Source organism: Meleagris gallopavo, chromosome 2 (assembly GCF_905368555.1).
Source record: "Meleagris gallopavo chromosome 2, MGAL_WU_HG_1.1, whole genome shotgun sequence".
NCBI classification, from domain to species: Eukaryota; Metazoa; Chordata; class Aves; order Galliformes; family Phasianidae; genus Meleagris; species Meleagris gallopavo.
Window position 1 is genome coordinate 810,273 of NC_139405.1, and position 144,179 is coordinate 954,451.

The following is a 144,179-nucleotide window of genomic DNA, read 5'->3' on the forward strand; positions in this document are numbered from 1 at the left end:
CACAAAATATCAATGCAACGAGGGGAAAAGGTGGAAATGAATTATTTTGTTTTCTGGAAGATTGCTGCAAAAGGCTATTTAATGAAATGTATGCAAAATAGATGTTTGCTTAAAAAATCTTTATTTGAGAAATTATGAATTTGTAATTTGAGAAATCTGAATTTGTAATTAGGAGTGGTAAACTATAAATCTGAAATTCCGGATCTTGATAAAATTCATGCATATTCTTAAATTTAAGCATTGAGGTTCTTCCTCCTCATGTGTTTAAACATGTCCCTTAGTAATTAGAGGACTGGGTTTGTATCCTAACTTTCCAGACAGCTGGTGAGTTGTTTTTTTTTTTTTTTTCTGTCTCCTAAAATGTTGTGATGTAGCAAATTAGCCATTTCTCACCATTTATTCTGAAGAGCAGAAATAAGAGAAATCTGTGTCTGAAAATTAGTATTGCAGGCATGTGAAATACATGGTAATCTATATGTCAGCAACCAAATAAATATTTTTTGTAGCCTTTGGGTGAAAAGGTTTTAAGTAAAATAAACAGGGAGGAACTAAATATTCTGGGAAATCTAACAGGTGAAACATGGGAAAAGCAACAGAAAAAAAAAAAAAGAGAAATCAATAATTGACTGTGGAAAGATATGGGGACATTTCAGAAGTCTTTTCTGTTTGCCAACCACTCTCCCACCCCAAAGGCTATCAAGCATTTGAGTGCTTTTATGCTGTTTCAAGTAGCTTGTGCTTTTTGGAAACTCAATCCAGTTTGATTTTTTTGGGAATTTCCTGTGCTCAAAAATGCACTGCAATCCCATTGGTAAATAGTTGCAATGATAAACGAGCTCTGTACTTTCTCTGGCTTCGGCTCTAGCACTGGATGTCCTGACAACTCTGTCTCTGTGATGGAAGTTCCTCAGAGTATTTATTGCTGTGATCTGCATCACCATAAACTATGACAGAGATGCTCCTTCACCTTTGCTTTGATAAGCTGTGGGATGGAGGTGTGTTGCCGATAAGGCATGTTTTCTAATGCCTTCACCATTCTCCTTCTGAATCCTTTACAATTAACCAATTTCCTGCTTGAACTTTTACCTCCAAGGCTGTCTGCATGTACCCATATTTACCTCTGCCAAAGGCCCAGGTAGAATAACCTCTCTCATCCTCCTTGAAATTCCAGCCAGCACCAGGCTTTGCAGCTACCAGGCAGCCTGGAGATTTCAGTTGATAATAACCATCAGTTTGGCACTGCCTTGGTTAGGGATGCCCTTTGTTTCTGGCTAGGTGACTGCATGTTGTGGAAGTGCGTGTTGTTTCTTTTATATTTTACCAAACAGGTCAGCACTTTGTGTGCTGTACCTCTCCTGCAGTGTCCCCATCAGATGCAGATTTTATTAATAATGATTATTTCCTATTTTTTTTTAATACTGGTTTAAAATGTTAAATTGTATGGGAGTGAGGACTGATATCACTGGCTCATTAATGTGATTCCTACTCAATTTCCAGATGTTTATTAGCAGTTACATTTTTAAATCTACGGTGCCAGCCTTAATCCACATGAATTTGTGCCTCGTTTAATTTGCATTATTTGACCTATCAAGTCAAGGTGGTGTATAGAAGTTGATCACTAAAGTTACAAATGTCTAAATGTAGCAGTTCAACACAATCACCCTTATTAACTGGATCTGTGATCTCAGTAAAAAACAGAACAAAAAACCAAACAGCCTAATGAAATCTATATCCTGCAAACCTGCACTGCTGGATGCTATTTGTCTTGGCTTCTAAATTATTGTAATACATAATTCTTGGACTGACTGTCCTATTATCTTACCCAAGATCAGACTGACAACCCTCTCCAGTACCTGGAGGACCCAGTCTGCTTGTTTTCCATTTTGGAGAAATGTTCTTTGGCTTTAGTCCCCCGTAGCTCCCCCAGCAGTTTAAGTCTCATAATGTGTGGAGGGCTTCCCTGCCTGTTCTTTGAAAATTCTTTGTGTGCCTTTTCCCATTGGCTTACTTCAAAAATATTTTATTAGCTGTTGTTTTAAACTCCTTTGGCTCATTGCTGAGTATGTTTCATGAGTTTTAGACAATGTGTACGTAAAAGCTATTTCCCGAACATGGGAAGATGGGTATTCATTCAATGCTTGTATGTTTTCCTCATTGTTATTATATTTCTACTATTCAGATCCAGTAACTGTGGCAATATTTTTGTTCTCAATATGCTCAACACACTTTTAAAAGTCCCAGTTATTCTTTCCTCCATTGATTTCTCTCTCTCTCTTTTTTTTTTTTTCTCCTTTTTTGGATCTCTTTGTCAGTTTTTTACAGTTACCAGCTTTTGGATTGTAAATGTTATTATCAATTTTGCTTTATATCATTTTTTCTTGAAATAAATGTATTTTCCTTCCTTGTCTACTTTTACTCTAGAAGTAATTTTAAAATACTGTCAGTTTCTTGGTTGTGGAACTGTGGCCTTTGAAATCTAGGAATTTATTCTTAAGGCTTTTCTGATTACCATGAAAATCAATTTTTTTAGACAGCAGTTATATTTGTGAATGTACGTGTGGGAACTCACATAAACACATACACTACTTCAGACTTGATTCTATACGTTGACAGTGGATACGATCAAATCATCATCACTGCATTCAAGAAACTATTAGTTATTTCATCTGGGATCAGTTCCTCTGTATCTGTCATTAGGCAGTCAACTCCAAGCTGGATCGAATTAGGAAACTGGCTGCCTGTAATTTTTGAAATTCTGGGAAATTTTCAGTATTGGTAGCTTGAGAACACCAGCATATGCCATTCAGATTGAAGTCCCATATGTTAACATTCCTGTTTTTTTTTTTTTTTTTTAAATGTGATTTGGTGCTTTGTAGCAGGCACCTAATAGCTCACCATAATTAATTTATTTATAAGATCATACATCTACTGGCAATCAAAATCTTTTCTTTCTGATTTGCACAGACTTGGAAAGTTGATGAGACTTTCAGGCAGTGCACCATGCCCTTTCTTTTTCGTCCATTTTAGCCCTCTGATTTGGGTTGTAACCATACATTTTTACATTCTGATAGTGTGATTTTTTCCAGTAATATCAACCAAGGCAAATTTATGCTCATAAATCAGCAATTCTAATTCCTCTGGTTTATTATTCGACTTCTAGTAGAAGTGTATAGGCAATTAAATAATTTCATCCGTTTGTGTACGTGGGTGCTTTTGCAATTTTGTTCTCAGCAACATGATTTTGAACTACAACCAAAACGTTCACACCATCTACCTTGGCAGTGATTACATACACAGAATGTTATGAGTTTTTCTGTTTGTAGAATGAGAGGAGCTTCATACGTTCAAATGTGTACACCCATCCTTCATCAGTTTTACTGAGTACCTTTTGGAGTTGTATTTTCTGCAATTTCCCTGATAGGGATGCACTTTCTGTGCATCTATTCTTACATTCTTCTCCTGTTGCTTTACATAAACACTTCCAGATCAGTGATTAAGTATTTTCCCAATTTTCTTCTGTATAGTTCCTGTGTGACAGTTTTCATTCTTTCCTAAAGGGAGTAGCTATGCTTCCTGAGGAAAGTGTTCAAAGCCACCACGCTTTATTCTTTGTTTGATCTGTGATAGCACTTCCAAACCACAGTTGTGTTTTTGTTTGTTTGCTTGTTTTTAGTTTTATTACAGCATACACTTCATTTGGAAGAAAACTTTTTAGAAGCTGAGAAAATTGAGCCCATCCATCCATCATTGCAGCTTAGAGCCAGCACTGTCTCGATGTCCTCTGAAAATGGATGTTTCCCAGACCTGTTCTTCAAACCTCCTCTGAAATTCTGAAGTGGCTCTGCCGCTCTGCAGTTAGCCTGGCAACTGACTGATACATTAAGGGAACTGCTTATTGCCAACCTGTCCCCTACAGTAACAAGTAAATTGAATCAGACTGATTAAAAAGATCCAAGGGTTTGAGTCACGAGGCCATCACAGAAGAAACCAACAAAGCATCTCTTAGCAGGCACATCTGAGGGTCTCCAAACCTTGCCCGGTGGCCAAACCAGAGACAAAATAATCAGCAGGATGTGGATTGTGACTCACTGAGGTTTTTTTACCTGGTAGTGCTGGAACCTCTGAAATATCCCTGTTTACAACTTCTTAGGCAGGAGGAGAGATGGAGTTAGCAATGTCAGACTGAAGTGGTCCTTATAGAGTTTTCACTACATGAATATTGAGGACAAGAAGATTTTTTCGTTTGTCCCTCTGATATACTGTTCTCCCACAATTAGCCCAGCAAGATGACTTCCCAAGTGCTCTCTTCAAGTGGTAAATGGAGCTGTCACCAGCTACAACACAGCCTGAAGAGGGATGAAACTGATGACAAGTACATTCCAAAGGGCCAAGTTAGCTCTAATTGTGCTTTGTCCATTGGGATCATTAAAACAGCTAACTCCAGTAAGTGGCTGTTTATGTGCCTACTGATGGTAAAATGACTCTGGCGTTATGGAAGGACTGCAGTGGCTTCCATACACCAGTGATAAGCTCAGGCTTGCATCTTTCTCATGCTGAGCTCTGCCTTTTCAAACAGGCTTGTTGTAGGCTTTGAAAAGGTACATGGATTGGACAAGTGCTAGGGAAGCTCTTGGCAATGAAACATGAATATTGAGGGGCTGGATGGTCAGGCACCAGCGTCCAGAGCATAGCTGACTCTGGGGAGGCATGGCAGTCTCTGTGTTCCCTACACTTTTTTTTTCCTATGTATTTGATTCTGACTTTTATTTTTCTTTCTTTTTCATCCTTTTTTTTTTTTGGTCTCTACTTATGCATTTTTTTCATCTTTGTCTGCCTCAGTGATGCCTGCAGGCAAAGCCTCTGGGGTTGGGTTCTCCAGAAAGAGGTGTGACCAATAATCTCTTTGCTAAGGGATTTCCTGCGGCAGCTGGGGACATGAGCACCACTGGTGAGGACATCCTGGGGCCACTATGTTTTATTCTTGGGGTGATGCTCATGGATGTAGGGAAGCTGGATGAACATGAACACCGCTCCTCTCCTCACACATGCGGTCCTTTTTCTTTTGAAGTGATGTGTGCATTTGTGCCTGTGCTGCTGCTAAAGAGTATATTTCAGTATAAAAGTATCTAATCCTTTGAAATGTCAGAGGATAGCCTAAATCAACTGTATACTAAATCAGCTGTAGCCTAAATCAAATTATGAAAACTTGAAATACGTGGACAAATGAGATTCAAATGAAACAAGGAAAAATATAATCATTTTGGAGGTATTACATTGAAAGTTCAATGAAGTCGTTCCTGGGAAAACAGGGTTCAGATAGTTTTCAGATATTCCCTTTCCTTTGCAGACAGTTGGAGAAAAGGGGAAAGAGGCTATTTCTTGTGTTTACTCCTAAAGCAAATCACTGCTGATAGGTGCAACTTTGGACTGATTAGCCTTGACAAGTTTACCTTCAATACTTTCTTGTGTGGAGTTTTAGAAACCTTGAATGGCGAGAAGCACAAAAGGCACATAGTTAACAAGGAGGTGAGATGGTACCTGACAGGAGTGCAGAGGAACTCCATCAGCCAAACCACAGGTGGCGAAGAAAGTCTTGCGCCAGCCCGAGAAACTGGGAGTCTTGTTATGGGCAGGAAAGGCCTCGTCTGCTCAGGTACTCAGTGTTCATAGCAAATGTTTGTTTGCATTAGCTGAATGTTTTTATGAGGTTTCTTATCATTTTCAGATGTGTAATTTTTACATGAGTTTATTCTGAGAAGTCAGTGCTGCAACTCAGCTATTTTGCTGGGGAATTTTGCTCTGTCTGGGGTTATGAAATTATTGCTGGGCAGGCTGTGGGGAAACCTCTCTGTAGAACCCCAGAGAAAAGATAGCTTTTTCTTACAAGAGCTCAAGGTTCTGCTTTTGCTCTCGGAGGGCGTACAGGCAATTAGCATCAATGACTTGTCCTTAAGAAGCAGCTTTGGCTCCGCATTCAGAGAGAAAAGCAGTTATTTTAGACTTAGCAAGTGTGCTTTAGGTTTTGATCCGTAGCTTTGGTTTCCTTGTTATTCATATTGATTGTGCCAATTTGTATGCTGTTTTTCTCTGCGAGTTGTTGATCTATTTTAGTTCTGTTCTGTTTTTCAACGTACACAGGTTTCTAATTTTCTGTTTTCTTCTTAGGCTTTCAGGTTTTAACTCAATGTGTATTTTCCAGGATATTTCTCACTCACTTTGGCACTACTGTCATTTGATTGTGTTGCTTGCCTCTTCCTTCCTAGAGATAAGGTTAACAGATATCCTGGGTGGGATATAACCTGTCTCTCCCCCCTCTCATTTTATATAGAGCGCTACACTTAAAAAGTCAAAAGGTATTTCTGATTGCCTGTGTATTTTCCTTTGCTGGAAGGGCCAACTCCTAATGTGGATGGGAGCTGTCAGCTCAGTGTTGGTTGGAAATATGTTCCAGAATAAGTCCTTCACTATGATAGTTCCTGCAAGGCTATGATGCATTGAAAACCAATACCTGGGTTATTAGAACCCAGGTAATGGAAAACCACCATTAACACTCATTCTGGAAAGAGTGAGAGAACCTTTGGAAAACATGTTGGCTAACAATCCCTTAGTGAGAGGCCAGTGCTACAGGGGTTCCCTGCTCTTCTGCTCAACTGCTTATTCTGGACATCTCCACAGGAGCAGCTTTGTTGCTGATGGGCTTTAGATTGTCAAGAATACTGCGTATGATGAGGCATCGAAGGCAGCATGGAAGACAACATGCTCTGGGAATACAAGGGTTTGAAAGAAGGTGAAAATGCTACTGATATTCCCATACCTCCTTGCTCTTCCTAGCTGCTGTGAGATACTCCAGATCCCTTGGAGAGCCATACATCAGAGCAAAGGAAGAAATGTTATCTCTGCCTGTGTACAATTTGGAGTCCAGTTAACCAGTATTTAATCAGAAAAGGACTGACACAGGTTTGGTCTTTCTGAAGCCTGTTATCCCAAGCTTTGGCAGAAGGGCAGGAACTGTGCAGCCTGACTTTTCTGTTAGCATGTGTACCCTCTGGTCATGAATGTCATGAATTTAAGAAAGAGTTGCCAATATCAACACTATCCTACTCTAATACAAACAGGGGGGCATGATAGTGCTTTGAAAGCTAACTGATGAAAAGCCGAAGCTTTGGTTTCCGAGCTAACACGAGCTGGCCAGAGTCACTGCGTGCATGTGTGTGTGCATGGATGTGTTCTCTTCTTTTTTAAAGCCTTTGGAGTGAGTTTTTTGGATATTTCAGACATCCCTTTTTCTCACCCTCGGATTGTTCGCCGCTTCTCCAGCAGAGTGACATATTGTTTGCAGTGGAATTTGACAGGCTCAGATGGCAGTAGCTGCTGCAAGATTTTTTAGTTCTTGTTGGTGCTGCGACAGGTCTCAACAAATTCCCTTGCCCACTCGCCTGTGGTGCATTAGAAACTTTCTCTAGTGTGAGGGGAGCTTGCCCCTCAGTTTTGTCAGAATCTCAGTGTTCCTATAAGCATGTTGAAGTAATTCAGGCTTTCTGAATGTGACACAGATCTGTACTAAGGCAATAGTGTTTGCAGATTCAGGAAGAAAGGCAGAGAAAGGCAACTGAAATGTGGGCTCCCCCACATTTCAGTTGATAACCCCCTGCGGCTTTGTGAAGGAGGTGAACTACCTGGGCTGTGTGCTGCGAAGAGGGTGTGGATTTCTGCTGCAGAGAATGTGCCCTTGTCCTGCACACATGTAAGGTCGTCCTCCATTTTTGCTATACACACAGATGACAGATCTGCAAATCTGCAAGTCTTATTCCAAGCACCCACGAGGAAGTAGCATACGAGGAAAGACGAGTGTCTGAAACGTGAACCTGTGAGCTACTCACCCACTTCAACTTGGTATTTCCCTATGTCTCCTTTAGGCATCTGCTTTCAGAAGAGCTGCAGTGTGCCACGAAAGCCCCTGCTTTTCCCTGCTGTGTCTGAATGGGTCCCAACAGCTCACCTCACTCCCTGGGCCTGAGGAGTCCTCCTGCTCAGCCTCCACCTGAGGGTAGCACCCTGGTATGGGCATGCTGTTGGAGCAGGGCTGCTCCTGGAGGAGATGGGACTGGAGAAGTTGTGTACGTCTCTGTGTCCCTCACACTCCTGTAAGAGTGAGGGCTTTGGAAAACCAGAGGAGAAGTTTTCCACATGCATAAGCCCCTTTTCATTAGCCAGGGACTTCTGGATTTGCACACCTCAACCAAACTGTATGTATCTCATGTTTGATTTAGGCTTGCACTCACAAGGTTATTTTTTAAGCAGTAAAACCGGTGTCATCTCAATGGCGGCCTTCTCTTGGCATAAATAGCATTAGCCCTGGGCTGACCCTCATCTGTGCCAGCTGCCCACAGCCACAGCAGCAGGCAATCGGTGGGGTGTGGGGATATCCCCACCACCGTGTGGTCTCACTAATAGCTGTGCTGGTGCGGCAGTCCTGGTGGCATTTCCACATTACCTGGAGATTTCCCAAGGCAGGAGAAATCCTAAGGATAATTAAGCCTGTTTTATTTAGGGCTGAGCTGAGCCATCACAGTGGCATAAAGCAGCCTAAATGGACCAGAGGATCTGGCGCCGTATGTGAAAACTAATCATTTTCTGAGGTGGTCTGATAATTTCTGAGGAGGATGTGAATTATTTTACACGTGTAGCTTTTAATGAGTAGAAAGACCTCTCCATTGCATATTCTGGATGTGTGCTTTTTAGAAAAAAAAAAAACAAAAACCCAACAGTATTCGCCTGTAACAAAGCAAAAGGAAGACTGTGGCAGGAGCAGGAGCTTGGGGCAGTGTCTTTGTTGCTGTTTTCATCAGGGTTAAGGGCTCAGTGACCATTTGGAAACCTTTTATGGGCAAACTGGCTGGCAGCCAGCACTGCAAATTTGCACTCCTGACTTTCTGATTAGTCAGTAGTCCATCAACACCAGTAGAAACCTGAGAAACATTTGCAGCTAACCATGTGAAAAGCAGGTGTAATAAATCAGGTTGTTCAGGTTTAGTCCCAACTGGGAAATGTGGGGATGGAAGTAGAAATTGTTCCTCCTCCTTTCACGGTGTATCAGGAAACCTGCTGAGTTGCATGTTACCATAGACCAGTCCCTCTTCCCAGTAGGCTTTCAATCTATAACAGCAATTGCATTCCCATTGGGAAATCCCAGATTTCCAACCAAGTCATTTTTTTAAATCCACAACAGAACTGTCTGAATAATGAGCATTCTTCTCATTGTGGAACTGGGGCCCAAACCAGGTGTTTTTAAACTCCGAGTATGCCACAAAGACAAGTCACAGCTCCGGGAACAGACTTCAGTGCAGCATCAAATCCAAATGGAGAACATTTTTCCTTCCCTTTTGGATGGAATACTGAATCTGGTTCAGTGGTTATGAACCAAAATTTTCTAACAGCTTCCCAAGAATTCACTCTCCTCCAGATTGTGACATTTTAGGATTAAACAAAATGCTTCTGTGGCCCACAAGAGGTGAGTTTTCTCAGATATAAAAATGAATTTGAGGAAAAATTCAGGAAGTCACAAACAAATGGCAATTTCCTGTCTGGACAGAAGAGCAGGAGTGAGAAGAAAGGCAGAGGAACAGGTGTCACTGAGGGACACGTTGGTCTCGTGCTGCCACTGTCCTGCTGTAGCTTGTGCATAGCTAAACAGAGGCCTCAAGGATCTAGCTCCAGCAATCCAGCTGCTTGGGTAAGTGATAAAATAACAAAGGAAACAGAAGCTACCCTACAGGAGGAAGAAAGCAGAGTCCTTCAACACTGCTAGCTGCAGTGAGGCAGCAAGAGCAGACACATCCAGGGATGGTCTGGTCTGCACATTCACTGCTGTAGGTTGTCAGCAGTGGAAATTTGACAAAAACACTTTTTATAGCAATTTTAAGAAAGATTTAGAAACAACTAAGTGAGCCACTGAAACTGACTGAGCTGAACAAGGGAATAACAACAAAACAAAAAGCCCAGTGTGTGTCTGTTGCCTGGGGCAAGCTACATCTGATGGATAAAGTGACAGACAAATCCTTCTCTCATTTCCATTTTAATCTCTGTCTACTAATTGTCATCAATGTCATCAGAATCACGAGACCACTACTGCAAGTCTACAGCCTTGTGCAGCAGCAGCATCGTTTTGCCTGCCTGTCCCCAGGACCTGGACACTGTGTCACCCAAGTCTGTGGTAGGGGATGCCTGAGGGCGGACAGCCTCTGGAGGAGTGTTGGGAGCTGCACCCAGCGGAGCGCAGGGAGACTTCTGGAGCCCCAACATTAAGATACAGGGCAACTGCAGCATTCTTTGAAATGAAAATTATTTATACTGCTTTTATGCCAAGGCCAGAATCTGAAAAAAGGGCGGCTGGGAATACAGCTCCCATTGGAAGAAAGGGCTTAGTTCGACTCTTAAATCAATGACTGTGTAATGAAAGCATACTTTGGATCAGGCCCAAGGAGGACAGTCAGAGCTTGTCTGTTCTTTACCTGGTGGTTTCCCTTCTCCTCCTTGCTGCTTGTTGTGTTCCACACAATGCACCCAAGGGGATCTCTCATGGTAAGCCCCCACATGACCCCTCAAAATTTTGTCCTGTCACCCCTCTGTCCTGGAAAGGCACCCACACAGTGTGTTGTAAAGGTAATGTTTAACCCAGGGGCTCCAAGCCAATTCCCAGCCCCTGTGCACAGCTTGAGCGCAAATTGTGCCCATGGCAACTACACAGCAACTTGCTTGGTTGGAAACCTCCCATCCCCAACTTGGAGGCAGCCATGTCCTCTGCTTCTGGTGTTTAAAAGTAATACAGTTTTGGCATTAACTCCGTACCATTACCCTACATCAAACCTTCCTGCACTATAGATGCTGCATGTCTGGGTGGCTGGATGAAGGCTTCAGGTTTGCTCTGTTTTTTTTTGTTGTTGTTGTTAAACCTGTATTCTCCTCCATCTCCTACTTGCTTTCTTGTTTCTCTACCCCATTTTCTTTGTGTTCCCCTCCCTGAGCCTCAGTATCCCATCCTCTTCACTTCTCCCCAGCGTTTCCCATGTTTCTCTACTTTACACTCAAACCCCCAAGCACTTTCTCTACAATCACACTTGTCAGCAGATCACCCCCTTGTTCTTTCTGCCAATAGGTATCCATTCCTTGAACAGGAGATGCAAGGATAAAAATCAGTGTTTCCTAATTTAGCTCTCAATTTGGGATCTTGTGAGTTCAGCAGTAGCAGAGCTCCTGCAGGCTCTGAAGCACACGTGTCCCTTTGCTAGGGATGGCGAACCTGGCATGGGATGCTGTCAGCTGAGGTTCCACTTTCAGAGGACAGTGCACCTGCTTGGTAGGGGAGGCAGCTGTGGTCCTTCAGGACATCAATTTGGCTTTGTGGGGTTCCTCTTTGGTTTGCTATTCTGTTGCTATTACTTTTTCAGCAGCAACACAAAAACAGCCATGTGCAGAGAATGCCCCCATCCTCCAGCAAAAGGTCCCAGGGATGCCCACGCCCCACAAATTGCAGCCCCCGCTGCTGAGGCTCCAGGTCCTTCGGGCTTACTGGTGATGTGCAAAGCTGCCCTGCTGTGATCACTGATCTCTGCCTGCTTACATTTCGGAAATGCTTTACACAGCCTTCCCCTTCCCCTCCTTCAACCCCTGCAGGTCTATGTACAAGAAAAGAAAGATTTAATGTTTGAGCATAAGCACTGGTCAGACAGTCTGCAGCGTATCTTCCTGAAAACCCAAAACAGGTGCTCTTGGGCCATCAAAGTCTTGAAGCAGTTAAACTTCCTTTCACCTCTGTTGCAGTTGCTTTAAAAGAAATAGAGAGATCTTCAAAAGGTGGAAGGGTGGCAGGCCAGAAACGTAAAGCGTGTGCAATCACTCAGATACAAGTGGCACCACTAAAAATTGCCTTCATATATCAGCTTATGGTTTACACACTGTGGCAGAAAGGACGCTAAAAGGTCAGCAGAAAAAAAATATATATGTCAAGCCTGAAGCTGCGACTCCAAAGGTGTGGAAAGACATGATCTGAGAAGGGTTCTAGAGGGAATGGATAAGTGCTTGATATGGCAGGATTTTTTATTTTATTTTATTTTATTTTTTGCAAGGGAGCTGGTTGCAAACGTCAGCACAGAAGCCAAGGTATATACTCGCAGTAACCTCTTGCTACGACCCCCAGTGACAAGACGGATAGTTCCATTCATCTGTGGGTGAGCAGCAGAGGCTCTCTGCATTTTTCCTCGATGCCCTGGATGAATTTGTTTGCGGAGGGGAATGTCGCTGTTGTGAATGCTCTGATGGTTCATGTGCCCATAGTGAAACCGGTTGTAAGCAAGAGGGGGCAGCTGGGGAGGGCGGGGGGGGGGAAGAGTGGGGAGAAAACTTCTCTCTGGGGGTCTCACAGATGCCAGCTTATATCCAGCAAAACATCTCCAACCAAACATTAGTGGAGGATGTGACTTCAAGGGATCAGCAAATATGCTGTAAATTAGTAATGTGTCCTTATAAAAGTGATTGCTTTTTGAAAATTGGTAAGACCTTTTTTCCCCTCCTTTCCTTTCCTTCTAGAAATAGCTCTGAAGTAAGTGGGTCTCACTGGAGTACTGTTTAAGACTGACCCCTTACTTTATTAACTGTGTAACATTTTAAGGTTGTTTTTTCCTCTCTGTCTCCTCCAGCAAGTCTCTATTGATCACTGTTTACAGTTATAATCCCTTTCAAATTTATCATCCATGACTAACACCACATGTATTGATTAGTGCTGACGGATGTCCCTGTATGGTATATACTCACAGTGAGTCTGGCCAGTGAAGTACAGTAGATATATATTTTTTTCTCTCCTTCATTTCCTTTTTATAGCTTTCTGCGACAGCACCCCCCTCTTTTGTTCTCAGTGTGGCTAACCTATTTCACACGTACGCTCTGGGATTAACATGTCTAAATTTAGGACAATTTCATTATTTCTGATGAAGTCATTGAAACTAGAAGAAAAAGAAAGGGTAGTGGTGGGTTTGGTTCTTGTTGTGGTTTTCTTTTTTTTTTTCTTCAACTGGGAAGCTACTGGAAGGAGACAGGCCCTGTAGGAGATTAGATTTATGAGGGACATCTACACGTCTTAACCTAAAGCCTAAAGTAACAAAGATGTAAGGGCTAGTTCTTTTAGGGACAAATTAGATGTCAGTGGTGACTAAGGACAAGGTGTCCGAAATCTGGACTATAAACGGAGTCATTCGTCAACAATGCATTTTTGCTTGTCTGCTGCAACATTTCCTCTGTCTCTTGTTGGCCAGGAAGAGTTTAAGGTTAATCTCTTTTCCCAGCCACTTTGATTAAACTTGAATTTACAAACTTAAAAAAAAAGACATCCTGAAATGATCTCAGGGTTTCTTATACAGTAGCAGCATATAATTTCTGCCACTTAAGGTACTGGCTTCCCAATGGTTTCAGATAAGCTCCTAACATTTCTACCTACCTCTACAAGCATCCTTTTTGTCCCCTTTCTTCGTCCATCCCTCCCAGGGAGCTTTTCAAATATCTGTTGTACACCAATTGGCCTCTACTTGCCACAGCTGTAAAGAATGTATTTTTTAAGTAGTAAAAATTGCACGTTCCTCAGAAACAGCAGTAAGCAGAGATGTGTGAGGGAACCTGCAGCTGTTGTGGGCCATCGTGCTGTTGTGTTCAGGGATGCTGGGCACTGCTGTGTGCAGCAGGGCAGCTCTGTGACTGTCAGTGGGTGCGGGTGCAATTAGTGCTTGGGTAAGTGACTCTGCTGACTCGTTCTCGTTAACCTGGAGGTGTGAACTGCACCTTTCAAAGGCTGAGTTCCTTCCAAAATTTAATAGATCATTTGTAAGTGTTGTTTTTGGCGTGCTTTGTGCAATAGTTTAAATACATGTTCTCATACATGCGTTTTATTCTGGTGTAATAAAGCAGCAAGTAGTAGAGTTGTTAAACCCCAGTAAAAAGATTTTTATAATAATTTTACTTTATATATAGCTGCTCTCTTATTAAACCTAAATCTTTAGAGTTAATAGGATAGTTTATTGTATTATAGCAATATTTTCAGTAATGTTCATTGCCACTGTTGTGACAGAGAGTGCTGGCAAGACACGCTTGTCAGAAGGAGCGCTCTCACTGACCATCAATTGGCGTGATGTGGCAGGGCAGGGATTTCAGTTTATTTTCAGTTTTTGCCCCAGGATATGCCAGGAGAGTACGATAGCTGTGCATAGCGAATGAGAAGGAATCAAATCAGAGTAAGGGAGTTGGCAGAGGTGATTGCTGAATTGCTCTCTATCATCTTTGAAAAGTCTTGCAGAATGGGAGAGGAACCCGATGAGGTTTAACAAAAGCAAGCATAGAGTCTTGCACCTAGGGATGAATAACCACATGCACCAGTATGCTGTTGGGGGTTGACCTGCTGGAGAGGAGCTCTGCAGAGGGACCTGGGTGTCCTGGTTGGCTATGAGCCAGCAGTGTGCTAGAAGGCCAATGGCTTCCTTGGGTGCATTAAAAGGAGCATGGCCAGCAGGGCAAGGGAGGTGATCCTCCTCCTCTACTCCGTCCTTGTCAGGCCTGACCTGGAGTATTGTGTCCAGTTCTGGGCTCCCCAGTGCAAAGAAGACAGGGATCTCCTGGAAAGAGTCCAGGTGAGGGCCAAGAAGATGATAAAGGGCATGGAGCATCTCTCTGATGAGGAAAGACTGAATGACCTGGGTCTGTTCAGCCTTGAGAAAAGACTGAGAGGGGATCTGATCAATGTCTATAAATATCTAAGGTGCAGAAGGCAAAGGGACAAGGCCAGACTCTTTTCAGAAGTGCATGGCAATAGACGAGGGGAAATGGCCACAAAGTGAAGCATAGGAAGTTCCACATAAATGTGTGTAAGAACTTCTTCATGGTAAGGGTGATGGAGCACTGGAACTGGTTGCCTGACCTCACTGTTACCTGTGCTTTACTGGAAGAAATCATATTTTTCTCCAAAGATCCTCAAAGTCAGCTGCTCCTTGCTTGTGCCACTCACTACTCTGTGAAAGGCAGAGAGATGTGGGGTGAGCTCATGCTTTCTTCCCGCTCCCACTGCTTACAACAGTCTCTTTGCTGTGGTTTCTATTGTTTGCCACTATGAACTTCACAGACATCCCTCTTCCTCACCACCAAGGGAAAATGGGACAGCTTAGTAGTTTGCTCTTCTTCCTTTGATTACCTGTGAAGTGAGTGGGAATGCTGATACCTGACTATGTTTACAGTTCAAAGTAAATCTTCTGTAGATGGAAGAGGGGAGCTGATACCCACCCCTGAGCTTCCAGCTATTGCAGACTTGGGCAGTTTCCGTGGAGGAGTTTCTTAAGAGCTTTAAACCAAATGCAGTGCAGTGCAAGTGGGTCATCAGTTAGTCCCAGGAGAAGTCAAAGGATGGCTAATCTTGTCTTTCAGGAGCATATGGAAGATTGATGGTCTATCTAGCCTGCTAAAAGGAGCTTAGTCCCATCATTGACATGTGTGAATGGGAGAGGTGAGATGGACCTGTAGACCTCCCTCCAAGCATGTAGACATAGTGTACCCAAATGTATGTAAGGGATGTGCCTTTGTTCTGTTGACCTGCACGATCAGGTGGAAGGATCCTCTTGTGCACCCGGTGCTGTATTAAAGAATGTCTGCTTCTTAATGTCACATTAGTTTTAAGGAGTTTTATTTGGGCTTGGCTTTGTCCAGCACCAACGGAAACAACATGGCTGTGTTTTTTTTTTTCCCCTTTACCTTTAAAGGCAATCAGGGCTTTGTCTGGTGATGTGCTCAGGTCTGGACTTAAGGCCAGTGTACTTAAGGGGATAGATGAGGTTAATTACCTGTTTTATGATGAACAAACAAGGCCTGCCCACAGCAGGACTGTATGCAGGAAATTGTGCAGTTTTCCTGGCCATGCCACTGAAAGGACGAGTGCACACAGCAGTGACATCTACAGTGATCACACAGGTTTGCTTGGGTGTTACTGTGGTTTACCCTTGTAGCTCTATGCAGCTTTTCTAAATCTAATATTTAATTGTTTTCAGAGATGGGAACCACTTGTAAAGAAACCTTAGCTATGATGGAGATTTTACAGCTAAATAAATAACAGCTGACTAAGAAAGATTGGAGACATACACACACACACACACACACACACACAAAGAAACACAAACCAGAAGCACAGCACTAAACTGCTCCATAAAACCCGTTTAAGAGAGAGTGCTATCCAGTGTTGCAACAGCACTTTTTTTGCCTTTCCATGGGCCGAGTTCATACATGTAATCACTTTTCTTTATTTCAATTTTGGCTCAGAAACTGCTGGTGGAATGATGCTGAGAAAACTTTTTTTTTTTTTTTTAATATCACCAAACCTGAGTAAATTTCTCTTTTAGAGATGGTAAAATCCATGCAGGAAGAGGTACTGTGCCACCACTGTGTACGATACAGCCTGTCCTCTTGTAAACCTTGGGGCTGAGCAGTAATAGCTAGAGAGAAAGCTGCTGTTTAAAGCATGCTGGAGTTTTGGTGAATCTTTTCTAACTCCATGCAGTGATACAATCCTTTTGCTTGTGCTTAGGCTTCTACCTATAGGCTTCCTCTTGGCCTAGAAAGCTTCCTATGCAGGGCTGGGGAGGCTGAAAATGAAGATTGTTTTGCAGGAAGAACATATGAATACTGGTGGGGGGCAGGGCTTAATTTTCTTCAGGTTATTCTCCCCATGTAGTGTTGCAGTAATGATAAATGTGTGCACAGCCCATTTAATGACCAATAGTTGCAATGGTAACTATTGCTTTTGTCCAAAAGAAAAGCAAATGCCATTATTTAGCAGACAAATGATCATGCAGAGAGGTCTGAGCAGTTCCTGAATCTCCTGAATTTCTAGAGATCTTGTCACACATTACCATTTTTTAAACACATCCCATTCTGTTACCATTGTTTTTAGCTGTACAGTTTTAATTTTCCTTCTGTTTCTCAATAGCTCTGTGGTCCACACTAACATCAAATTAATCTCATCCATGGGTTGATGAATATGATGAAGAAATAGGAAGATGCTCTCCTCAATTAATTTGCCTGTGTTTTAGTAATAATAAGTATGTAGAAATCTTGAATATAGAAGAACTGGGATTTTTCTTTTATTTTCTATGGGGATCACTTAAAAATATCTACAGGTTCTTTTTTTTTTTGTGTGTGTGTGTGTAATCTCTCATGACTTGGCATGCTTTACATTGAAGTTAGTCACCTTTTTGGTAGAATTCTCTTATGGAAAAGTGTATACATGCCACTCTAAAATCATGTTCAAACGTATGGAAACAAACATCCTCTGTGCTTGCAAAACGTGGAGATCTGCTAAGAAGTGTGCTGCCTTTATCTTAAACCCAACTATTTTTTTGGTTAGAAATGTAACTGGAACAGAGCTTGGTTTTGGGAGAGAAAAACCCGTGTTATTTAGTGACATTTACTGGTCAGATGGACCTGTTTTGAAATTTGCAATAAATCATGAAAAGGAGGTGAAGTGAAACCCACTCTCACATTTGTTTTTTGATATGAAAGCTCAGTCCTAGACTTGCCGTGGTCCTGGGGTTTCACCAACTTAGAGCTGTCTCCCAGGATTTTGGAGCTGTGTGTGCGAGTGCTAAACTGCAGGTTGATGGCACAGAGCAAATGTTGATTGGGAAAGAGGAATGATTTTCAATTAATTTTTATGAAGATTCCTTAAACTAATTTGACTGTGCTGTAGCTTCAGGAGGAAAATAATATTTTTCTCTATGAAGAGAAGGATAAAAGCCAAACACCTCTGATCATAATAATCCAGGTTTTTATCTCTAAGAATACAGAATTTTGGTTGCCTTCAGGTATGAGCTGTGTAATTGTTTCTCCATGTGGTCAAGAGACTGGAATGACCCCTAGATAGTACTGCTGCAAATGGTTCGTCCTACAGGTCCTTATTTTTCATCCTGTTGGGAAACACACTTTCATATATTTGTCCTTCATTTCTTTTCTTTTCACTTCTTTTCTTCCCTTTTCTTTTTTTCTTTTAACCTCAGAGGTAGCAATCCTACTGCTATTAGCAAGATGTCTATTACAGTGTCATTAAAAAAGCTATAGTCAGAGCATGGAATGACTCACATCATGGAGGAGTTAATAATTCACTGTAATAAAAGTATAAAGTTTTATGATAAACCACTCTCAGGGGAGTTAAATATAATCCTTAGCGGGTCACACACTGACTACAAAGCTTACATTTGTAATGGTAATTTGAATTTACTACATCGCCTTTAGTTTTTAAGCGTTTGTATGTCATTAGACCTTATAAATTGATTTATATGTTCAACTCCAGTATAATTCTACATAAAGATATAATAAATTTTATGGATTATAGATATGGCATCTAAAACAGTTTAGAAAAATAATTTTATTGAATTTGTTTGAACGGCGGTGATGAGTGGTGATTTTGTGTGACAGCGGTGCCAGGAGTGCTTGAGAGTCTCAGATTCTGTCAGCTGCCCAAGGTGGTGGTATCCAGGGAGGGGACAGGGCCATGGCTGTCACTCAGCCTCTTGAGGACTCCACTCACACATAAGGTAACGCTCTGGATGGTGGGACCCTTGTGCTACTCCCAGTCTGGCTGCTACTGGGACATGCGGGCTCCACTTGGAGAGGCAGCATGGCCACCCTTACTGCTCCAGTGGTGGTGTTACTGGTGAAGCTTCATGATTGCCTGCAGGAAAAGATTTTGTTTGTACCATAAACAAATCACTTTTAAAATTTATTTGAAGGCAAAGTAGCCTGCTCTGGTGCATTCTTTGCCTTCTGACGGATGTCCTTGCTCAGGCATGCCCTGAACACATTTTTAGAGATAGCTTGTGATAAAGGAAGAAGGCATGGATTTTTATTATTCTTTTTTCAGACTTGGATTCTGCAAATATATTCGTAAGAGGAGCCATTAGTAAAAGCCGGTGTTAAGCATTCCCTATTGTTATTGTTGTAAGCCAAGTAGGAATTAATCTCTGTACAAACCTCTGTATGGGTTCCCCTAGATCCAGCAAATATGTACTTTTGTCTGGAACAGGATGACCATCCCTGAAACTGTCAAATCTGCTTCAACAAAGGAACTTGTAGTTGCACTTCGGCTACTAAGCTTGTCCTTAAACAAAAGAACATCCTAGAAATATGTAAACTAAATATGTACTTAGTCAGTATGACTGGATTAGTCAGCAAAAAGGGAGGCTAGCATCATCCTTAACTGAGCTGTCCTCATTAAAACATAAAAACAATAATAATCACACCTGGGCCTGTATGGAGACCCTTCCCAATGACTATGTCCACTACCAAAAATATTGTGTAACATCTTGTGTAATAACATACAGGTTAACTAACCAGTCATAGAGCTAGAGGCTGTACCAGGCTAGTGGTCGAGCAATAAGAACATGTCTGTCAAGCTTGGTGGAAAACCCCTGTGTGTGCTAGCTTTGTGGGATACCATCTAGCACCCAAATTTGTGCAACTCTGTAGTAAATCAGTGTCTCATTTCTGTGTATGAGACTGGCTCACTGCACACCAGGTAACAAACTGAACTGTCTTTTGGGCAGCAGTGTAACTCCAGCAAAGCGGATGGAACAAGTGTCTTCATATTCTCCTTCTGCCCAGACCCCCTGCTCCCATGTGAACTTCTATTTGCATTCACAGACACGTGCATCAGTCTGGAAGCAGCACTGATACAGCTTAAAAATACTTGATACACTTCACCGTCTGTTTTTTAAGTGGTTTTAAATAATCAACGAACATTTTACCGCTGCCTTTCCTAAAGCCGGTGCAATTTCAGTGCTGATCTTCAAAACCCTTTTGTCTAATCTCATATGTAATCTTTCCCATAACAAAACTGAAAAAGATCTCTGTACTCCCTAGTGGGCAGTTATCATTGTATTCCCCATCCCGCTTGCACATTAGCAGGGCTTTATCCCATCATTGTTTTGTTTTTGAAAGCACTGAGGTAAATCTCAGGTGGCATCCCACACTCAGTGGGTGTGTCACTGATTAAACGACCCAGCCAGCTGGACAGGTTTATGTACAATTTACTGGAAGTGCATTAAATGTGTCTCGGGAAACGATTCTTTAAAATGTTCTCACTGCCAGTGCAGTAAAGATTAAGACCTTGGCATGAAACAGAGGAAAAAATTAAATAATTTTCAGAAGCTTGATGTAAAATAATGATACTAGATGTTACTTAAAGTCACCAAAGGATGAACCTAAATAGGCTGAATTCCTACTCCTCCCTTGATTAATACCCCTAATAACTCAGGGCTCTGAAACATGCAGGCTGAATTTGAGCCCTGACTCAAACAGACTGAGCCCTGCTCTGTCTGTGCTCAGACAACTGTGGGATTACATAGGCAAGAACAAGACTTCCAGGTGGGCAAGGAAAATAAACACTGTTATTTTCACATAGTCTTGATATTCCAGTTTCTCTTTTTACATTCATTTCCCAGATTTCTTATGCCAATCAAGAACGCTTGTTTAACATATCATAGAATCATAGAATCACAGAATGGCTTGGGTTGGAAGGGACCCCAAGGATCATCAGGCTCCAAGCCCTGTGCCGCAGGCAGGACTGCCAACCTTCACATTTGATACTAAACCAGGCTGCCCAGGGCCCCATGCAACCTGGCCTTGAACACCTCCAGGGATGGATGGGGCATCCACAGCCTCTCTGGGCAGCTGTTCCAGCACCTCACCATTCTCATAGCAAAGAACTACCCCTGACATCCCACCTAAATCTTCCCTCCTTCAACTTATACCCATTTTCCCCTATATATATATGTATATACATATAGCTAGCTTTAGAAGTTACTCCACACAGATTATTTTAAATTTTTTATTTGTTCCTTTTGTAGCCACTCGTACTTCATAGTGGTCCTACTGCTTGGTAGCATCAGAGCACATAGATGCGGTGCTGCTGAGGTTTCTGTGGCACGAAGGGCTGTGTGAGGGCTTGCCTGGCCTTCGCCTTTCCAAGTGCTTCTATCACTGTTGACATGGATGAAGGTGAGTGCTGTGGGGTTGTGGGATGGCTGTGCCTGTGCCGCAGAGTTTTAGCATTTGAAATGGTACCAGGATATGCTGCTTCCTGCATTACCCTTGAACATTTTCTCCGTGGCAAATAAAGGCATTAAGCCTTCCTTCTTCATCCAAGTACACAGTTTAGAAATAAAAGGTAATAACTGATGATACACCAACACTGAAATTTTTATTCTTCACAGATTAAATGATCCTTGTTGCAGATCGTGAGAAGAGCCATTAGTGAGAGAGCAAGGCGGGCAGCACGAGATTTGTCTGGCACCCAGCAGTACATTCTGTGCTGTAAGAAGAAGGAAGCTGATCGTGAGCTGTGCAATCCCTGTGGGCACAACAGACTGCCTCCTGCTGGGGCAGGACAAGTGAGGGGATAGAGAGATGAGGCAGACCAGGAGCAGCAGCTAGCCTCTGCCTTCCTGGAAGCCTGGAAAGTTTGTGGACCTTTGCTGTTTGTTTAAGAGTATGTTAGTTAGCCCTTGCAGTTGGGTTCTCCGTGGTTCCCTCCTCTTGACTTCAGGCACACTGTGAAGAAAAGATTTCAGCTCTTGTTTAAGGAGCCAATAGTAGTTATTGTTCAGTAATGGGTTGTAGATACGCTTATGGAATTAAATGAAGTTGTTGAGATGCCTTTACAGCTGGCAAAGAGTAACTGCAAGTTGAGTTTGAATAGTTACTGCCTAGGCTGTTGCACTATTTTATTTCTGTGCTCTCTGAAAATCTAATATGTCATTTTACTTTTATCTCAATAGCTAATTCTTTCATTAGAAAAATTATAGGCTTCATTGTAATGTTTATCATGTGTTGGAAGATGTTTTTCAGACTTTTCTTTTTGCTTTCTTTTTTAATTTTAGAATTCCACCACCCCCCTTTTGCCAGGTTTCTTCCTTCTTTATCAAGCTTTCGTCTTCTTTGCCATTGCTAAGTGAATGCAGCAGCAGAGTGGTAGGCTGGGTCAGAGCACGGAATACCCCAACCTGTTTGAAGGTGCCACCCATGCTATTTACTTCAATCTCCTGAGTAGCTGGAGGTGATTTGGAAAATCAGACCTTAAGCTCTTTTAAGCTCTTAGATGCATAGATTTTGAGACGGTAAAGATCTTTTATTCTCAATTTCTGAAAAATTGAGATGAAAACTCCCCACTCAGCAGTAAGATTCTCTTATTCCTTCCAACATATTCCTGAACAATCACTCTAATACTCTAATTTGACTTGAACATGTAATATAACCGTCCTTCTTGTGTTGGATTTTTTTTTGCTAAGAAAAACAGCAATGGTGCCACTTGCAGTATTTATCAGGCTGATAAGCAGAGATGGGACTGCAGTATAATCCTTTGTTATTTTGATGAGTGCAGCTTTTCCTGGTGCCCAGCTACCAGAAATCAGTAAAGCCATTGTCCAGCCCAAACTCAAAGTTCTGGCCAAACCATTTCAGTCCTCACTGCAAAACATGCTGGTTAGAAAATTCTTTGTATGCCTGTATGAAGGCAAAAAAAAAAACAAACATGAAAAACCCAACGCACAACCAAAATCTGATAGCATTGTCTGGAAGATTCTCCTTTACTTCTACAGCATCTATAAGCTATATACATTCACCACTTTGGCTGATTACTTCTAGGATTAATGTGCTTTGGATTCGTGAGTCTGTAATCACCCACACATTACAAAATGTACAGCATATGCTGAAAAGTGTCTATAACATATTTTAAAAGGAATTCTTAACTAAGCTCTGACCTTGATACACTCTGAAGGTGAAGAGGATCAATTATAGATAAAAGGAATGGAGCTCTCGAAGGACTTGCGTACCTAAGAGTTTCTCTAGGTACAGTTCTAGATCTGTATTTATTGGTATTTATCTTTCCAAAGCTCAGACAAGTAGAGATGCTGTAATTGATTTTATTTGAAAGCAACAGATGGGGCCAAAGGGGAACTTTCTGGTCTTCAGCTTTTGCTTTTCAACCCATATAAAATGAGCTGGAGGTGTTTAATGACATTCACTTTTTTTTTGACCAAATATGTGAATGGGAGCCTGCGGCAAAGCGAGCTCCATCTCTCTTAGCTTCAAATGAGCTGGGAAAGATCCTCATCCTGCCAATTCATTCTTAATTGGCCCATGCTATAAGAAGCAATTAAGACGAAAGGCCTGATTCATAAAAAATGTATGTTCTGCTTATGTGTCTATGTGCAAGGGCTTTTCTCCATTCCAGCTAAATGTGCAGGAGGTACATCAGCTTTCTAGTGCATATTTTTTTTTGCAAGTTGCTCCTCCCCTCCTTTTTCTGAGTCACAACTGAGTTCCTCTCCTGAGTTCCTCTGGGAGCAAACAAATGGGCATGTGTGGTGTAAACCTCATAGACGTAAGGCAAAGTTTGGACAAGATGTGAAAATGTCCAAATAAAAGTTAATGGTATCATGTCAACTGTGCTGGCTTCTGTTCTTTGATTGATTTTTAGCAAACCATTGGCTTGCTAGACAGATTTTTGCCTGCTTTCCTAAGTGTGCAAAGCCTGCAACTTCTTTTAGAAAAAAGAGGAGAAATAAAATGATGTTAAACGGTTAGTGCAGGAAGAAAAGAAATATGAATGAATGGTTCATCTAAAGTTAGGGTGCAAGAACTGCCTAAACTTACTTCCATTTATTTCCTTGCCATCCTTCCAAATCAAATTCTTGGTTAATAGCTTGATAGCTTGATGTGTACATATGTTGAAATATATTCATATAATTCCTTTCTTTCTTTTTCTTTTCCTTCCCTACAAATACTTTGTCTTTTTTTGTTTTGTATTTTTTTGTAGTGAAGATTTTTTTTTACTATAATTTATGTGGGTGACTGTGTGGTATGAAGCTGAACTCGTGCTTCATCTGTCGTGAAACACCTGTAGCTTCTAGAGTCATCTCCAATGCAGATACTCCAGCATTGGCTTTGCCGATGGTCAGTCCAGTTGGTTCAAATCATGGCTGGTCTAACAGCCACTCGCTGAAGGGTACAGAACTAAGTCCTTAGCATGCATTGTGGCTGCATTTAGTCCTGGAACCAGGCATCCACACCTCATGCTCTGGTTTCTGCGGGCTTCCAGCAGAAGGCCAGCCCAGCACTGAGCACACCCCGCCTCCACCGAGGTAGACCTTACCCTCGTGGGCAGGAGAAGTGGCCCGCGGTCCACCTGCAGGATCAGGATCTGATAAACAGTTTCAAATGTCAGTGGCCTGTTGTTGGTAATTAAATTGTAATGACAGATCCCTGGTGATGCTATCAAGGTGCTTTTGTTCTGGGAGCCCTGCATTAAGAGGAATCACAACAGCAGTTTTGCTTGTTATATCTTCCTACTGTTACAGTTAACGGGGTTCATGGACATCAGTTTCCCTGAGCAGAATGCTGTGCTGACACTTCCACGGGGCTCATGCAGAATGGCTGGTCATTCAAATATTTGTCAACTGCACACTCTCAGGGCATGGGTTTGTTTGTGTATTTTTACATGCAAAGCTGGAGCCTTTAAAATAAATCTCTTTTGGAGAGAAGAAGGAAATGTCTATAGCGAGGCTAAAGTTCAAAGTGAAGGCGTTCGGTCAGAGAAATATCGATATGTAGCTGTCAGCAGTACTTACGTTCTGAGCCACAAAAATACTTTTCTTTTTGTTTAACTTGTTCTATTATAAATGATTAAAAACACATGATCAGTCATGGAGATAATAATAGCAGTAGCCTTTTTAAGAACAACAACGGTTGCTTTAATCCCATATCGGTGTTTGTGCCCTGGAAAGAAAAAGAGTGAAATGAGATCGTTTTCAATGTTTTGGTGAGTGAGTGCCTTCAAAGAAGTTTTGGAGCCCTTTTCCATCCTGTTCTGTAGAGGTCAGCAAGTTTGAGGAATTACAGGCACTAAGTGAAAATGAAAACATCAAGAGACTTGCTGTCTATCACAAGTATCACTAAATCTTTTTGAACAACCCTGGGCAGTGAATTATGGAAGCATGGAATTGACTTACAGTTTATTTCTAGTAACAGTCAGTTACTATGTCAAATCTAAAACCATTCAGAAATACCTATAAAAATATATGACAAACTAACCAGCAACTTCTAGATCTTTTTACATGCGTATGATTTTAAAGAACGTCTTGCTGGTGCTTGTGGAAATGAACAGACAGGCCGTTTTCATGAGGATATTTTATTTTCTCCATCCTTGCTCATGTTGTTTGGCATCACAGAAAGCCTTCAGAGTAGTTTTGATGGAGGAAGACAATATGGTGTGTGGGCAGGGGAACGGCACATCTCCTGCTTCCCTTGGGGATGATCTTTCCCCCTGCTCTGCGTGCTGCTAGCAAATGTTCTCCTAGCAGTCCCTCGAACTTCAGTATGAGGGTCCTCGCAGACCCGTTAGCACAGGTATTGCAGCAGCTGTGGCTTACTCCTAGGTAAGAGGGAGCACAGAAAGTTCCATGAAAGGGGTTCTGGCTGAGTGAGGAGCCAATGGGTATGCGTTGCCTGTGAGGACCTGCAAGGGCATGCAGCAGCATCCATCCCCAGGGCTGTATGGTCCTGCTGCTTTGTAGAGAGGTGGTCAAAGCCTTGGATGTAGGAAAACCCTGGTGCTATAGGGGGCAGATGTGAAGTTTTCTGAACAGTCTGCCCAGAGAAGCTGTGGATGCCCCATTCCAGAAGGTGCCCAAGGCCAGGCTAGATGGAGACCTGGACAGCATGATCTGATGGGGAGCAACCAGCCCACAGCAAGGAGTGGGGCAGGATAGACATTGAGATCCCTTCCAACCCCAGCCATTCCATGATTCTGTGATTCTGACTGCTTGAAATGAAAGTCTACTGAAGCATGGATTCCATTTCTGAATGTGTGGGGGGTCAGATTGAGTGGCAAAATTGCTGGGCAGCTCAGAGGTCCTGCATATAGAGGATGTTTCTCACCAAAGCTGTTGTGCACCTGCTGTGGTCTCGAGGCCCCATTTCCAGTTTCCTTCCAGAGGGCTCCTGGGAAGTGGCCCACAGGCGTACTGAAATGCTGCTTGTCTGATGGTTTAATGTTTTGCCAGAAACACAGCTTTTTGTAGTGCTGGAAAATATCCCTTTAGCTGAAGTGCTGGATCTGCAAGCTTCTGTCTCTGGACAAGGTCACTCATCAGAGGGTGCAAGGGACTGCTTGGAACTATTTCACTTTCAGATATAGAGATAATTGCACCAAAAAAAAAAAAAAAAAAAAAAAGGAAAAAATAATTTAAATAGATGAAGCAACTAAAGGCAATATTAGTCACCATCTACATGCTGTCATGACAGACAGACAGACTTGGCACCTAGCAGGGAAGGAGCTCTCCAAGGATGGTATTTGGTTCATTGCTCGAGAGGCTTACCTGAAAATACTAAACAGAAGTAGGGCTTTAGTGCTTTCTTTTTGTTTTCCTTCCACAGAAGTAGCAGACAACATTACATGTTGAAACTGCAATTTACCACTGCAAAAATGAACCAAAATGTCATGACTCAGGATAGCCATTTTGCTTTTGTTGTGGTGCTTGTGCTGGGAAGGCATCCAAAACCAAGTTTGTCTTGTAGGGAATGATTTCAACATCAGTCCCATGGCAATTGTATTTTAAAACTAACAGAGCCTAATAAACTTTCACTCATGAAACCATCAAAGTTGTGTTTACTAGTAGAAAGCTTGGGTCAATAAAAATACTCAGCACACTAGGATTTGGGATTTTATTATTTTGCATTTATTGAGAAACAAATTGCAGAATAAAGTGGGGTCATGAATAAAATACTCCTATACACTCAGAATATAATGCAAAACATAATTAGGCTGCACACTGTTAAAAGTCAGTGCTGAAATCTAACAATATGGTGTCACCGGTTGTAAGCATGTAAATGTATAATATGTAATTGTAAGCTGTTGAGAAAAGATCTCATTTTGATAATGCATGTTGAGATTGGAAGCCTGTTTGTTAATGAGAAGTCTGAAGAATACTTATGGCTCCAGGATGCTTGACAACTCTGCCTGCAATACGGTGCAGCACCAACAAAGAGAAGTGAGTTAGAACGCACGCATAAACAGGCCTTGTTCAAGAGCAAAGAAATGTGAATATTTACACTTGTGACATATATTCCAATCATAGTTATTCTGCTCTGACATTAGTCATTTGTAATCAATAGATCAATTTACTGCAACTTGTTTCCATTCTTTTTTTATGTGCACAGTTTGGCTTTGAAGCTCTTTTTTCTGAACCATCGATATAGCTTTGTGTCTACACAGAGGGCTGAGGCCAGAAGTGCTTTGCACACCTGAATGCAGGCTACAGCAGGAGCAGCAGTTCCTGCCTACTTTTACAAGCTCTGAGCATAAAGCAGCCATCACCTCCTTCCTTCTCTGGCACGTTGCTCCCCCAGCACACGCATGTCTCTCAGCTTGCGCAAAGCATGCACCAGGATTTGAGGAGACTACATGGATTCCTTTGGGGCCATTCCCTGCTCCTGCTCTTGCACAGTCCTGGGACCCACTGGCAGAACTGCTGGGTGCCCTGAGTGTGTCACCACACGTTCTCCCTTAGCTTTGTGTGCTTGCCAATGCTGTGCCAAGGCCAACATTCAGCACAAAGGGCACAGTGATAACAGTTGCACTGGCAACTTGCACACCTTTATTTCTGATCTGTGCTGCTTTCATTTTCAGGGTGAGAGATTACAAGGATGTTGTTAAGCTTATGCTGGGTGTCACAAAAATATAGCGAGCATTTTACAGTGAATTTTGAAATTCTTGAATGGTGTTGCACTGGTAAACTCAGATTGGAAATCCCCTGGTAAATATTCTGTTCACTCATTATCCCACATATTTGGGAGGCTCATCAACTCATTTTCTCAGAGGAAGTGCAAGAGAGTGCAATGTAGTGGGCTTCTTCTAGCTTTTTTTTCTTTCTTTTTTTGATATGTGACAGTCATATAAAAGCCAGTCACTTATTTTAGCTGAGTATTTGTATCAGCTGCAAAGAAGATGTTTGTGCTGCCTTGTGTTTATGAAATAAGGATGGAGGTCTGCTGGTGGTGTTCCCAGGATTGCAGTGGTACACTGTGCTATGCCAAAATCTGGGAACATCATTGGGTGGCAGTGATCTGGACTCCCTCCTTCCTTTCCATTTCCTTTCCAACTCCCATGCCTAGCTCCTGAGTGGACTTCTAATGGAAACGTGGAAAGATGGGTGGCATGCTTTAATTACACAGATCAAACTGCAGTTATATTGCTTCTAACATTAAGCAATTCTTTCTCAGTCATTAGCCTTACAGCAAGCTCTGCTACAAGGCTGGCCTGCACACAGTGTCTCGTGTTCCTCACTTTGCACAGTGCATGATGTATTTATCCTGCAATTGCACATTTTCTTCCATTTGCTTTGTATTGTTCTGTTCTGTTTTGTTTTAAAACACCAGTTAACCACTGATGAGCTGATTCAATTGCCAAGGAACTACTGAGTATCAGATTTTGTTCAGACTCGGTGCATCCCCATTATTCTGGCACAGCAAAGCATCAGATTGCGTTGCCTACACACACCCTATCACTAAGAGCATCTTGCAGAGGCACAGTCTGCTCAGCGTGGGATGGGCACCATGAACCCCTGAGATGTGTGTCCTTTGGGAACATCTTCTGAATGAGGGTCTCACTGGGAGCAGAGCCACCAAGGAACACTGGTGCTGCCTTCACTTCTCCTGGGATGGCCAGAACCTTTGCCCCAGACCCACAGCTCTGCAGCACCTGGGGATGGCTGGGGATAACAGAGCTTGCTGCGATGCTGCCAGGAATAACTGCACTTAAACTCTTCTGCTCTGCTGGGGCAGAAGGTGTTAAACTCTCCTCGGAAGCTAGATGTGAGAGGGGATGGACAGTGGTCTTCAGACCATTACAGCCTACTGCCTCTAATTTTTAAAATTTATATACTTTGTAACGCATTATTAATTTTCTTGTGAGTGATTTGACTTTCAAGGCTATCAAGGGACTAATCTATTTTTTACATGGAGTAGAGAAGGATTCTAGGTTTGTACAAATAAAATACTCCCTGGAAGCAATGCAACTGAAATGATATCTGCAAACATCACTGCTTTACCTCTCTTCTGAGCAAACATCAGAGTCTCTATAGAAAGTTAATGCTTTAATTAGACAGAATTTCAGATGATTGTGTATGTCTGCTAGTAAGTAAAACCATTTGTTTTCCTTTTCATGAAGATTATATTATTTGTATGGGAGTCAGTTAGTTATACTCACAAGAGATATCCAACCCTTAGTTTATCTGGTAAATTATTTGGGAAATGCACATGATTAAGCAATTGCTGGAATTAGCTGGAATCCAAAAATTAGATTGCTATGAGTATATGAGTATAGGATATTTGTGTAATTCTGGCTGATTATTCCTTGCCTTCAAGGTTGCAGAGTTTTAAATATTATATTTTTTTTCAGTGGAACTACAGGTGTAGTAGGTCCAAGTGTGGATATAACTGGTTCTTGGATGTTAAACAATAGTGAGTATGTGCACAGGTATTTAATATAAAATCTTGTGCAGGTGAATAAGACTCAGTAAATGTTATTTTGGAGGTTAGATTTTACCTCTGCAAGCTTTGATGTACAGAATTAGACTATTTGAAAAAATAGCACTGATGCAATGAAGTAGCCTTACTGAAGAGTCAAGTCCAGAGAAGGGGCTGTGATGTGATTAAAATATGTGTATCTGGACAACTAGTGAGTATTTTTCAATGAGTAACATTTCACGTATATTCAGTTCTTAATTTATCTATTTTCTTTTCTTTGGGTGCTATTACCTACAAAGCCTAACACCATCCTGGCTGCTCTTCAGGGAAAATCATGCCCGTGTTTTGGCTCTGCCATCCTTCTCTGTACTGTGTGAAATTCCTGCTACTGACTGCAGTACCTCTGGATGGGAATGTGAACACCTTGGGGTGCAGAGTGCAGGGGAGCTGTGGCTGAGCCCTGGCAGGATGGCTGCAAACCCACTGGAGTGACATAGAGCTGTAGAGGTGTAGAGATGTAGAGAGGTGTAGGGATGTAGAGATTTAGAGGTAGCTCCAGACCACCACTGCTACCAGGAGCAGATGGTGGCATGCACTGCACAGGCACGTGTGTGTCCTACGACTGTTGTGTGGCTGTGCCAGGACGGAGGAGCAGAGCTGTCTGGAGAACTCTGGTTCTCCTGTAGCTCTGAGGAGGGAGCCACCCACATGCTGAAAAGTCAACATGAAACAGAAGAGCTAATTCTGAAGGCAAAAGGGCCTCCCAGACTCCCTAATTAGTGGCACACCATGTGTGAGTCACCTAAAGTTGCCTGAGAGCAGCAGCACACCTCAGAGCTGGCACATCACACACCCAGCTCTGAAGCCAACTTGGTGGCCCTGAATGAGTCACTTACCTCACTGCTGCTCGCTGGACTGCGAAGGGGAGATAACAATTTCTGCTTGACACGAGGTAGGCATGGAGGGATAAATTAGCTGTTGGCTTTTAAAGCACTTTAAAGATGTACTGCAAAGCATTAAGAGCACTTGTTTTTATGAAGACAGTAATGGTTAAATGATAATTCTGCGCACTTGCTGAATTTGTTAGTTCTAAAGTGTGAGTGTTATGCTTCTCCAATATGCTATTAATCCAAACAAATTACTGAGCCTTTGTGTGCCATGTGAGAAAGCCTATGAATTTCCCTCTCTGTAGCTGTAAATGCAGCAGAAAGGATTTGAATCTCCCTTCTCACCTCAAAGCCTCTGGCAAACTGGTCACTGACACAATAAATATTCAACATTTAATAGTGCTTCACTTTTCCTCTTTAAACCATTAGTTGTTTCCTGCTTGACTAAGAAGAACTTCAAATCCAATTCATTAACCTTTCTTTAAATAGCCCTCTTAACAATGTAGGTTGCTTTGCTTGTTATGTATGTTCTGTCACCAACAGCAGTTTTTACTTCTAACCTGTTATTAATTGGAAATAAAAACTGGATCTCTTTGCTTTGGGGCTGGTTTTGTGCCTGTTCCCTCAGATGCCAAAAGAGTCCCTTTCACTACTGAGCGTCACGTTGTGCAGTGGCTCCCAGGGTAAATAATTCAGTTGCTCAGACAAGGCACTTCCCTGCTTTGTGGTCAGCCCAGCTGCAAGCAGTGAGGTGTGCCAAACGCAAGGCAGGGAGACTGCGGTGGCATGAAACTTTCATCAGGGCCACAACTCCGCATCACTTTGCTGTGCCCCTGGGCTGCCTGTGGCCTGTGGTGGCTGGTGGCTCGTCTCAGCCACCCTAATCTTTCCTTCTCCCACTTCAAAGCCTTCTGCGTTGGATAGCAGTCTGTAATTACCCTTGAGGTATTTTAGACTGGAAGCGACACTGGGAAAATTGCTCTTCCTGATAATGGCAGTCCATAGTTGTGTTTAATCAATTATATAGTCGGTCACGAGACTGGCTTTATAGTTACAAGAATTTTAAGGCCAGCCCCTTTTGCCCTGGCCAAGGAGATTGACAATACAGAATTAAAGAGACAAGAGACACTATCCATTTGATACAGCTTAATCTAGCTTTTTCCTGCTTAATTAAAAACATTCTGTACCCACTTTCTCTTCCGTGCTTAGGACAGCCACTCGAATGACATACTGTAATTTCCTAAGCAAAACTGCTTAAGTTAGGTGGAGCTGCAACACTAATTTTTACGGATATAAACAGATCCACCCAGCAGCAGCACCTTCAGATCCGCAGGAGCTGGTGGCGGTGCTGCAGCACAGGACTCGTGGATGCTGGAGAGGAGACACAAACTGAGCTGGGAATTACAAGCATGCAGCCTTGCTAACTCACTCTGAAAGATACATGACAGCCAAAAGCTTTGCTCTTCTGAAATAATGAAGTTGGCTGGGGTGTGCAGGGGTGCTGGGAGTGAGGGATTTCCAGTGGAACAAATTTGGATGAGGCAAAAGTCACCAGATTCTTTGAGATGTGCAGTAGTCGACAGTGGGAAGGTCCTGCTTGGGGAAGCTGGTGTCTGTGCCATCAAGATGAAGATGATGAGTTGTGATACTAAAACTCACAGCATGGCCAAGATGGGAAGGAGGAATACATCCACAGTTTTGGACTGGACTGGTTTTCCCTGCGCCCGGGCTGGGTCTTCTCTGCCTCCCAGTTACCACGGTCTTGCTCCCTCCTGCTGGGAAGAGCAGAGCTCCTTCCTTCCTCCTGGGCTCCCTGTGTCCACTTGTGGACAGCTGCTGTGAACAGGACGGACAAACAGGGCATGGTGTGTCAGGAGATGTGCTGCTGGCAATTGGCGTGGGCAGGCAAGCAGGAAGAGCAAGCAGGGCATTCTACTTTTGTCATCTGGGGCGATGAGAGGAGAGCTCCTCATTATGACCACCAGGCATGGCAGACAAGCTGAGGCAGAAACACAGACGGGGGGCTCACAGCCTTTCTGTGCTGATTTGTGCACTCAGACCAACCTCCAGAGGACTGAGAGAGCTGCACACACCCTTGGCTATGGGGAGCTCTACAATCTGGAGGCTACCTGTTATGTGGAGGGTTGTCATGGGTGCAGGGGTGCCCAACATGGTGATCTTTCTGAGCAGTTGACCAGGCTGCAAGAAGAAGTCACCAGACTGAGATGTATTCAGCAGTCAGAGCGAGAGAGACCGATGCCTTATCCCATGTGGTGGCACGGGCAGACAGACAGCACTGTCCTGGGGTCCAGCCAGGGAAAGAAGATAAGCAGGCTTGCCACCTGACAGGAGGTGAATGTGTGCAGTGTGAGGTAGACTGTGCTTGTCTCTGCTCAGGGCAAAAGGAGAAGCTCTCCTTTGCCTCAGAAGTCCCACTGTCCAATAGATATCAAGGTCTGGTGTGGGAGAGAGAAGAAGGTATGGATTGAGGCTCCGAAATAGGAGGGGTTGATCGCATTAAAAAGGTCCAAACAAGGGCGTGAGTCATGGCTGTGAAAAGAACCTAGATTCACACGTCATTTCTTTATCTCTAAATTGGAAAGATATGGATTTGAGAGGTGGACTGTTCAGTGAATAATGAATTGGCTGAATGATCACAGCCAGACAACTGTTGTCAGTGGCTTCATATCCAGGTGGAGGTCATTCACAAGTGGTGTCCCCCAGAAGTCTGACTTGGGACTGGTGCTCTTCCATGTCTTCATCAACAACTGAGTCTGTGGAACTGAGTGTACCTTCAGCAAGTTTTCTGATGATGCTAAGCTAAGTGGTGCAGTCAATACAACAGAAGGAAGGATGCCATCTAAAAGGACTCGGACTGGCTTGAAAAATGAGCCCATGAGAACCTAATGAGGTTCAATAAGGCCAAGTGCAAAGTGTTGTACTTGGGTCAGGGCAATCCTAGATATGAGTACAGACTGGGAGAGGAACTCCTTGGCAGCACCCCTACTGAGAAGGACATGGGGGTCCTGATGGATGAAAAGCAGGACATGAGAGAGCAGTGTGCTCTTGCATCCTGGAAGGCCAAAGATATCCTGGGCTGCATTAACAGAGGGGAGGCAGCAGGGAGAAGGAGGGAATTGTTCCCAGCACAAGAGGGATTTGGAACTGCTAGAATGGATCCAGAGGAAGGCCGTGAAATGATCAGAGGGCTGGTGCAACTCTCCTATGATAAAAGGCTGAGAGAGTTGGGATTGTTTAGCTAGGAGAAGGCTCTGGGGAGACCTCAGTGTGATCTTTCAGTACTTGATAAGAGCTTACAAGCAGGAGGGAAACTGACCTTTTTACATGGGTAGATAGTGATAGGACAAGGGGAATGGATTTAAATTGGAAGAGGGGAGGTTTAGGTTAGATGTTAAGAAGAAATCCTTCACTCGGGGGGTGAGGCACTGGAGCCCAGAGACATGAATGCCTCATCCCTGGGAGCATTCAGGGCCAATATTGATGGATTCCTGGACAGTCTCATCTAGTGGTTGAAAACCCTGCCCATGGCAGTAGGTTGGAACAGATCTTTTGATGACCTTTTAGGTCCCTTCCAACCGAAGCCATTACATGATTTGATGATTCTATGATTCTAAGGGAGTGAAGGGGTACAGGGAAGCAGGCCATATCTACATTCACAAGCCTTCACCGTACTCAGAACAGTGAGGCTGGGTACTTGGTGGTGTCCCTGAGGCTTTGGGAAACCTCTGCAAGGCTGAGGCTGCTGCCAGATATTGGCAAATTTGTTCTGGCTGAACAATGACCTACCTGGATTACCATCAACTACTCAAGCACCTGCTGTCAGAAAAACATCCAGGCATTTGCCTACCTCTCCCTCCTGCTCTTCCTTCCCACACGCCAGATCTCTGTCTATCTGATTTCTCCTTCCCACCTCAACCTCCAGCTTCTTTGCAGTAATGCTTTACAAGGACTTTAATGCAGACTGCTTTCTTCTCTTCCTTGGAAAGCCTTAGAAAATCATTGATTTTTTTTTTTTTTTTGGATGTCATCAAGTATGAGGTACAAATTTGATGCTATTTCAGATCCACTTCACCTGCTGGAGGGGGAAATCACAAAATTCAGATCATCTTAAAAATTCATCCAACTTTGGTTACCTCTTTGCCTCCCATCTCTTTGCCTGTGATGCCAGTCGGTTGCAGAAATATTGTTGTCTCTGACTTCAGATGTCTAGGAGAACTGATGGTACGTGAGGAGATACTGACTGATGCATAAGTTTGTATCTCTTTTACAGACTCTCTTTTCTCATGCAGCATTAGGGATAACTGACTCAGGAGAAGGCATCTTTGAATACGTGACGTACTGACACAGTTACAAGTGGGACGTTTGCATATGGTGTGGAAGGTTAGGCTTTTTCTTCTATTTTTTTTTTTTTCGTTAGGCTTTTTCTTCCTACACTAATTTTAGACTAGAAGCAATACATGGGGTTGTTGTTGCTAGTCACATAAGGCCGGTGGGCTGTCATACTGGGAATCACTTGCTGCCCTAACCCAGTTTCAGTTATTCTATTAATACACCTCTGGAGTCTGGCTGGAGAAGCAAAGTCCTCTGTGGACAGGCCAGTAGTGATGCCTCTTTCCTGGAGCAATTAGAGAAGTTTTACAAAGATAACAGTTCAGATAAAAATGATCAGAAGGGCACAGTGGAAAGAAAATGAACCGGTAGGGAAAGTCAGTTTGGAGCTCAAATATGTTTCTCCCAATTTAATGGGGGCCCAGTGGAGGATGTGATTTTATTATGAAAAAGTGTACCTCAGAAGCAGAATCCTCAGCTGTTCCTGGAAAAAAAGCCATCGTGATAATGGAACTGCACTTGTGAGTCTCTTGTGAGTCATCATCCCTGTACAGACAGTCCTTTCTTGTATGAAGTTCTCTGGTCAGAGCTGTTTCCCTACCACCAGAGACCTCACCCTGGGTGCAGGGTCAGCCTGTGTAATCAGGCCGGTTTTAGCATGGATCTGTTCCCCAACTGTGTTCACCATCTTGTCATGTGTGCTTGTGCTGCCTTAATGTGTGTGTGTTGTGCTACTCTGGAGTGTGTTGCTTCACTGCTGATTAGGCAGATGGGCTGATACGAGACCAGTCCCTGGAGTGCTGCTTCCAAACCAGTGAATTAGCTGCGTGGCTCTGTAACGAAGCACACTGAGGATGGCTGCCTGGGCTGTCCTGTGGAATTCAAGATATGTTATTTTTGTTCTGAGGATATTTTTAAAGGATTTAATTATGTGCATGGTTAATAAATGTCATGATATCCATCTTCAGCCATGCATACACATGTGAGGTGCTGCTCGGGTACTCACGGCCCCACAGTGAGTATGGTAAGCAGCCATATTTGTGATGTTTAATTACGTGACTTGCTTTTGGAGCAAGTGCAGGAAGAGATTGTGCCCCCACCTCTCAGTAGTCCCTATCTGATAGACAAGTGCACAGGGGATGGGATTCTTTGACATACCAGCAGCCAAGAATGGAAGCAACTGCTGCCCTCTCTGCAGTCAGTTGCACGATCTTAATTTGCTCTGGCATAAAATCAGTTTTTCTCTCAGTTTACTTTTTTTTTTTTTTTTCATGCAGAAGGGGGATAGAGATTGTCACTGTAGAAAGATGAAGGTGTTAGGAGGTAGGTTTTAGTCGTGAGAGATGATAGAAGAGGGATCATTCTGTTTTCTCAGGATTTGCAAGGCTATTTGTTGAGCAAGCCATTTCCCACTTATCCCAAATTCTGCCCAAATCTTGTAGAGGTGGCTCCTAAGGAGGCTCAGTGCATTCTGGTGGTTCCTAAGGAGGCTCAGGTGAGAGCGTGCCTTTTTGGTGGTTCAGATCAGATGTGTTCAGCGATAATGCCAGCTCCATTAGTACAATTGAGTTAGTGAGTCACAGAACTGTCACTTACTTTCGAGATGATAACTCTTCCCTGACTTAGGAAGAGAAAAATATTTTCTGTTGCACTCTTCTTAAGGAAATGCCTTGGACAGTGTTCAGACTTGGTTTCAAGAGGAAATAACACTTCTGAATGCGTTAGGGCACCTGCCCAAGATCTTCCTAAGCGAGTGCTCAAGAGAGGTGTGTTAATACCTGTTCCTTATTTTCAAATTCGCATTTCTCTTTTCTGTATTTTCTGTACTTCTTCTTCACTGGCCACTGGCTATGACCATATGGCTTCTCTGCTGTTTTCCTCTGTGTCTTCTCCTCCCTGCTCTGAACATACTATAATGTTCATAAGACATTTTTATATCATTTCTGATCTTGCCTAGCAGCATAAAACATCTTGTGTATTTGCATTTTTTAGTTTAATCATTATGTTAATATTTTTGGGCGGCAACCACAGAAACTTTTTTCTCTGTCTCAGCTCATCTTTAAAGCTGCAGTTCATGGATCTCCCTACAACACCCCCACCGCTACACCTTAACAAAGTGGTGGTTTTGAAAGAGGAGACAAACCTGTCTGTGAGAGATGTTTCAGATAGTGTATTGTTACTGCAGTCATCTTTGGAGCAAGCCTTCAACGTTGACATTTATTAGACAGAAGAAACTATCAGGTTCTAGCTAAGCACACCTGCAAATGCAGTTCTTAGGAGCTAGCATTAAGCGAGTTCTGAAGAATGAAATAATCCTGGGAAGCCACAAATTAGGAAAGCCTCCTGTCTTTTGCACTTTAGCTACAACAGAATCAAGATTTTTTTTCCTGGCAGTTATGTCTTAGGTAATACATCCTAGAGAGCAAGTGCCCTCCTTACCAGGAACTCCTTTTTATGTAAATTCCAGGTTCCCGTCTCTGGCCTGGGGGCCAAAATCCATTCTGACACAACTGCTGTTGTTTTTGGTGCACCTGTTAAGCCCAGTCTAAGTTTGGTCCCGAATGTCAAATGCACTGTAAGCATCTTGGGATTACCTCATGTTCTCCTTTGTAATCCTTTTAGAAACGTATTTTCTTTTCAGATCATGACAAAGCTAATTAGTGGTGTTTTCAGTAAATATGAACTCTCATAATGAAGTCCTTTTTCAAATACGTTTGCCATGACCAAACGTTAACTTGACCTTCCATAGCATCTCTCAGGCAAGTGTTTTGCTCACACTGATAAATGAAACTTCACAGCCTTTACTCTGCAAGTGAGAGTCTGTTAGCTCTGAATTAGAGACTGGCTGAGGGTCAGAAAGGAGTTTTTGCAGAATTGTAGGAAGATTTAATCATAGCACCAAACTGTGCTAGCTTGTAGACTTCGGCCATATCACCAAGATCTCTGCTTTGGCCCAGGTATTCCCCACAGGTTATTCTTACTGATGTTCATGTTCACAGCTAGCGTATCCCCACTGCCTGTCTCTTGTGTATCTTTCCACAATCACTGGCCTTAAATACTCTGAAGCATTTGCTTTTAATGTCCTGCCAAAGCCTGAGGAAGGGAGAACATTGTAGGCCCTGTTCCATTGTGCTCCTGAGCTGTCAGGAACATATGAGCTCTCTGGAGTCTGAGGAAACACCTCATTAAATCTGAAATGGTCAAAATAGATACTTGTTTAGAAAATTTCTTTCTAGCAAATTAAAAGCTTATTTTCCATCTAGTTCTACTCAGGTAAAAAAAAAAAACAACAACAAAAAACCCAACACATTTTCTTTGGAAACATCTTTAAAAGTGTGAGTGTAGAACCGGGAAAGGTAATAGTTGTAGTGGCATTCTCAGTCCCTGACATTAAACTTGATTTTTTATCCTGTGGAGATGAGATGTGAGCTGTAAAAGCAGGCAGGCACTGTTGGCATGGTACACAGACCTGCAAGATGCCCACAAACATGCCTCCTCCTGCCCTCATGAAGCAGCGTTGTGCTGCGCTGTGGCTGTCAGCACCAACATCAAATTCGCTGCATTTTATTCTTCAGCATTACCTCACATTACATCTAATGCAATAGCACAAAATGCAGCAAATCCCTCCCTTTGCCTTTTTAGGTGTTACTAACTGTTCTTCAGTGGTAAGTTCTTACTTAGAGGGAGATCTGGTTTCAATTATTTAGATAAAAAATGCTGGGTAGAATTACAAACCAGACAAAGTGGGTTGACTTGTCACAATCTTTTAGGATGACTATTATTATTATTTTTTTCATCTTAATTTTTTTCCCCTTAGAGAAAATGATTCCTAATCATACATAAATGAGTGCTTGGAAAATGTCACCTCAAGGTACTACAGATGAGGCCTTCCAGGCTTATGAGCCCATGGAGAAGTTAACTAATGTGACAATTTTTTCTTTGCTCATTTGTTTCCTAGTGGAACAAGAGCTCCTGTTTCACTCAAAATGAGAAAGAAACATTTTTCTAGCTATGTGAAAAAATGGAGGTGTTCAGTTCGCATAGATATTCCATCTCTGGGATTTGTACGTATTCCAGGATAATCTACAATTGAAAGGAAGTTGGTTTTTTTCTTTTATATATCTGAGAGGTTCTTTTTCTTCCCACTCTACCTTCTTCCCATTTCTTTATGTGAAACAAGTCTCAGATCATAGTTGAGTGTATTATGAAAGATACTTCTTCATGGATTATGAAAGAACTCTTCCTTTTCTGTAACACAGCTCTAACTCTTTAGCTTTCTCTTTTGCCACCAGAAACTATTCATTTGTATATGCAGCAAAATACACTGAATTAAGAATAGGTTTTTATTTGTATCTGCTGACAGTAATTGTTTTCTAAGGACTCAATTCAAAGGCTGTGTTAATCAATGGAATTTGTATTACAAATCGCAGAGAACAGAACTGGCAGGAACATCAGGAGATCAACAGCTCCAAACAAGATCTACCGTACCTATTTCATTTCTGACAGGTGCTAGTCTCATTTACTCTTCAAATCTCCAGTCACTATTTGTGCTTTCAGAAAACTTTTCATAACATCCACCTAACATTGCCTTTCAATCCATTCTTTATTTCCCGCCCACTGTGAATACAGAGAACAAATCATAGAATCAGAGAATGGCTTGGGGGTTGGAAGGGACCCCAAGGATCATCAAGTTCCAACCCCCCTGCCACAGGCAGGGCTGCCACCCTTCCCATTTAATACCGGACCAGGTTGCCCAGGGCCCCATCCAACCTGGCCCTAAACACCTCCAGGGATGGGGCATCCACAGCTTCTCTGGGCAGCTATTCCAGCACCTCACTGCTCTTTTGGTAAATAACTGCCCCCTGATATCTAACCTAAATCTTCCCTCCTTTAACTTAAAACCATTTCCCTTGTCCTATCATTATCTAGCCTTATAAAGTGTTCACTCCCCTCCTGTTTATAGGATCCCTTTAGGTACTGAAAGGCTGCAATGAGTTCACCCTGCAGTCTTCTCCAGGCTGAACAAACCCAGCTCCCTCAACCTGTCTTCACTGGGGAGGTGCTGCAGCCCTCTGATCATCTTTGTGGCTCTCCTCTGATCAGATCAATCAAATGATTGTCCCATATAGTTTACACTTCTCTCATATATGTTCTGATCAGTGGATATCCGTCCTGACTGCAAGCATCCTGAAGGGGATGTAGAGGAACAGCTGGCAGCCAGCAGTGCTGACTGCAGTGTGCTGGGGAGAAGCCACAACAAGGGCTAGAGGCCCTGGGCATTGCCTATCCAACCTTATGCCAAGCAGAGGTGGTTTGGCCTTTCCTTTTTTTTTTCCGAAGCTGCTGCTTCAGATTAAGACTCCTCTAAATTATGCCAGAAGCAATCAGTCATGGTAAAATATTCCAGAAGCCAAAGACTGCTTGTGTGTGGGAAATTTTAGCCACGTGCTTTATACTATTGGCCAAGAGAGATGGTACAGGATCTTATAACACCTGCTGATCAAATCTTTCACTGGTGGAATATAAAATACAGCTCCCCCAGCCTACTCCCCGAATGTGTTTTCTGCAATTTAGCTGTTGATATCTTGCAAATATCCTAGTGCTATCCTGCTCATCACCTGCTTTTCTTCAAATGACTTCATAAAGACCTAAGGGGAGCTGACATGACAAATTGTAGTGCAGAACAGATTATTACAAGCAAGAAAGCATCCTTCACAATGCTGAAGTTTTGTATTCTAGAAAGAGAAGGGAGGACAAGGCTCACAGATCTTAAGGAACCCTTTGAAGGAATCCCTAGGCAAATGAACAAAGAGATTTGGGTGATATGGTCCTGTGGGAATTCACAAAGGCATTTGAAAAGTGCTTCACTCCTTCACCCAACCACTTACAGTAAACAACTCTCCTAAGTTTCTCTCATGGGTAAATGATTGTTTAAAAGATGGGAAAGAATGGAGAGGACAAAGGGGCCATTTCCACAGCAGAGTCCCACAGAGGTCTGTGCTACAGCCCATACTGACGGGTATCTTCATAAGCGTTACCAAAAAGTGGCATGAAGATAAGATGACAGATTTGGAGATGATGCCAACTTATTGGAGATAATAAAGACAAGGACTGGCAGCAAAAAGTGACCAAGTTCCTTTTCATATTGAATCCCTAAGTAATGAAGTGACAGAAGAATTTATTTATGAAATTCGGTATGGGTAAAGTCCAGAGTAGTGGGGCATGATTCTGGCATTACATGGATGGTGATGAGCATGAAATTGAATATTGTCACATGGAAAAAAATGGTGCTGTGCTTTGTGTTTTGAAAGCATCACCTCAGTGATTAGTATTTGTTAAAAGAAAGCAGTCTTACTGTTAGGAGCTACTAGTATTTGGCACTTTGGACATCCATGCTTTGCCCACATCTTGAATGCTTAGTTCGATTCCAGCCCTTCAGACACAGCAGGACTGGAAAAGGCTTGGAAAATGAGGCTGAGCATGACTTTGTGTGACAAATCACAAAATAGTCTAGAATTCTTGAGAGATGATGGCACAGGATAGTGGGTATGAAAAAACTACTACTGGCATTGAGATGAAGAACAGGGTACGATGGCTTGTTGTTTCTTTCAAGGTGAATAAAGGGGCATCAGATAAAGCTATCAAGTAGGGACAGAAAACAAACCAAAAGAATTTCTGTTTCGTGGCATATGTAGCAAACACGAGGAACTCCTTTCTGCAGGGTGTTGTGGGTGCTGAAAATTCTCAAATGTTTAACAGGTGACTGCTCAGGGAGAAAAGAAGTATCGGTGGCTGTTACACGCAAACCCACTGTCTCTGGCTGGAAAATCCCTGAGCTGCAAATTGCTGGAAGGTGGGAAGTTCAGGGGAGTATTATTGCATGGGCTGGGTCTATCCTTTTCCCTGGCATGTGCTGTTTGTGACTGCCAGAGACAAGTCATTGGGTCTGCCTTTGGTCTGCTGCAGTGCTGTTGCTGCTAAGCTCACGCTTTTTCTTACAGATGTTTGGCCATTGTGGCTCTTATTAGTTTTAATGGATTGTTGTCAGTTGTCAAAGGAAGTTGTCCAGTTACTGTCCAGGAGTTTCAGGATAATGAGATCTGGCTACTTCAAGATTGTGACAGCATAATAACCTACAAGTTAAATAGTAAAATAGCGCTGAAAAAGACTCAGTCCCCTTTAAAAGAGTGGTAAGAAGTACAAAAAAAAAAAAAAAAAAAAAAGCACCTAAACAGTCATATATCAGACTGGCATGTAAAATGTCCAGCTGAGGAGTGTTATTAATGAAGTGGTGAACTTTAAGCCCATGCATAACATGCCTCCAGTAGGAAGGTTCTTATTTCCAATGCCTGGGGTAATCTAGCAAAATCCAAGCCGTATCTTTAATGAACAAGGTAAGCTATCAATCAGCCCAGGAGATGACACAAGCATTTCATACAAAAACAAAACGTGCAACAGCCCCCTCCAAAACCAAGGCCGCTGCGGTGCTCCAAGGCTGCTGTCCTCGTCAGGCAGGCAGATCTGCAGGTCTGTGTGCCTGCTGAAGGCAGCGCTGCACCCAGTGGGCGGCAGGTATTTTTAGCAACTGGTTTAAATTGTTCTGATATTGGATCTGCACCGTGCAGGGGTAACATCTTTAAAATGCAATTCTATGGTAGGTGGCAACAATCAAGCTGAATTACTGACATTGTAAGGAAATGAAAAGTCAAACTGCTGACCATGTGTATTTTATGGTATTTAATTAAAAGTAGATAACATAGTGTGAATGAACCACAAATCAGATAAAAATGGCAGTATATTCTCATATTTAACACATATTTGACTTGTGGTTGCTTGACAATTTACCAGAACAGGTCTATGACGGTCTCCAAATATAAAATCAGGAGTGTAATTAAAAATACTGCATAGAAGAAGCAATATTCAGTTCAACCCTGAACTACGTTAATCACAGCTGCAGCTGTATCACTTCCATTCCTTTTAACAAGGGCTGCATTTAATTTTTTTTTTTTTTTAATAAAAGAGGAAAAAAAATGACCAGGCTTTTGCTAAAACAGAATACCAGGTTAAAAATTCCACAGTGCAGTGCCTGGGGCTGCCTGGGAGGAGAGCAGCAGCCACAGGGTGCATGCATCGCTGGGGCAGCTGTGCCCACTCTGAGCTCTGGGCTCAGTCGTGCCCTGGCCGTGCTGTGCCCAGCAGTGAGGGTCCTCACCCATGCTGGCACTGACCTTCAGATATTCCCGTGTTAAGGAACACAGGTAGAGTGGAGTCTCTGCCTCAGCCAGGCACTTCTGCTGTTTGAGGGGTATTCAGCTCAGCCCTTCTCCTACCAATGTCCTATGGGTACTTGTGGCTGCTAGACACTGGGAACTCTCTACAGTAAGCATGGAAACACAAGTCAGGCTTTGTTTGTTCTCTCACTGAATGCGTCAAATTTGCAAGGATGCGCAGCAATGCCACATGTGTTCCCATGTCCTGCAGGGAGGAAGATCTTGCAGGCTGACTTTTCCCACCTGTCTCATTGCCATCTTGTTTTCATTGAAGTACCCAAATGTGTCCCACCTTGGCCACTGGGAGGAAGGGAAATCTCTGCAGTCAGTGCCCTCCTTCTTAGAGATCCCTGGAAACCACTTGGTGAAAACTGGGCAAATTGAATCCATCCACATCCAGTTTGGAAAATAGGATATTTTATTGCTTCTTGCAACCAGACAGTTGACTTTTGCATTTTATTTTAATTTCTCATAGTTTGAATGGGGGTCCCTATGGAACCATGTCTAGGCCAGGATACATACAACCTCCTCTCCCACTGATGGAATCCAGGAAGGAGTTTCCATGTTGCAGTTCCTGTTTTTCCCTCTCTTTGGTGAATTACACCTGGTCAGGAGAAAGTGGGAGTTACGTTTTGTTAGCAGAACCTTATTGTCTAAATCAGTGTTATTATTTTTTACAGAGGGAAACATTAGTTGACATGCAGTTGCAGTAATACCTGCTAGTCTCTGCAGACATTATTAATTCATTTGAAAAAGGCTGTTGTCTCCTCCAGTTTAAATGGAGTTCCAGAATTTCAAAGACTCTTCTGGTGAAATTTTATTGCACTGTATACATATAATTCAGTATTCTCTGTCCCTAAATTGCAAAAACTAACATCATTTATTTAGTCAGAAATTGGGCTATTTCTTATCTCTTTTTGGAATCAGACTTTTTAGCTTATTCTTGACTTCACTGTCTGGTAGCCCAAGCAAGTGTAATGCAACACAATGGACTTGCAGGTAATCAATAAAAGCTTTGGAGGTCAGAGATGGCATTTGACAAACTTACATTTGTGATTAAGTATTCTGCTGAAGGAAACACTGGGAGTTTTTTTAAAGGTAAACTTGGAGTTGCCTCGGTGACCCCGTATTTAGTGTTTTATGCTGCCATGTAGAGGATTTGACACTTGAGGTCACTTTTGGGTCATCAGAACCAGTGCTCATTCCACAGCCAGTGCCGACAGCCTGTCCCTTTGCGGGCCATAGTCGGCTCCTTTTGACTTCAGTGGGATTAATATCTCAACCAGTTTTACCAGCTACCTGGGATAGTTGTAGAATCATATCCTGGCTTGACATGGAAGGGTCACCAAGGATCATCAAGTTCCAACCCCCTTCTGCATACATGTAGGGCCTCCAGATCTAACACTACAATTGACCAGGCTGCCTAGGGCCCCATCCAACCTGGTCTTGAACACCTCCAGAAACGAGGCATTCACAGCCTCTCTGGGCAGCTGTTCTAGCACCTCAACACTCTCTGTGAAGAACTTCCCCCTGACATCCAATCTAAACCTTCCCTCCTTGAGCTTTAAACCATTTCCTTCTTATCCTGTCACTATCTACCCGAGTGAAAAGTTGATTCCCCTCCTGTTCACAATCCCCTTTTAAATATTAGAAGGCTGCAGTGAGGTCACCTCACAGCCTTCTCTTCTCCAGGCTGAACAAGCCCAGTTCCCTCAGCCTGTCTTCACAGGGGAGGTGCTCCAGCCCTCTGATCATCTTTGTGGCCCTCCTCTGGACCCTCTCCAGCTGCTCCACATCTTTCCTGTACTGGGGGCCCCAGACCTGGACACAGTACTCCAGATGGGGCCTCACGAGGGCAGAGTAGAGAGGGACAATCACCTCCCTGTCCCTGCTGGCCACCCCTCTTCTGATGGAGCCCAGGATACCATTTGCTTTTCAAGCTGCAAGAACACACTGCTGGCTCACGTTCAGTTTTTCATCCACCAGCACCCACAGGTCCTTCTTCACAGGGCTACTCTCAAGGAGTTCTTCTCCCCGTCTGTATACATGCAAAACTTAGTGCTTTGACATGTTGAACCTCATTAGATGCACATAGACCTGTCATTTGATTTTGTTGAGGTCCCTCTGGATAGTGTCTCTTCCTTCTAACATGTCAGCCACACCACTCAGCTTGCTGTCATGGGCAAACTTGCTGAGGGTGCACTCAATTCTATCATCAGTGTTATTGATGAAGGTGTTGAAGAGCCCCAAGACAGATCTCTGGGGTGTATCGCTAATCACAAGCCTCCACCTGGACATAGTGCCATTCAACACAATTCTCCGTCTACAGCCTTACAATCAGTTCCTTATTCACCAAATTGTCCACCCCTCAAATTCGTATCTGTCCAGTTTAGAGATAAGGATGTGGTGGGGGACCATGTCAAAGGCCTTGCACAAGTCTAGGTAGATGACATTGGTTGCCTTTCCTTTGTCCACCGATGTTGTCACTTCATTGTAGAGGGCCATCAGATTGGTCAGGCATGACCTTCCCTTGGTAAAGCCATGCTGGCTGTCTTGGATCACCCGCTCATCCCTTCTGTACCTTAATATGTCTTCTAGGAGGATCTGTTCATCTTCCCAGGCACAGAGGTAAGACTCACCAGCCTGTAGTTCCCTAAAGGCTATTTCTTTTTTTGAGAAATAGTGAGGCGCAGGAAGGATTGGGTTAGTGGATTGTAAGGGGCTGCTCTGATCTAGCTGTATACACATGGTGGGAAGGATTGCCTTTAGAATAGATGGGTGTTCAAAATGTTCCCACCAAGCACCAGGATTTAGAGCAATTAGAGGTACAGAAGTTCTGGTTCTGTCTCTCTGCAAGCAGACTGGTTAATGCACTCCAGAACTATCTTGTGCCAGCAGGGGATTTGCTGAAAAGTGATATGGCTGCTCTGAAACGAGGCATGGGTGCAGCTGGAGACCTTTCTGTCACTGCAGAGGCACAATATGGTCACATCACATCTGGGTGTTCTCATGTGCAGTGGTGGCAGTGCCACTGCAGTGCATGCTACTGTCTGGTGGGAATGAGAGAAGTGCTCTTGTGTGAGGATCTCTCAGCTGAGAAGCTTTAAGTTCCATGTATTTGAGTTCACCACGATGGGTACAAAGGCACAGAGAGAAGAGGTAGAAATGTGAAGATTGTCTCCAGACTGCGCATGGAAGTAAATGTCTGGGGCAGAATGAGGTCACTTAAGCTGGAAGACTTATCAGGACATGGAAAAAATCACAGTAATGGAGGAAGGTAACACTGTAGTGCCTGTAAGAAACAGCAGGAGGAGATGACTTGCAAAACTTTTCCCATTCTGTAAATTAACTCCACAAGTTTTCTGAAGTCAGTTGTAAGCACTTTTGGGAAGTGATATTTGGGTGACAGCAGAACGAGTATATTTGTGGCCCAGCATCGCAGTATGCCACAGAGCAGCTTGTCGCAGTGGAAGTAAAATGTGAGAGAAGTGCATCATTTTGTACTGCAAACATTTCAAAAGGACACGAGCCATCAGAGTCATAAAACTTCTCTCTCCAGATGTTCTCCCTAAAGTCATTAAAATAGGTGGCCTTACTATTTACTTTTTTGATCTTCAGTATGCTACCATCCCCAAAGCCATTAATGAAACAATTAAATATGTGCACTGATGAGTCTTCGTTCTGGGGCAGCAGGAGTGGAGGGCATAACGACAGTTGCCACTCCATTTCCCTCCAACAAAGCTAGCAGGTTACCTGACATTCCTTATTTGTGACTTGCATGCAGCAGAGGGCTTCAAAGCTCTCAAGGAAATGTATTTCAAGTGTTCTTCCTGTTACAGAGCATGCAGCCAGCGCAGTCATCCAACCATGTCAGAGAGATCCGTAAAAATGAAGACAGGCTGGTGTAAATCAAAAAAGTGTGGTTGAATCCAGGGAGTTTCACAACTGCACCAGGTGTCACATCTGATAGAACGCAATACGTAATGAGTATATATTGTAGCAGTTAAAAGAGCATGACAAACGGCCTCCTGAGCACAACAGAGGCTTCATTTAGACTATTTCCTTTCTGAGGCAGGACAGTAATTCTGTAATGCCTCCAGCTTTTTGTTGCACTGGTGAACCTCCTTTGTCTCACTTTGCCCACTGTGCAAAGACAGTCGAGCGTGTTCTCTCACTTTCTCTCAGGTATCGTATACAAGATCCATAAGAATTCAATTATGTGAGAGCTTGGTTCTAGTGTTTGTTGGAAAGGATTTACTTTGCTTTCATTGGGATAACTGTGACCACTTCTAAGCACAGACATGAACTCTCGATCTTCACTCTGCTTTCAGAGATGAAGGCTGCAGGTTCCTTGCAAGTTGAGGACAGTTACAACATAGTTTGAAGTCTGGACACTTAGAAAAGGGTGTGGGTGATGACTCCATTTTGTAAATAGTAGTTTAATACTTTTTCTTCTCTTCATTGCTCATAGTTGCTCTAGAAGTTTTATATGTACAGGCTGTTTTTGGATTACAGGGCAGTGCAAGTGTGTTTTGCAGACACTTGCCAATCCCACACAGATTTCCCTAGCAAGAGTCTTGGTGAGAGCTCAGAGCATCTTCCTGCTGCACAGATGAACACCCCACCTCAAAGGATGGGAACGTGTACCAAGCTTCTGGCCCTTCACGGTACATACCAGCCTGTCAATGGGCACAGTGGGAAATGAGACACAAGGAAGAAACACTTTCTAGCAGGTCTGGCACTTAGGGAGGTAGGAATTCACTGGGGCCCAGGAATATCGATTAGTTTAGGAAGGAAGGAGCCTTTTTCTGAATTGCAGAACAGTGTCTGAGCTGTGGCTCTGGGAGGAGAGCAGCCTCTTCCCTGCAGGGCATCCTCTCTGCTCTTTCTGCTCCCTCCAAGCCATAGTAATGTTTATCTTCCAAGAGAAACTTCAGGATTTCAATCCTGCTATCTGTGACTGCTTTCTGTCAGCCTGTTGCTTCCCCAGATCAGTTGGAATATGACATTCTCTGTTTTTCCTGACAGTGCAAACAGGTTGAAATTATAGATGAAAGGGGAGTGGGACAGAGCTGTGAGTTAGTCCATTAGCCTTTCACTGCTGGAGTCCAGAGCTCACGTTCTTCCTTTGAGCGGATGTGAAAATGGGCTTAATCATTTCTTTGTGAATCCTTAGTGGATATTTGGCAATACCCCTGAACAAATTGGAAGAGTAAAGCCCAAGGCTAGAACATGAAATTTATTGCTGAATGGAGCTGGGGTAAAAGGCAGAGAGGCGTGGAGAAGCGTAGACACCTTTGTCTAGGTATTTCTAATAAGCTCACTTTTGCTATACACTAACTGCACCCACTAATTAAGGAATAATAACTAAAAAAGACATGTGAGGAGCAGGAGCTTGGCTAGTTTTTCTCTGGGAGATGCATTAGACAATTGGGAAGTACACATAGTCCTATTATTCAAGTTAATTTACACTCACTCCTGGTCTACCAAAAGAATTTATGAACCTGAGTAGGCCGTAAGTCCCTTAAGAAAGTAAATAAGCTGTAACTCAGTCTTGTATTCTTCCAGAGACCCACTACCTAAGGGTTTGGGGGGTTGAATTTTTTTGTTTTTTTTCCCCACTTATTTTTTTTTAGCAAAAGGTGAAGAGATGATTCAATGTGTAGTGCTGCGTCTCTGTTCTCAGGGGCAAACAATTCACATTAGTGGAATTAAACTATTAGAAGAGACTTCAAATGCACAGTGAACCTCAGCAAATAAAGCCCAGCAGACTTCAGCAAAGACTTGTCATTGCGTGGATCTGGAGGCTTGGTGGAGGCGGCGGGCTGTGCACTCTGCAAAGGGCTGCCCCTGCCCAGACCTGACAGATTCAGAGCATCAGCAGCCAGGAGATTAAGCTAGTGTAACTAAAACTATTCTTATGTCAGGCCCCTATTTTAATCTCCTCCAAACGATCTGAGGCATACTCGTTAGTTCACGCAATTTATCGTCTCCTTCTGAATGTGTGAGGCACTTAAAGAAAGAAAGTTTTTCGCACTGTACACCAGACGACCTTGATGTGATAGACTGCAGGGTTTTGTGACACTGCACACTCAGTGCTATTCAACACTTTGCCTGAAAGGGAGGAAGGAATGGATTTATTGACTTGTGACTTTGACTCGGGCCTGTGTATCAGGACTGTTATTATGTGGAATGATTAGGCTGCAGTGTCAGGGACAAGTTAAACTAGAACAACAAAGGACCTCCTTAACCTTTACCTGGACACAAGGCCATTCATAATGACTCTTACAGTTTGGAAAACTAAGTATATCCTGCAGCACTCAATACTTCTGCAGCTACAGCAAATGAGCAGAAATGGAAAAGGTGGATTGCTGAAGGAGATGAAATGTAATTCAATTCTGCATAGTCCTGTTTAGAATATCGAGTTCAGGTTTCTATCAAAAAGTGGCAAAGGCATCATCATTTTCTTCAAAGCTAAGCAGGAATTTTAGAACTGGATACGATGGATACTGCATGGGAAGTTTGTTTTTTCAGATGGTGTAACAAACAACGCTGTCCCTAGAGGAACTCTCCTCATTTGAAGTGTGCACAAAACCACTACTAATGGTAATAATAGTCAGGTGCCCATCATGGAGAGAATGTCCCTAAATGACAAGGTCACTGGCACAAAGCCACATAGAATCAGAGCAAAGACAGTGACAATATCACTGTGCTAGGAGCAGCGAATCCTGTGTAGTTAGTTAGCTGCATGGGATTCAGGGTACAGCAGTCCAGGTGTGGGTTTGTAGGAGATTGAAAGTATTGCTCTCTTGTTCTTAATGGTCCTTCTCAGACCTCACTGTGAATGAATCAGTGAGCTGAGGTGGTTGATTTGAGGAGCCCATGTCCAGGTTCCTCTCTTAGCAGGGCTCAACTCTGCGTGGCCCTGGCTCCTGCTGTTGCCGTGTGTCTTGGCAAGGTTGTTGCTGGTGTCTAAGTGTGGGAGCCCAGGCAATGTGAAGGGAACAAGCGGCCTTCTGCCAGGAAGCTATGGTTCAGGTCATTGTAAAATGTCTACAGAAAGAAATTAAAATAAGCAGCACATAATAGGAGAGGTGAAAAAGTGATACAAAGAAAAGCATGTTGATGGGGGTATATAGAAGTAGGCTGCATGGGGGAGAGAAGCCAGTTCCTGATGAGATGCATTTGCTCTCTAGTACTGTGTAGCCTTCTTGAACTCAGTACTCTGAAGCATCCCCAAGCTGCAAAGCTGGAACAGAACACAACTCTAGCATCTTATCTATGCTCCTGTCTGGCTGTTCCAGGAGGGTACAGGATAAAGAGAATTCTCTTCTGCCTTGACATAGATGCTGAGTAGGAGATGTGTTTTGAGCTAAACATACGTGCTAGATTTGAAAACATCTGATTTTTTTTTTTTTTTTTAAGTGTCCAATGAAGTGTACTATTTCCATTTGTGTGTAAAATTGATTGCTGGCTTACATGTTTATTGTGGATTTTTTCCTTAGTTTGGTGCTCTAAAAGACAGTCACCTGCTGTATTCTCTTCTCTCGGGTATCCCTCTGAGCAGGCAGAAGATATATGCCTCCTAGCACCTTTGATTAGCCCAGTTCTGCTGAAGCCACCCCTGCAAGGGTCAGCTCAGTCCATCCTGCTGTCTCTTCAGAAGGTCTCTGAAGATTTCAGCTTTTTCCAACAGTGTCCTGGCTAGACTATGTTCTACAGGAATAAATACTGAATCTGTTTTTGCTGTTCATTTGTGAACCAAGAAATAACCATGGAAAGCTTGGTTAATCTTGCCTGTGCTGGGCACATGGCCATAGAAGGTGTGGCAATCCTGTTGCAACTCTCTATTTCTCTTTGGATGTTTTTCTTATGAATGAATTCAGTTCAACAATGTAGTAGCATGTCTTCTTAATAAGTTTGTTTCGTTTCATGGGTGTGAATTAATCACAATAACTGCATTTCCTGGTGCTATTAAAAAATACTGCTCGTTTTTTGTGATGACAGCATTGAGAGCCGGTCATGGGTAGGAACACTGAGTGCATGCTAGAAATAAAATTAATGACACGAAGTGAAACAATGTCTGGATGGACTAGATTAATATTAGATGTACACAAACCAGAAAAGCTGGCATTTTCTTGGAATTTCCTACTGCTTACCTGAATTCCTCACGTGCACTAAACAAGAAGCTTCAAAGAAGTTGTCTTCCTCTTCAGACTGTGCAATGTTGTACTTGTACCTGACATCTATCTATTGTTACTCTCATAGACTTTTTCCTTGATTCTTGCATTCACTTTTGCAATATGTTTTGCTGCTCCTTTTTATCACTTCTAAATTAGTTTGTTGAATGTATTGCCACTGCATATTGTCTTTGTTGAGCTGATTTTGCATCTAACATCAGGAAAATAGCAGTGTTTACTGCGTAAGCCTTTACTAGCTGCTCAGTCCCTTGGTTAGGTTGTGAATGACAGTTTTCTTTGTCATTCATGTACTACTTTCATTTTGTCATATCAGTACTGCAACAAATTAATCAACTCCCGTTCAATTTTTATTCATTTCAATTAGAGGACAGCTGTCCAGCATTATTGCATGAGATGGGAGGGAAAGGCACCCTTGTATGACTCCCACCTCCTGGACTAGCTCAGCATGCCTATGGTTAAAATCACCTGAAGCAAGTCTTCCCTCCCACCTCTCTAGATATGTGCTTTGGAGGTGAGTACCTATTTCTCTAAAAGGCAGGATATGAAGGTACTTTGCAGGGCACCACAGGCCCCTATTGTATGATGGGCTTTCAGTAGCAGTATCCTTGTTCTTGCAAGACACCAACAACTTGCCCTTTGTTCAATGCAGGGCACAGGAGGTTTTATCTGGAACAATTACTGTCTCCTAAAATTACAGGCATTTGAAAAGAGGGTTACAACCTAACAGCGTGCACAAGAGCCAGTGCCACTCTTCAAAGAGGATGAGAGGTGCAAAGTATCCAAAATAATGCTCTGAAAGAAAAAACTCTGGAAGAAAACTACCAAATGTTTCTTGCAGATAATGCAGATAATGCATGGAGAGGGTTGTTTCTCTCAGGACTATGCAACTTCTATGGGAAGAAAATGTTGAATGTTTGCAACAGGTTTTGATTTTTTTTTTTTTAATTTTTTTTTGTAATTGTGGTAGGGTAAACCTGTCTTAACATTTTCAGGTGAATAATATTTATTACTGAAAGCTCTTCAACTGTCTTCAACAATCTCAGAAGATTTCCAGTGCTGTGAGCACTGTAGAGACAGTAGCCAGCAGAGAGGGGAGTTCCTTTGCAGTTTGGATGTTCTTAGGATCAGACATTCACTTCTAAAAATGAGCAGTCTCTGCAGACACCAGAAGATCAGCAACCTCCAAACAATTTCAGGCAAATCATCGTTTTGTGTCAGAAGAGGCTAGAGGGGATGTTCAGACCAGCATATTAAATATAAAGCAGATAAAACATCCAACACTTGACAGTGTTTGGCGGATTCTTTTCTCCTTTTCATTTCCAGTTAAACATTTTATGTTTCTGACTTTGACTCAAAGTCCACTGGATGTACTTTTTGTTTAAAAGAGATTAGGAGAAGACGCCAACAGAGTGATGGAGAGGAAAGATGTAGTCAAAAGAACAGAGGGGGAAAAGTAAAAAATATGAGGAGCTGCTTGGAGACTAGATCAGGTGGTTGGGTTCTGGTCGAGCCATGACTGCAGATTGGACTCACTGCTTTGTACCTTTGCAGAGCTTATTTTGTCTCAGAGCATCTCGTCTTCCTGACAGTTGGCACAGGTTGGAGATGGAAGGTCCTCGAGAAAAGTCACTGTGCATATCCCTCCACTCTTGCTAGAAAAACTCCACATGGTTTTGGTGGTCTGTTCCAGAGCTTGACTGTTCTTGCTGTTGAAAGGTTTTTTGTAATCTGTGACTCAAATCATCTTTGCTGGCAGGTTTTTTTTTCCTTTTGGTTATGGACATGGAAAACACATTTTTCCCTTTATCTTTGCTGCCACCTTTTATACACTGGGAGGCTGTTATCATGTTGCCCCTCTGTCTCTTCTTCAGAGCAAGCAGCCCCACTGTGTTGCATCTTCCCTCACAAGTTGTGGGTTGAAGACCTCTGATTGTTCTCCTCCTTTTCCTCTGAACTCTCTCCAATTGGGCCATGGCTTTCACAAAGTGTGATGCCTGCAGGAGAATGCAGTGCCCCACGTGGAGCCTCCCTGGCACTCAGCAAAATGCTCGTTGCTTTACGAGTATTGCAGACTTTACTTCTGCTTAAATATCGCAGTATGGCATTTACCTTTTTCTCAGCTGCATACTATTGTCATTGTACATTGAGCCTGTGATCCACAGCCCCTAGTCCTCTGATTTCTTTTCTGTTGAGCTGCTTTCCTGCCAATTGTTCCCTCTTCACTGCTTGTGCGAGTTAATGCATGGGATAGATGGAGCAAACATCTACTTTATCTCCCTGTGCCCCCAAATCCACTTAATGCCAATTTTACACTTTTCCTACTTGAGTCCATACATTGAGGGACTGTTGAATATCAAATGGAAGAGTCCTTTACTAAAATATCAAGGATACAATAATGTAACAGGTACACAGAAGAAGGTAGTAGTATGCTAGCTTGTATTTAGATAGTAAAACGTTGGATAGTAAAACATCGAAAGTGCTTAAGCTACAGGATAACAGACCCAAACACACTAATTTCTTTAGTAAATCTGGATGATTTCCTCAAGCTGAAGAGATATTCACTGTTTCTTTGGTTCTGTGCAACATGAGGTCTATTCATGTTAATCTATGACAGGACAATACAAATGATGGGGAGTAAGGGACGTTTGCCTACATTAATTTATCCCAAAACTGGCATAATAATTTCTAGGTCTCCAAGTGGTTGTACCTTAGGTCCTTCCCCATAGTTTTATCAAAATAGATTATTTACCTCAAAGTCTTCTCTGATGGTTATGGAATATTCTCAGAAACAAAAATACTTCATCCTATATTGTACTATAAGTGGAGGGATATACTTAGGGGTAATTTTTTGTGTGTGCCCCCCAGCCAAAGAACAAGAAGGTTCAGCCTTGAGGTCCCTGACTGAGGCAATGGCTCCTACCAAGGGAGTCAGAACACAGAAATGTTGCTTTCCATAGCAGAATAATGGAGATCTGGTACAGTACCTTCTAATTTTTCAAACAGCACAAAGTGCAATTCCAAATTAACCAGCATACCTTCACCTTAATTTTTCATTTTACTTAACCTCTCTGTGTCTGTTTCCCCATCTGTAAAACTGAGATAATACTTACCTACCTCACAGGGATATTATGAGGATTAATTAATTGATGTTTGTACAGTGCTTTGCATATGCAAAATGCTATATGTGCTAAGTGTTATTATTTAGCTTAAATGCAGCTGAACAGGTTTTGAACACTGGGAGAGATCTCTGTCACTGACACCAATCTATCACAGTGTGAATAATGACACAGCCTGGGGATCCAGGAAGACAAATTTCTTAATCTGTACCAAAATTAGCCAATACCAATAATCAAAAATACTCTGCTGGAATTGCAGGGATTGACCGCTACAGTATCACTGCAGAAATCCCAATCTGGATGCTACACAGCAGTATCAACCAGGTACAAATGATTAAACAACAACAAAAAAATCAAGCTAGGATGTAAATTAAGAGCATTGGTAGGACTGAAGGAACCTAGTGGCACAAAAAAAGTTAAAAAAAAAAAAAGTGGGAAAATAGGTAAAAGTAAAGCGCTGTCTGTCTTTAGTGCAGGAATAAATCTGAACAAAATACTAAGGAATGTCTCTCTGTTCAGAGCAGCATCCCACCCAGCTCTTGCAGACATTGCTGGTAACAGAACCATCCTTTGCATGTATGGAAAAGATCTCCAGGCCAGTATTTGTTCTGGCTTGTGAATAAGTTTTGATAGCCCCAGCTGCAAACAAGATACAAAAGGCTGTTTAAGAACTGGTAGTACGAGGCGTGTGTGCATGTGCTGGGGGAGAGGAACTTATTAACAAAAATGCAGGATACACTCTGTAATTTTTCTCTTGGATGCAGATTTATTTCAGTTTTAGTAGTTCTTACTCGAATTCATCGGGTATAATCAATGAAAGATATAGGAAGGCCAGAACATAGCTAGGATTCTCTGTTTGTAGCTTGAATTATGTTGAGCTGTTTGGTCTATTGGTTCACTACCTCAAGCCTAGTGCAGTATTGTCATCCTTTGCTTTACAACACAGTCATTATATCCCTAAACCACATTGTGATACACTGTGGCTTCTGTTTACGACTCCCGAAACTCCCACTCCATATATCACCTGCCATAAAACCCATCAAACTGCTGCTAGTAAAATGGTGCACAGTGGTCTAAGTAGGAGCCAGGCAAATTGTGTGATACCCTACTGTGGTTAATGAGAGTGAAAATGTGGTTAGGATTTTATTCAGGCGATGTTCATTTGCAGGGCCATTGTAGTGTGGTGGCAAAGAAAGGAGTCTTTTGTTAACCTGAATGACAATATATTTTCTATTGTACCAAGTAGCTGAATGCAGAGTTTGCCAAGTTATCCATCAATTGTAAATAAGTCAAACTGTGACCTTGAATGGCTACATTTTTATTGCTCAGGGGTCTTGAAAACTAATTAATACACTGGGATGTTATATTGAGCATATGAAACCTGTTACCAGAATTTAAACCACTGCAGAGCAATTCAGACTAGCTGTTGACAACTCCAAAAATACAAAAAGCAATCCTGATGTGTGTCAGGAAGATGCCCATCATTTTCTGTTAGAGGGCTGTTTGAGTGGATGCACCATGCAGCAGTAGGGGAAGCAGAAATTCTGGCAGAGGTGCATTCTATGCTGCAGATCCCAAAAGGTGGTATTTGAGTTGTGGGGGCTGCTCCAACCCATCTGCACTTCTAGCAGAAGGCCAAGGTCATATTCAGCTGCATCCCAGTCTGTTCTGAGGGAGGACCTTTGTACAGACCTTTTCCTGTCCTCCCTTCCTCTTCCAGCCTGGTGATGGAGTGAGAAAGCTTGGATGAAAACAGACAGCCCAAGGTGGGGGAGGGGATGTTGAAGCAGCTCATGCCATGTGATGTGGCTGGTGGGGTCTGCGTGGGGATCTGGGACTCCAGGAGCAGGCTCTGTGCCTGCCAGGGCAAGTAAGTACCAGAGGAATTTGGTGGTCCAAAGGGAGGTCCTAAGTTCATGAGATGCCTAAGCACTTTGGCAATCTTAAAGGCATAAAGAAACAACAGTGCCACTGAGGTCAATGGATCTTTTCACATGCTTAAAAGCAAGCATGTGATGATAAAAAAGCAAGTGTGTGATGACAAAAAGTTAAATCATGAGTGGTATAAAACTTGTAAAAGCAATTGTCAGCTATTTAGTATCCACGGTCCTCATTGTGTTTCTCCTTGTAGATGTCTCATTCATTAAACTGCAGTGTAGTTTTTTTTTTTTTTGTTTGTAGTGTTTTTGTTTGCTATTTTTAATTACAAAACCAGATCTTCAGTGATACGTAACTTGAAATCAGGGGAGTTGAGTTTTACTTCAGTTTGAAATTTTACATGCAGTTTGCCTTAGGTTAAAAGTTGATTTCCCCTCTCCAGTCAACAAAGTAAATTAAGGAAGGCATGTAAGAACAAAAACAAAATTTTGTAGCTGCACTGTGTGTTTTTTTGACTGTTTCTGCTGTTGTACAAAAATTACATTAAATTAAAAAGGCCTATTTATAAAACCAAAATGCAACCATAATAAAATTGTCAGTCTCAGCGGAATGACTACATTGTACTGGGCTTTCGAAGAAAATCAGGCTGGCTCCTTCAGAGGAAATCTGATTTCAATTTAAGAGTCTTATTGAGGAAAACAGCACCACAAAAGGGGAAATTAAACCATAAAAAGTGCATTAGGATAATGTTAAGGATCTAGCTTTCTACCACAAAACCAAAGCAGCCTGAAGTTGAGCTTGGAGCTCCATCCCTGGCATGTCTTGTGGAGTCCGAGTCTTGCAGGTGCTGCTGGAGGCATCTGAGCTGTGCCAACCTACGCCTCTGACTGGAAGAAGCTCTCAGTGCTTGGTGCCTCAGGCACCTCAGGGGAGCCCACAGAGCTCCAGAGAGGGAGCTGCTTTTTTTTCTGAACCTTGTACCTCCAGAACAGCTGCTGGAGGCTCTGCCTTCTCTTACGTCGCTTTCGAGGGTGCTGGAGACATGTTGTTCTGAAGGAGAAGCAATGAGACTTCCTAGCCATAGGATTTGGACTGAAAAGTCTACGCAAAAGTTTCTTAAAACTGAAATGGTGTGACGACCTTACACTAAAGTGCATCCTGATTTGGTAGTTTTATGGTATGCTGATTTTTGTAAATATGTAAAAAGTTGAAATCAAAGGTACAGTTGCTTTGGAGTGCAAGATGATGGTAAGACTTCGCAGAGAGCTCCAGAAATGCTCTCAGGCTCCGTGTGATGTGGAAGCTCTGATCTCTGGGCCGTTCCTACCTTGCTATTGCCAAGGTGGGATGTCTGTAGCACCCCCAACACAGCCCGTGCCTATCTGCTTTCTGGGCATGTGCTTCCTGCAGCTGAGAAACTGATCTCCTGTCCCATACTGTTCCAATGCACTTAGTTATTCAGAGGTACAGTCTGGAGTTGCTATGGGAGTCAGGCTGAAGGACACTGAGCAGAGTGAAAACCAGAGAGCTCGGTAGAATGTTTGTGCATCTAGCAATTGGAGAAAGTTTTGAAGAAAGCAGAAACATAAGCACAAATAAATAAAACATAAGCATAACCCCCTAAACTGAAAGATATTCATGCATTTACAACAACCAAAATCCCAGGTTAGGCAGATGAAAGAGATTTCAGTGTGCTACAAGCCATAGCAATAATAGCCTTGGGACACTGGCTGGTCTGTTCTATTATGTAAAAGTCTTGTAGCCTTGTAATGGTTCTACAGTTTAAAAAGTGCTATGTACTAGGTCTAAATATTTCTTTAAATTCTGCTTCTAACTGAAATCTCCACTGAATATGATGGTGTAATAGGGTGCCCCATTCCATCTGTGTAAATAACAGAGAGAGATTTTCTTTTGTTGAAATACCTGCGTTAACGCAGCAATAACTTGAGACTTCAAAGGTCTAACTTCAAAAGATTTCTTGCATTCTGCTTGATGGGACAGCATCTTATGCACACATGCTTTTTCACTGCTAAATGCCTTAATAATGAGCTTGGGTTCAGATTTTGTGAATCAGAGCCAAGTAACTCTGTTTTATTATATTTGCTGGGAAATGAACTAGCTCTGGGTAATTAGGAAAGCAATTTTATTAGCGTCTATTTCATAAAGATTGTTTTTTAATCAGAGTCAGAACTTACTAGAAATGATTCTTTTATTTTTATTGTGTGGCCCTCTTGAATGGTGTAGGCCTCCATAGGTCTTAACCCATAGCAAAGTCTGTGCACTGAAGGCAGTGGTATCTATTATTGTATAACAATGTTATAAAATAACCCTAGTAGGGTAGTCCCATAAATAACTGCAGAAGCTGGTAATTACTGTAGTGTGGTTTACTGCATGATGCCACCCTAGGGCTAAATTATAACTGGCCATGCATTAGTATGCCATAAAGAAGACAAGACACAAGGAGCCAGCTTTTGTCTGCATCTCAAGGTATGCCATAGAGAAGCAAGGAGGAACCACTGTGAGACCACAGAGAGAGCAGAAGGACAAGGTAGGAGCAGGGCGTGGGGGTTCAGAGGCAATGTGAGGGTACAAATTCACACTTGAATTTTATGTTCTGTAAGAAAAGTTTAAGCTAGATCAGTGGTGGTTCTGGAAGGAGTGATGGTGTGAGGGAGAGATGAGAAGACCACCATTCCTTTTGTGGAAGTGGCTCCATACAAGAGGGAAGTGCCACTGTACACTCCAAAGGATAAATAACTGAAGTTTCTGCTTCAGTGGTGGAAAAGGAAAAGGAAAAGGAAAAGGAAAAGGAAAAGAAAAGGGGAGGAAAGAGGAGAGAGGGAAGGGGAGGGAAGCGGAGAAGGGGACGAGAGGGGAGGTGAGGGGAGGGGAGGGGAGGAAAGAGGAGGGGAGGAGAGGGAAGGGAAGGGAAGGGAAGGAAGAGAAGAGAAGAGAAGAGAAGAGAAGAGAAGAGAAGAGAAGAGAAGAGAAGAGAAGAGAAGAAGAAAAGAAAAGAAAAGAAAAGAAAAGAAAAGAAAAGAAAAGAAAAGAAAAGAAAAGAAAAGAAAAGAAAAGAAAAGAAAAGAAAAGAAAAGAAAAGAAAAGAAAAGAAAAGAAAAGAAAAGAAAAGAAAAAAAGGTTCAGAATTATCATCATGGGAAAACTCTTATCAAAATCTCTTGGTCTTCTCAGAGAAACAAGAAGATAAATATTTTTTATTTAGGTGAATGAAATGTTTCGCTTTCATTTTGAAATCTTCTTTTATTTTTTAACTTTGGCAAATTTCTAAGAACAAAGGGTTATTTTGTAATGAAATATCAAAATATTGCATTTTGAACATGTCAAAACATTTTTAATTTTCTAAATGTTTTAATTTTTTTTTTCCAGTCAATATGACTTAGGAACTTTTACCTGAAACAGCAAATATTTTTCGTTCCTTGAAAATTCATCTTCTTGGTGAATAAAAGAGCAGTGTTGCAATAACTTTAAGGCACATGAAGCTGCAAATATCTGTTCATCACAGGTTTAGGTGAACCTTCCAGTGACTTTGGCTTGGAGCTCTGTTGCATTTGTTGAGCAGAGAGAACTTGGCCGAGTTAGATGAGTTGGGATTCATTCAAACTATAACAAAGAGATGTTACTTCTGGAAGCCTTCACCCTCACTTGTGTTCCTCTCAGGCACAGTCTGGATTAAAGGCAATTTTGAGATAAGATTTTGGTTAGATAATAAGTCCATGCTAGATTAATGATAATGTACAGAGGAGAGGAGCCAGTTCCAAAACAAGCACCCAATGCCAAATTTGGAGCTTGACCCGAGCCTGCCCAAGATCAAAGGATTTGTTTCAGGCCAGATCAGTATAGGATCAAGGAGAAAGCTTATGTCCATTTTGAGTTGCCCGAACAAAGTAAAAAGTTTTAGAACTAAAGAGGCAGAAACATGTTACACAGGAGAAGAGCATCTTATCAGGAGGAGTATGGAGAGAGTGAAGTGACTAATGATGAGGTTTCTGAGATATTGCCACAAACATTTCAGGGAGGACCCTGAAAGCTTGTCTTTCAGGGCTGTATGGTGATTTCGTTCTTCAAGCAGTGAAGGAATGTAAGCCAGAGTATATTTTCCAACTTGTTTCATTTATACTTTACATAGCTTGTTTCATTTGGGCAAAATAATTTGAACAAAAAAAAAATCACTGCTATCTAGGTGTCAAAATCTGCATTGCAAAAGAAACTCAAGCAAAAGGCCTTAGATAGAGATGCCTCTTGTCCTTCTCACAGTTGATGGCCTCACATGTTGATATGCGTGCTTCTCCATCATGGGTATGCAGCAGGGGCAGCTACCAGTATCTTCCTCGCCTGAAGCATCAATGCTTGGCTTTGCTACCCAAATGCTAAGGAATTTTAGTTCATATATGCATGCATACGTGCTTACAAATATATATAGGCACACCCACACATGAAGAACAGCAATCAGTTTTATTCCTTCTCTTTGCGGTTGTCACTAAATTTAGCACACGAATTCATGTGAATGAATGTAATAAACACGTCTTGTGATCTAAGTGAAAGGGAAAATATTTCCACAAGATGATGTGTTGCATGTAAAAATGAACAACTTGATTGTTCTTACATGCTCTTCTTTTGTGCAAGCAAAGAGAAATGCAGAAATATTACCACATTTCATCATGCAGGACAGGGGGGCCCAGGTGACACCCTGATCAGGTGTGCATGCATAATCATTCCGAAAATAATCACCCTTTTGAATAATTTCACTCCAAATCTTGCAGTTTCAACTTATTCTCTGTGAGTGACTCATAAATCTTTACTGTGAATTTGAATCAAGTTTCAGAGCTGCAGGCTCAGGAGCTTGTTGGATTTATTCAACTTTTGCCTTTATTTATAGACATAAAAGTGTATTATTGGTTGTAACATCCAAACAAAGGAAAACAGATTGTAAGCATCCATTAACGTTTCCCCAAAAGGGAAATCTGGCATTTCTCCTGGGTCTTTCAGTCTCTCCCCAGTAATATTAAGATGATGTCATAAACTCATAATTACTTTGTGATGCTCTTATGTACCCTGTGCTGCTTATTCAGGGATGGTTATTTCCTTTCTGAACAGAGTAAAACTGAACAATACAAACAGGTGGAAGGAGGCAGATCAGTCTTTGGTGATTTAAGAATTGAGGGACCCCAACATTTTTATTTCACACTATGAGAATAAACTTCTCTGCTATGCACAAGGACACAGGTGTTTTATGTACTGTTGTTAAAAATGATTTTGTTAATATTCAGATAGGAGTTCTAAACATTTTATAAACACTTCAAAATGACTGGAGCAAGGGGCTATTTGGGGAGCATTAATCTTCAGGTTGTGTAGCCTTCACTGCTGAATCAGACCATCCAGATCCAGGTTCCTTCCAAGAAAGTCTTTAAAGTCTTTTAAGAAAGTCTTTAATTGAATTACTGATGGACTTTAGCCAATGCCTCGAACATGGTAGAGTCGGATTCACACTTATTCTTTATTATAATAATAATGTCAGATTGTCAAAATGTGTGTTGAGGAGAGAGAGGAAGAAGCCGATGCATGAATATGGGGAACTCAGTCCTTGGTGGGTGCAGGGCAGGGGCCAGGGTTGCATTTTTAGGATGTGGGGCTCTGGACGTGTGTTCACTCCTTATTTGAGGGTGGAACAGATTATTTTTTTCGGGGCTGTTTGTCCTGTAGCAATTTTTACTTACAAAGGAGTCTGACGGAGTAACTTGAAATGAATAATAGATCTGGCTTTCTTTCTCCTTCTTGTGGAATAGCTCTGAGCAGATTGTGATTTCCTCAGATTTATTTGTTATTCAGAAATATCTAATATATTTTTTACAGGCTTTTTTTTTTCTTTCTTTTTTTTTTTTTCCATTCCATTGATTAGACTGCTGATTATCTGGGGGCTGTGTGCTCGTGTCAGAGCACAAGTCCTGCACCGAGGTGGGTTGTGACTCCTGCCTGGGCTGATAGTGTGGGATGGGACTTTCTGGGCGTCTGCCATTGGTTAGGCACTGGGCTTTGCAGTTCTGTGTTCCTACTACTTTCTGTCCTGCTCTGGAGGAAGGTGGGGGACCTTATGCAGATGTGTAAATCACTCTCTCTGGGAATATACATACTGGTTTCTGTGTACTGGTGTGCTCAGTGGATGTGCACAGCTAAAACGAAACCTGTTTGAGAACTGGGGAGAATATGCAGAAGAAGAATATTGTTCCCAGTACTCACTCAAAGATAATTTGATGGAAAAGAGAAAAATCTCTCCTGTCCTCAGAGAGGAGCATAAATATCTATTTCGAACAATTCTTTAAGGATCTAAGGAGTCTTATTACTCATTGCTAACCATTTTAATTTCTGACCTCTTCTGCTTCACTAGCTGCAGACCCATTCAGCAACCTTTTAGGATTCCAGTGCAGTGATTGATGTCCCAGCCCAAATTTCTGTGAATTACTGCTATGTAGAGCCACTGATGGAATGTGGGGCTGGCCTTTTTGTTTTCCCTGTGTAGCTTTCTGTACTTCTCCCTTCCCGGTGCTTCATTTAGTCTTGATGTATATAATTTTTGGCTCTACAGAGACGTTTGTAGCACAGTCTCCCATGTCTTACATGAACAGAATCAGACTCAGACCTGTCAGGTTTGCTTCATTTCTGTCACAATTTCCATATGTACTTTTGGATGATGTATGCCTTTTATTTGGGCTACACTGCTGTTCCTTGGGTAAATGAGAGTCACTACACAGTGCTTAAAAGCAGCTGCTTTAGGCTGCCTGAGAACACCAGCCCGCCCTGTGCGTCACCAGGCCTCTATCAGAGCCCTGCATTCATGGAGCAGCAGTTCTTTGTGACCTGGGAGCTGGGCACTAAGTATTGCTCAGATCAGAAGGACAAGGACAAGGGAATCTTTTTGTCACTACAGTGATGTGCTTACTCTGTAGATGCCACTTTACTGTTGGAGGTTAAATATTATTCACAGGTTCCGAGTTGGAATTTTTCTTCTCTGTGTTCATTTAAGACTTAGCCTGAAGTATTAATATAAAATTTAAAATTGTGTCCTCTTCACTGAAATCCAGTGTGGTTACAAGGTTCTAATAAATATTATGTCGTTCCATCACGCAATTAAAATTTTCCACCTCGTTTCACAATGCAAAACACTCGCATATTGTCAATCATTTTGAAACATGATTTTTTGACATCATGTAATTTCACTTCATTTTTTAGACAGACATCGCACCAGGAAATTATATAAGAAAGGATCCTATTATATCTTTATTTTTCCACCAAATTTCACCTTCAAACACAGACATTTGTGTACATTTCAATAATTCCGGTGATAAACTTTCAAGGAGAAACGAATGGCATGCACAAAGCCGGAGATCAGCATATGGAATTTGCTGCTCTTCAGAGACCACAGCTCCAGCGCCGGCACCTGGTGAGGAACTGCTGCCGTAGCCACGGGAAGTGTGCGAGTCCTGATGCAGGGAGCAAAAAGGTTGCTGCCTGGAACAGCGACCGCCTGGGAGGCAGGGAGAGAAACATATGCGTGCTTCTGAACTTTCCTGTGTTTAACAGTTAGCAGACACTAATGAATTGCCAAACAGCCCTGATTTAAAACGCGGTAGTCAAAAGAGAGGCTACCTGCTGCTTGTCAGGTGGTCCACCTGCTCGGGAAACCAGAGTGCCCCTGCCCCGTGCCAAGAGCAAAGCTGCTGCTGATCAAACCACCTCTTCGCTGTGTGTGCGCGTGCGAAGCGCCAGGCTGCTTCATACTATGTGAGTTAGGAATCCAGCAAGCGAAAAAATATCCCAGGCTCATTACTGCAGCCTTTATTAAGCAACTGAATTTGATCATAGTGGCGTGTAAATCTGGGAAATTCAGCCCACAGGGTGGTTTGGAATTTGAGACTGTGAGCAGACACAGGCTGACAAAGTGAGAGAGGAGCAAAACAGGCGTGGGAAAAGCCCAGATAAAACCTCTGCCTGTAGCTGAGTTGGACGTTAGGTATCCTCTCCTGATCTGTCAGCTCCAGTGAAATTTGTACCTCTTTTGAAAACCTCTCACTGCTTCCCAGAGCTTTGGGTTGTGAATGGCAGCACACTGTGAGAAAGTTCTGGATCTCTGCGCTGCTTCTGGATGGAGGTGTAGTGATGGGGATGCTGCTGCCCGGCATGCTGACCCCAACCTGTTCAACCATAAAGCTGCTGGACAAGTAGCTGTCATCCTGCCACAGAAACCCACCGCAAGTGGCTGTCAGCTAGCAGTCAGAGTGCCAGCAGAAGATGGTAATGGTGTTGCCTGGGGAATGTGGTGCTACAGCACTGCTCTGCTCCTTCTTGTTCAGGGCAGGTGGAAGAGCCACATGCGCAGTGACAAACCAGCAGAGCTTGTTGTGGTGAGCACCTTGGCAGTGGGAGGCTGCTGGGGGTGGGAGGAGGAAGGGAGCTTCATGGACAGCTGTGAATGAGCAGAGGAAAAACCTTGTGTTACAACCGCAGCTGCTGCTGGTGGCACAGAAGGGTGGGGGTACAGTGCTCTGGTTTCCCATGTCACTCACCACAACCTTGTCCCTCGTGGGTTTAACATAGGATGTCCTTACCTGACACTGAGACTGGGCCAAGTGCTGAGCTCCTTGCAGGCACTGTGGGGCTGGTGTACTTGTGCCAGCTCTGCAGTGCCTGAAACCGTGCTGCTCATGGGGAGCCTCCTTCAGTGCAGTGCTGCAATGAGGTGAGAGATCTTCTGTGTATTGAGCATAGGTGTGAGCGCACATAAATACAGATGAGACTATTCAAATGCAACATGAATAAATTTGGCCTAATCCACACAGAGTTTTATCAATATTTTTTGTTTATTCTTTCATGCCAGCTGCTTTCTTTATATATTTCCATTTTGTACATTTTTCAGAGCGATTGGATCATGTTGCACACACTTCTCTTGAAATATTAAGTGTTTGCAATCCCCATTCATAGGCACCAGCTCTGCTATTATGATCCATCATTTCAAAATCCACATATCTGCAAAAAGAGAGTCTCTGAGTAGCAGGGAGCATTAGGCTGAAGGAATCTCATTCGTCTTGTCAGTAATCAATGGATTAAAACCATCCAATAGTTTGTTTCGTTGGCACATCCTCGCCATATAGTTTTAAGGGAAACGAGAAAGCAGGCTGGGGCTGACTTACACCCAAAGGGAGTGGTGTGCATCTTTATTTTGCAAGATGGAGGATTTCCACAATGGGTTGGACTTGAGAGTGGGCTCCCTATGGCTGTACCTCAGAGGGGGCTGAGCTGCAGCTCACCACTGCTGTTGGCCAGGGGTAACGCTGAACCCGGCGCTGGCAGATTGCTTTATCCAGTGATTTTTTTCCCCCCACAGATGTGCTATAAAAAATAATGTAGTTAAACCTCAGCCTGAGCTTTTTTTAATGTAGCTTCCAATTCCAAGGCTGAATTTCAGGTGTAATTTTTTTTAAATTAATTAATTAATTATTATTATTTTTTTTTTTCACTGGGATGAAAAGGCAAAAAAAAGTATATAAGCACAGCTTGTTCTTTTCCCACTTTTTAAAGCATCTTTAAGATTCTGGTAATCTCCTGAACTATATATTGGCAATTCATGGTGCGGCAACTCCTTGTGAAACGCGCTCATCTATTTGCACTGATTGAATTTACTGATTGTTATAATGTGTGTAAAAGGGATACATACTTTTGAAGTAATCTTCTGCTAAAGGATTTATAGGAAACTCTATTTAAATGCCGTAGCATTTTTGCTATTGTTATGACAGCATTATTGAGTAAATAGTTTAATTTTAGAGCCCTTGTTAAAAAAAATCTATAATGACTACCACATAAATCGTTTGCTTTTTAAAAAATTTCTATATTTAGTTCCCTCCACAGAGACCGGAGTTGAAAATAGCCTGATACCTAGGACATGAATTCTGTTAAATATTAAAGAGATCTCATCAATGATTTTATTAGTCTCAGCACTCAGTGAAGGCCGTGCTGACATCTGAAGCCTAATGATTTTTTTTATATATTTAAAGCCTTGTACTGCACCTTTAAATACTGAACAATATTGAAAAATATAGAAGTACTTTTTTGTATATTAGCTTTAGGCAGAACTGTTGTATGATTTCCACTCCTTTCATGACATTGTAATGATGTTACCACATACAACTTTATCTTGCATGAAAAGGTGAAGTCATGAGTGATTTCTCCAATTTAAAAGCACTCAACCCTCACAGTGCTAGAAATGAATATTTTGCATATATTCATGCAACAATGATTCAATTTAAGATTTCTATTTTCAAACATTGCTTGAAACCTTCAGTATGTTGGTAGTAAAATTGCCAAAATGTGTAATAAGATTTATTATAGATGAGTAGCATTTTGTTTAGTATTTCACGTTAACACGCTTTTAGGGTTACCCTGGTTTAGCAGAAAAATTCATCTTTCTCTTCTAATCAGAGCTAACACTTTATTGTATGATTAAGACGCACTTACCGTGCCATTGTGCATCACTGCAGGAGCAGAGCACTCTGGCTGGCAGAGCTGCGGCTGAGCCATGCGCGGTGCATGACTCTTGTCTCTGACCCCACTGCTGGTGGCTTCTCCTCGCCGCCCTGCTGTCCCTCAAGTTTCTACTTCTGCTCCTGAAGAGCCATCCTTAGCTCCTGGCGTGGGCTGGGATTTTGCTTGGGGCTGACTCTGCCCTTGAACCACCACGGGTGGCTTTTGCCACGGTGGCAGTCCCTGCCTTGGGAGCTGCCGGTCTGGAGGCTAATGTGACTTTGATGTGAGGCAGATTTGGATGGCTTTTTGCTGCTGTGGGACAGCTCATACTGTTCCTGGGTGTGCCCTCCCCCTGCAGCTGCCTTTGGTCAGCTGGGCCCAAGGGATGGCACAGCCCCATCCAAAGCCGTGTGTCATCCAGTGCTGACTCTGGGCTTCCAGGGCCAATGTTGGCAAATGGGATTTCCAGCTCTGTGTTGCAGTCACACACTTATGTTGGTGTGTAGACTCCAGGGGTGAATATGCTCAGCTAAATGCAGCAGTGCCAAGGTTTTCCTGCTTTTATTAGAGGAAAACACGTCTCTGCATGGACTTCTGTTTCTGTACTGTTCACCAAGCCCAGCTGTGTCACTCAGAAAATTTTGGGGTGGGGTATTAACAGCTGTACTGTGGGAGGGCCTTGAAGGCCAGAAGGTATTGATTTAGAGGCTCTGCACATAGAGGATGTTGGGTTGCTGGGGCTTTGTGAACCCCATGTAAGCCAACAAGAGATAAAATGGCAGAGCAGGTACTTAATCTAAAGTGCTCTGTGTTTTGCTCCTGCTTCCTCACTGCTTTTTCCATGGCCAGGGCAAGTCACATCCCCTGTCTGAAGCCTGAACTTGCATCATATATGCAGCTGCATATGTGAGTGTGATACTTTCTTGGCTTGGGTGATTAAGGAGTGGTATGAGCAGACCTGAAAAATTCCTGCCAGCTTTAATCCATCATCTGAAGTCCAAATGCTGGTCCTTCTCTGACTGCAGTAATGTTGTCTTGCTGGGCCCTGGACTGCATCCCTCAGAGAAGAGGCTTGTGAATGGGGGGAAAGCTGTTAGAAAGAAGGCAACAGAGGCACTGCGTAGTGGAAATGTTTACATCTCTGCAAGTTGTAACTCAGCATGGCCGAGCTGGCATCCCCCTCTTCATGTTCACGTTCAATTCGCAAGCAGAAAGAGATGATCCGCTATTAGGGAAGCTTTCTCTTTGAGTGGGGAGCGGGAGATGGCAGAGAGAGTGGCTTTCATAGATGAAAATAATTGTACACTTTTTGTATTATTATTTTTGGCAAAGAGATAGCGTTTCAGCTTTCCAGCATATTACATCATTACATTGTATAATGCATCATAATGATAGAGTGAATGGGACCGAAGAAATGCCAGCTTCTGTTGCAAGTTTAAAGACAGACACATTTTCATCTGGGAAAGCTGCTGTTCAGCTAAGTGTTTTCCTAGATGAAACAAAGCTGCAATCCCACTTGGCATTCGCATTAATTGTGGACTTGCCAACAGGCTAGTTTCACTGGTGTATAAATTAGTGGACAATTATTCAACTCATCTCAATAACTAAGAGAGTATCCTCGTAAAGCTTGCTGAGCTATAAGACACTCCTCCTCCCCCTTATTTTCCAGGGTATTTTGCACCCTATACTTAGAAAAATCACAGAATTTGCACACTGTTCCCGAAAAAAAAAGGAAAAAAAAGAAAAACATACAAAGACAGACATCTGATATACTGATACCAAAGCAGAGCAATATGGAGACTATCAGCATAAGATAGCGAGTTTGTATTGGCCAGAATCTGTCCAAATTAAGAGGGAATTTTCTGACTTGTTTGAATTATGAGTTTGGGTATTGGCGTTTTCTTTTTTGTTTTTGAAATTCAGCTGAAAGTGCAAAATGAAAGAGAGTGGCTGTGAAACGTGCCTTGCTGCCAGCAGCCTGGGCAGTGCAAACTTCCCGCACTGTCCTGCCAACAGGCCCTCCTAGCCCAAAGGGGATCACCTTTGTGGTGACAGCATAATTTGATCTCTGTGCCATCTAATCCTTGTTTTCTGTGTCTACGTTGCCAGCAAGGGTGCCAATTAGTGCCAATTGTGATGGTGGCTTTTGTGATGCAGACACCTGCCCACTAGGAATTGGACTGGTACCACCAACACACATATGCCACTAAACAGCTGTCAGATGGTAATGACTTCTTGGAGTCGAAGAAAAAGGGCAGAATTTCATTCTGAGGCAATTTTCCCACAAAACTTGACCATTTTACAACTATTTTTTTTCTCTTCTTTCGGTATCTGATTTCCAGACTCGTACTGATTAAACAAAACGTAAATTTTAGGTTTATCTTGTAGTGCCAACTTCATGCCAAAAGACATGTGGCCCATATGGGCAAACAGTGCGAGAAATGGTATTAATGGTATTATTATTCTAAATCAGATTTTAAACTTTTTAGCTGAAGTTCATTCCTTATTTGTGTTATTTATCCTAGTGACTGACAAATGAAATGCTGTTTTCTTTTACTATCCTTCTGAGATGTGGCCCCTGCTTTCTTGTCTAAATTAAAAGAATGAGTTAAATGTAAATACCAAACAATCTCAGCAGTCCCTTTTCACTTTCTCTGATGACAGATGACATGCTTTGCTGCACGTGCTCGTGCCATCACAGATGCAACAGTTCAGGATCCCTTCCATGATTTCATTAAATTTCTGATTGCTGGTCAAAGCAACAATCCCTTCTGATATGGGAAGATGGCAAGCCTGCTTTCAGCAATTCCACGTGCTTGTGTAAGTAGATTTACTTGGACACATGGCCACGCAGTAGTCTCGGTGCCAGGGTAGGGGCTTGGAACTGCATGATCTTTAAGGTTCCTTGTAACTCGAGCCTTTCCATGATTCTCTACTACTGTGACATAAGGAGCTTGGAGGAGCTCAGAGGACCTCTTTGGGCCAGGTGGTCATTGCACGGCATGTGAAAATCATGGCTAGTGTGGTGATTCCAGCAGCAAGTTGCTGAGCTCTGCTCAGTGCTGGGAAGCTTGGGGAGTGCAGGGAGGATCTCACAGGAAGTACTTGATGCTGGGTGTGAAGGGATCCTCATGCTTCAGGGAGATTCCTGTATCTTCTCCAAGCCATGTGAATCGCTGCCGAGAGCTCTGGATGCCCCACAGACCAGGCAGAGGCCAGCCACTGCAATTAGTGGGATCTCAGCGCTCAGCCAACACGTACTGCTGGTTCAGCCTTTGCTCTGGCAGGTGCTGCACCTTTATTAGTGCAATTGCTTATTGGCATCTACCAGTAAATAGGGCTCCCGCCAGATGTAAAAGGAAATGATCCTGCGTAAATACAGCCAGGGGTGTTGTGCAACAGTAAGAAACAGCCCAGTGCTTTAAGGGAGACCAGTTGCCACTGCTACTGATCTTTACTAAACACAGTTGTATTTAGAGAAAGACACCACTGCTGTATATGTATACATAGGTATAAAAGTTTGTGGGATTTTGAAGTGAAGTGAAACTACAGCAAGTACCTCAGAGTATAGCTGTAACTGGCTATGAGAGTCTGCAGACAGACTTGCAGCAGTTTCTAGACCCGTTTGTGGAAAACTCTCCCCTTCTGCCTGCAGAGCTGTGGTGCACAAGGAATATTTACATCCTGCGGCCAGAACCTGTCCTAAATTGAGCTGTGACAGGAATGGCAGCCAGCTCCCATGGGAAGGTGGCAACAAACATACAGAAGTGATCAGTGCCTTTTTCTGGCTGCTATCTTCTGACCATGTTTGTTTCCCACATTCTCCAAACCTAACTGTATTCAGAACATGTTCTCTGCACCCTGTTTTGTGCATTGCTCCAAAGCTTCTCGGTGAGGACAACAGTGGGCCCCTTCTCTGGCACTTCGGCTAAGGGTCATGTTTGCAAAGCTCTCAAGTTCTAGTGGTTCCTTTCATGACATTAATGGCCAGATTTTAGAAGGGCTCACTAGTTTTTTTGCAATGCCCAAGTCGTGTTGTTCTTGCATGCGAAAATACTGTCTACTAGATTATACCACCATTTTTTTTTGGCAGGTGAGTAATCCCATGGCTGAGTGAGCAGTGAATACCCAGTCTAGCCCACTGTGCTAGGTTCTGCCCTTAAATGCAAGCCCAGGAACTCGCTGAACTCAACAGATCCTGTTACCAGGACTGAGGATAGAATACAGTCCACTACTACCAGGTACTTTTTGCAGTGTTTTACATGATGCAAACATGTTTTAAACAGTGCATACCATACATACCCCCTGTTGAACACGTAATGTGGTTTTTAATCTACACTAATCTTCAAAACATATGTAATATTAAAGGAAAATGTGGTAATTCTTTAAACACCCTATCATTGTGAATTCATAGCATATTCATTGTAATAGCATTGATCAAAATGAATTCATTTGGTATTCATATAGATGTCACATGTACTTCCATAGGTGTTTCATTGTAAATTAGCATTTCTCAGAGGACACTTAAAATAAAGTGTTACTGAAAGTTCTCATTACACATATTGCTGAGATTAGTACATTAAGGACCATGTACTTACATAGTACTAATGCATTTCTGCCACTTAAAATGCTGCATTACCCATTTCTGATATCCAGCAAATATCTGAAGCAATTTTGAGAATTACTGACATCCTGAAGGAAGTGGTACTTTTGTGATTAAATTGGTCTTGTGTATTTCACATCGATTTAAGAGAAAAGCCTGTGCCCAATATATTTAAATGATTTTTTGATTTAAATGAATTTAGCATTAGATGAAACGAAAAAAAAAAAAGAAAAAAGTGAAAGCCACAACTAGTTAGAAAAACAAACCCAAATGTTATACATGCTTTTGAGTCTCCAAACCTGTCTCACAAAGCCAGACAAGCTGGCTCTTTAGTAGACTGCACTACACGCTTCCTGATGTGCTCGCCTTCAGATGATTACTTTCTAAAAGAAAGACAAAGTTTTGTGGTCTCAGCCAGATGCATTTCCAGTGTCTTGAATCATTCATTACAGCTTGTTTGCTCTGAAGTTATTTCTGAAAAGATTAAGTGTGAGGAAGTGTACAGAGCACTCTATAAATAGCTAACAAAAGGAGTGTTAATATAACTAATGAATAGAGAACATTATTTGAGTCACGAGATGCTCTAAACCTGTTGGCAACATTGAAGATGTCCTCTCTTCTGAAAGGAATTGATGTAATTATTTAATTATTTTAAGGGCTTTTTTTTGCAGCATTGGTGAACAAGTGCTGAGGTTTAACTGGGATCAACCCCAGCTGAGACCAAGTCCGAGAAGAATACAAGAGAATGGCAAAATTTTGGTGTTTAGATGCAGGAGATGCCCAGGGACCTTCATGTAGCCTTACCACTGTCTTGATCCCTCCAGCGCCACTCTCCCCACCTCGTATCCAGTTCCTGGCTTTTCCCAATCTTGAGCTGTGCAGCGTGCTGAACCATGACTCCAGATCCAAAGGTGTCAGACCTGCAGGGGCATGGCCACCCAGGGTCAGCTCCCAGGCAGCTCACTTTCACTCTTGTCTGGCTATTTGTGCAGGTCTAGAAGCATTTGCTGGTTTGTAGTGTTTGCTGTGTTGGTTTGGGAGTGCACAGCATGGCTCACCGCAGTGTAGAGTATGCAATCCAGAAATCCATTTCAGGTTAGGGCCATAATTAGCTAATGTAAGATAATAAATAGCTTCTGGAATCACACAAAAAACATGGTAGTGGTATAAAGCCTGTTTTTGTAACCCCGCCCCTCCCCTTTTCTGCCTCCTCTTCCTCCTCTTTAGCATAACAAGGGCCCTAATAGGCTTCATGTGTAAGTGCCTATTTTTATTAAAGACAAGTGTAATCTTTTGTAGTCCAAATGTCCCTATCATAAATGCTAACCGAGGAAAATATTAGGACTCATTTATTTATGAACCCGTTAATAATGAGGTGCAGTTATGAAAAAAGCTTTCTCAGCACAAAGCCTACTGAACAAACAATGCACGCTGGGGAAAAAGAGCTAGTTAGCCTTCCTGACTTAGATAAAGCTATGGAGAAATGACAAGTGCCAGTAATTAGCAAAGCCTCTTCAACAAGATAACCCTATACATCTTTGTCTATTTCAATCACCAAAGACTCCGATTCAGTGTAAAATTAAAGCTGGGATGCCATCAATTTCTGTTAACCTCTTTATATTGTTCTGTGTTCATGCATATGTGATAGATAGTTTTTGTCATTTTATTAAATGGTGACATCTCAGTATGCATGTGACTAAAACTGTTTTCTCCTTAGCAAAGTATTTTTAATCATCTCTCCATTGCCTTTGTTAACTCAGTGGTGAGTCCTAATTGCTTTACCCCCCGATATCGGCAGCCGTTACGCGGGTGCAAACATTTGTGCTGGTGCCTTTTCACAAGCAGTGTCTGTGGTTCTGAAGGTTGTGCTCTTTTTTGTGTTTGTGCGAGCTCATACATCTGCCAACTGTCTGCAGAGTGTCCTCCTTTGTTTTTACTGCAGTGGGGCAAGATGCGATGGTTGCAGAGATCAGAGCTCACACGCAGTTTCAGGGTGTTGGGATCGTGGCCTTCCCTTTCCACATGTGCCCCTTTCCCATATGGACAGTCAACGTTCAGTGTGGTGGTACAACTGCTGTTCACCTGCTCAGGGCACGAGCCAAAGCCCTGGGTTCAGCTGAGGAACTCCCACTGACTTCATGGCCCTTTGTCAATCCAGACTGCTTTGCTTCCACCTTACACGGCAACCCTTGTTTTTGTACTTGAAAGCCTTCAGGGTCTACGTGCGTGTGCTCCCCGCATTTCTTTCAGCTACATCAGAAAACATGCTCACCTGAAACTCTGTAGGAAAAAAAATATCACAAATCACCCCTTTTTCCTTGACATCAGGGCTGATTCACAGGGAATGCTCATGGCCTGAGAAGTTGTGTGTGGCTTTGGGTACCATAACAAAAGTTCCCTGGCTCTGTTCTCTTGCTCCATAACATCTTGTTACTGGTTTCAAGTCCTCTGGGCTCTGAGTTCTGAGGTTATTAATCTTCATCTCTGCTCTTTTTAAACTTTACTACTAGCACTTATTTGCCTTAGATATGCTTTTGTTCATTCTTCTCAGCAGCAATAACCTCTCATATTGGCCAAATTAGGAAATAATTGCAAATAATAGAGAATCTTTTTCCAGCACTACAATAAAAGATTATATATGTGCTTTGCAAGAGGGATGGCATGGAATGTAAATACCAAAATAAGGGCAAATAGGCAGAGAAGTACAGTGTGCTGGTTGGCAGTCAGTCTGCACTTCTGGTCGGCCAAGGTGCCCGTGTCAGCGCTGCAGAGGCATCACTCGAAGCTTTGCAGGGAAGGAAGCCTTGCTGCATGTCAGGCTGTGCTGGTGCCTGCAGGACTGCAGCTCTTCATCACGGCCTCATGGGGTCTTGTCATCTTCTATGGTGGAAGCAGAGGTATATGAATCAAGTTGCAAGTTCTTTGCCTTTTTTAAACAGAAACATCTGATCACCTTGCTTTTGTTTCTGGGCCATTGTAGCCCTGTTCAGTCAGTGGGAAGGAACTTTGCACATTCTAAGAACTCCACCTGTGTGTTATTTCAGTTTGGGATTTTTATTCACTGCTGTGAAACTCCTTGTGGTTGAGATACCAATACTGTCTGTCTGACGTGGATCACAGGTAACATGCTACTAGTGGCTGGCAGTACTACACAGAATTTTGCAAGCCAGAAAAACTGTCCAATTCAGTTTCATGTTAATAACTACTTTTCAGTAATTAATATCTCTGTCATACTTCAGGATATGTGGGTGCGATAAGAAAAGTCCTGCTCTCAGGTGTCTGGTTGCTCTTATACACAGGTATTTTCAGGATCAAAGCTCCTGTGAATTTTATTCACAACAAATAATTCAATCAGTTCTTGGGAAGAAAATGTGGAGGACATTCATGTAATGCTGCCATCTCGGTTGGGATCCACGGAAATCTGTTGACTGTAGGAGAGAGCAAATCTCTCTCAGTGCTCTCGTCACATTAACACTTACCTCCCTTCCTCCTAGTCAGAGTTCTCTTTGTGCTGCTTCCCATTGTTTTTTATTGTTCACGTGAATCAGAAAATAATATTTTTCCTCTCTAATTTAGGAGGAATTGTCATTGCCCACCTCCTGCTGAGGGAAAAAGTGCCAGAGCCCATCTCCTGTGAGCTCCTTCTCACTCCAAATGCAGTCTGCAGCGGCTCCTTTGGAAATGTAACAGGCTATTATAGAAATATGTATTTACACAGTATTTTAAGATGCACATTATCCACCTGATAGACCATAACAGCTCGCCATTATAGCCTATTGAATAAAACCTCTTTGCACCATTTTTTTTTTTCAAAGCAGATACTTCTTATATGATAAATCATGACTCTATTGTGTAAGAGTGCACTTTGATGGTGTAGGATCATCAGCGGACATAATTTATCTTTATCCTGCTGTGACAGGGACTTCTTGCTCTGACCTTGCCCTGTAGAACAAATTATTCTGACCAGAGAGATGCAAATAAAAAATGACAAAAATGCTTTTCGAACAGAAAAGGAAAAGTTATAATGTGTCTTTAATAGAGCATTTTTGACTGTGAAAGAGCTCACATTGCTGGATGCAGATGAGTGAGTAGCATGGCTCAGGTGAAAATATCTTTCAGCTACTCAGGAAGTGCTCCCAGGCTGTCCTAGGGCTTCCTATCCAGGGACTCTCCTCCTCTGCAGAGTCATTTTTCTTCTCCTTTAGCTGGTTCCGATACTAAAAGAGACCCTTCAATTCCGTAAACATCCCTATTCACCATTTCTGCCCAAACTTTCCCTACTTGTTCTACTCACTCTGGCTAATTCAGGCTTCCACAGGTTCTCTCTGCTGGTAATTCACATTAGAGACTGCGCTGCCCTAGATGCCATCTCTCTTTTTGTCCAAGAATGCTCATTTTGAATAGATAATAATAAAAATTTAACAAGTCTCCTTGATTGCCCTGGAGGTAGGCATAAGGAATCCTTCTGTCATCTCCTGTGAGCCCTGACTTAATAGAAACAAAAGACAACAGAGAAGGCCACAAGACTCCGGCTTAAAAATGAAGCTCGCAGCCAAAGACATGGTGTCCCTGTTATCAAACAGACTAAATAAGCTGCAAATAGGCAAGATTCCCAACTTGTTATAAGATGAAATAGAGCCCGGCCCCTGTTGTGTGACACTTTTACATTGCAAGATGTTCATGAATGCATGGAAAATGTGGTGACTTCCAGCTTTTTCCTTCCCTATTTCAGGATGTCAAAACTGATTTTTTTGAAGAAACTCTGTAATGCTTAAAGTTCACTCCTGAGAAAAGACTTGCATTTCTGGAACACAAGAAGTCTTCCAGCCTGCTAAACTGCATTGCCTCCTTCCCTCCCACCATTCAAATTACGTATACACAACAGAAATACCAATTGTGATCTGAAACAGCTTATTAGTTTAAACCACCTCCAAAAATGGGCAACATTTTGAAGGAAATGAATAGCTGCCAAAAAGACTTTCAGACGCAGTGCCTAACGTTAGCGAAAGTTCTGTATGTCCACTCTTCATGAACAAGCAGTTGGGAGTCAGTTCTTTGAAGTAAGCATGGGACAACGTACTGTGCATCCTCATTGGAAAGCATATGGCTCGGGAGGAAACAGGAACACCATCCAAAAACACGCTGGTCTATAACCAATATCTCTGTCGACAATCTAAGCCCAGCCCTTGCTTTCAGCAGCCCTGTCCAGTCTTAGATATGGCTCTCTGCCAGGGGCACTCCACCAGGATGGCTACTCTGTGCCTCCCGAGCCCAGAGGATGTGATTTGGTGAGCATGCTTCACTCTGTGTGCACAGAGATGGCTGCGGCCATGCCACCAGTGGGGCTCCTGCAGCATGAGCACTGACCCTCCCAATAGCACCAAGCCTCCCATTCTGTCGTAGCCTGGCTGTCTGTGCTTTCCCTATGTGGTCTTCTTGTGCTGTTCAGCCTTTGTGCCAGGACTGGCCTTGCAGCTGTGGTTTCCTCTCGAGCATCCCCTCCTTCACTCTTCACACTTAACTTTTTGACAGGAAAGACTAAGCTGCCTGGTGTTGTGGTTTACTGTGTTTCCCAGGTGTGTTTGGGAAAACCATCCACACTTTTAAAATAGTACGTTTGGTTTAATTTTCATTATTTTTAGATGGTAAATTTTAGATCAGTACAGTATGTCTTAAACTACTGTATTAGAATGCTGCTTGACTCACTTCCAAATTGAAGACCTTTTAAAAAAATTGAAGCAGTCCAATAATTTTAAATCACTCTGCACTGTGCATTGCAATTTAAAATTATTGGAGTGCTTCAAATTTTTATAAGCCCTTGAATTTGGAAGTGATCAAGGTTCTGGGCATACTCAGTGTAGAGCAATTTAAAATTATAAGAGCTGTCAAATTTTTATATAAGCACTTCAGTTAGAGAAGGGATTTGGGTTCTGGGCATGTGCAAAGGGGAACAATTTAAATTATTATAGTGCTTCAATTTTTTTCTAAGCACCTGATTTTGGAAGGGTTTGGGTTTGTGCAGCCTAAAATGACAACTTCCTTTGAGAGTTTCTTCTTAAAAAGAATTTCAATCTTGCAAACTAAAGTATTCTTTAAAATGTGAATTCACTGATACTTTAAAAACTGATTTGCACAGAGCTTGGTGCCCAGGACATCTATTTTTTTTTTTTTTCACTCATTTTATCGTTTCACTCTTTAGGGGACAAATTGATGTTATAGAAATAGCTGCCACTTTTTAATCTTACATTTTTCCAACTGTTGCGCTCTTGGCACAAAAATAGTCAAAAAAAAAAAAAAAAAAAGAAAAATTAAATGGGGAGAAAATGTGTTTTTTTTCTAAAGGTGGGTGTTGGGGTACCTAGTGAATGTGTAGGAGGTACCCTGCACTAGGAGCTCCAGGCGGAGTGTGTGGGGTACAATGGGGCACTGCATCCACACCAGTTTGGCATTCTTTTCCCCTTCAGCGCTTCTTTCACTTCTCACCATGGATGTGATAGATGAACCATTTACAGTTGCTTTTCACTTTGGAAAACTAAGTTTTTGAATAAAAGCCAGCGATCAAATTGAATCATGACAAAGATACGGCCCCTGCCTTTCTGTCTGCTTGGGTGTGGTGTGCACATGGACTAGGCTGAAGGATGTGGGCACAGAGCAGGCAGTGCCCACTGCTCTGTAAGGACTGTCAGGGTTGTCAGTGTGCCACGGGCTGGGCACGAACTGGGTCATAGAGCCAAGTGTGAAACGCACAGAGACCTGGGCCCTTCTGCAGGATTCTGACACAGCATCTCACAGGCTCCCAGTCACCACTGACGCACAGAAGTGCTGAGGTCACCTTCCTCAAAGTTCCCACCTTGCCCACTTGTGTCAGACGCCGTGAGACCAAGTGCCACTTCGGGCTGTGCTCGTGCCAATACTGACAGCTTTTCCTCCTTTGTTACGCTGTGCAAACCAAATCAAAGGTGAGCAAGCTGTCTGGGAGATGAGAGATGGCGCGGAATGGGCGCTGGGGGACCGGCATCGTGGTGACATCGACTCTGCAGTCCTTTCTCTCTCTCTGGCTTCCCCTCTCCCTCCCTCTCTCTCCTCAATGGTCTGTGCCTCCCATAATTTACATAATACTCTTCTGACACCTTTACTTTAGTCATCAATCACGGTACCTTCTCTCAGTCTATCTTTTGTCTGAGCATGTCTCTTCTTTATCAGGCCATGCACAAAAGATTAATTTCACAGTTTTTCTCCCTTCTTTCTTTCCTTGCAAGATACAAAGCTCATGAAATGACAGAAGCAAGATAATGAAAACAACAATGCAAGCAATTTTTTTTTTGTTCTTGCTGGTTGGATCTCGAGATACTTTTTTTAACCTCATTGTGTGCCATCTGTCTTAGAAAAGGTCTGCTCTGTATTTTTTAATACAATTCGGATACTGTTCTGAAGGCTACCTAGAAAAAAAAACCCATATTTTAAACACGACATAAGTGCTGATTAAAAAATAATAATAATAAAAAAATTTGCTGAACAATTAAAGCAAAGGGTCCATTTCTAATGGTGGCATGGGCTACTGCACAGTGCCCAGGCCCCAATTAATATTAATGATCTCTTGTGCTTAGCAAATTTATGGCATTTGATTGACTCATGCAACTACACTTCAAGCTGTCGTGTAAAGTAAAATATATGGGCACTGTGGCCTAATCTGCATATGCATATGTTCTTAATATTAATTAGTCTAATGGATCTCAGGACCTGGAGGTAATTTGAGTACGGGGAGGAGAGAAGCAAACAAACAAAACAACTGACACTGCCCTGGTAGGATTTGGTCCTGCAGTCAAATAACTCTCCAAGTATAGTCATGGGGTGTTTCTCCCCCTTCCCCATGCCTCTCGCAGGACTGCCTGAATTAAAGTCTTACCCCTATCATTCATTGTTCTGGCTGTAACCCCGACATTCTAAAATTTGAAATATTTAACATAGCAAATGGACTGTACAGAGTTACATGCGGCTGAGTTTGAGTGAGGGCATAGGTCTGGGCCACAAGGCGCAGCTCTGAGAGATGTGTTCCCACACATCTGTGTGATTCCCTCTGACGTCCTTGGCAGTGATGAGGGTTTGCTGTGGGGACTCTCCCCCAGCCAGGTGTCATGCTTGAAATGCTTGGTGGCAATGGCACAGGTTTCTAGAGGCCTTTCTGCCTCCTGGGCATGGGTCTTCAAACTCTCTCGGTGAGAGCTTGCCTTCTTCAGTGCATTATTGCCTCTTACAAATCACCAGCGCAAACTGTGTCTCCTTGTCCCCTACACATTCAGCAAGAGGCATCTGGGGAGCTGGCTTTTCTGGGTGCTGAGGCCATCCTACAGACCGGTACCTTTCCCTGCAGAGAAGCAGTGGGACCCAGCTCATCCCCAGCAGCAGAGCCGGCAGAGGCCTCTCCCCACAGATTGACTGCTGCGGGGCCAGGAGTCGCTGATGCCACTCTCAGCACTGGGACACACTGAGTCCTGGTCACTTGCCCTGTATCCATGCTCTGCAGCATGTGCCCCATGCTGCTTCAGCCCATTGCCAGCTTGCAAAATCTCAGTGAATCTGCCTCAGTGGCTGATTGCCTCGATGAGGCACTGGCACTGCCAGCTCCAGAGAAGATCAGGTCTGCGTGTGTTATTCTATAGAAAGAAATGGCTTTCCGGCAGGAAGGCATCACTTATCCACTGAAAATATATGACAAAACCTGGAAAGCCTCTAGTCACTCATTTTAGCTGCTGAAATGCCTTTAGGCCAACATTCCTGTTGTGAAAGGGGTTATGGACATGTCATATGGGGGTCATCAGTGAAAAATATACCCAACTTTTGTTATTCTTAAGACTAAATCAAAAACCTCTTCTTGCAATCCACTGAGGGACGATTTACAAGAGAGGAGAATGTGGTATCAATTATTTCTGTGGGCATCCTTTTTGTTATAAGAAGCAAAGAGGATTGCTTGAGAGTCAATAGCATGACTCCATCTCAGATTACTAAATAATGAAATGCTAAACTTGGCCTAGAGTGAGAACTATTGCCGTCTCAAAGGGGCCAGAGGCTTCAATTAAATCAGAGGACAGTGTTCAATGAATGAGAAAAGGATGCTTAAGGTACGATGACATATTACTGGATTTTACATTTAATTGCAGTGCTTTGTTCTTTTAATAAAAGCACGAGAGCACTGGATCTCCATTATGGTCATCTGGTGGCATTGTTCGCTGCGGACAGTTTATTATAATTTATTGGCTATGTTTAATCCCTCTATTTTTCATATAAATGAATTCTGTCTGCTTTATTTTATGAATTTTCTTTGCTTTAAAAAAAAAAAAAAAGCATCTAATAGTTATTTACACACAAAAGAGCTTTTCCCCTGCAATGCTCAACAATGAATGAAAAAAGCAGCCCAGTGTAGTGCAAACACAACGGGCATTCTTACCTGGCCATGTGTGACCCTACATCACCAGCACAGAGTACAGCTGAGGGTGGCAAGTGGCTGCCACAAATCAGGGAGCAGCGGGCCCAGCTTGCTGCCCCCAAAATGCTCTACGGGGCTCAGCACTGCTTGGCTTTCCCTCCTCAGGCCATGAGGTGGAATCAGCTGTTCTGCTAAGGGCCCCAGGCAGCACAGGTTTAGCTGGGAAATCACAGGAGCATGGGTATGCAATCATGTGTGCACGTGTGTGCGTGTATAGGTGCACTTATAGCTTTATGTGTGTGAACATGGCCACACGTATCTATCTGCAGTGTAAATGTCTAATTTTTTTGGAACGGTGGTCAGGAAAATGCCTCCTTGCCATTTTCTTTTTCCGTATCATTGCTGTGATTGATCACATCAATCATATCTCTTTATATATGTGTATGTTTATATAGATAGATATAAATAAATATGTGTGTGCGATGAAATCATTGATGACTTAACTGACATAAACTGATGCATCACAGGAATACCACAGCTTAGGAAAGCACAAATTGAGAGTCCAGATAAATTCAGATTCTTGTGCATATCTTTAGAGGGCAAATGGCCCTAGAATGTGCTGCGGGTCTGAGCCCCACCAGGCACCCAATGGCTCAGCTTTGGGAGCGTGCCTTGCAGTCACCTATCAGCATGTGGCAATCACTCTGCTTGCACCAAGGACCCTGGGGTGCTTCCCCTCCCGTGCATGCCCTGCATGTGTCAGAGTCGCTTCTGCCCAGAGCTGAATGTGATGCTGCTGTTTGCATACCTGTGCATTACCAGATTATGAATACGGCGCTGCCCCACAGCGAGACCTTCCTCTTGACGAAGTGCTGTGCCTACTCGCAGCTCTCCTTAGCCCGTTTTTGTTAATTTTGCACTGAGGGATCAACAAGCCTGGAATGTGTGTGTGCATCCATCTCTCTCCCTCTCAAAGGAAATTAGTGCCTTCATGTCACTGCAGGTGATGTGAGCAAGGGAGGAAGTACACAAACTGATTTATCTGGGGCTGTCAGCCTTTCTGAGGATGTTGACTACTAAGGGTGTCAGCTCCTCCTCAGTAGTTGGATGACTCCGAAGAAGACCCCATTCCTCATTAAAAGAGCACTGAGCTGTGCTTGAAAGTGACTTTCCCTCTTGTTCGCCTCTCACAAACATCACAATAACAGATTCACTATTTAAAGTGCCATGATCTTCATGCCAGGCCCAGGCAGCTTTGTGAAATACACTTCTGCAGTGCTTGGTAGCATTGATACCATCCCTGCAAAATTCATTTGAGGTATAAACTGGAGCTTTTCACTGCAGATCACAGTTACAGCAAATCAGCATGCTGTGTATGGTTTCATCCTTTATTCACGTTACGTATCATAATAAAAGTTGTCCTAGCAACATGGTTTGGTGAGAGTAAAACACAACATCCGTGACACCTTGTCATCACGGATGCAATGGATGGTGTCTGGAAGGGCCCCATGTATCCTGGGGACAGATTGGAGTCCCATGAACATGTTTGGAGAGCACTGTCCCCTGTACTGCCATGGGCAGTATGGATGCTGCATTGGATACACCTGTGCACCAAACCCACAGTGCTGGGACCATGTGCACCATGGCTCCAACTGGGAGGCTGAAGGGAGAAGGGGAAGGAGCATAAGAAGATTGAGAAATAGTGGTGGAGAGTTATTACCCAAGTACAAGACTATATCTTCCTTCTTATTAATAACTGCTTAGTGAAAAAGCACTGCCAATGTATTGGAAATTGAAAGAAAAAAAAAGTATTAATTTAAAAATATATGTCTTTGGTATAGGATTTCACTGAAAGAGATGTTTCCTGAGTGGAGCCCAGCATGATTCATATAACATTTTTCCAGCCCCTGGGGAATGTCGTCTCCTTTTGATATCTCCATTTATAGTAAGTGCTTCCCTGCAGGTACAGCACCATTGCATAGGGCCATTTCAGACCCTGATGTGCACTTGCTCTGTGGATGTGGCAGCCTACTTGCTCTGACCCTGGAAGTGACGGCTGTGATGTCGTGTGCTCTCCCTTACCTCTGGGAGCAGCAGCTCTTTCTTGTGTACTGCATGTCCAGGAGGAGCTGCTGCCCCCAGGGTGCTCAGCCATGGTGTGGCTGCTGACTCTTTGCCATCCCTTGGCTATCCAAGCTATGAGTTTTCCTGGTAGAGAGACTGTAAGGGAGCAGTGAGGCTCCGGCTGGCACTGAGGTGCCTCCTCTGAGAGGTGCCAGAAGAGGTCGTGGAGCATGAAATCCCCTGTGTGGAGCAAAGATTTTCCAGGAGGAAGCACTTCTATCAAAATACCCAAAATTGTTTTAAACAAAAATTCCTCTTAGTTTTTTCTTTGAGGTGGAAACATCTTAATCATTGGGCTGCCACAAATGAAGAAACACCTTGCAAAGTCATGCGAAAGGTTGCATCCAATTTCTTAATGAGCCTGGAGCCACTTTCTGAGTGAAACTCAGCCACTGGTAAGTGGCTCAGCAGTTTGTAGGTAACAAAGCCAGTAAGGTTTGAATGCTAGAGGACATAAGAGCCAATGTTTCCTTGCAAAAATTTGTTTCGTCCTGGGATTCATGGTGAAAACTGACCATTAGCTGACTTCTTGTGAAAAGAGACATTTCTGCAACCTCCCCAGTATGTGGTCTTTAGTGGAAATAATGACACCTCCAGAAAGCCACCACTAATCCTAGAGGGAAAAACGGTTGCGACCTCACGTATATGACTGTGAGTTGGGTTAGGTCCTGCTTCTCCCCGCTTGATCTTAACAGTTGTGCAACCACAATAATCTCAAGAAGATGGATTGTTAGTACAAGCAACAAGTACTCAACCGATCCTTTTAGTTTCTAAAGCACATTTTCCACTTTTTGGAAATACAAAGCTTTCTTAAGGAGAGAAGATAACACAGATACCCTATGGGTTCAGCATTTGCACAAAGCAAAGTGTCACATCAAGTGGAGGCCTGAAATAGTGAAGTCTGGACCCCAGCCCTAACAGATCCTTTCCAGACTGTAGAGAGGTTTATGTACTGCCTGCAGTTGTCAAAAGCTAAGACCATCCATGAGTCATTCTCAAAACTTAAATCTGGATCCACACACAAAATATGTAGAAGTCTGGATCCGAATCTGGTTTAGGGCTCTGCGCTGCATAAGTGACTGTTGTGGAGCAGTCCCATAAGACAAAACAATTTATCCCATTCTGTAAAGTGCATGTGGGTTTTGGTGCTACAGATGAAAAGACAGTTGGGGTTCTGGGGGTAGGAATTCGGAGAAAAACTGAAAAAAAGGATGCTCTGCTTATTAATAAGAATTTTGAATGCTTTTCAGTTTGCTTCTCCAGGACTGATTCCTCTGCACCGTAGTTAAAAAGAACTCATGTCTACAGCAGTGCCCCCCCTGCCAGTGGAACGGTGCCTGGTTGATCCCATTGTCTGCACCCTGAATGCTGAGCCTCCAGTTAATAATTAGTTAGCAGCACCGAAATGAAATTGCACCACTGATTCTCTGGTGCACTGGCAGAGGTGATGGCTGTGGCAGCCAGAGCCCTCTCATCTTGGCAGGAGCAGAAGTGCTCGGTGCCATCCTGCAGCCAAGCCATGGGATGCTGTGCCATTCCCATCCCCACACCGTGCAGGGGAGCTGGTGCAGTCAGCATAGGCTGAGCCTGGAGAGGATGGACAGGAGGGAAAAGGAAGGCTTTTGCCATCTTCTAGGCAAAAAAAAAAAAAAAAAAAAAGGAAAATGGACTCATTTTTGGAAGGGTGGCTTCCTGGAGATGTCTCTCAGGTTCATATTTATTGTTTATTGCCCGTAAAACGGTGTTTCTATGCTTCACAAAGCCATCATTTCAATGCAGTCTGCCTAGCCTGAAATGATAAATGAAAGCAATGAAGGGAATGGAAGGGTGTAAGGGTGATTAAAACTCTGGGTTTGACTCAAGAAAGAAGCTTTCAGCTCCATCTTTGCCACCAACTTTTGGATAACTCTTGACTAATCATTTAATCTCTTTGGGTTTATGTGAGATCAGGAGAATGACAATTTCTTTTTTAATGTGTTTTTTTTTTTTTTTTTTTTGGCCTTGTTAGGCTGTTGAAGCCTTCCCATTGGAGACCCTTTTTACTGTTGTCACAGAGTCTGACCAAAATGGGACGCCACTATAATTTAAATATTCCCAGTATTTTAACAACATGTATGTGGATATACGCAGGAAAACAGTATTTAGAAAGGATGTGAGCAGTGAGAGTGCCAATGGTGGCAAATACCGAGCCTCAGACAAATCCATTTCTGATTATTCGGGCTTATTTCCCTCACTGGTGATAGAAATTAATATGGGCTGTTATTTTACAGAGGCACTCATAGGCTGAAGGAAATCTGTGGCCTCTAGATGTAAAAGGTCAGAACAGATGATCTAATAGTCCTTGTTAGCCTTAAAATTGTGAGGGAAAACGAAGGCCTCTTTTTATTACTTTCTACCACCGTTAGATGGAAATGGAATGACGGATGGTTAAGCCCCAGACTCAGATGCTACCTGTCTCTGTCCCTGTCCCTTTGCTCATTCTTTGCCTGCAGGCTTCCAGCTGTGGGCCATGTGCCCTAGTGCATCTCTGAGCCACCTTTCTAAAAAGCAATGGAAAGACAACCAAGAAAGGCCTTTTTGCAGGAGGCTTTAATTCCCTGTTTCAAGCAAGCATGTCTCCACTGGAAGTGTAAGGATTCGTAAATCAAAAAATGGCTGAAATCTTCAGCTCTGGTTTTGGTCACAGTTAAAGACAACTCCGATCAGACACGTTCATATGCTCACCTTGATTTCCCAAGTCTGTTCCTGCAGCTGAACAGGGACACTGCTTACAACTGTTGTCAAACCAACCTGTGCTCCTCTTGCAATTTTCTTTTTTTTTGCTTATGTTACAATTAAATATCCCTGAGGTGACAAATACAGAAAGACCTTAACGCACAACACCGCAGTGCACTGTACACAAGTGCGCTCGGGTATGAACACTTTGCAGACAATGAAGCCTTATCACTCATCAGCACCACTGTTTTTGCTGCATGTGTGGTCTGGTTCAAGGGCTTGGCATGCATTTAGTGGAGGTTCTGCTCTGACCAGGAGCCCACCTCAGCTGCTACACTGAGTGTCTCCAGGTGGAGGTGGTCCTGGAGCAACCGCTGCTCCCAGTGGTGCCGCAGTGAGGACAGCCTCTCCTTGCAGCAGTGATGTTGCATGGCACTGTGGCATGGAGAGGAGCATTTTCCGATTTTCCTCTATTATTTTGTAGCTTGAAGGCCTACATTTTTTACGGCATTGAGCACACAGGAGAAAAGTTGAGGATTTGACGTGTTATTGCAGAAATCCTGAAACACAGAAGAAACGCTGATCATCACTTGAATAAAAAATGAAATTCTAGACTCTTTCTGATTTAAAAAGAAAGGATAAACAAAGCCTTAGAAGGCCACTTTGACATTCAACATTGCTTTCAGAGTTTTATTTCAATGCTGAACCCTTTTGGTTTTATGCCAACCAGTAATTAAAGGATCTCACAGTAGAAGAGATTTCATAGAAAAAGCTTAAGACAGTTTGGCTTTAAAAGTTTCAAAATGTTTGTGTACTCTGAATTTTCTCTTCTCAGCTTGTCCATTCAGCCAAATCAAAATTTAAGCTGTTGGCAAATCTGAGCATTTTTCACCCAAAAGGCTCATGAGCAAAGCCTTACCCAAGTGTATAGAGAAGCTCACTTGAAAAATTTGATCTAAAACTATACATAAAAATTATCCCAGTATTAATTCATCAAAGATGTGGTGCTAGACAGATTTCCCATGGATTTTATTTTGTGCATACCAGACACTCCACAAAACAAAGCCCAACCAGAAATGTGAATCTGAGGGCTGTGTAGCACTGTAGATTTTCCTTTTGTATAACAATTATGTAAACAGCCGTGCTAACTGATATCGGATGTGACACTGTGAGTATGTGAGTAGTGTTTCATTGCCACCATAATTTCTCATTTTGCTGCTTTTGGGCTGGTAGTCACGTGTGGTAGGACAGAGTACAAAGCATAGGTGTACCAGCTCCAAGCTACCTGGCATTTACTGTGTTTTCCTATTGACAAAATATGTCTGGATTTTCTCACCTTTTCAAGCTCACGTCTTTGTTTCTTTATGTTTTAAAACAGGAACAAAATAATTAATCTCTTTGCCAAAGGAATGCAGGTGTGTGGTTGTTCCCACCTGAGGCTTGCTGAGCGCATGCATTCCTCTCTGTGGTGGTGAGTCCTTGGCAGAGAGCAGCAGTGGGTCAGCTGGAGCTGTGTTGTCCGTCTGCCTTGAGGTCTTTCAGGCAGCTCTGGAAGGTAGAACTCGCTGATTGCTGATTGACATCTCGTGTGGCTGACAGATCCTAGATGCCAGGCAGATCCCTGCTCTGTGGCACAACACTGTTTGGGATAGTTTTGTGGTTGATCGTGACCGTGCGTGTTCTAGCTGATCTAAACAAGCATTTGTTTCTTTCCCTTTGCTGTAGTACTGGATCCAATCTTAGTTTCTGCTATAAATCTGCCTGAGCCCTGATTTTTGAGGAATATATTTAAAAATTAATTGAAAATAAATGTACAGACTTCACTGAAACATGCTGTACTTGGTAGGAAATGCCCTATATTGTCTACTTGGTTTATTTGGAGTAAATCTATTTAGGTAAAAACACATTTTAATATACAAATTATATTTGTTTTTAAGCTACTGTATTCTATCTGGACTCTGCCTGCTTCCATTTTTTTAACCATTAATCTTGCTTTTGCCCCTAATCTTTTCTTTGCTACAGTGAGCTTTCAGTGTGTGCATGTGTGGGGAGGGAAGGCCCTATTAGATTATAACATTTTATGAGTTGTCAATGATATAATGATATTAGCCACCTGGTTGAGAAGTAAAAACCTCCGTGGTGTCACATAAGAGGTTAGAGTGAGCTGGTAAGCATGTGTGAAATAAACAACAACAACAAAAATCCTCCAAAATGTATGTTAAAATGGGTAGATATAGCCCCTCCCTGCTTATTAGACCACTGAGGGCACTTTAAACATTTTATCATACATATCTTTATCTATATATAGAATAGATACAGATACACACAAATACATATGTACACATGCACAGACACAATCCTTTCAAAATCAGAAAGGTCTCAAATTTAATTGGAATGGAAAATGCTAACTAATTGGCTTCTAAATTTGATTTGCTGTAGAAATCTCATATTTGTTTGAAACACAACACCGTGTCTTGGAACACAAGCCCAGTCCTTCAAAAATCATACATGAGAACTGTGGAAGAATCAATTAAAGTTGATTTGGCAGATCTGCTTTTGACAAATATAAAGAAATCTCTGATTAGGCTGAGAAGAAAAGAATCCCTCTTTCGTGCTCTCTCTATTCTCTCCCTCTTTAAAGGCAGTAGATGTCAGAAGGGGGTGGGTAGTGATATGCAAAACACGGCCTCCATAACCAAAGTAGCCTGCAAAATTAGGTGTCAGCATGCAAAGCTTATTGATGTATGAATGCGGAAAATGAAAGCCGGCAGTAGACAGACAGGGCTAAAGGTGAGACAGCCACAGTGAAAGCAGCTGTACATCTACGTCAAGGTGTTGCTATATGAGCCTGCTTTTTTCTGGAGGGCCACAGCCTAACAAGCTGTGCCTGGCCATAAAATGATGAAACAATACAATGTAGGCGCACACTGTGTGAATACCAAATAAATTGACTCAGACCCCTCCCACACCCCTTCAAAGTAGGCCTGTGTATTCATTAATAAATTCATATTCCGAGTTTTCAATAAAAGAAGAAAATGCAGTGTAAACTGGAGTTACTTAGTGATACCCAGCTCATTGCTTTTTATTGTTGCTTGCAGCTACGAAGCCTTCGCTGTGCACTAGTAGAATTTATTACTGTCTGTCTTTGTGGCAAGTTGGCGAAGTGAGCCTTTTGAAGAAAATTGACCCACACTTCATGAATATGATGAAAAATGCCAATAACACTACAAAGACAAAGCTCTTGACATTACTGTGCAAAGAACTAAGAGACGGTAATGAAAGTATCGTAATTACAAATCGCATCCCTCCTCCCCAGCTGAGGGGTGTGGGTGATGGGGGTCTGCTCAGGAGTCCCTGTACCCACTGAATACGGGGTGGGATGAAGAGCACCTTGCCCCTACCATCCTCCGTACTTTGAAGGATGAGAGGAATGAGAAGAGAAAGGCAAAGTGTTCAACCCAGCAAGGATTTCCCTCTTGGGAAGCTGCCCCTTCTCTCTGAGCTTGCACGTAGAGGCTGTGATCTCATTGCTAAGGCACAGCCTCAAGGGCTGTCTAACATTTGCCCTTCTGCCCCTCTCTTCATGTATTTCCCGTGGACACAAAGCACTGTAAGGCTATGTGCCTCAGTTTCTCTCTCTGTAAAATAGTTTTTTTCCTTCCATTTAGCCTAATTTGACTGGACTTTGTCCCAAGCCACCTCACTCTGCTTGCCTCTTTGCACCCCTCCTATCTTTTGGTGGTGCAATAATAGTAATAATTGGGATTAAAAGGACCATTTTGCATGCAGGAAGGTCTGCCTCACAGGCTTTGTCTCACAGTGAAGTTAAAGAGAAAGCAAGAAGCAATGTGACCACGCAAAAGTTCTCTGCCTCATTTCCAGGCACTAAGTAACCCAATCAGTGAAAGGAACCTAATCAAAGAAAGGAACCCAATCAGTGAAAGGAATCAGTGTAAGGAACAAATAAGACAATTATTTTCCCAGCAAATAATGAAGGACTAGAGCAAAGCAACTTAAAGGCAAGAAAAGTAAAGGCTGAGACAAACTGAACCAGAAAAAAAAAAAAAAAAAAAAAAAAAAAAGCAGCAAAAGGTTATTTGGACCGATGTTGAACATTTGCCACCTTCTGAACTTACTATTCATCAATCAAATTTTCCCTCACGGAGATAAACTCTAAATGCCAAGTGCTTTGTTTATGCATTCTACTCATATATATATTGTGGAGAGAATTGTGCTAAAAATCAAACAAAATGAAAGTATGCTATCTACTAAATTTGTGTGTGACAGTCATAGGTATCTCTTGTCACACTGTAGTCCTGGAGCCAGCACAAATCAGCTCAGCTTTGCTGCTCTTATCCTCCTCCTTCCCCTTGTAGGAAAATTATGGCAGACTGTGACTGAGTTCCCACAGTGACATGTGGCCACTGATGAGATAATCATGAAGTCAGTTGGAGCAGTTCTGCAGGTCTGCATGAACTGCACCCAAATACAAGCTGGCTGGGATCTGTCTATACATTGGTGTGACTCCATTGGATTGGTGCCACCTGTGGATCCAGGCTGTCTTGGGAATGTGTTGGTTTCAGAAATGAAGACACGCTGTTGCTTCTCATGCAAGGCCCTTCTGCTCTGGATATTGAATGTTGCACTGTGTACAAGTTGTCGGCTACATTTGCCAGTGTCCTTGCATCACTCATTCAGAGGCACAAAAGAGTCTCTTGGGATTGCTGTTAGCTGTCTGCAGAGCATGACAGTGGAGCGAAGAGTAAGCCCTTATTTTCAACAGCTAGCTGTTTTGTGTCCATCCTGTCACATGTAATTTCTCCTGTTTGTTCACATGGTTAGCAAGGCCATGGTAAGACCCCAAGGACTCTGTTTCTAGCCATGGGCCTTTAACACCCATGACTTGAAGCCAGCCTTCGGATGGAGTGGAAGACAACCAAATGGATGACAGTGAGGAGTTGAACCAGTGCTGATTCCCCATTCCTGAGGCTGTTAGTCCCATATCCATTCCTTGAACTAAATGAGCAGAAACTCAGATGCACTTCAATATCTCTCTCTTCCCCATGCTGTGGTTTCTGAAATGACATTCCCAGGTACAACATGCAACAGCTTCCAGCAAGTCGATACTGTGTGGGTATGTGCAGAAATCTAGATGCAGCCATGAAGCACTCAGATCTCTCAATGCCTATCAGGCGTCTTTGGCTCTGGACCATCTCTTTTCTCATGATGTAATGTCATTTTTCTGTTCTGGTAATGAGAAAGACCCACCATACCCGAGGAGCAGTAGCAGTGGCTGCACCAGTGCCCCCAGTGGCAGATCCATCCATGGAGTGTCCTGGTTCGAGGCAGCATGAACCCAGTGGAAGTGACTGCTTTAGGAGATCTAAGCTGGACATAATATAGTCTTCCATGTTTTATGAATCACTTATAGTTTTACAGTATGCGGTGAGGTGAAAGACAGAAAAAGAGTAAAGAAGCTTCCAAACAGCAGAAGATACTACTGTATAATAGGTGAAAAAATAACAAAATGGACTGATCATGTCTGAGCATTTATCCTTCAGAGGGAATTACAGATTATAAATAATTACTTGTGTTATTTGGCTTTGAAAACAAGCCAAATAGAGAAACCTCAAGAGGAAAATGAGAAACCACCAAATAGATCAGAATGATACCAGTAGAAAGAACAAAGAAAGGAACACAGAGAGAGATAGTAGATGGCCCAGTTATAAAAAGCAGCGTCGAAATCCAAAGTGAAGTTTCATCAAAGGCTGGCTTAAGTGCAAAGGTTCAGACTTGACTATGGAGCAACTCATTTTTTTGTTGCTCTAGAGCAAGACCTGTCTCCTAAGATGTGAGTGAGGGAATGAATGTTGTTCACTTGCTGAGCTGAATGAGGCAGTGGCACAGTCTGGCCACAGATGGGAAATCTCACAAGTAAAGATGAAGCCATTAGATAACATATTGGAGTGACTCTACTGAACAGGCTGAATGCCTGTTTGTTAAAAAAAAAAAAAAAAAAAAAAAAAGAGGAGAAGAATACACCGTGTAAATACACAGCCTCCCAGTTCTTCTCACTCCTCTTTTCTGTGGCCATCAATATTAGGCTTCTACACTTTTCAAAGCATTTTGTGGCTTACCACTCTGACAAATGAGCGCTGTTCTGTATGCATTAAATAAACTTCCACTCTAAGCACCACAAGAACAGGTTTCACTGCGGGACACTGGTGTTAGGGCAGTCCTTCCTACTGTTGGAAGGTGAGCCAGTCCCCAGGTCCAAGCCATTTGTTCACTATATCCATGTAGCTTGCCAAAAGCACCAATAGATAATGGGATTATTTATTTGGCATAATTGATTAAGGCTAATGATGATGGTAAATTCAAATGTGATATTGCTGGACTTATCTGCAATTTAGATAAAAGGAGATAAGATTTTTCAGGTGTTGGTATGTTTAGCATTTTGGGATGAGCAGTTGATCCACCTGGGCTCATTCTGCTGCTCCCAGAAATGGTTGTATATTAACACGTCTCATGAAAATCATGCGTGACATTACTCTTGCATCTATATATTGAAAAGAAATGGAACGGGACAGAAAAGCCCTTTGAAGTCAGTGGAAATGTCTCCCATCAACTTCAATACGAACACATGAACATAGAAATACAGGATTGAAAGGACTCCCTGGGTCACTGAGTCAGTCCTCTGCTATCACCCGCACTACCTCGTATCTTCCTTTCTCCATCAGTTGCTTCCCTCTAGCCAGTCGATGGGTTGATGATGTGCTCAGCATATTGCTGAAAATGTTGTTGATCGTGAGATTTTTGCATTACAGGTAACGAGTGGGTTTGATTTGTCAGCTCGTACAGGCACAAACAGTTCCCAGTACGTCAACTTAAAAAATGCAGGTAGGTGAATGAGTGCAGGTATTGGGAAGATGGAAAGAGTTACACAGTTCTCTATATTTAGTCTATGTGTTTGTCAGAACTCTGGACAATCATGACAGGATTCCCAAAAACATAACAGATGGGATTTTTCAGTGATCCTTGCAGCAGATAGTGAGGGCTGATAACAACAAAATGAAAGGGGCCCAGTTTTCTGGCAATGATTTTGGTCTTTAAGCATTAATAATGGTAAGCAAAGAAGGCCCAGGTTCCTTGGATTATTTTTTTCTGAACAATGTAGTAAATGTTGAAAGTGAAAAGAAATTACTGAACCAGGAAGACTGTATACAATTTTATTCAGTGCCAATCATATGAAGAGAAGACAGTACAGAGGGCTGGAATGGGTTAAAATTAAAAGCTGTTTCTAAAGCCTGCAATAATAATACAATAGACTGGTGGTAGCCACAGGCAGAATTTACTGTCCTTGGTCTAGTGAACCAGTATTAACCCTTCAAGTGTCCTGGATGGCTCTGTGCACAGTGTCACTTTCTGCTCTAGTGTATGGATGTACGCTTTCTGTCAGATTGCTCAATTAATTATAATTGTCCTACCTTTAAAGGGATGGCCCTGGGCATACTAGGGGGTGTGGCCCTCATGGGGTTTTATTTCAAGTCATATCCTACTGTCTCCAACTCAGTCTTGCTCATCCATATTTAATGACACAAGTGTACCTTCTTTTTTTTTTCTTCTTCTTTTGTTTTTTTTTTTTTAATTTATTCTTGCCCACAGCTAGACAGGTGCTCGGTCTTCCTGTTACATTTGGGCAGCACTACATAGCCCTGTGTTAGCATCTAAGAAACAGGTGGGCAGACCCATGAAAAAATGTTGGTGGGCAATACCTGTATGTTGGAGAAATGGCTGATCCCACCTCTGAGATACAGCAGTAGGTATCTTGCAGCATATGCAGTACTAAACAGGTACAACCAGCTTCAAAGAAGGTTTTGGCAACTGAAATACGCAGAAAGAGATTCGTTTTAGAAATAGGGCAGGAAAGACATCTCAGAAACTGCTCATTTTATACTTCTAGTCAACCTCTGCTTCTCTGAAAGCTACCAGTGACACAGTTCATGTTGTTTGCACCTTGGTAGAGTCTTGGACAAGAACCACATCCTGTGTATTATTGCTATTTTATGACAATAGGTAAAGCAATTTTAAAACATCAGACTGCCCATCTGCTATGGACTACTTTTCACAATATTCAAAATATATGTGTTTCCCTTTCCTGTTTTGATATGAGTGAAATGCAGAACCACAGTTAGGTTATGAGACTGGGGCCCAGGAATTTTTCTACTTTTAATCCTGTCTCTGACATTGATTCCTTCATTAGCCTTGGGCAAGTCATTTCACTTGGATATATTCGAATCACCACATCTATAAAATGGAGATGCAGTGAGGTGTCTTGGAGATTTATTAGGCTGTGTCTGCAGCATACTTTGAAGAATTCAAACCATATACACCTGTTAATGAATGGAATTTTAAAATATGAATGAAAACATCTCATTTCAGAAGCTCAGGTTCTGAGTAAGCATCCTACAAACCTGTGACTACTTCTGCAGTGATTTTACACACACAATGTAAACTCGTAAAAAAATTAGCTGAAATTTAGCATCATGGCAACCTAACACCAGCCAGCTTCCCAGTGAGAAATGTGTTGTTACTTCTGGACGTTATATTGTCCATATGAAATTGAAAATGCAGCTTTTGCATTTAAACATTTCTGTTGGTAATTTAGAGAGTACTTGCTCTGTGACTGGTAGGTGTGTAGGGAAACTAGATACCCTCATCATCTCATCACTACAGAGTAGAACTGTAGCCTTGCAGGAGCATTTTCTGCAGCCTCAGTAGAGCCCAGATGTCACCTAACTTCTCATTTTGCATTGGCTAAAGACTTGGAAGCTTCAACAGGACATGCAGCATTCCTTGCACCAGTTGTGTGTGATTGATGGAGATCTGTTCAGCAGTTGGTCTGTAGAAGACCATCTGAGATGAGCCGGTCCCATTCTGCCTTGATGGTGGTAAAATCCTTGGTGTCAGCAGAACAGCACGGAGCTGGCTGTGTGCCCATCCCGCCCCGATGCTCAGAGCAGCACGTTGGATGCATGAGATGTAAGTCATTTGTCTGAACCAAAATAGGCTCGTGCTGCTCCTGTGTTGTCCTTAGTCATGCTGGACTTTCTGTGTGCAAGAGTGAACCTCCCCTGTGACTAATCTGTTCCTGACTCACCAGCTGCATCAGAATGCAGACCTTGAAGAGCTATGGGAAAGAGCAGTGCTCTGAGGCGTATGCTAAATGAACACTGACCCTGGCAGAGGGATCACAGCCACCTACCATGGGAGGTGGATTTGGTGGAGCTAGGGAGGCAGAAGCACAGCTTGCCACCAGCCTTTGACTGCTGCCTCTGCTGCCTCTCTGCTCGCTGCCCCCAGTCAGCCATGGGGCTGCAACTACCAGGTGGGAACAGGGACTCTTTGTCCCACCTTGGAAGGGGTAGGTGGTAGTGAGCTGCCTGCAGAGTGGAAGGCATCTGAGTAGGAAACAGAGGCACTTGGAGTGCAGTGGGGTTACAAGGAGAGCAGGGAGAAGAAGGATGGGTCTCCAGATGGAAACAAAGTAATGCTAAGACATGGTACCATTATAAGAACAGATTAGTCTGAAATTAGTCACTCAAGGTAGCCTGAATTCAGCTCTCCTTGCTCAGACACTGCTGTAATCTCACATGAGCCATTGCACAGGCGCTGAGCAGAGCTGTGCATCCTGACTGCTTACAGTCACCTACAGACCGGTGTGAAAGGCTCGCAAAGGACAGTGCCAGGCCATGTGCTGGCACAGCACTGCACCTGGTCTGAGTGGAAGCAGTGAGCAGAGGTCACTCACTGCAGTCCAGTGCAGACACCCATGTGGGAGCAGCAGAGGTGGCCTTTGGCTGGGGAGTAGGAGGGAAGAGCTCAAAGCTCCCAGGATGGACATAGAGCATCCTTTCTCCCTTTGGGGGAAGATTCAGCACAGGTTGTCCCCCTTGCCAAATGTAGCACCCCTCCTGCAGCCCATCTCACATCTCTGGCTGTGTGCACACAGCCTTATGGTGAAGGTTCCTTGACCTGTCACAGCTATCTTCCAGGACATGGTGGAGAAATTATTGTCCAGGAGCTGGGAAGGGGCATACCCCTGAGAGACATTCCTCTCCTAGGAGCGTTTCTGACCTCTGCAGCCTGGCAAACCATTCAGCACACAGAGCTCAGCTGTGGCTGATTCCTATATGGACCAACAGCTTGCTTCTCCAGTCCCTGCTGCACCACGGAGTCAGAACTGAACCTGTACCTTTGGCTAGCATGTAATATTGCAAAAAGGACTTTTCAAAAGTCTGTGCTGAGATGTTCCTGCCCTCTGAGCCAGATGCAGCTAGGAGTGTGGCAGAGGGAGCAGCTTAGCCCTGGGATGAGCACAGTGTTATTGATTCCCATGACTACTTTGGGGAGAGGCCCCAGGGATTCTAAACAGTCATGTAAGTCTCTTACGACTTGGAAAGATGGATTCTGTCCATCTTTGGTTTGGTTGAAAATGAGAGAGAAGGGACCATGTTTAAGTGGTGAGTTTTGCTGGTTTAGCAATAAAATGATGAAATCATTGTTCAGTACAGCCTTGCCATGCCCTTCTGCACTTGCCCTGATGAAATAAAGAAGACAGTGAATGAATGTATATAAGTTTGATTGTATTGTGGGTCACAGCAGTAGGCACAGACCCATGGTACTATGAGTGCATGGGGCTCCAAAGGCAGAAGGGGATGCATAAGGCATGAGGTCAGCCAGAAGGGCTCTGCAGCTGTAGCCCTGCCCTTTGGAACGCAGTGAGCCCAGCCTGGCCCTATAGAGGAAGGACATCACATGGGAGAAAGTGGATGTTTCCACTTTCCTTAGCATCCATGTGGATCCCAAGTTGCTGCTTGTTCAGTAAGCTTCATTTTTTTTGTTTGTTTCTGCCTTTTATGAATCTGGTGGTGTCATTTTCACACTGAAGCCTGTTTCACCACGTTTCTGGCCAACCTCGTTGGTTAAACTTGTTCTACCACGTCAGGACCTTTTTTTATAGCTCATGTCTGCCAGGAAAAGCTTGCCATTCATCTTCCTTTCTGCTGCATTCATTTTCTGATGCTCATGAAATATGTTGGTATTTCCAAAGTAACACAAAGCTCAGGAGGCAGGGTAGGAGGACCAGGCCGGGACAGTCCCAGTGCTGAAGTGTGTGTCATGCTCAGAAGTGGGGAGAAGGAGAAAAAAGTGACCCTGAGATAAAGGAGATGAGTGGTGGGACTTGTAGCCCCTTCCCACGGGAACCCCCTCCAGAGCCCTGCTGTTTGCAGCTGGCTCCTTCCTCAGGCAAAGCAGCCTTCCCCGCAGCAGTCCCGTGCTGTCTGTCTGCAGTTCAGGTCTGTGTTCTTCCTCCCTTTTTGTATTACTCATCCTATTATAGATGAGAACCGTGCACTGGCTGCCATGCTGTGGAAGTACAGCCGTGTTTGGGTCACCGCATTGCTATACCTCCATTGTCAGCGTACTAGAAATGTATCATCATACGTGCAAAGTGGTTCAGTTGCTGCTTTGTTAACCAGGTAACATTATCAGTGGCAGAATTCATGGAGTTGTTGCAGAACTGGGACCAAGTCTGGGATGGCCAGCAGTTTGGGGGAGAAAATTTACTATGAGAGTTTCTCATAGTATCTGCTTATAGTCAAACAGCTCAGAGGACTGATATTTGCAGCTACTTCTTGCTCAGAGAACCGAAGTCATGTCCTCAGTGCACAGTGCCGGGACCATCTCTGCTTTCCAGCAACTTGGGCATAAGTGGCCTGAGGTCAGAACGTAATATATGAGCAACAGTTAACATTTTATTTGTCTGCTGGAAGTGGGTGTGGATTCCTGATTTTAAGTGCTCACTTTTGAAGTCTTTGAAGCTGTGTGAATGCCTTGAAAGCAATGGCCAGGTTCCTTTGGTTCATGGGCTGCAGAGGAGGAACCCAGCGGAGGAACCCTGCTCTGCCACCGGCGTCGGTCTCCTACTCGGTATCTCACCCAGACACAGATAAGCGAAAATGCAGGGGTTTGTGTCACGCTTCTTTCATAGTTCTTGTGTACAAGTGCTCGCATGCCGCAGCGGTTCAAAGAGCCTAAAGATATGATCTTAACTGTGGTGCTTTCCCAGCCTATGGCCGTGCTTTGCCTCTGTGAATAAAGGCGGCAGTGTCTGCAGCCAGGAGATCTCTCTTACAGATCTCACTGGGCTGTTTGCCTCCCTGGGGAGCAGAGTTGGGGACAGCAGAGTTCAGGGTAGCACGTGTAGGAGAACTGATGAGGAAATTTGAAGCCTAAATGGCACATGCTGGCCTTCTTGCAGAGACGAGGAGTCAAGAGGAAACGGCTGGGATGTGGAACACGTGCCAATTCTGAACTACACATATAGACACATAGAGAGCGTGCTAAGAAAGCCACACGTGTGCACACACACTGGTGCGTGCACATGCCTATGTCTGTAAACAGCTCCTCATATCCCTCTGATTAGGGATTCTATTGATGATTGCTTGATTTGTCTTGTGACAGACAAATTCAAATAAAAATGTGTTCCCCATCTCCCTGCTACTATAAATTCTGTGCTATGGGGAAGTAGTGAAGTGTACTAGCTATACACCCATGGAGAAATGCCCTGTTGAGAAGTATTACACAGGGAACAACTGACAGCCCTTCACTTCAGTGGGTACATTTCTCTGTACAGCTGCATCACCACTAATGATAAATGAGCAACGTTTGATAGCCGACTCCGTTGCCTGACAGCTACGGTTTTGGCCAGAGGGCCACGACAGGCTTTAGACTTCTGTTCAAAATGAGTTAAACATATTAGGTATTGTGAAGCCACAGAAGCCTCAAGAATGAGTGCTGAAATGAGTTATCAAGGTATGCTCCTGGGTACACAACTTGCAAAGCAGATGTCATTCTAATAATGTGTGATATAGAACATGTCTGGCCTAAACCCTGCTGGATGAAATATGAAGCCCCGTTGGTGATATTTAATATCATTTTATGAGGTGCCATCTTATAAAGACAATGCCCGCCTTATGTGGAATGCTTAAGGTATTTTGCCAAAGGCACAGGGAGGTATCTGAACTAAGTAGAATTTTTATTATTTTATAAGCCTTTACTTTGTAATATTTCTGTTTCTACATTATTGTGGTACTAGCTGCACTAACCCTTTGTCTGGTGAACCTCACAAGCAGTTATTGAGTGACTGATGGCCACAGCTCTCTGCAGGGTAACGGCCAGGGCCTGCCTAAATATATTCTTAACAACAACAACAAAAAAGCCCCCCAAAAACCCAACAACCCAAACAACAGAAATTGGTCTTCAAAGGGAAATAAAGCTTCACAGGAGGCACAAATGGAAAGGAGGTCCTTGGAGCTACAGGACCCAGAGCTTTAGGTGTTCTATAAAGGAGTGAGGCTCAGGAAGATGGTGAGCTGTGCATTACAGCTGTAGCATAGTTTTCCTTCTGAATTCCTCTTGTCAACTGTGCCTTTCTGCTGAGATTGCCGGATCCCTTTGCTGACATCCCAAGGACATGTGCAGAGTTACTTAATGTAAGGAAGGTGACAGGTGTTTTAATTCTCCAATTCTGTCTCAGTTTGCTCAAAATGTTTTGTTTAATGCTGCTTTTGTGGAACCTCCTAGCATGGACCTGCTGGCAGGCAGAGGCAGAGTGCAGTGGTTACTGTTAGCAGATCAGACACCTCCACCTGGCACCAGTGCTGAGTTGAGCACCCTGATCCATGGTTATGTGACAGTGGTGCTGAGCTGGGGCGGGGAGACTCAGCACCAGACCCCATCTGGCCCCATGCTGCCAGGAAAGAGTTTCCTTGCGTCAGCTTCTGCCCATCTGCCTGTCTATGGCAGCATCCACACTGCTGGCGTTACTCATCTAGCCATGCCAGGGGCCACTGCATGCAGCTTCCAGTTTGGAAGACATCCCTGCATCGAAATAGGTGGTGCTTCCTGCTTGTAACCCCAGCGTTCTCCTTCTGTCTTCCTAGCTAAGTGATCTCTCGATGTGCAGTAGTGCAGCCTGGTATCAGGAGGTATTCATCCCCTTTGACAAAACTATACTAACTTTTTTTTTTGCCCTTGAACAACTTGCTTTCCTCCTGAAGTCATCATCCTGTGAGCCCAAGGTCTGTGATATTCAGATTCATCTTTCTTTGTACCGTAAACACGCCATATACATATAATGCATTGGGACACTGGCAAGCAGTGACTATTGGAGGCAGAATGGATGCTGAGGGGCCCATCGCTGTGCAGTTGCAGAGCTCGGCAGCAGCTCATCCATTGCACTGCACTACATGACCTGCTTGTCTCCATGCCTGTGGTGTGCAGCACATAATGCTGACATGGAGTTAGAACTGTGCACTGCAGCCAGTCCCTCTGGCCCTGGTGCTACTGCACTCAGCCCTACCTGCTAGAGGCCCCATGCCAGGTCAAGATGCTGCTGTTTGAAAGAAGCCCATCTCAGACATTCCTGAAAGCCACTGCTCAGTGTATGACATGTCGAGTGACATCTGATGTGCCACAAAGCATCAGTGTGTTGCAAAATACCATAATGAAAGTGACAAGATATACTGCGAGCTGTTTGGCCAATATTTTTTTTTATCCTGGGGCGAATTCTATGCAGACTCACAGCGTGCTACCTTTGCCTGGGACAACCAGCCAAACCCCTCAACATTTGGGCATCTTCAAGCCAAGCAAAGCGCTCAGAGCTACCCCTATCCCAACACAGGTAATGGTGGGCAGAGCTCGGTGCAGAAGCACCCCCAGCCCACCCACATCCCCCACCCACAAATTTTCCTCATGATGTGGTGCAGCTATGGTGGGCGCTGAGGGCTTTCCTTGCCTCTCGGAGCTCATGAACTTGCGAGCAAATCCCCCATCCCCGTTGTACGGGAGGCTCTTGTTTATATAGGTTTTCCACTTGGAGCTCATTTCCTTCAAGTCTGTCCTCATACTCAGTGAAATCCCCGCTCTGAGCTGCAGGAGGCTTTTAGCTCCTCTTTCTGCTTACATTGTTGCAAGAGTTGAGTGGGAAAATGCACAGAGCTGGGAGATTAAAGATGTAAATTTTATAAACAGAAATCAAAGGTCCTAAATCCTTAGCAAAGAAAAGCCGACGTAAGTATGAACATTAAAAAACATACATAAATAGTACTTCAAGGCTGAATGTGTTAAATTATTCAACGGTTAAGTCATAAGTGTTCTTAAACTTAAGTATAAAAATGCCCTTGACAATATTTCATAGCTGTGCATTTCTTTAAAATATTTAGCATTCTCATTAAAGAGAATGACTTTATTTTATATATTAGTTACACTCCCGCTTGTTAATATGAGGAATTTAGTAGCGAAGAGCATTCTTATGCACATAAGACAAAGACAATTTACATATAAAGTTGGACAACTATTCACTTTTTATTTATTCCTGGATCATCTGCATCCACGCAGAGCCACAGAATATTTAAACAAATTTGTTCCTTAATGCAGAGTATTAATATTTCCTTGCCCAAAATATCATTTGCTAATGCCACCATGAAGACAGGTTCATTCAGAGCTACACGGAGGTTCTCGCCTCGGAAAGGCTTAATGAACCTTACATTTTTGGTATACTGCACCGTGTAATGCCTATTACATATTCATTGCCAGGATGGAAGATTTCCTTTAACTCTGAGGCTCCTGGCCTAGTTCACTGTAAAACATTGTCAAAAATCACCAGAGACTTTCACTGAGAATTGTGACTCTTGATAGCAAGATGTAATGGGAAGCTTTAGAATAGAAGAACCGCTGCTATATGGGCCCAGGGGGAATAGTTCTGACAGACAAATGGATGGGTAATACAGTTTTTGACATAATGGGATGAAAAAGTTTATGCCAGAAAGAACTGAATTAAAGTTCATACTTTGAGGAAATTCTGAAGTTCTCCCGACCAGCAGCATTACATACGTGTGCTTCGTGCTACAGCATGTGTGCCAGTGGATTTTTTCCTGGTTTTGGATTGGTTTACAAGCTTACCAAGAAGCCACAGTAACAGTGTTAGTTACTGTCCTGGATGTAACCCTGGTTGCTGCACAGGACAATCTCAGGGAGCTGGAGAGGTTAGGTCTGTCTGTTTGAAAGCCGTGCATCATCAGTTTTGTTTCTCAACCCCCTTTTGTAGGAAAAGCAAAACAAAAAAGACCATAATTTGGAGTGTTGCTCTGGAATACTAGATTGCAGAGAGCTTTGTTACTTCCGTTCTTTTTTTTCCTTCTTGTTTTGTGAACTTTAGGTATTGGTAGCTCCAGAGTCGCTGCACCCCAGTGAGAAAGGGTGATGTAGAAATCACTGCAAGCTGAAGGCCTTCATTAACATCTGAGAAGTGTTGCTTGCTGTTCTGTGCACTATTTTTGGTGATGGCAGCCTGCACTGAGACCAGATGTGCTTTTAGGCAGTGTGCATGCATGCACACAGCGAGGGTCTGACCGCAGGTCCCTGGGGAGGCGATGGTGCAGTAACAGCCTCTCCTCTGGAGCTGCCGTCCAAGCTGCGTCTCCTGTGAGCCAGCTGTGACAGAGGCAGTGGCTGAACTGCAGAAATGAGTGCAATGGGGAAAGGCCTCATAATAGCCAAGATGAAAAATGTGTTAGAGCAGAACAATGAAGTGATGGTAAATCTGAGATGTAGGCACCAGTCACCACTTGTACCACGCCGTTGTCAGAAGGGTGCTGAGATATCTGAGAGAGCAGGCTGAGAAAGCGAGCTAATTATACCACATTATTCACTTCTGCTCATTAGCTATAGTACAAAGGCTCTGCTTTTTATGTATATATTAAAGTGCCGAGGAGTACAGGAATAGATAACTTAATGTTCCTTTTGTCTCACTATTTGGTTTGGTTTAGACAGAAAAAAAAAAACACGTTTTCATGGTCCTGCAGTTTCCCATCCTACAGAATTAGGGATGTCATCATACGTCACCCCAAGCAAACAGCAAAAGGCCGCTCTCTCCCTGATGCCCTGCCAAGCTGAGCTCAAGCAAAGCTTCTGTGCTGTATGACAGGTTCTGACCCGTGCCTGTACAAGGGGTGTGAAGGCTGCCTGCCTTCCCCTGTGCTCAGCACAGGCACTGCTTCATGAGATAGGCTTCCCCCGCCCCTAGTCCCTCTCAGTACACACCTCAAATAGCTCCAGAGTCATTTGGCAGCCTCAAGGCAACACCCTGCTGCCATCTTCCTGGATGCACTGTGCCCTCTCACTGCCACTCACTGCTCCATCATTTTGGGAGCGCAGATCCCACCTGCTCCCTGCTGGGCTTCACTGCCACAGATTCTGCTGTTTGATAAACTTGGGGTGCTCTTATAACGCGTCTGCTCTTACAGTCCTGCTATTGCATTTGGATCTGAGAATGAGCCATTAGGAAAAGATGAGTGGGAAAGCAGAAAATTGATTTATTGAAATTATTTATATGTGAGAAATTTCTGACTGTCAAAGTTCATGGATCTCCAGTGCGCAAGTTGCAGAGCATGCACTAATCCAAGAGAAGGTAATGCAGTTCTCTGCTCAGATGACGGAAATCAAATTTGTGCATTAAAATCTTCTCTTTCCCACGATGACAATTGCCTTGCCATTCTAATTATGTGCATCACAAAAGCCACTGCTTCAGTAAAACACCCTGCAGCTACACAAAGGGATAGGCTGGAGAAGCACACATCACCAATAAGTGGCACTGAGCATCTACTCCATTTCTCACACAGGTTGGCATATTTCTCAGTGGTCCATCTGGTAGAATTGGATGGCATTTATCAGGAAATAATCCAATTGTGGCATGCCAAAACCTGAACATGAAAAGTACTTGTGCCTCGTGTCAATCATTCACCCTCTGACAGTTCAATAAACATCCTTTCTGCGATAGTTTTCAGGAACACTGACACCCAAAATGCTGGAAACAATGCCAGAGCTGGAAACGACAATGCTTCTGTGAAACATCACGAGAGACCCACACAACCTGGCGTGCATTTTGCCAAGTGTTGCTTAGCAATACAGTGTCTGTGGGCCTCTGGTGGGCAGGATTAGCTTCAGGGGGAGAGGCATTCACACCTCTGATGAAAAGACATCATTCCCAAATAAAGGAGTGCAAAGAAGGGAAGTGCAGCGTGGAGCACGGGATGCTACAGCCACAATACGCAACTGGAGGCTTGCAAGAAAACATCTAACCACCACACTTTTCTTCCTCAGGAGTGGAAAGAAAACCTGGTGGTGCCAAGTTGTGTGCAGCACGTGCCTTGTCCCATGTGGCAGGGCTCTCCCAGGCAGCAGTCGCACTGCTGCATTGCGAGCAGCTCCCACAGAAGGCACGTGCAGGCAGGGCCTTGTGTGGGCTGGGCTGGGCACCACGACTCAGGATGATGGCATGCGCAAAGAGCCCAGACCTGGAGCTGGGGTGTAAATAACCAGCATCACTTGTAAGGAAGTGTGAAACAGGAACAGGCCTTTGACAGCATAGGTGTTGGTAATAATAGGATCACACAAGGAGCTCGTGGTAAGATAAAAGAAAACTTGCTCACTGCCAAAATTCTCGGGCAAGTCCCTCTCCCCAAATGACTCGGTTTACTGTTTACCTCTCCAGCTCCCCTGTCCCACCCCTGAAAAGTAAAGGCAGCATTTCCAGAACAGCAAACAAAGCTCCATGGCTGCAGGGAGAGAGCACTACTTTATATTGCAAGCACCACTTTGCCACCGACAAGGAAACGGAATTGAGGAAAGTGAAATAACTTGCCCGAAGACACTGACAGACCTGGGAACTAAATTCAGGACTCCTTAATGCGCCAAATCCTGAAGCAGAGGCTCATGATGTCTCACCAAATCACCTTTTATGTGCGTGCCCAGTAAACAGGAATAACTCATGCATATCAGATAAGGGGTTTTTCTATGTCTCAAGTTCAGGGTTTTCGGATCCAGGAGTCAGCTGATACATGGAATATACAGCCTTCCCTTCTGGCATTGTGAAGGTAGCCCCAGTGCTGGGAGGCTGCTGGGGATGGAGCCTTTGGGGCAGTGCAGCTGCCATTTCCCCTCTGGCTCAGGGCTGCCTGGCCAGGGCTGCAGATAGCACTATCAGGGCTCTTTCCAACAGGCAGAGCTCCACACCAAAACCCAGAGTTGTGCAGATTCCTGTATATACTTATGACAGTTTTCCAGGGAGAAGTGCAAGCTAACTCCATCAGTGCCTTTGAGCCTTGACTTGTTAATTGGCATTACTTCTAATTCCCAGCTATATTTTAAGGTATGAACCTAAGGAATTTTAAAGTCATTATGTGGGTGAGGGACTGATAAAAATAAATCCTTCAGGTTTACAAGTGGCAGTGAGGGAATAAAAGGTGTTAAGAAATCCACAAGTTTTCAGCCAATTGGTTCAAAAAAGTATCCGGGTGGACTGCAGCTTCTGGAGAAAGGTCATTGATACTACTCTGGGTACCTCTTTTTATGAACTTTATGCATCACATAAAATAAATTTAAAGCAGTTTAATTTAACAGTCTAATTAGTCATGGCTTTTTCATCTTGTCTATTTAACTATACACAGAACAAAGAGAAAGGCTCAATGCCAAATTTGGAGCTGGCACAAATCATCTCTATGAGTCAAAGAAGCCGTTCCTGCTCATCCAGGCTGGATGTAGATGCAGTTGGCCAAATTTATCCCCAGGGATAACACCGCTAATGTCTGGAGAGTTGTACTGTGTATGGATTAGACTGCCAGGAATTAACTCCCTGTGGAGCAGATCTCTTGGTCTCCACGTTCAGAGCTTGAGCCAGGCTAGTGAAGATGTGAGTTAAATACTTTGGAGGAATGACTTAAAAATTCCAGATAGTTTGGAACACAACTCCTCTGCGTGTTGGCTTCATAAGCATGCACACAAGCATTCCCCATCACTTCAGTGTTTAATTTCCATCCCCTTTCACTAAATTTTAGTGTTCATATAATCACACGATCTCAGGCAAATGGCAATCACACGAATGCATCTTCCACTGTGCCTTGTGCTTCAGCTCCTCTGTGTAAACCCACAGCGGTAGGTAGATCTTGGTGCAAAGGCAACTTATACTGACAAAGGTGATATTTCTAAGCATATTTCCAGCTAACACAGTCTTTAGGCTAGCTAAAACCTAGAGCTCCATGTGCATGCTTAGAGACTACTTCTTTGTGGGAGGGTTGTGATTCTGCTGCCAGTTTTTATTAACTAAAGAAATAATTATTTCTTTCAGATTTCAGATTTTGTTGATTCCAGCAGAAATTTCTTTCCTGTCTGTGGAGGCATGGGTTTCATCTATGTTGGTTGTGCTTTTTGCAAGATCATGTACCAGGGGCAGGTTGCCATCCTGAAAAGCCCTCAGGGCTCTCCTCCCATGCCAGCAGGCAATGAAGGGATTGAAGGTGACTGAGGTGGCAAAGTCATGTGTCATCTCAATCCCTGTGTGACACAAAATTCCCTTCAGAATTGCTCTTTTCAAAGTTTCTGTAAGTTACCTTTTCCCAGCCAAGAGCAACTACAACAAACACAGTAAAGGAATGCAAATGTATCTTAAACCACCTAATAATTAACTGTTCAATTAGTCTCTGAGGTGCTCTGCGCTGCTGTGTGGTCTCCCTGGAGGCACTGGCAACACCATAGCGGTGAGTTAATGAGTTCTGGTTGCATCTTGTCCACACTCGGTTGCCTCACCACACTCCTCTGGTCCAGCTTTCTGAGGAAGAACACCGACTTCTGACACGTTATCTCTCTTCCTGCTGGAAGCCAATGAAATGCTCAGTCCTCTCATTCAAAGCATTTTCAAGGCACTGCTTCCATGGAGCTCAGAAAGCTGCTACACCGAGTCCCATTCCTGGGTGCAGCAGTGGCCAATCTATACATCCTGACCAAGCTGAGTTCTTGTGTGTTAGGGAGTGCAGGTCCCTGAGATTGCTGGTATCCACTTGGCAATGCACAGCTCTTCCCACATGTTAGCACTGGTGACTAAAGCAACAATATTTGTATCTCACTGGATGATGAGACCAGAAGAGTCTTTTCTGTCTCAATAAAAATAGTGTTTTTCTTAGCACTCCTGTTGCATGAAGACCAGGTCTCAATTTTGGCATTATAGTTTGAAAAGAATGAGTTTCTCTGTTCTTTGCCGGGATCTGTAGACTTCAGTGTTAAATGTCACATCCATAATCTGCTTAAACTCCTGTCTCTTCTGCAGGTTAGTGTCACTGGGCCATCAGGCACAGATGCAACCAGCACCTGTGCAGAAGCTGACCTCTACACTGCCAATTGCATTCTTCCATGAAATGCTGCAGGAGCTAAACACGATTCAAACAGCACTGCAGGAAAGAGTTCCCAAGGGGGTCCTGAACATGATTTACAGGAACATTCAGGACATGTCCAACACAACGTGCTCTGTATTAGCCCAATTTCTAGCAGTATCTCTGTAGGCAGTAGGAAATGTTCTTTTTTCACACGTCTACAGAAACACCTGTTCATAAGGCCCATGTCACTTTCTTCAGATGTACTTCCCCACATCTTAGAGTTTTCTGCATTCTTCTTGGAGTCGTCCCTCCTGCCCTGTGGAAAAATGTCCTGCATGTACTTGTTAGAAGTCCATTTCTGCTGTATCTTTTGAGATTTAACATTTGATTTTCATATTGCTTGTGGTTTTTTTTTTTTCTTTCCCTTTTTTTCTCTCTCTGATACTGCTGGTATCGGCCTCACGCTGACTTATACAGCGCTGCTGGACTCACTGATACACTTTTTTTCTCCCTAGGCTCATCCACACACTATCACACGACAGTGATGATTTGTGCCAGCAGGTTCTCCAGAGCCGACACTGCTGCTGATGCATTTTACTTTTCCCTTTCTACCTCCATTGACTCTGGCTACCACTGCATGTTTCCTCACATCTATCAATTGCCATGCTGTGGACAGTGTTACATGCCACTTTCTGTGGTTTCCAGCATTTGGTTCTTTATGGCTTCTTGGCCTAAGACTTTTTCTTGCAGTAGTTTGTATCAATCATCTCACAGTGCTGCTTTGCAGGAACTCCATTGTGGACAGGTTTAATTCCTTTGTGTGGTACATTTTAATTGTTTTATCAAGGTTTTTTTTTCCCTTAGTTTTCCAACCCCATTCCCTAGTGTTTTGCCCCAAATCCCAGCCATAATATATTCTTTCTAATGAGAGAACATAATTGCAAGATTAATACTTCAACCTTCCACTACTCACAGACTCTTTTAGAGTTTAATCCTGAATTTGTATCATGTTTTTTTTTTTTTTTTCCTATTGATGTATTTAATCTCTCCTGGAGGACCACAGTTCTTGCATTGTTTTATCAGGTTTGTACTTTGTTCCTCTGCTGTCATTAAAGAAAAGCTACAAAAAGGTGCTGGTTCCAAAATCAGCCATTATTAAGAGGGCAGCTGCTGATTCATTTTATTCACTACAAGTGTCAACAGATGCTTTCAGTTGTTGTATGTATTTCTAAAGGGCTTCACCTTTTTCTTGTTTCAAAGAAATTATGCAGCAATGTCTTCCCCTAGTCTTGCAGCAGCATCAATGACACAATAATGGTCTAGCAAGTGAAAGGCCTAGAAAGGGGAAGCCTAGAGAGTGCTGGCTGAGAGAATAAGAGACCAGCACTGAGAGGTCATGAGACTGGACACTGAGAGTGGCAGGAGAAAAGAGATGGAGGCTGTGGAAATCAGAGGCCTAGCAAGCAGGATGATGGGAGAAGGGATGCCATGAAAGCAGTAGGAACAGAAAATGAGAGGATCAGTGAATGTAGGCTGAGTTAGGAGCTGAATGGGAGGTCCAGAGTAAGAAGCCAGCGAGTGGAGGCTGAGATAGCTTGATGCCAGGAGTGTTTAGGCTGAGAGAGTGGGAGGTCCAGGGACTAAAGGTCCAGAGAGTGGGAGGCTTAGAGAGTGGGGAGCGAGAAGGTGAAGGTTCTAGAGAGAAGGAGGCTAGAGAGTGGGAGGCTCAGTGATTAAGACACCCAAAGAACAGACAAAGACACCGAGCAAGTGAGAGGTGTTGCAGGAGATGGAAAATCAGTCCCAGAACCTAAGCTTTCCTTCAGCAATCCCACATCTCAGGCATAACAGAGCTGATGACTGGACCTGGCTATGCGTGGCTACCTTGTGTCCTGCATATCCTCCTGATATAAACAATGTTATAAATAACAGAGAGCTGCTCTGACTCCCTCTTTTCAAGTGCCTTTGAGACCCATGGCTGGGTTTTCTTTCAGCTTTCCTGGTACCAGAATGAACAAGGCCACCATTTCGGCCATCACTCAGGCTATGAATTGTCATGGCGATGATGATGCTGTGGGTGGTACCTTCCAGACATAGGGTGATCTTGTTTGGCTCTGGTAATGCACAACACTTGCAGGTTGGCCTGGGATGGGAATCACCCTGTCATCCAAGAAACTCTGTTGTAAACATAGAAATAAGGAGCAGGGTCGGAGTGAAGATGCAGTTTGAACTCATTCATCTGTACTTTGCTGGCTGTGGGTAGGGACAGAGAGAAAAGCATCATTGGCACCTGTTAGTGGCCATTGAAAACTCCCATGTTCTGCTAATCTGTGCTCGTAAAAAGGCCATCTGCTAATGCTCAAAGGTCATTAATTTACCAGCCCTGTTTACTCCTCCCTCATTGGCTGGGCTGAGCCTTTCTGAGAAAAGAAGGCTTAAATGGTTATTATGGTGGCGCCTGCCGGTGCTGCTGCGTAGTTAAGGGTCTGTCCGTATTTTCATAAGAAACCCAGACTTGCAGGACTTTTTAAACTTGGCCATTAAAGCGTGTGCTTCTTGCTGCCTGCTCAGGCTCTGGTATAGCCTGTCAAGTTTCATGAACAGAAATAATTCTTGTAGGCACATTTTTTAGTTTCAAGAAATCAATCTGGCTTCTGTTTAAATTTAGGGAATTCAGAAGTTCAGAAAGATTTGGTCTGGAATGTCTTGGCAGTGTTTCTATAACTTGGCTGTGGCTGAGCTTTGGGAAGGGAAGTTCTATGTTGGATTTGTTGATGGAAAAAGTGTTTATTGCTTTTATATTTTCATGAATTAAAAAAAAAAAAAAAAAGAAAAAAGAAAAAAAAAAAGAATAGAAAACCCAGAAAATATAAGACTGTATGTTTGTAGCTCTAAAGTCTGTTTCTGTCCTGATAACAGTGCAAGGATGTGCATCTTGCTCTGTAAACTTGTTTGCATCCTGTTATGGCACCAGTGATTATATTTATGTTCTTCTTGGCTTGTTAACCATTGCCTTCTCCTTCACATGTTTTTTTCAGAATCTTCTTTCATCTATCTCACCCAATAAGAATCTAAGTAGCCATTTTAATAATAAATTAAATTGAGCTGCTGAGAGTTGCACATCCCCATGTTGGGTTACTGTGGAAGCTGGGCTTACCTTCCCAGTGCAGTGCATTGTGTCTGCAACTTAGTCTGCAGTCTCCTTGGGCTGGGGCTGACATTGAGTCTCTTTACTTTAGTAAATTTCTGATGTTTCAGGGCAAGCTGAGAAAATGTGAAATATTGAAAAATATTGAAATATATGTTACAAAAAAGATCCTTCAATTTTTTATTTATTTATTCCATATATTTTTTTTCAGTGAACTACCTTTTGGTATGCTTTAGTACAGAGGCAAGGCTGTGCTGAGTGCTCTTGGGCCAACAGTATGGTCTATCCTTATGGATCTATCTCCCTGCGTTGAGGAAGATCTTATACACACACACAAAAAAATAGAACTACCCAAAATGGCTGCACAAAAGACACAACAGACATGTAACTTCAGAACACAGATGCAAAATTATGTAGCTGTAAAGTCCATCCAGCCCTCTCCCGTATGTCCTCATGAGATGATATCCCCAAGCAGGCAACATTTGTGGCCTGCAAAGTCCAGAGTCTGCATATAGCTTAGGGAAAAAGCAGAAGGCCTGAACTCTGAACTGTCTTAATTTTGGAGTTTAAGGATACATTAACATAGTTCTCTTTCAATTAAATGGAACTATCAAAAACTTGGATAGTTCTCTTTTTTTCCTTCTGAGACTTCCCAGTGATAAAATGAGATACAACTGCTTAAGTTTCTATCCTTCATTTCTGATAATGACAGAGATTGTCTCATAAAAAACAGCCTTTTATCACCCCCAATTAGCTGAGTAGCTGTCCCCTTGTTCTGCAAAATTCTGAGTCTGTCACATCCTCTTCCCACGCATGGTCAAAAAGCACTCCCTGCATCTCTGCTGGACGAGCCCATCCGCAGCACTCACCTGCAAATCTCAGCTCCTAATGCATCACTTTAGTATTTTGCTTTCTGCATAACAGAGACTCAGGTCAGGGAATAATGAAAGCTTATTGAAAATCTGGACTCTCAAGGTTCAGTCTCTGTTGCTTTTTATTTGAAATTGAACTTCTATCGCTTTTAATTTTTTTTTTCTCAATAATATTTTCGTTAATGTATTCAGATTTTCCCCTGTGGATTTCACAAGGGTTGTCATCCAGGACTTAGGAGAAGCTCATGAGGTTGTCTGTGATTCACTTGTCCTTTGGATTGTTTTGTTCTGACTGAGCTCCAAGGCTAGCTAGGAACAGAATACTGTTGTGCTGGCCACTGTGTGTGAAGAAGGAATATGGACTACCTTGGAGACTTAGGAGTAGTAAAAGGGCATGCAGAAATGTAGAGGGAATAAGTATCCCAGTTTTCAAAAACATGATGTTAAAGTTCAGAATAAAATAAATCCAAAAGTCTCTTAATGTGACAGAGGCGGTTTTGCCAGAACCCTCTACTAACCTATCATTCCTTCTTAAACCTGTAACAATCCAGCAGATAGTAAAAATAGTCCCAGCTAATTGTAACCAGAACTGCTGGCCTTCTTCTGAGCTATTATTCTGATTATGCACCACAGCCAAAACCTTCAGGAGGTATACAGATAAAGTAGTGTAAGAACTCAAAACAAGAACAACTACAGGCCTGGTATTTTTTATTATTATTATTTTTTATTGCTATTAAGCTGCTATAAAAGCAAGCTCTGAGCCTCTGTTGCAGATATGTCACAGTCCTCTGCTCCAGTGCTTCCCATCAAGCTATTTTTAACCTTATTAAGCAGCGGAGACAGTTTCTGGCTGTGGTGGTGGAGCTCAGCTGCCTCTTGTTATAAATTTTCTTCTGTTTATATCTTTATCTCTGAAGTGCAAATCTGTGACATGGTAGATCTCAGCTGAACATAATCCCTGAACAGATCCATGTTGCCATAAAGGAGGCTGAAGCTGGAGGTAGGTCTCCAAGTGGAGCAGATAGAAAGAAGTAGTTGCCTTCTTGTCCCTTCTGTGCTGCTTGCAATTCAGTTTCATCTTCTAAAAATACTAATTTCCTGAAACTGAGCTTTACCATCATACTTAAGTCATGTAAACTGTTCCTTTTGATCAGCCTGTTGTCTTGATCCCTGATTTGGAACAGTTCACTGCCAAGTCACTGTTTGCAGGTTGTGCTGTAAAGATTTGTCTCACCTGGCGCACACAGAATTGTTTGACCTAGCAAAAGCTTTATTATGCTTTGTTATGAAGTAGACAACAATTAGAAGTGATCAGGAGAGGACAGTGAATGAAGGGATATTTCTGATCCACATTTCTCAAGATGTGGCTTTTTGTAACATGGAGAAGTAAGTGCTGCAGTATGTGAGGTGGAGACGGTTGTCCAAAGAGCTCAGCTCAGAGCTTTTCTTGGGTGGCTTTGCATAGGGTGGGCAGACTCAGTGAGCAGAGGGATAAGATGATTCCTGTCAGTTGGTATAACTCAGCATCGCTCCACTAACTTCATGTGAAGGTGGAAATACAGTAGTTTGATGATCTGAGATGCTTCATTCAGGTTTTCTGGAAACATAGATGTGACATAATCTATGCAACTGCACAACACTTTTCTTTTCCCAAACAATAAATGGAAAGCCTACTTTTTTATTTTTGATAAAGACTATCATGTCAACATAAACAAGTCAGACCTGTTGCCTCTGGGACAACGGGCTTTGGGAGGAACTGTGGTAGACACAGTAAGAAATTTTGAAAGGGAATGATGTGGTAAACAGACATCTATGTCTCTGAAGGTGAAGGGAAATGGCTGGGTGTGCCTCATTTTCCTTTCCTCTATCTTTCTGTTTGAATTGAGTACTAAAAAAGGTGTTTCATATTTCTGCAGTAGTCATTACTTAAAATATTTTTGTTCTTTATAGATACTGACACAGTCTTCTTGTGTAGTACACAGGAAAGCAAATAAGCAAAGAAATAGAAAGCACAGGCAATTCTTTGGATGTCATGTTTCACTGAGGCTATAAAAGGGACCAGGTAGCAATTTGCTGTGATTCTTCCTCGGCACACAGACAAATTCATGATGAGTCTTAGAACTGAAAGAAAAAAGTTGCCCGGGGAAAGGAGAGAGATTTTACTTTGCAGATATACTTCTGTTTTACTCTATTTATTTATTTATCTATCTATCTCTTGCTTAGGAGTGTTGGGTAGGTTTGTTCCATAGGATTAAATCATATCCCAAACTTTGTGACAGTACAAACATTGCCGGATTTCGTTCCCTTCTGCTTATCTGCGTCCTTTCTTCCAAGATCCCCAATATTATAATAGCCACAAAACTCCTGCTCTGAGCTCAGAGGGATTTTCAAGTGCCAAGGCAATCAGCAGAACTTACCTACTCCTTTTAACTTCCATTAATCCCATCATGTGGGTCTATGACTATTCCAATAAATGATCACGTATCCAAAAATTACTTCCGTGTAAAGATTCTTGAATTTTGGATGTCACTTTTTTTCGAAATGGTCTCTGATATGAAAGAAGATATACTGGAACCTTCCAATGCTATCAATAAAATAAAAGTTTGGGTTGAAAAAATATCTTACGGAACAAAGAGAACAACAAAAATTTATTGTTATCTATGTTTCAGAAAGGATTGTGTTTTGTTTAGCTTTTTAGTTAGAAATGATGTATGACTACGTCATAAAGCACTTATCACAGAATCATAGAATGGCTTTTGTTGGAACGATCATCAAGCTCCAACCCCCCTGCCAGTGGCAGGGCCACCAACCTCCATATCTAATCCTAGACCAGGCTGCCCAGGGTCCCATCCCACTTGGCCTTGAACACCTCCAGGGATTGAAAATACATATTGTACTCTCTTATCCAGTCATTTTAGAGTGAAAGTTAAAAATGCTCATCCTGTGGTAGTAGTTGCTGGTATTATATCTTATAGCTGACACATTCTTCTAGTGCTTTTACTTAAAAGTCTTATTACTCAGTGCTTGTGGGTGTAGACATTTGTTATTGAAAATGCTAATGCTGCAGATAGTGTTTTTGTATTTAGATCAGCATTTGTATTTTTCCTGGGTTGCTTAGGGTCAGCCCAACTCATTCTCCTGCCTCTGTGGCAAGGAGCAGCCACCAGACTTTTCCTTCTCCTTCCCTGTCTCTGCCCAAACTCTGGAAACAGCCCTAAACCCATAGGGTGCCCGATCACTGGTGTTTTTTTTGGTCAGAGGAGATGCCAGTGGCCTGATCTTGCATTTCCCAGTCAAAAGAACAAAAGCATACTATATTATCTGCTAGCACTTCATACAATTTTGCCTGCGTTATGGTAGATGAAGCTGTACAAGTGGAAATTTGGGTCACATCTGAGTATCTTACTGGTGAGGGTGCAGCCTCTCCATGGGGTAAGAGGCAATGGAGAAAGGGAGTTTGCATTATTTTACTTTGCAAATGCCAAGATGTGGCCTAAACTTTTTGCTGTTCTTTTTTTCTTATATATTTTTTTAGTGCGCATACATAGATAACCAGTAGATTTAAAGAAAACTGAGTATTGTCAGAATAAAGGGTGCCCCATGCAGCAGTTCAAAATTTTGAATGCTTCAGCTATTCCAGGTGTTTTCCCACATAAGTCCCTTGTGGGGAACAGGCAGTATGATAGGAAGCAGGACTTCTCAGCATGCTAGTTTGATATTTTGCAGGTGAGGTTCCTTCTGCCTGAAGAATGAATGCTGTCTTACGATGAGAGAGCCTAACCCTAAGGCAAAGAAACAGGGATGGGGGGGTTCAAAATCATGTTGTGGTCTGAAACATGCAGAGAAAAGACTGATATCTAACTTTATTGTGTTGCGAGTGCAGGCTCTCACCACTGAAAACAGACTGTTGAAAGGAGAGATAGGAGAGGGAAGGTGGGCTATTTGCTATCTGTTTTTGTTTGCTCCTGAAAGAACCTGGTTCCATACAGAACGTGGAAATCTCAGAGTTTCACACGGATGGCATAAAACCTCTACCCACGAGTTTGATAAGGAATTTGGACTTGGAAAGGGTTTTGCTGAAGTGGCAGGAGGGTGTTCAGCAGTAGCTTTTAGAACATGGTAAAGTGAGGGAAGTCAATTTCGTAGGAAGAGGGAAGATGGTAAAGTAACTAACCTGAACTCCTTTCTGGCCTGCAGAACAATTTACTGAAGGGGCAGCTAAATGGCACAGATTAAGCTCATTAATGTTTCAGATATTTGCTTGGTTTACACAGTGCTGTCCAGCAGATTATATTGATGCTTGACAGAATTATTGTCATTATTTATTTTGCCATAAACCAGATTTATAGATATTTGTGGCTTTTGTAAGGCTAAACATAAGAAACATTAATAGCTTTACTAATTATATCACTGCTTTAGAGATATAAATAGTGATAAAAATGCCAAGTAAAGTGAGATAATAAAACATTTTTAAAGAGAATTTTAAAGTGAGTTACTGATTGATGATCCCTTGGGTGAGTCTTAACTTTTGAATGTGAGAGCAGGGCTTCCCGCTCGGGTGTGAGTGCCTTTACCTCCATCAGCTGACCTGAGAGAGGAGAGAAACAACAGTTATATTGAATGAGTGATTATTAAACCAGGTTGCATAATCTGAAAAATATTGAAATTCTATAATAATATAAACTGAGGTTGAACTCAGAACAGGCTTCTTTTTTCACCTTTATTTTGTTCCTCAGCCCCTCTTGCAGTTTGTCTTTTCTCCTTTGTCTTTGCGTGCTGAAATAGCAGCCTCCTCAGAGCAGGAGCTGTCTGCTCCCATCTAATGACAGGCATGTGCAGGTCCCAGCACAGCACAGCTCTGCTGAGTAATTCTGGGTCCTATCAACAGTATGAATAATAATTTTATAGATATTTAAAAAAAAAAATCTTTATTTGCTAACACTCACTATGTCCAGGACTGTATACAAATTAAGTATGGTTTTTACACAACTGTCCAATGAAGAATCTCTTTTCCTAACTATTGATTCTAGTCTTGCTGTGAGCATCCTTTTAAGAAGGGAGATAATGTGTGGAAAAAAAAAAAAAAGAGTTAATAAATGTTCAGCAGTGGCTGTAAGGGGTGAATGGGAATTCATCATCGGTTTAAGTGCTGGTTGGACTCCAGACAACAACCCAAGCCTGTTTGACCACCATCAGTGCCACCATGAACAAACTGGCATTTTGATCCCAATCTAGAGATGAAAGGAAAACATGCATTTTTGAACCATAGAAAAACTATGTGCCTTGACACTGGTTTCAGAAACAGGCCATGACATGGGGTATTCTTAGCCTTTTCTGAAACATTTTTCTGAGACACTGGAACTCTCTTCTGATCATGTCATGAACCTCTCCCATAGCCATAGAAAATAATCCCACAGCACACTTTTTAAATTTAATTCTCAGAATATGGGTAAAAGGATGAGTATTTGCCTTAGGTTGGCAGAATTTTATAGTCAATATTAAAACTCAAAGTCAAATCACTGTACATTGCTCCCTTATTTCTATTTTTTCTAATATACTCCATAGGGCAGTGTTTAAAGTTAGCATATTTGAAGGTGAGAATATTTAAACTTTTTATTGGCTTTGAATTAGGAGCAGAAAAGGCTGAGTGTGGATCTGGCTTTGAAAAAAATGAGCTAAAAAATACTCTTGATACATAGCCCTGTCGTGGGTGAATTTCTGGTTGAAATCTAGTCAGTGGAAAATTAAAACCGTCCTTTTTGTAGCCTTTTTCTCCCCAGAAGTGTAAACATACTTGTGGTGCCTACAGTGGCTTCTTTTCTTCTTCATGCACAGGGGACGATACCAGCTGGTCAGTCAACAGAGTGCAGTAGGTGGGTGAAAGCAGCAGTGCCCACCTGGGGAGAAGGCTTCCAGGTCCTTCTCCAGTATCTCGTATGTAAGAGCTAACCTCATACACAGATCAGCTAATCAGAGTTAAAGGCAGATAGAATCTAGACAAGACTATTTCATTCACTTCAGCAGACATAGCATACCCTAAATTTTTGAATCTGTTTGGTACCATTGCTCTCCACCTGCACTCATGCTCGTTGGTTTCCTTCACTTTCACTCTCCTTTCCAATATGGCTCTTATACTTAAAGGTGTTTTAAACTTCTTGGGGAGGCTTGCATCTCCCCAGAACATGGTCCATTATCTTACAAAAATGCCATCCAGCAGTCTGAGGGTAAACCTCAGGGTCTGTGTGACTTGTAGCAAGATAGCCTTGCTACCTGCTGTTTTAAAGGTGACATTGAGAGTTAACTGGGGGAGAGAAACAGAGATGGAAGAAAAGGGGAGGAAAGTTCTTCAGCAAAGGTGTTCTGTCTTGTGTGGGACTTCTTATCAGGGTAAGATCAGAAATTGTTTGCCTTCAGCTGATCTTCAAAAGAATTTATGAAAAAAACATGGGGACAAGGTAGGTTTTATGGTTGACAAGAACTAACAGTCCTGAAGTTTCATAAATCTAATGACTATTTGTACTGTCAAAGAATACAACCCTATCTAATTGTGTTGTGTGAGGATAAAGGCTCTGCAGTTGAGTGAGACTGTCAGGATGAGCTGAATAATGTTAATTTTTTTTTTATTTACCTCCATGCTTTTTCCAAAAAAAAGGGGATGTTGCATTTTTAATTAAATGTTATATGAATACATTTCAGATAGACCCAAACACAGGGCAACTGTGTTTCAGAAATGCTGTTTCTACATTTAAAATGTATTTCAAATGTAATTTAAGAAAAAAGATAATAGAAAAAAAAAAAAAAACCCAACAAAAAAACCAACCTAAAATAACTCGAAACAAGCCAGAATATAGTAGCTCATCATTACACTAATATATCAAACAATGTGAGCTTAGCTTAATTATCCCCTTTGAGAGTTGAGAAAACTAAGCACAACCTTCAATTTACAGCTGTTTGGTGCCGGGAACCTGAATTATTATTTAAGAAGAAGAGGAAAAAAAAAGTTTATTTATTGTGACCTACACTCAGTTTTTATTCATCATGGAAAATCTGTATATTCACAAATGAGGGCTATTCATCTGCAGACTACAGCATTCTTCAGCTGTCCGGGGCTGCATCAGCCGCACTTCTTCAGCTTTTGTGTTCATCTCGAAGCCTCTTCATCCAAATTGTTCATCATCTTGATGGCGGAGCTTTATCTTGCTCTAGTGCAGCTGCATTCCCCTTATCCAAAGTGCTGAGAGATACAAGGGAGAGAGAGAGAAGGAGAAAGGGAAGCAGAATAGAAAGAGAAAAAGGAATGGCCAGTGCTCATATGAGGATAATTTGTAGTTTCTCAATAATAATAATAAAAAAAAAAAAAAAAAAAAGGAGGACAGGCTAATTACTGGCTTAACTAGGGCAGCCTGTGGATCCTCATGTCAAAAGGACTAGCGTAATTATTTGCCATCAAAGCACATTCATATTGTGGTACAAAAGAAGGGCTTTTCGCAAATGGATCTCACTAATAAACAGGGCTGAGAGGAGCATTATGTGTCTCCCTGGATGCAAGCGCATTAACACAGTGACATGGAGCATAACTCTCAGCCTCGAGAGAGAGAGAGGGAAAGGAGGGGGAAGAATGATAATTATCCCCCCTCCCCATCCTTCCTCTCCTTTTCCTTTGTGTCGGGCTTCCTAGCCGAACACGACCCGCTGGAAGGCCCAAGGCAGGCTATTAGTGACCTCTGAGCATTGACAAGGTGGCTACACTCTTAAAAGCCCGGCTCCCCATGTCAGGAGGGTCACCAGAGCCTGCGAGAGGAGCTTTAAATGGTCCAGCAAACACTTCAACCTTAAAGACACCTGGAAGGTCATGACCAATTCAATGTAGATGAATCTGGCATAAAGAGGGCTCTTTTGAATCCGCAGACAAAAGTTTTTTTTCTTTTCTTTTCTTTTTTTTTTTTCTCCTTTCCACGTTGTTTTTTCACAGATCTTAGCATAAGAGACACCAGAGAAAGAAGCATGATTCTGGAGACCACTTCTGCACTCACTGAGCAGATGTGGAGCCAGGCGGCCTCGAAGGCTGTGGGTTTTCATTGGGAAAAGTAAACAGGCTTGTAAAGAAAGGGAAGGAGCAAGTAAGGATCTTCAAGGGAACCTGCAAGCATCAGTGTGCTATAGCACATTTCAAATGCATATGACAAAACACGTGTGTACATGTAGATATGAATGTGTCAATAGGTTACATAAGGAGACTTTTTATCTTTTGCTGTTCTATCCTTCAGCCCATGGGGCTCTCTGCTGCCAACAACAGGCTGACAGAGGTGATCCTGCTCCTCTCCTGCTACCCCATGAGCGTATCTGTGGGCTGGCATCCAGCAATGGAATGCTGCTGCTGGTTACATGACTTCTACTGGGCGATGCCAGGCACGAACATTTGTTTCCCCAGCTCTCTTTTAATTGCTTCGTTTTCATGTGTGACCCCAGTCCTGTGTGCTCTGAGTGCCAACAGGTCAAGGGATGCCAAGGACATCCCTTCTGCCCCACTGCCCTCAGCCCCTCTGAAACTCCTCAGGCAGTGCTTGGATCCTGGAAGGAGCAGACAGGCTGGCTGCAGAAGGTGGCAGCAGCAGTGTAGGTAGGACGCTTCTGTGGGCAGAGAGGAAGGAGGAAGAGAGGTGGACACGGAGCAGGAAAAAAGCCTGGAGCCATGAGAAGCCCAAATACCTTGAGATGATGGAGAGAAGCCACCCACTTCTGCTGTTCTTCTGCTCCGGAGGAATTTACTTTTGCTTTTTTGGGGAATTCTTATGGTTTTTATTTTTAAAGTTTTTAGAAACACTTACTCTGAGCTCAGCATGCAGTCAATGTTCATATGGTAACTTTTATTAAAAAGTAATCTGGGTCTTACTACATACTCTAAAGTACCTCTACTGGTCCTTGAAGCATAAATAGGACTTGTTCTTTCTTGTGACATCCCTTCCCAACATTGCAAAACATGGTGCACAACATGAAGAAAGAAGTTGTTGGTATAAGCAGGGAATGTATAGCACACGGTGACAGGATTCTTTGCAAACAACCAGAATGAGATTAAAGGACTTTTAAGACTAACTCGTATTTTCAAGGAACTGAAAACATAGTTGTTTCTTCTCCAGCACTCTTCTGGGTCACATCCAGGTCACACTGCAGAGAGGAGCCCCTCGTCACAGTGTGGCACATGGGGAATTCTCTGTACACAACACACTGATGGGCATCAGGAGCACAGGTCTGTGTGTAGCTGCTAGCATCACACTCTTCAGGAGCAGCTCACTGAGCCGCTGCCTTCAGATAAGAGCTGCAGATCTGTCATCTCTTGTGCACTTGATCATCAGTTGGCCTTGGTGGAGTTAAATTTCTGGTAGTCCTTTCATTTTTCTGTTTGTCTGTTTGTTTTCATTCCTCACTTGGTACCTTTAGAAAAGAACTGAGTGCTTTGTTCATATTCTGCTTTGCAGATAAGGAGAGCAACAAAATGGACTTCAGATAAAAAGGGTAATTCAGGAGGAGACCCTTCAGTGCAAATCATAAAAACCTGTTGCAGCTCATACTAAAATAGCAAATGTTGGCAACATGAGACTACAGGTGAACCTGTGCAGGTGTGGCTTTGGGGTTAGGCAACACTCCTAAGGAATGACCCACACCAGCAAATATCCGCTCACCTGGGAGCTGTTCCCCAGAGGGGGACACTGGAGTGATAGAGACCTGCTGCTCAGGGAGCCGAAGATGCTTGTGGTCTGCTCCTGAGGGTTTCCTTGTGTCTTTAGCTCTGCAGGTTCTTTTGACCACATTTCCCTTGATTTTACCAAATTCTGCTTAGCCCTTTTAACCTTAGTTTGCACAAAACTGTAGCCAGAGACTTAGTGACAGAACTGGACCCACTGTTGTATAGATACAGTGGAACTTAAAGAATGTAATTAATTTCACCTTAAAATAAATACCTCTATAAACAGAGTTAGAGAAGTTAGCTTTTTAAATGGGGAGATGGGGAAAGCTTAGTCTTCTTGGTGTTTTTAAATTAATCCCAGAGAACTTTCCTGGCTTAGTTGCATCGAGTCATGCCAAAGGCTCAGTGCTGATATTAGCAATAAGGACAATGTTATTAATATTGTTACACCAGATTAAAGAATGTTACCGAGTTAGTATTTGTAAAAAAAAAAACAAAACGCAACTGTTAATGGTGACTTTTTTTGCCATTAACTGGGGCTTTTGCAGTATTTTAAACACTTACATAGTGTTTATGAACCTGGATAAGTATTTCTAGCGTTGCCAAGAATAATCAAAGACAAATAGAACAGTTGCAGCACTTTTTTCCCTGATGAAATGATATTGCTTCTAAACCCTTTGCTGGCCTCCAGCAAGGGACCGCGTCCTCTTAAAGCAGGAGTGTGCTGCTTGAACTTTGCTATCGCCTAATGCTTTCAAGGTTGCTTGTCTGAAGTGACTTAATTTGTAGAGCAGAGCCAACCTTGTACAAACGCTCCAAAAGCCACAGTGAGCCAGGGCAGCAGGGCTATTACTAATTTTTTATTAAAATCCCTTAGGCACACACAGAAGGCCCAAAAGCAGCTTTAATAATAGACAACATACAGCACATTTTTCTTGTATTCCCATGTAATCAAATCTAAAGCTTCTGTGCACTTTCTTTGTTTTACCTAGAGGACCAGCTTCCAATTTAGTTGTGGCCTGCACTAAACTGATTTTTCATTGTAATTAATGCCTACTTTGGCCTCACGACTTACACAACTTTCCATTAGAGGTTTGTAGCCATCCGCAGAGCGTTTGCTGAGTTACCCTTCCATACTACCACTGTTGCAATTTTTGTTAAACTTTTTTTTTTTTTTTTTTTTTTTTTTTTCTTTTTTTTTCTTTTTTTTTCTTTTTTTTTTTTTCTGTGAGGAATGTTTAAATTATGCAGCCTGATTGGTTTTGTTTCCCTTTTACTTTAACTCTCGTTTCTCCCCCCCCACACACTCCCTCTCTTCCCCCCGCCTGCTGCACCTATTAAAGTGGTTGGGCAGGAGTCCAACTGGAAGGAAAGCCTTTAAGTGATTTCAGAGAGGGCCAGTGGAACTTATTTAGGCCTGGGGTCTGCTGCGGTTAATTTTCAGTCTGTGTTTTGTGCTGTCCATTTCCTCTGAAATACTACCTGGGGTTTAAGGTTCCTCGGCACAGGATGTTAATAGGCCTCTGCAAACATTCAAAAGGCAGCTTTCCCACCACTAACCTTAAAAAGATTGTGGCGCCGGGCCCGGGGTCAGATTGAATAGATGAAAAAGTATACGCTGCGCTTTTGCTTGCTCTTGGACCTTTCCCTGTTGGCTCGCCTGACATTTTCAGTGACTTTTCTTAGTACCTTATTTTCAGCGTGCTTCCTAGAAAATTCTGCTTATTACATTCTCCCGTCCCCCCAACAACATCGCTAAGCCAGGTAGCACAACAATTTGAGATTACAGCTTGCTGCCTTCCCGACTCTCCTCCTTCAGCCACAAGGCGTCAACGGCCCCAAGGCCCACTGGGACTCCTGGGTGTAACCTCCCCACACTGCTGCTGGCACTGGGTCCACAGGGCTGAAACAGGGAGCTAATCACCACTAGATGTGTGTGCGGCTTGCCAGCTTTGCTGCCACTATAGGGAGTGCAGTCCCATGTGGAGTGCTGGGTGCTGCAGTTCCTTCTGCAGTGATTAGATCTGGTCACTAGATCTGGGTGTTTGGCATTAATCAAAAGGAGATAAAGGATGTTGACTCCATGTGCACACTCCTTACATAGTCACAGAACCATAGAATCATTAAAGTTGGAAAAGACCTCTAAGATCACCAGGTCCAACCCCACCCCATCCCCATCATGCCACTAAACCATGTCCTCCAGTGCCACATCTCCACGGTTCTTGAACACCTCCAGGGATGGTGACTCCACCACTTTGTGGGGCAGCCTTGTGTCTGAAGAACAGACACTGCCACACCCTTTGGTGGTACCCAACAAATTAACCAAATCATTGGCAAAGGGGCCTGGTGTCCTCCAGCCTGCAGCAGGCAATTACAGATTGTGTATTTTAGCATACTGGGCAACTGGCCTCTGTGAAGGGACTGGTTGTTCTGATCTTCTTTGTGTAGGTGCATATCCTGTCAGGACAGGAGATGGATGCTTTGACCTGAAGGGTTCACTTGATTGCAGTGTGTGGATTTCTAGAGATATCCTGTTAGATTTCCTTGGGCCAAGGCAGAAAGGTGCATGTGATAGTCCAGATCACACAGGTCTGCTCTTCCTTGTCCCCGTGTTGAATCTCCCCACTGTACAAAGAAGCAGATCTCTCCATATTTTTTTTTCTTCAGAATGCTCTGTTCTTCAGTAGTTGACCAGGAACCAAGGAAGTGTGTGAGAGGCCCTTGCCCAGCTGCCCCAGATGTGCAGGTTCTGGGCCATAGTTGCACTGTGCATCCCAAGCAGCAGATGTATATCCCAACCCAGCTCCCTTCTGGCCTCTGACCCTGCTCCAGCACTTTTCCTGTTCACCTCTAGCTCACTGGCACATTCTGTCTTCCCTCTCACCTCTGCAAAGCAGGAGTCTTTCAGGTGAAGGTAGGTTTCATGCTGGTGTTGGATAAGGTAGCCTGGTGTTCAGACTGTCCTGTGGTGCAGACATAATGGCATGTAGTTCAGATGCAGAGCTGCTGATAGCATTTCAGTACCACCCAGAGAGGCAAGCAGCAACTGGATGGAGTTTTGCACAGCTCGCAGTGTATTGCTTGCAAGATACTGACTCATCGTACCCTGGCTTTTTCTCACTGGCCTGAGCACCAAGAGTTTCACCCTGTGTAAACACCTTATGGGTATGTGCAGTACTGTTCTGCTGCAGGGATCTGGCCCTGCACCTAAATGCATGATTTCCAGAGCTGCCTTCTCTCAGAATGACCCACAGCACTGCACCTGCTCTGCCTGCACAGCAGTGGGTTGTGGGCAGTACTGATGTCCACAAGGCACCCCTCGGGGCAGCACCCGGTACCTCTCTAAACACATTTGTATATCTCTCCCTGACATTTGCTCTGTTAAAAGGTCAGTGCTCCGCAGCGGAGATGAGAACAACCTTCCTCATTATCACGTATTACTGCGAATTGCCGTCTCTGACTCCAGAGCTTCCAGTGATTTCTGCTGCAGCAATTGAAGTCATCCAACACAAAGCCTGCTGGGTTGGGAGCTCTGCCTGGACCATGCTTCTGACGCTCAGGGTAAGAAGCAATGGCTGTTTGGGGAATATTTGGGAAAACCCAGTGAATTTCTTGCTGCAGTAAGTTTCACACTTGCAGTGACGGGGAAAAATACAGCGACAAGACAAATTTAATAAAATGTCTGCAGAAAGAAAGGGCCACTCTGCTAAAAGCTATTCATATTTTTCAGCCTTCCTGCAGAAGTGCCATTGGGATTTTGTAATCTCTGATGTCAGAGATGGTGCTGGCAGAGGCAGAGCCTGAGGATGAGCCCCATTTGATGTTCATGCTCAGAAAAAATGAGTGCTGGGAGGGGAATGGGTGCCTGAGGAGGCTTAAGTTGGATATAAAAAAAAAGTTCATTCCAACAAGGGTGGTGAAGCAGTGGAACAGGATGCCCAGAAAGGTGGTGGATGCTATGTCCCTGGAGATACTCAAGGTCAGGCTGGACGTGGCTCTAAGCACCTGATGGAACTTTGGGTGTCCTTGTTCATTGCAGGGGAGTTGGACTAGATGGTCTTTAGGGGTTCCTTGTAACTCAAACAATCCCTTGTTTCTGTGATTCTATCTCTGGCTTTTGAGTGTCAAGAGACTGAACAAGGAAGCAGAGGGGTGGAAAGGAAGCCTGTTTTCCTTGTTGAGCTAAGACCTTGGTGAAATGGAGATGTGGTTTCCAAAATAAGCATTTGTGACATTGGAGATGGGCAGGCTTCTAGGGAGAGTCCATGTTGTAGCCTCTGCATTACACATTAAACCCCAATACAACCTCAGGAGCACATAAACATGTAGAAGGGACTGAAATGTTCACGGAGTGATGACATTGCTGTAGAATAATTGGGTGTTTCATTCTCTCTGTTTGCATGTGTTTGGTTAGTTGGAAACAGGCATGTGACTGTCTGCTGGGTGACCTGGCTGGGTACGTTCAGCACTGTGCTGACACTTCTCCAGGTGCAACATGCTGCCTGCATGGCTGCAGGCTGGCTTTTCCCTTCTTCTCTTGACTGTGAGGTGACCACTCAATGGTGGTGTTTGGAGAAGTGATGATAAACTGCTGATTTTGTAATGCAAGAGTCTGAGGAGAAGAAGGACCTTACTTTGTCCAAGATTCACCCACCTATGGGTGAATCCTGGGGAGCCCTTCTGCAAAAACAAAGTCAAAAGAACAAATACCCAAATACCACACAACTTGGTTTTCACATAGAACTTTTTTTTTTTTTTTCCCCCCAGTAACAACCATCAAGAAAATGTACTTTGGAAGCAAAATATTTTTTTCACATTTTTCCTCTAATTTTCTTCCTTAATGCAGTGGTGGTGACAGGCTTCAGAGATGCACTCAGACAAAGTCTGAGGAGCTATCAGAGAAGAGCATTATCTAAAGTTTTGTGAGGCACCCTGCAATCAGCAAGGAAACTTAGCCATGAGCATAAAAGTCTGATCCTACAGTGCTCCTTGCCTGGATTTCATAATGATGGAGGCAAAATTTGTGGCAGTATCTGCTCTTCGGCTATGCAGATATTAAAGGTTATGGTGCAGTAAGTACCTGAGCTACAATGCCAGTATTTCAGAGAAGCCATCTTCCAGTGAGCAATACATTTCTCCTCTTGACAGCTGGGTCCACACAAGGATGTCCCACCATCCTGAATCAGGATGCAGGATGCTTTGATCATGTTCCTATCTTGAAAACCTGTGATTTGTCCCTCTCTGTAGATCTGGAGCAATAGAAGGACTAGATTAAGAAAGAGTATTTCACATAATTTCCTTGTGCTTGTATTTTTGCCCTATAAAGGCAATTATCGGGCCTTAAGTTTTTAGATTCTTGGATGATCTCTACCTGACAAGTATTTGTAGGTGCTCCTAATACAACACTGGTGCAAGTTTTTTACATCAGTTCAGTAAAGTGATAGCAGTATTTTGAATTCTTTGCTTTTGAGGCGGCGATTGAAGACTGCTACAGTGTAACAAGATGAGGTTGACCTCTTTTTATCTGTTCTCCTGTCTTGCTGCTATAGAAAGTTAGTAGCAAATTCTAACTTAAACTATGGGTGCCATTAATGGAAAATTCCACTATTTTTATTAAATTTCAGAATCACCTCAGCTTGCATGAAAAACAATGGTATTGGATTTCTTTTTAAAATTAACAATGTATGTAGCACAGTAAAAAAGCTGACATTTACTTAAAGCCTGGAAGCAAAAAGACTCCAAGGCGGGTGGCAAATGGCAGCGCTTCTCTCTGCCATCCCATAGCCTGTGTGGCCGGTCAGGGGGTGTGCATGAGGTGAGGTGATGGGGCCATGCATTTAGGAGAAAAGCCAAGGAATCCGTCACCATTGCTACCTTATGCCAGTAGGAGAACACTGGAGTTCACAGGGAAAAGAAAGATTTATTTTAGTAGCTGGCTTGGATGTCTGTGAAAAAAGGGAGGGGATTCTGAACTGAAGCTGAAGATTTGGTTCAAGGATGCAGAAGACAGAAACTAAGGCTGATCCAATGTGTGCTGTGGTCAGGCCCCATTCATATTTCAAAGGGACATTTGTGCCCCAACTGATGCAAGAAGTGGAGGTGATGTGCAGGGGTTGCAGAACAGGGAGCCGGCTAGCAAGGAGCAGGAGAACTGATAGGAGATGTTACCCTAATTTGACTTAAGTTCTTTAATGCATGTTTATTTATTATATAAAGTTCCGGTGTCGGTATATTTCCTTAGGACATTTCCACCACATTCTGCAAGATCTCTTATAGAAGCAGGGAATTGCTTCATATCTGTAGATCACCAGGAATTTATTGTTGTAGAGCAGCATTGTCATTGCCTTCCTAATTAATTCCTTCCTTCATTCTCCAATGTACGTAGCTATGGAATTATTGACTATGTGATTTCTTTTCTTGATGGAATCCACAATGGAAACAACAATGCTATACAAGACAGGGAAATAAAGCACAGCTGTGTTACTGATGGTAATATAGAGAGTGGCTGATACATGGCATACTCATACTATTTTGGACCTGATCTCCACCTTCCTCTGTGGCTTGGAGGATGCTCTTGTTGTGTTGAGCAAATGCAGAACCAGATACATCTGCCAGGTTCTCCCTCTGTCCTCATGGCTCTTTGCTATAGGGCTCTGTGATACAGAAGTCACCCAGGGTTGGTGGGGGTGAGGGTGTAACTCATCACTACAACCTAAAACGTGCGACAGGCCCCTGGCCTTCAGTTTGAGCTGATTTGCCTGGAAAAGTCATCCCACCTACACTCAAAGGAGACTGTGCAGGAAGTGCCTGCAAAGGTCTGTGCACAATTGGAACATCAGTGACACATGTCTCCTGCTCTCAGCACTAGGGTGACTGTAAATAGACGTGTTTCCTTCCACTGCAGCTCCCCAGCTGCCAGTCAGGAGCAGGATTTCACCATATCATGTGTCAGGTTCACATTCCTGCTTTACAATGAACGCTTGTGAGAAGGTACTGCAGGTTTCTCCCTTTACCTAATGTCCAAAGTTCCTGGCCTGGTTTGGCCCAGTTCTGTGACCGAATGGGGCAGGGGTGGACCTGAGGATCCACACCCTGGAAGAGGGGGAAGGGGGAAAAGGTAAAAGGTGGGAGATGGGCCTAAAAACAAAACAGTGGCAGTGAGCTAAGGGAGAAAACTAATTTACTAAATATGATAGCAGAATGCAAGATAGCACAATACAATATAATATAATAGGAATTGGAGCTAATAAATCATGTAAAATGAGAGAGCCAGTGTCCAAACGAAAGGTCTTACTCTAATGCAGAAGGTGAGACAGCTAGAGAGCACGCACTGCAGAGATGAGGAATAAGAATAAAGGGGCAATCTCACGACTCCCAAGCAGTTTTATCTTTCCCTTTAAACAGAAAACGGAAATGGAGCAGTGAAGAGATCCCAGAAGAATCCATCTTCTGGGATGATGTAGTTCTTCTTTTCTGAGAAACAGGTATCTGGAAATATAAACAATCCATGAAACAGGAGCATTAACTCTTTAACTCCCAGTGCACCATGTGATATTAGGATGTGGAATACTGATAAAAAAAATCATAGAACCATGACAACTACCTTGGCTGCTTCCGTTCTTGGTTCAGCATACTCCCTGATCTGAACTGAGAACAAGGCAAAGGTGTCTCAGGGCTGCAAGATTTTCTCCTCCCAAACTGTAACTGCAGCTGCCTCCCTGGGATCCTGTAACTGCAAGTGACCTTCTACTATCTCTGTTATCACTGTGACCTGTCCTTTGTAGGGCTCTCTAGTGTTGCTTCAGGTGCTTGCAGCTTTACTTAGGACTCTGCAGCTGGATTGATTCACAGAACTTTACCTAACAGGTCTGTTAATTCCATATTGAGAGACCTTGCCTGGCCTTCAACAAAGTCAATCAGCTGAAGAATGATTTTGCTAACACAGAAGGCTATGTAAGGTATGGCTGTATTATTTTGAGGCCTTTTTAAAAAAGCTCTGCCCCTCCTATGCATTTCTAAATGGTCTCTCAAATTCTGTTTTTTTTTCTTTCTTTCTTTTTTTTTCATTATGAGCTATATACTCTAAACTGAATATCCATCTCTTGTGCTGGGTGAAATGTTTGAAACATGATAATTTGGTGATGTACTGATGTCTGGAAATGGTTCTGTTAGAAGTATCAATAATCCTTATGTTTTATTGTGTGATTGGCTTGGTGGGCAGCCAGAATGGGCCCAATGGTGGGCAGAATTGTACTGGTTCTTTAGGAAGGATTCTCTTCATCTTCCAAGAAATCTTGTATTTTCTGCTAACAGATTCCAGGCGCTAGACCAGATGGAACTGTTCAACAGGTATTGTCACAGTGGGGGTCCTCTTGCCTCCGTCATTATGAAATCCAGGCAAGGAACACTGTCTGTAGGATCAGACCTTTCCTTTTATGCTCGTGGCTGATGTTCCTGGCTGTTTGCTGGATAGCACACAAAATGTTAGATAATGCTCTTCTCTGATGGCTCTGCAGTACAGCTGCACTGGGTTTGCAGGGTTTCAGTGAGATGCAAGGGTATGACCCCACAGAATTTAAAGGAAAAAATTGCAAAGTAGACCAGAAGCTAGTGAAGAACTTAGCCTAGGCATGCCTATGGATGCTATGTTACTTTGTGTAACTTTGTTTGGCCTTATCTTGGACAAAGTATTTTGAGATATCTACAGAAAGGATGCCATGTCTGTATGTACAATTAGCTGATCAGTTGTGATCGGCTGCTAGGAGGTACACATAGCCACAAAGCAGCAAACTGATCCCCTCATGCTTTGTCACCATAGTAATAAGTAAGAAGTACGTATTTTTGAAAGGCTTTTACATCTTTGAAGGAAGAGAAAAAGATGTAATAGCTTTTTAAAAAAAATATGTCACATAATTTATTCTAACAAACAGATGTATTTTGTTGTTTCCATCATCATTTGATGAAATACTTTAAAGTTGGTCCAAGGTGGTGCATTTTCAAGTGTAATATATACAGTACATCTAGCAGTTAACAAAATTTGGATGTGCAGCACAGAATGGTCATTATTTTTACTGAAAAAAAATAAAGACACTAATTACTTACAGACAAGATACTTAGCACAAACAGATAAGCTTCAAAATGAAAAATTCTTCGTTTATGATAATTATGTTCTCTGCTTTGTTTTCAGAGACTGATAATTTGAGGCTTTAAAATCACCAGGAAGCCATTAATTGGAATTCTTCAATAAAAAATAAATTACATAGAAGTTCATGATGAGTTGTAAAAGCACAGAGACTGTATTATGCAGTGAGCAACATTGCCCTACTATTTATAGGCATGCACAGCTATGTCTAACAGCAAAACTGTAAAGATTTTGAGATGTGCAGATAGCAATTATTCATGGATCCCAGAGATCTGCAGATATTTCAAATAACTGCTTTTAGCAGATCAGCTATCCAGTAAAAGCAGGGCTTTATTTCCAACTGGCACTCTTCTAATATGTTGCTTCTTGTTTTTGACATCTCATATGACATTATTCTCCTAGAGACTATTATAATAAGAATTCACGTATTGGAGCAGGCACTTCGGTGCATGTGTGTGCTGATGAGGCTTTGAGGAAATTGCTCTTGTGGAGGGTCACTATGCTCTTTCCTACACCAGGTTTGGACCCTGAAATCTGTAGCAACTGACCAAAGCACAGCATTCCATTTCTTTTCTTGTACTGCTTTTCTGCTCTCCACTTGTTCCCCACTTTCACTTGGGACCAAATCCTTAGTAGTTGAGTAGGACCAGAATGAGATCCTGTTAGAGCTGATAGGGCATCCTCAGGATCTGCTCAATGACACCAGCCACATTCTTTTTTTGACTTTTGGAGGAGATAGGCTGAGCCCTTGGAGCAGTGTAAGCTCTGTGGGGGTACAGAAGAGCTTCCAGCCATTCCCTAAGTAGGACCACTGCTGTCCTTTCAGACACATGCCACAGTGGAATTACCAGACTTCAGCAGCTTTGCACTGAATGCAAGACTCAGAAGAGTGGCAAACAGTGAAACACCTTGCTACATGCAACTTCTACTTTCTGCCCGTCTCTGTTGTGCCAACCTATGCCATGAAGAAATGGGGCTTTCCCTTTCCTTAGCAAGAATTGCCCATCTTTGCCATTGCTTGGGACCTTGGCCTAAGATTTGAGATGGAGATGCTAATGGGCCTCAGCTAATTGTCTGTCCCAGAAGATTATAAAATGCAGTCATATCTCAGCTATGCTCTTTTCACGACTGCTGACACCCTAGGCTCCAGCAAGGAGCTCTTTAGATAAAGCAGGTAATAAAAGTGATCACAGGGATCCTTGACATATGCCATCTAGTAAAGAAAACAGCGGATTTCAGCTCATTCACTAGTGAACTCAAGGCGATGCACAAAAGAGTGAAGTGGTCTTCGTAGAGCCTGGTCTAAAGTTACACTTCAGGAGTACATAGGAAGTATTTCCCGAGGACCTGATCAAAGGCTCTCTTCAATGCCAACATAATGCCTTCTGACTCTGCAGGTAGCACTCGAGGGCTTTATGTGACTCATAAGATAAACATAAACAACTGAGGTCAATTAATTCTCACCATATCAGTGAGTGCAGAGTAGCAAACCATCTTTGATTTTTGTGTGTAAAATTAGTGAGAGGTTTCAGCTGATGTGGTGTTTGCTTTGTTGGCTTTTTTTTCCCCTCCTCCTGCTTGTCTAAACCTGAGTTAGTGTGATCACAGGGAAAGCAGGAAGACAAGGATAATGGGAGACAGCAGCAATGAGTCTGTGGGGAGGCAGCTGCGGTGTCAGGGCAAAATGACATAGTGTCAGAAGACAAAGTCATACAATAAAAATATCAGGTCTCTGTTGGCACTTGAAGAGTATTTTAATTCTTGGAGAATAAAACCTACCATACATCATCTGAAATCAATTGATAAGAGATCTCAGAGAAATTAAAAAGTGTTTCCTCCCATTCATTAGTAAAGGTGGCTTCTGTCCAAAGCTGATTGTTGGTGTGGGCCAGCTGTGATAAATGTTCCCCTACCCATGAAAAAGAAACGCTTCTTAATGAGCTATCATCTTGTGTACATTTTAATTTCCAAATTGCTGCAGTGGATATGCATAGTTCCCCTGAAGTGACAGCACTGCTCAGAGGCATGCTGCCCTATGCAATATTTTAGAGTATCTACTTTGCAGGTTCCCAGAACTTTTTGATGCCAAATCAGTTCCATGACATGAGATCTGCATAATAATTAGCATTGCATCAAAAAATTATAAATTTTTGTTTGTATATATTATAGTACAACTTACAAGAAAATATTCATATCTGATTAGTGTGAGATACCTCAGGATCAGTGGATTGTAATCATAATGGTTGGGCACTCTTTACTTCAGAGGTAGCTATTGATGCACAGCATGTTTTGAAAAGTGGGACATTTCTTTGTAGGGATAGCTGCTTCCTACCAGAGTGGTTAATCCTGTGATCCACAACAGTATCGGACCTTGGGGTATCTGGTGTGCTGGGAAGTACAGCCCCACAAAATGCAAAGAATTGATAGCTCTGGTTTCTCCTGTTCCAAAAGCTTTTCCACTCTCCTTAAGACAGACCCTCAATGGGCTGGAAGGTAGCAGGACATAAGCGCTAGTGACATTTGGTCCTGTGGACAGAGGAGGGTGCTTGCAGAATAAAGGTTATTGCCCTGTGTCATACTGGCTAAGATTAGGACTGGGGAGATCCTTCTCCCTGCAGTGACTTTTGAAGGAACAGAAATGCATCTTTCTTTTATGTGGCTTTCTTGAACCTACATGGCCATGTCTGAGGGCTGGAGGAGCAATGTAAGCCAGTGCAGACCTCCAGGTTAACATTTTACCACAGACCTTACAAGAAAATTGCAGAGCAGCCCAGCACAAGCTTGCAGCTGTGGAAATGCCCCATGAGTCCTGTCCTGTCCCAAAGCTTGTCCTGTCCCAAGCAGTACTGACGACTTTTCTTTCCTCAGTCTGAACAGCTCTCAGCAGAGCGGCACTTGGGTCAATGACAACAGCACTGCTAAGTGTCACCTGGAGGACCTTGGTGCTGTTTTATTCACTTTGTTCAGCTGCGGTGAGCTCTGCTTGTAATGGAGACAGGGCACAAGCAATGTCTTTGCTACGTTGCAGGCAGCCGAGCCCCACTCTCAGCACCTCTGAGAATTTGAGCATTTTTGGGAGGCATTAAAGAACTAAAAGAAGTTCAGCATAATTTTTGGCATGCCAGAATTTTCAAAGGATTTCTGCAATTTAATGAACTCATTTAATAGGCATAATTGTCTTGAGTACATGTGAGAAAACTTCTAAAATAGCGGAATTAGGCATGCTCCATTTTGTAGCCTTTCAATGACCTCCAGCAAACGTGTGACCCAGATATGAGAGCCTCCTGTCCACTTGCATAAACATGATGCTTTAAAAAGGCAGGGAATGGGCGGTAGGGGGGTGGAGGGGAAGAATAAAGATTTGAACTCTTAATGGCACGTGGAGAGAGACATACTGCAGTGGCAAAACAAATCCAGAAGCAGATAGGAAATTGCCTCAAGACTCTGCGTCTCGACATCAGCCTCCTCCTGCGAGAGATGTGGCGGCTGTGGGGCAACAGCCAGAGCTGCTCTGGGGGCTGCTGAATGGCAGCAAGGTGCACGAATCTCCTCCAGCCCTCACAACTCTGCCGCAGTGCCTCAGGGGTGCCCAGGAGCCATTCCATGACTGTGCTGTGGCACAAAGGGCCGGAACACGATGAGGAGCAGGGAGGAGAGGACATGGCCTGTGCCAGCGCACTGCCGCCCTGCGCAGCACAGGCTGCGGCTCGCCGCTGCTACCGTCAGGCTTAATTAAAAGCAGGAGCGAGCAAAGTGTTGCTGAGATTTAGAAATTATATGTCATTAGTTATTAACCGCTACAAATTGGACAGAAGTTGTTTCAAGGAGAACAATTTCCACCTGTGGTGCTGCTAAGCGGAGCTGGTGTGGGGTGATGCAGGCTCCCCAGCTTCTGAGCCGCTCCAGGCACATGTGGCTGAGGCTTAGCATTGTTCGTACTTGCTCACAGCAACAATATTTTTCTGTCTGTGAGAACTTGTACTTCATTTTAACGGCAATTCATAAGCAGGAAAAAACATGTCCTATTTTTTTTTTTTTCCTTTTACTGAGCCAAACACTGAAACAAAATATTGGACCAAATTGTACTCTGATTTTGCAACTTTAAAATCTGCCTTTGCAAGTTAGTGCTGAATTTAGTTCATTCCCCTCAGGCATTTTCCATGCAATAAAAATTGTTTCCTTTTTTTTTTTTTTCTTTTTCTTTTTTTTTCTTTTTTTTTTCCCCCTGCCACTTGGGGAAAATGAAAACTCAAAGGAGGGAACTAAGTCAATTGCTAGATTACAATTGTCTGCGCTCTTGGCATGGTAGAACAGCATCATGCAGAAGGCTCATGCTGAGTATCCTGCCTGGAAATCTGCATTACTAGCATCACTTAAGCTGATGATATTCAGACAAAGCCTTCTGAGTTGTGGCACCCATGATAACAAAACCAAACAAATGGAAAAACACAGTGTTGAGACCTTAATGCTCTTGTTCAGCAGCTGCATGAAAGAGAGTGGTGAGTCTGAAGAGTCTCCTCTGTTGCTCCTGCATCTTCCACAGCCCCAGAGGGGAGGGGAGAGGAGAGCAGTGCTTGCACTGTGATAAGTGTAAAACTGGCATATCCAACAAAGTTTTAGGGTAAAAATAGAGAGCAGCACTCACAATGTTGTGCCTGGCCATCTCCCTAGATGTGCTCAGACCTGGAGTCTGGAGTGCAATGCATAGGGACAGATTGCTGCATGCGGGTCTCTAAGTTACTGCATGCAACAACTGTTGTGCTAACAAATGTGGAATACAGAACACTGGCACAAAACAAGAAAGAAAAACCTCTTTGGAACAAAAGTTTTTATGAGTAGAAGCAACTACTGTAATACCTATCAATTCTGGCTATCTTAAAAGCCTGAGTGATTGAAGGCCTTCTAAGTTGAACCTACATGTTGCATGTATATTTTTTATTCCAGAAGTTGGTAACTTGGCTGTGTTTGTGTATATGCTTTTTTGTGCTTGCAAGATGTAAAGTTGATGACCAGGGGATGCAAAAGCTCACTGTATGATATTGCTGAGTATGGCAAAGGGACAGAAATGGAAGATGCTGTGGTGGTGAGTGGCTGTAGCTCTACTGGCATCAGTAATTGGTTATGGGAATGATTCAGAACATCAGCACATTGGTCCTTGTCACTGCACTTCACCATGGTGAAATGGGGAAGTGAGAGCAAGCAGATCTGCTGCCCTGCAGGGGAGAGAGGAAGCCAGCGCTCATGCAAATATTTCGGATGAGAAGCTGCAAACATCCCCTGCTCACATCTACCGGGCCACTCTCACCAATATTCTGCTGTAGTTTGGGGGCAGATGCTGACACAGATAACCACATGGGTGATGGGGCCTCCTCATGCCCTTGTCTCATATTCACCACGTGCTGCCCTTCATGCAGCCGTCACGCTCCAATGGGCCTTGTTCCTGTGAGCTGGCCCTGGACATCCCCGTGCTGGGGACAGCAGAGGCCGGGGATTTCCACCAGTCCCACCGCAGGTACACCTGTGGGTACAGGACAGCTGCACGGCCCGCTGGCTTCCCAGTCTCTGCAGTGTCTGCCCGGTGCGGACATGGCGACTTGGTTACTAGCAGTTCTATCAAAAGGAGAAGTGAGAGACAGCTGGGATTCCTCACAGACCTTCCTTCAAGAGTTGGACCGAGCTCACGCTCTGCGATAAAGCGTAAGGTCATCTGGAATGCCTGAGCTGCTTGCCATGCAGCGTGAGCTGCCTGCTCACTCATGGATCTGAGAAGAGATGCTCAGGTGTTGGTGGCACCCACATGGATTCTGTTCTCCTGGTTTAAACACGCCACCTCTGACATCAGGAGTCCTTGCTCAGGGCCTAGAGGTGCTACTGCTCCCCTGCCAGCTCTTTCTGCTTTATTTCTCACCACATGCTCAAGGCTTGTTGAGACACAAGCCCTGTCACCACAGGACCCATGCACAACCTGTGCAAAAGAACATTTGCTGCCTCACAGACATTCAGATCTTAATAGATGGAGTAAGAAGGAAGGCAAGTTGTGTGACTCTGGAGTTGACTAGTGACAGACACAGGGCATGAGGAAGCAGTCTGGCACTGAGCAACAGCAAAGTATGGCCTTTCTGTGTGCATGTGGTCAGTGTTGTCATCAATATTATAATTGGTTGCGGTTGATTAGGAAGTGTAACTGCATTACACTGACATAGATTGAAAGGCTGCCGACACCTGTGTTTCCAGACAAGGCCTTTATTTCCAGACAGCATCTTCCTGCTCAAGGGCCAGTTCACCTAAGCTGGTCATACCTTATGTAAGTGAAAGCAGCATGTAAAAACATGGCCTCTTTTTTATACAAGGAGAGACACATTTTCAAATAGAGAAGAGGGTGCACCGTGTCTGCTGAAAGCCCCTGGATGTAAGATTGCATTGCTATCTCTGAAAAAGCTGCCCTGTCCTCACTCCTCCTGCAGCACTTTGGCGACAATTTGTGAGTTACACCACAAGTCTGATTTTGGCAAGTGAGGCTTTGCAGCCCGCGTTACTGTGTCTCACCTGGCTGGGGCCCACTGTTATTCACAGCAGGATAAAGCCCTGCTCACACTGCTCCCAAGCAATATTTTGGTCACACTCTGACTTGGATCTCAAATCCTCTCCTGATAAGGACCATGGAAAATAAAGAAAAATACTGTCTTTAAATGGTGAAAGGTTAAGATGTATCTTTTGGTGGAAATATTCATTCAAATATTCAAGTGCCATAAACACCACAAAAACTGGGCTAGAGCCAAAGCCGGAGAGCTGCATCCCATCCACTGCAAGGGAAAGCAGCAATCCAGGAGTGTGCTATAGGAGAGGGGAAAGCAAACTGACCTCTGTGATAAGCACGGAGGTGGTGGGAGCAGTGGAGCCAGGAGGCAATTATCACAGCTCTCTGTGATGAAGTGGATGCAAGAGCTAACGTAGCCCAGCGGTGAATTTCAGTGGCAAAAATGGATCACAAATATATCAGAAGGAAAAAAAAAAAAGGATATTGCCTGCAGAGAAACTCGGCACTTTATTGGGCTTCCAGGAGAAGTTGGCTCCAGTGCACACTGGAATTTCTGAGATGTCTTTCCAGCTACTTTAGATTCTCTGCAAACAGGTTTCAAATGATAAAATTCTTTTGGGGATATTGACTATAATGGATGATCCATTTTAGACGAGGAAACAAATAGTTGAATGTTGCAATATTTCAGCAGTGAGAAAGCCATTGTTTCCAGATTTGTATTAATGATACAGAGTAGGAAGAGAATGGTGTGATGACAGCGTTTGTAAATGAAGGAGATCAAAGATCAACTGCAGTCCAAGGAGGAAGGGTGAGAATTGTTTGAAAATACTACATTTGAGCTCTGATTTTCATATCCTTTAGGATGTTTTACAAATTTATTTTTTCCTGGGCACACCAACTCCAGACAGTGCATGATGCCATCATGTCTTTGTTACTTGGCCAGCAATTAGATCCAGCTCCAACTGCTAATACTGATGAGCCTGGGGTCAGGAGGAACTGCAAGGCTTGAGCCATGCGAGCAATGGCTGGCTGATGTTATTTCAGGAATGCTGTTGAGAGTGCAGCTCACTTTGTGAACCAGGCTGGGCATTACTCACAACTCATAAGAAAAAAGTGAGGAGCAGTATTTGACTGAGTCATCTAAATACAGCCGTGTGAACAATACTTTGAAAGGAGAAATTTCCTGTCGAGAAGCATTTATATGCGGCACCAGGAAAACAAATTTATCTGCCCTGGAGATCTAAATCTGAAGGCAAAAAGATGCAAACTAGGAAATCCCAAAACACAAAAAGAATTATGTTTTTCAACTAACATCATATTTCTTGCATGATAATAATTATAAACAGACACACTGCCTGATGATTTATGATTTATTCTCTTCTTTACATAGTGCAACTAAAAATTGTAGAGTATTTCCCTTCATTTGCAGAATAATTGACTTATTCTTATGACTACCCCGGGCTTATGATCCAAAGTCGACTGAGATCTTTCAGTCAAGGCCAGATATCTCGTGATGAAATGAGTGCTGTGATTCCACCACACCTTGCTGGGTTCAGCATGAACATGACTGCTGGGAGGTAATCCACCTGAGCCCTGCAGAAAATGCCACCAGATGGATGGCATTTACCCTTACATCTGCTGAAACAACAAAACCAGTGAATCTTCATCCCCTTGTCCCGTGTGCTCCCCCTGCTCCAGACTGCTCTGTTTCCTCTGTATGAAGTCACTTCAGCTGCTGTGATGTTCTTTGTGCAAGTCGCTGACCTGTTTTACAGGACCATTTGATGTTGCCTTGGTGCAACATCAGCTTTGCTGTGCCAGTTCTGAGATTCATTTCCACACTCCTCCTCAAACTGTGTTTTCTTTCCAGATAGCGCTCCCTCACACTGCCAGTTTGATCCGCGTCTTGTTGCCTTGCCTTCCCGAGGAGCCTCCTGGTAAGCCTCACACTGAGCTTCTCACCACTACATCAGGACCCGAAGGAGAGAAGCAAGAAAAGAGCCTGGTGTCATAGCGTCAGTGACCTTGCTAACCATGTCTGCTGTCATCTTGGATCTCACAGCATGTGCCGAGCAGAAATAGTAGAATGCCTTTCATGTGCTTTGGAAAATTACAGCATTCACAGAAAATCAGATGTTAAGATAATATGTGCAGACAGAGTTGCAAGAGAACATATTAATGACATAATGCTTTTTATGGATAGTGTAATATTTCTTGCAGAGCTCAAGTATAAGTAATTCTGTTGCTGGACATTGCTACTTGAAGTCATTCAAGGCTGCAGGTCACTCAAGGGCAAAGATTGGACCTGTTCCCTTCCTTTCCTCAAGAGACAGCTCAGAATCACTCATTTGTACTCACCATTTTGTCTTTTGCTGAAATTTTTCACCCTTCTTGGCTGGGTCCTCTTTCCCCAGCACTGAAACTGGTTAGCAACCAGTACTTCGCTTTGACGGTTTGTCTCAATTCATTTAATATTTGCAAATCTAATAATTAGTAGAGTGTTAAGTAGAGCTTTTTATAATGGGTATCTTCTGTTGCTATTTAACTCTGAGGAAGTGAAAAATAACAGCTTTGTAATTTTTTTCCAACTCACAATTTTCTGCCTCTCCCATGTCCTGTTACTTATGAGCAAGAAGTGGGACTATTCTCATGCAAAATGCCAGCAACAGCAAGAGGTGGTCAGTTGCACAATTAATTCATCAACAGCACAAAACGTGATGCTGCTTGGCATGAGTTGATGGGGCCAGAATCTCATGGATGGCTTGTCTGGTTCTGCAGTAGGGTGACACCAGGGGAAGATTAGGCACATGCTGTAAAATTAAACCCTGGCCCAATGATAAAGTCAGATGAAGTCATCTCAATATTGATTGAAATGCCAAATTTTACTGGTGCTGGTTGCTCTGTATATGTTTCCTTTTCACTGATCAACGGTGGAGTTGCATGGCTCAGACGCTGCCAGTTAAACTCTCCATCTTTTGCTCTCCTCAGAGGGCAGAGAAGGAGAGAGAATGATCCTGCATGCAGGTAGTCTTTCCCCTGGCCTTACAGCTCCTACTATGGGAAGAAGCAAACGTAGTGCAAGTGGCTGGCAATGCACTTTTCAGACCTACTAGCAATGACCAGAAGTTATTCAAATCCCCATTTCCAGAAGCCAGTTAGCTGCTTTCAAAGTATTTGTGTAAAGACTCGTTTAGCATCTTCTATCTGACAAACCCCATTATATATCTGTCCTTGTGACCAGGAGTAAACATCACAATTCTTTGCCATAATATCTGTGTCACATACAGGCAAAACCATAATCTTCTTGAGGAGGTCGTGGTGTTTTCCAAGCTGGCATCCAAGCTGGAATCCATTTAAAGATGAGGAAGGTGCTCCATATCAACACCTGCTGCTTGGGCTGCTTTCTTACACTTGAGTCCTTATAAGTTTGTTTTAGTAGTGAGCAATACCTGAGGTGAAAAATGGTAGATCAGCAGTGGCTGGAAGCAGAAAATCCTTTGCAAGTTTTAGTCCTTTCTTGTATTGCCTGAGCTGCTTTTTTGACTCTTTGTAATGGGTTTTCATTAATTAGGTCAAGTGTGGCCATTGTATATGAAGTGCTACACGATCCAGTATGAATGGAGTTTTGTGCCAGTGTGTCTTTTCACTTCATAAGTCTTGCATTTTCTTCGCTATCCAGGTTACACTGAGATGGAAGGAGGAACTGGAAGAGGGAAGATTAACCTTTCACTGGCCACAATGCCTAGCCTCTTACTGAGGAGGATTTGGCAACCCAACCCCCTCCAATCCAGCCTATCTGTCTGAATTGCTGAAAGCATAATGCTCCCATATGAGAGATAAGTAAGTGAGCTCTCTTTCTTTTCCATAGGGATGAACTATAGTGTATGCAGATTATTAGGGGAAGAAAATAATATCAGAGAAAGGTGGCTTTCTTAAAAGGCATCAGTAGCATTAGTGTCATGTGTGAAGCACCCATTTGTGACAACTGCATAGCCCTTTCAATGGAAAATTGTGCTGTGCTACCTTTTAAAGTATGAAATGCTAATTTTGGATTTACAGTTTTTGAACTGGAGGGCTGCATTTTGCATGGAATTTTGTTTAATTTCCTAGTGAAAAAAGGCATTTGAAACACAACTGCCTACAGCCAACTGTCAACAAAAATCAACTGTAATAACACGCAGCCTGTCACTGATTTATGTGGTGATGTGGTAATCTTCTCAATTTAGCTGGATATTTCTTCTCCATACAAAATAGCTGAAAGTCTTGCTAGACATTTATGAATATCAGGAGGTACTATTAGGGTGATAATGGGGCAAGATTAAGGAGGTGTTTGCTAGTTCAAAGTGCCAGTTAAAGAGACAGGGAATTGAGAAGTACTGGCATATACCCATACGGCCCATTGGTGTAAGTGAACTTTACATTTTCAGAGTTTCTTAGGTTTTTGGAGACAGCATATTGAGTTCTATCTGCCGAGAGAGCATCTTTCCACAGGGGGCTAGGAGGAGCAGCTATAAACATTTTTATTCTCTTTCTGAAAATCTATTCTTGCTTAGCAAGGAATGGGTTGGAAATCTTAGGTATCAAACACAGAGCCAAATAAGCGTGGATGCTCTCATGGACAATGGAGTGCTGGGACCTCTGGCCTTTCTCCGAAGATCCAAGCCTTAGTTGGGGTCACTTTGCATATGACTGCCTCTCAGTGAGAACTGGCAAGTAGGATATCACATCCTGCATATCACAGCTAAGAAAAGTAATTGGCCTCTCATAAAGAGCTAGAACTAATGCAGACAAAATGATACTGCAAGACTTGAGCCACAAATAAAGAGAGAAGTTTGTGTTTTACAAAAATGTATAATTTAGCAGGCATTTCATTATGCCGTATAAAAAGGCAAAAAATGATAATTGAAAATAAATGCTGCTGCCTAGCTACATTATATGCTGCCAGCATTACTGGAAATAGAAATGCTTTATTGGTGAATATAGTTAAAATTTTGATACAACTGCAGATTTGTATATTGTATCTTGTTGAATTTGTTTCAGTTTGGGTATTTGATACAGAGAAACTGGCAAAACGTGAGGATCCATGTATTCATATACCTAGGGGTTTATACAATTACATTAATTATTAACAGCATGTTCTGCAGATGCTTGCACCTGCGGAGCCTGAGTGAGGATACATGTTGCTGAGTTTATTCAGAGTGCCCGAACTACAGCAGTTATCTTCTAAGTTGCCTAAGATACTCTACTGCAAACTCCTGTCTTCGAGGAAACACAGTTACATATACAAATATACCCAAGAAATGTTTTTGTTTCCGTTTGTTTCCCTGCAGCAAAGGGATTCTCTGAGTTCCAATTTTCCTTTAGCAAAGTACAAAGAGGGGCTGCTCAGGGGAGCTGAAAATTGCCAGAGGAGAAGCAGAAAACAGGTCCACAAATTGTCACTGCTTCTGCTCCAGCAGTTTCTTCCCAGTTTCCCTCGCCCTGGGGCAAGAAGTTGCTGCAAACAGTGTCTATCCATGTCCTAATGCAAGAGCAATCCTGGTGCTCTCCACATCCAAAATGGGAAAGACCTCCTTTAAGAGGCTGTTTTGGGGGGAAGAAAAAAATCATACTCCTCTCGTGGGAGAGAGTTGTCTTCCAAAACCTTTAATTTCATGGCATAGAGCTGCTAACATCTCTAGGCACGTTTCTTCATTGTTTCCAGTTGTGCCCTGCAGCAAAATGTGGTGCAGATAACCCAAGTTATGACTGAAACTATTGAAGGTCCATTATCTCCAGAATTAAACTAAAAAAGAAAAGGAAATGGACACTACTGTGATTTCTTGGGGTCCAAAGTCTTGACATGGCTAGGCTGGCTTTAGGTGCAGGAGAGGCAGAAGCAGAGAAAAAGCAAGACAAAGGGGAGAGGCTTTTTGGGACTCCTGTTCTACAAATACACCAGGGAACACAAGTGGATCAAGTTCTGTGAAATTAATTGATTAGAATGAGAATGATACTTTCATGAATGTGTTTAGATTCATGGTTTAAAATTATCTTTTTTTTTTCCCCTCATTTCAACTCTTAGTTATCTATAGACTCAGCCAGGCGGCATTGTTCAGACAGTCATGGTTATGTTTGGATTGGTCAGGGCCTATGAATTCACTTGGCCTTGGAGCAAAAAACTCATCATGAATAATGAAAGAAAAGGAAAATAATACCTGAGACAGAATGACTTTAAAAATGATTAATATCTATTCTTTCCCTCAGAATTTGCCTCCAGACTTTTCCCTTTTCGAAATAGCTTGCCATTAGCAGTTGAACTTTCAATAGTTAGTGCTTTGATGGAACTGGTGCTCTGAAACCAATGGGAACATTATTATTATTATTATTTTATGAAATCAAGGTTCATTTTGATAAACTCAAAGCCTTAGATGAATACAGACAGGACCAAGTTCTGCCCTTGACCACATCTAGTTTGCTTAAGTTGGCCACTTGAAACATTGCAGTATTTGCTATTGAAATACTGAAATTTCTTGAGACAGATCACGTCCCCCCCCAATAACTGCTTACAGAAAAGCAGCACCCCTGCAGAGCATCACAGAGGAGATTTGCAGTCAAGAATGAACAGGCTATACTGGAGCTGAAGTCAACTGTCACTGAGTACTCAGAAATTCTCTGGGGCTCCAACTTGGGCTCCTGATGCCTCATTTCTAGGCAGGAAGTTTCCTTTCTTTGAGGCTTTTATTAAAAACCAGTTCAGGTAAACACTGACAATAAGCAAGCAAACCTCTTGAGCCACAAGTCCACAACTTCCCAGGCAATAGGATGGCTCTCTGTGACATTTAGGAGAGCTAACAGCTTAAAAAAATATTGCATTTTTTTACCCTATCTACTTAAAACAACAAAATGGTGCAGTTCTTGCAATTGCATTTAGATTCATTTTCAACAGACTGATCCCACATCACATCTCCAATTTCTGAAGGCACTCTGATGAAGGAATCTCCTGCTGTTAAAGGAGATCCTTTTGCCATTATGATCTGTCCACTCCCCAGTCCAATCCATGTCCAGGGCTTTGAAATAACCCTAAACAGCTCTGCCTATCCCAGGAGGACATGTTCAGCAGGATTTGAGGCGTGATTCGCTCGGGTTTGGAGAGCTGAGTTGGTAGGAATGCAAAGCAGCTGCAAGCAATGGTGCTAAGGGAGGAAAAACTAAAATTCTGTGTTTCTAAGGGAAGTACTCAGTCCTTTGAGTCAGCAGGAGTCGATCAGTGGCTCTCAGACATCTGTGGACCTGTTTCCTGGAATTTGTTCCTGGTTCATGCAGCTCTCAGGCACCAGTGTCCTCAGCTGCTTTGCTGTCCCCCTGAGTGTTTCTGTTGAATATCCACCCACAGGGGTCTCCTCACCTTGGGCTACACTGAACTTCAGGTAAGTCTGTTACTCCTGAAATCTGAAGGCTCTATAGTGTGACAGTGCTTCACGGTTTTTTTGAGGTGATAAGCAGGAGTTGAATGACTGCAGGACACATTTCTGTTCATGATAGTTCAAGTAGTCGCATGATGTGAAAGACAATATTACTGTCTGTGTGTGCTCAGAAAGTATTATTATTTTTTTAATCCCTCTGCCCACTTCTATTGAGCTCCCATTATGTGACTGTGCTCGGTTGGCATGTTTAACATTCAGATACCAGTACGTAAGAGGTGTCTTTACCCAGATGACAGTCTATAGATGGCAGCAAGATTTTATAGAAATTGGTACTTTTAAGGAAAGTCAGACTTCTTTTGATTTTCTGTCAAAATAGCGGATGATGATTCTGTTAGCAGTGGTTCGACCTGTCACTTC

General features: G+C 43.0%; 1 long non-coding RNA gene across 2 annotated transcripts; it reads right to left on the reverse strand.

The window, feature by feature from the left end:
* Window positions 1-63,585: 63,585 nt before the first annotated feature.
* On the reverse strand, window positions 63,586-67,110 carry LOC146544837 (uncharacterized). Of its 2 annotated transcripts, none has more exons than XR_014881745.1 (3): window positions 66,825-67,110; window positions 64,922-65,042; window positions 63,586-63,840 (listed from the first exon to the last, which is right to left on the reverse strand). It is a non-coding gene; the product is annotated as an uncharacterized LOC146544837 (long non-coding RNA). The 2 variants fall into 2 exon arrangements; XR_014881746.1 differs by having other exon boundaries at window positions 63,586-64,779.
* Window positions 67,111-144,179: the final 77,069 nt, after the last annotated feature.